Source organism: Mercenaria mercenaria, chromosome 7 (assembly GCF_021730395.1).
Source record: "Mercenaria mercenaria strain notata chromosome 7, MADL_Memer_1, whole genome shotgun sequence".
NCBI classification, from domain to species: domain Eukaryota; kingdom Metazoa; phylum Mollusca; class Bivalvia; order Venerida; family Veneridae; genus Mercenaria; species Mercenaria mercenaria.
The window spans coordinates 53,821,288-53,965,466 of record NC_069367.1 but is presented as its reverse complement, the minus strand read 5'-3'; the positions used below and the strand labels follow the sequence as shown (position 1 = coordinate 53,965,466).

The 144,179-nt window shown below is 34.9% G+C and overlaps 7 protein-coding genes across 13 annotated transcripts; 6 read left to right on the top strand and 1 right to left on the bottom strand.

The window, feature by feature from the left end:
- The first annotated feature begins 21,899 nt into the window (after positions 1-21,899).
- LOC123555816 (uncharacterized) lies at positions 21,900-27,551 on the top strand. The gene is made up of 5 exons (XM_045346405.2): positions 21,900-22,059; positions 25,953-26,118; positions 26,437-26,563; positions 26,868-27,010; positions 27,416-27,551. Exons 1-5 carry the CDS (start codon positions 21,900-21,902, stop codon positions 27,549-27,551), a joined length of 732 nt encoding a protein of 243 aa, XP_045202340.2.
- An 8,650-nt stretch (positions 27,552-36,201) lies between these two features.
- Positions 36,202-54,497, top strand: LOC123554143 (monocarboxylate transporter 13-like). Its single transcript, XM_045344068.2, has 6 exons — positions 36,202-36,329; positions 50,521-50,744; positions 51,168-51,311; positions 51,854-52,622; positions 52,918-52,968; positions 53,568-54,497. Exons 4-6 carry the CDS (start codon positions 52,055-52,057, stop codon positions 53,873-53,875), a joined length of 927 nt encoding a protein of 308 aa, XP_045200003.2. The 5' UTR covers positions 36,202-36,329; positions 50,521-50,744; positions 51,168-51,311; positions 51,854-52,054; the 3' UTR covers positions 53,876-54,497.
- A 6,655-nt stretch (positions 54,498-61,152) lies between these two features.
- LOC123555817 (uncharacterized) lies at positions 61,153-62,975 on the top strand. Its single transcript, XM_045346406.2, has 2 exons — positions 61,153-61,821; positions 62,877-62,975. The coding sequence occupies exons 1-2, from the start codon at positions 61,153-61,155 to the stop codon at positions 62,973-62,975; spliced, it is 768 nt and encodes a 255-aa protein (XP_045202341.2).
- Positions 62,976-66,040: 3,065 nt separating this feature from the next.
- LOC123554144 (monocarboxylate transporter 12-like) lies at positions 66,041-86,567 on the top strand. 7 transcript variants are annotated; one of them, XM_045344074.2, is made up of 7 exons: positions 66,041-66,346; positions 77,590-77,695; positions 81,194-81,416; positions 81,832-81,975; positions 82,985-83,761; positions 84,082-84,132; positions 85,048-86,567. In XM_045344074.2, exons 3-7 carry the CDS (start codon positions 81,221-81,223, stop codon positions 85,353-85,355), a joined length of 1,476 nt encoding a protein of 491 aa, XP_045200009.2. In that variant the 5' UTR covers positions 66,041-66,346; positions 77,590-77,695; positions 81,194-81,220; the 3' UTR covers positions 85,356-86,567. The 7 variants fall into 7 exon arrangements, with proteins under 7 accessions (XP_045200009.2, XP_053404386.1, XP_045200005.2 ...); XM_053548411.1 differs by having other exon boundaries at positions 81,191-81,416; XM_045344070.2 differs by lacking the exon at positions 77,590-77,695.
- A 3,277-nt stretch (positions 86,568-89,844) lies between these two features.
- LOC123555385 (uncharacterized) lies at positions 89,845-102,884 on the top strand. Its single transcript, XM_053547188.1, has 12 exons — positions 89,845-90,342; positions 91,483-91,672; positions 92,292-92,418; positions 93,820-93,962; positions 94,577-94,700; positions 95,219-95,328; positions 99,773-99,944; positions 100,313-100,435; positions 100,585-100,705; positions 101,390-101,478; positions 101,755-101,854; positions 102,031-102,884. Exons 1-12 carry the CDS (start codon positions 90,234-90,236, stop codon positions 102,084-102,086), a joined length of 1,464 nt encoding a protein of 487 aa, XP_053403163.1. The 5' UTR covers positions 89,845-90,233; the 3' UTR covers positions 102,087-102,884.
- A 2,362-nt stretch (positions 102,885-105,246) lies between these two features.
- Positions 105,247-107,986, top strand: LOC128558599 (monocarboxylate transporter 12-like). Its single transcript, XM_053548409.1, has 2 exons — positions 105,247-107,524; positions 107,716-107,986. The coding sequence occupies exons 1-2, from the start codon at positions 107,359-107,361 to the stop codon at positions 107,925-107,927; spliced, it is 378 nt and encodes a 125-aa protein (XP_053404384.1). The 5' UTR covers positions 105,247-107,358; the 3' UTR covers positions 107,928-107,986.
- Positions 107,987-115,225: 7,239 nt separating this feature from the next.
- Positions 115,226-119,758, bottom strand: LOC123554146 (monocarboxylate transporter 12-like). Its single transcript, XM_053548408.1, has 6 exons — positions 119,650-119,758; positions 119,057-119,280; positions 118,405-118,548; positions 117,058-117,834; positions 116,161-116,211; positions 115,226-115,840 (listed from the first exon to the last, which is right to left on the bottom strand). Exons 1-6 carry the CDS (start codon positions 119,664-119,666, stop codon positions 115,512-115,514), a joined length of 1,542 nt encoding a protein of 513 aa, XP_053404383.1. The 5' UTR covers positions 119,667-119,758; the 3' UTR covers positions 115,226-115,511.
- Positions 119,759-144,179: the final 24,421 nt, after the last annotated feature.

The following is a 144,179-nucleotide window of genomic DNA, read 5'->3' as shown; positions in this document are numbered from 1 at the left end:
TATTATATAACTTACTAAACAACAATACTGGGTCTGACCACAGAAATATTATATAAATTATGAAACAACAATACAGGGTGTGACCACTGAAATATTATTAAATATTATATATCTTATAAAACACCGATACTGGGTCTGATCACTGAAATGTTATATAACTTACTAAACAACAATACTGGGTCTGATCACTGAAATATAATATAACTTACTAAAAAACAACTGAAACATTATATAAATTATAAAAAAAACAATACAGTTGAATATCGTTACCTCGATATCGGTTAGCTCGCTACTCCGCTTAGAACGATGTGTTTGAGTCGGTCCCGATTTTCCCCTATTTATCTTAATGTAATTATTTATCATTACCTCGATATGATTATCTTGATATTTTGTTTAGCTCGATGAGATTTTTCAGTCCCGTCAACTTACCTGTACTGTTTTTACACCTGGTTTCTTCGATATCGCAGCTTGTCAAAAAATATCCATGTTATTTGAAAGGTGTGAAAATCAACCTTTTGTTATCCGGCGATGTATTAATTATATTCAAGTTAGTTTGTGTGTTTCTTTTGTTTGTTATTTAATCCAATGTTCGCATTTAATTCCCAATAATTAGTCTTATGGAACAGCGTGCAAGCAGCAAAGCTGTTTTCGAATATAACAATTAATTTGGATGAAACATTTTCTGTTTGTCGGAGTAAAAATCTGCCATTTAGGATTCAGCAACAATATGCGTATTTAAGTGTCAAATTTTCGTTATCGAAGCACAGTCAAAATGACTACTCAGCCAGGAACATTACCGCTGCATTCAGACTTGTTCGGAAAGGAATAAAAATGCTAATGTTTAAATGTATATTTTGAAAAATTAAAAAGTTGTATGTATGTATTTAATTTAGATGATTTATTTGTCAATAAAATTAAATTCGTATTTGCGTTTTATACTATTTCTTTCCCCTTTCAAACCCTCTGAAAAAAATGCATTGGATATAATGACAATATAGACGTCCGACACAAGTACAAAGTAGTCCCAGATAGTCGATATCGTTACGTCGAACTTCGGATACGTCGATACAATTTTTGCAGTCCCTTGAATATCGAGGTAACGGTATTCGACTGTACTTGGTCTGAACAAAGAATTATTATATAACTCAGAAAACAACAATACTGGGTCTGATCACTGAAATATTATATAACTTATAAAACACCAATACTAGGTCTGACCACTGAAATATTATTTAACTAACTAAACAACAATACTTGGTCTGACCACTGAAATATTATATAAATTACTAAACAACAATACTGCGTCCGACCACTGAAATATTATATATATTATAAAACAACAATACTGGGTCTGACCAATGAAATATTATATAACTTACAAAACAATAATACTGGGTCTGACCACTGAAATATTATATAACTTACTAAACAAAAATACTCGGTATGACCACTGAAATATTTTATAACTTACTAAACACCAATACTGGGTCTGACAACTGAAATATTATATAAAACACCAATACTGGGTCAGACCATTGAAATATTATATAACTTACTAAAAAAAATACTGGGTCTGACCATTGAAATATTATATAACTTATAAAACACCAATACTGGGTTTGACCTCTGAAATATTATATAACTTACTAAACAACAATACTGGGTCTGACCACTGAAAGATTATATAACTTACAAAACACCAACACTGGGTCTGGCCACTGAAATATTATATAACTTACTAAACAACAGTACTGGGGCTGACAACTGAAACATTATATAGCTTAATAAACAACAATAGTAGGTCTGACCACTGATATATTATATAACTATTAGAACACCAATACTGGGTCTGACCACTGAAATATTATATAACATACTAAACAAGAATACTGGGTCTGATCACTGAAATATTATATAACTTATTAAACAACAATACTAGGTCTGATCACTGAAATATTATATAACTTATTAAACAAAAATACTGGGTCTGACCACTGAAATATTATGAAATATTATATAACTTATAAACAACAAAGCTGCGTATGACCACTGAAATATTATATAACTTACTAAACAATAATACTGTGTCTGACCACTGAAATATAATATAACTTATAAAACTCCAATACTAGGTCTGACCACTGAAATATTATATAACTTACTAAACAACAATACTGGGTCTGACCACTTAAATATGATATAAAACATCAATACTAGGACTGACCACTGAAATATTATATAACTTACTGAACACCAATATTGGGTCTGTCCACTGAAATATTATATAACTTTGAAAACAGCAATACCGGGTCTGACCACTGAAATATTTTATAACTTATAAAATACCAATACTGGGTCTGACCTCTGAAATATTATATAACTTATAAAACAACAATACTGGGTCTGACCACTGAAATATTATATAACTTACTAAACAACAACTGAAATATTATATAACTGATAAAACAACAATACTGAGTCTGATCACTGAAATATGATATAATTTACTAAACAACAACTGAAATATTATATAATTTATAAAACAACAATACTGGGTCTGAAAAATGAAATATTATATAACTTACTAAACAATAATACTGGGTCTGACCACTGAAATATTATATAACTTACTAAACAACAATACTGGGTTTGACCACTGAAATATTATATAACATACTAAACACCAATACTGCGTCTAATCACTGAAATATTATATAAGTTACTAAACAACAATACTTGGTCTGACCACTTAAAAATTATTAAAAACACCAATATTAGGTCTGACCACTGAAATATTATATCACGTACTAAACAACAATTTTTCGGTCTGACCACTAAAAATATCATAACTTATAAACACCATGCGGGGCCTGACCACTGAAATATTATAAATCTTACTAAAAAATAATACTGGGTCTGACCACAGAAAGATTATTAACTTATAAACACCAATACTTGGTCTGACAACTGAAATATTATATAAGTTATAAAACAACAATACTGGGTCTGACCACTGAAATATTTTGAAATATAATATATCTTACAAAACACCAATACTGGATCTGACCACTGAAATATTATATAACTTACTAAACAACAATACTGGGTCTGACCACTGAAATATTATATAACCGACTAAACAACAATACTGGGTCTGAAATATAATAAAACTTACTTAACACCAATACTGGGTCTGATCACTGAAATATTATATAACTAACTAAACAACAATATTGGGTCTGACCACTGAAATATTATATAACATACTAAACACCAATGCTGGGTCTGACCCCTGAAATATTATATAACTTACTAAACAACAATACTTGGTCCTACCACTAAAATATTATATAACTTACTAAACAACAATACTAGGTCTGATCATTGAAATATTATATAAGTTATGAAACAAAAATACTGGTCTGACCACTGAAATATTATGAAATATTATATAACTTCTAAAGAACAATACTGCGTCTGACCACCGAAATATTATGTAACTAACTTAACAACTATACTGTGTCTGACAACTGAAACATTATATAGGTTACAAAACAACAATACTGGGTCTGACCACTGATATATTATATAACTTCTAGAACACCAATACTGGGTCTTACCACTGAAATATTATATAACATACTAAACAAAAATACTGGGACTGACCACTGAAATATTATATAACTTACTAAACAAGAATACTGGGTCTGATCACTGAAATATTATATAACTTATAAAACAAAAATACTGGGTCTGACCACTGAAATATTATGAAATATTATATAACTTATAAACAACAATACTGCGTCTGACCACTGAAATATTATATAACTTACTAAACAACAATGCTGTGTCTGACCACAGAAATATTATATAACTGATAAAACAACAATACTGGTTCTGACCACTGAAATATTATGAAATATTATATAACTTATAAACAACAAAGCTGCGTCTGACCACTGCAATATTATATAACTTACTAAACAACAATATTGGATCTGACCACTGAAATATTATATAACTTATAAAACACCAATACTGGGTCTGACCACTGAAATATTATATAACTTATAAAACAACAATACTGGGTCTGACAACTGTAATATTATATAACTTATAAAACAACAATACGGGGTCAGACCAATGAAATATTACATGACTTATAAAACACCAATACTGGGTCTGGCCACTAAATTATTATATAATTTACTGAAGAAATATACTGGGTCTGACCACTGAAATGTTGCATAACTTACTAAACACCAATACTGGGTCTGACCCTTGAAATATTATATATCTTACTAAACAGCAATACTGGGTCTTACCATTGAAATATAATATAACATACTAAACAGGAATACTGGGTCTGACCACTGAAATATCATATAACTTACTAAACAATAATACCGGGTCTGATCAATGAAATATTATATAACTTATAAAGCAAAAATACTGGGTCTGACCACTGAAATATTATATATTATATAACATATAAACAACAATACTGAGTCTGACCACTGAAATATTATATAACTTACTAAACAACAATACTGTGTCAGACCACTGAAATATTACATAACTTATAACACAACAATACTGGTTCTGACCACTGAAATATCATGAAAAGTTATATAACTTATAAAACACCAAATCCGGGTCTGACCACTGAAATATTTTTTAACTTACTAAACAAAAATACTGGGTCTGACCTCTGAAGTATTATGTAACTGATAAAACACAATACTGGGTCTGACCACTGAAATATTATATAACTTACAAAACAACAATACTGGGTCTGACCACTGAAATATTATATAACTTAATAAACAACAATACTGGGTCTGACCACTGAAATATTATATAACTTATAAACACCAATACTGGGTCTGACCTAAAATATATTAACTTATAAACACAATACAGGTCTGACCACTGAAATATTATATAACTTACTAAACACAATACTGGGTGTGACCACTGAAATTTTCATATAATTTACAACAACAATACGGGTCTGACCACAGAAATATATTTAACTTACCAAACACCAATACGGGTTTGCCCACTAGAATATTATATAACTTACAAAAGAACAATCCCTGGGTCTGACCACTGAAATATTATAAAATTTTAAAATTAAAAACAACAATACGGGGTCTGACAACTGAAACATTATAAACTTACTAAATAACCAATACGGGGTCGGGCCACTGACATATTATATAACATATCAAACAACAATACTGGGTCTGACCACTGAAATATTATATAACTTACTAAACAACAATACTGGGTCTGGCCACTGACATATTATATAACTTATCAAAATACAATACTGGGTCTGACCACTGAAATATTACATAACTTACTAAACAAGAACTGAAATATTATATAACTTATAAAACAAGAATACTGAGTCTGAAACTGAAACTGAAACTGCTTTATTTGATTAAACGCCTAATTTTACACATAGTATATTCACTGGCGTTGTAATTAAATTTTTCCCAGATTTATATAGGCCAAAGCTATTCAATAAAGCCACATAGGGCAAATATTCATCTTTTACTAGTTCAGACACAGAGGATCTGACCAGTGGACAGAGTGAGACAAAGCCCCCACGACAGAGGTCAATATCAGATACAGGTTTAAACCCGTAACAGCCTAGCTATTTTTTGGGAATAGATAGCCTGGTTTTTTAAAACCGCCCAGTGTATGCCTGATACACGAAGGTTTTCCCTGGTTCCTACCAGTACACCTCTAGTTTTGGGTGGGAAACAACTGAAAAGGTTTCTGAAAATTCCGAGTACTGCCAGGGATCGACCCCGACTCAGGATAGGAAGCCAGTGTGCATCCAACTGAGCTATCCGTCCACCTACTGTCTGACCACTGAAAAAATTATATAACTTACAAACAACAATACTGGGTCTGACCACTGAAATGTTATATAACTTACTAAAAAAACAATACTGGGTCTGATCACTGAAATATAACTTCTAAACAACAACTGAAATATTATATACACTATAAAACAACAATACTGGGTAGAACAATGAAATATTATAAATTATAAACACCATACTGGTCTAACCACTGAAATATTATATAACTTGCAAAACAAGAATACGGGGTCTGCCCACTGAAATTTTTGTATAACTTACAAAACAACAATACTGGGCCCTGACCATGAAATTAATTAGAATAACTAAAGAAAAATACTGGGTCTGACCAAGAAATATTATATAACTTACTAAACCCCCAATTTTGGTCTGACCACTGAAAAAATTATATAACAATAAAAAAACAACACTGGGTCTGATCACCGAAATATTATATAACTTAATAAACAACAATACTGGGTCTTGCCACTGAAATATTATATAACTGATATAACACCAATACAGTGTCTGACCACTGAAATATTATATAACTTACTAAACAACAGTACTAGGTCTAAACCACTGAAATATTATAAACACCTAAAACACCAATACTGGGTCTGACCACTGAATATTTATATTTACAAACAACAATACTTGGTCGGGACCACTGAAACATTATAACTTACTAAACATAAATATGGGTCTGACCACTGAAATATAATATAACTTATAAAAAAGCAATACTGGGTCTGACCACTGAAGTATTATATAACTTATAAAACACCAATACAGGGTCTGACCACTGAAATATTATATAACTTACTAAACAACAATAATGGGTCTGACACTGAATTCTTTAACTTACTAAAAAACCCAATACTGGGTCTAACCACTGAAATATTATATAACTTTTAAACACCAATACTGGGTCTTACCAGTGAAATATTATATAACATACTAAAGAACAATACTGGGTCTGACCAGTGAAATATTATAGAACTGACAAAAACAACAATACTTGGTCTGATCACTGAAATTTTATAAAATTTATAAAAACAATACTGGGTCGACAAATGAAAATAAATAACTTAAAACAACAAATACTGGTCTAAACCACTGAAATATATATAACTTAAAAACACAATACTGTGTTGGCCCAAATGAAGTTTTCATAAAAACTTATAAAACAATATACAGGGTCTGACCACTGAAACATTAAGATAACTTAATAAACAACAGCTGAAATTTATATAACTTATAAAACCCCCAAAATACTGGGTCGACCCCCGAAATATTAAATAACTTCTAAACCCCAAATACTGGGTCTGACCACTGAAATTTATATAACATAAAAAACAAGTACTGGTCTGACCACTGAAATTTATAAAACAAACTAAACGAAATACTGGGCCCTGACCACTGAAATTTATAATAAAACACCAAACTGGGTCTGCCCACGAAATATTATATAACTTACTAACAACAATACTGGGTCTGACACAGAAATATTACATAACTTATAAAACACCAATACTGGGTTTGACCACTGAAATATTATATACCTTACTAAACAACTGTACTGGGTCTGATTAGTGAAACATTACAAAACTTACCAAACCACAATATTGGGTCTGACCACTGAAATATAATATAACTTACGAAACAACAATACTGGGTCTGACTACTAAAACATTATATAACTTACTAAACAACAATACTGGGTCTGACCACTGAAATATTATATAACTTCTAAAACATTAATACTGGGACTAACCACTGAAATATTATACAAATTACTAAACAACAATACTGGGTTTGTTCACTGAAATATTATATAACTTATAAAACAAAAACACTGGGTCTGACCACTGAAATATTTTGAAATATTTTGCAACTTATAAACAACAATACTGAGTCTGACCACTGAAATATTATATAACGTACTAAACAACAATACTGTGTCTGACCACTGAAATATTATATAACTTATAAAACAACAATACTGGATTTGACCACTGAAATATTATATAACTTACTAAATAACAATACTGTGTCTGACCACTGAAATATTATAAAACTGATAAAACACCAATACTGGGTCTGACCACTGAAATACTATATAACTTACTAAACAACAATACTGGGTCTGACCTCTGAGATATTATATAAATGATAAAACAACATTACTGGGTCTGACCACTGAAATATTATATAACATACTGAACAACAATACTGGGTCTGACCACTGAAATATTATATAACTTACTAAAGAACAATACTGAGTCTGACCTATGAAATATAATGAAATATTATATAACTTATAAACAACAATACTGGGTCTGACCATTGAAATATTACATAAAACACTAATACTGAGTCTGACCACTAAAACATTATATAACTTACTAACAGACATACTGGGTCTGACCACTGAAATATTATATAACTATCTAAAACGTACACAAATACTGGATTACGTTAAAAATTATTATACACATACATATAACTACAACAATACTGGGTCTTACCACTGAATATTATATAACTTACTAAACAACAATACTGGGTTTGATCACTGAAATATTATATAACTTATAAAACAAAAATACCGGGTCTGACCACTGAAATATTGTGAAATATTATGCAACTTATGAACAACAATACTGGGTCTGACCACTGAAATATTATATAATTTACTAAACAACAATACTGTGTCTGACCACTGAAATATCATATAACTTATAAAACAACAATACTGGGTTTGACCAATGAAATATTATATTACTTACTAAACAACAATACTCTGCCTGAGCACTGAAATATTATATAACTTATAAAACACCAATACTGGGTCTGACCATTGAAATATTATATAACTTACTAAAAACAATACTGGGTCTGTCCTCTGAAATATAATATAACTGATTAAACACCATTACTGGGTCTGAACACTGAAATATTATATAACATACTAAAGACCAATACTGGGTCTGACCATTGAAATATTATATAACTTGCTAAACAACAATATTGGGTCTGACCATTGAAATATTACGAAATATTATATAATTTATAAACAACAATACTGGGTCTGACCATTGAAATATTATATAAAACACTAATACTGGGTCTGACCGCTGAAATATTATATAACTTACTAAACAACAATACTGGGTCTGACCATTGAAATATTATATAACTTATAAAACACCAATACTGGGTTTGACCACTGAAATAGTATATAACTTAAGAAACAACAATACTGGGTCTGACCACTGAAATATTATATAACTAATATAACACAAATACTGGACCTGACCACTAAAATATTTTATAACTTATAAAACACCAATACTGGGTCTGACCACTGAAATATTTTATAACTTACTAAAGAAGAAAACTGATTCTGAAAACTGAAATATTTTATAACTTATAAAACACCAATACTAGGTCTGACCACTGAAATATTATACAACTTACTAAACACCAATAATAGGTCTGACCACTGAAATATTATATAACTAACTAAACACCAATACTGGGTCTGACCACTGAAATATTACATAAAACACCAATAGCGTGTCTGACCACTGAAATATTATATAACTTATTAAACTAGAGCTATCACTTAAGGTGATAAATGTACCCCGCAATGCACTGAAAATTACATGCAATTGACACACACAAGACTGCATAAATATGTGGAGTGTGTATATAGACTGTATGATACAGTATAAGTAACAACAAACAAAAGTCCATAGCTGAGCAGAATATTTATACTACAAAAAAAATGTAACTGCCCAGACACTAGGGTTGGGATAAAACATTTTGGAAGTTCATTAAATTTTTGTGTGAAAGGGTTTGGTAGTTGGGGACCACGATTGATATGCAACGAAAATTTACTAGTATGTTAACAAGAAACAAAGCCCAAAATTTCGCAATTTTTGGCGAAAGAACCTAACTGCCCCAGCCCAACCACTGTTGTTACGATCACTTGTAATTTTTCATTAAATGTGTCAGGGGAGGGGAGAGATGGTCGCACAAGATTGTGTTATAATATGTATAGAAAACAAAAAAAAAACAAAGTCCCATAACTCTGCAATTTTTTTTTTTTAAAAAAACCCTAACATGCCAGTGCACAACACTGTTGGATGATCACTTTGTAATTTTTCTTTAAAATTGTGTCAAGGATGAGGAAGATGGGGCACGATTGTCTAGTTTAAGTTAGTAAAAAAAAACAAAGCCCCAAAAACTCTGCAAATTTTTTTTCCCCTAAAAGAAAAATGCCCCATGCAAAACACTTTTGGTACTGATCACTTGTGGAGTTCATTTAAATTCTGTAAAGGGAAAGGAGAGAGGGTCGCCAAGATGCGTCTAGGGACAGATGAACCAAATTTGTTGCTTCTATGCTAACACATATATTTTGAAAGTTCTTTAAGGACTTGACAAATGTTTTAGCTGGAAATGGACTTATATAGGCCTATAGAACAGTTTGACAGAATCAGGTAAGAAATTCCAGGTAGTTTGTTTGATCCGTTGAGCGTTGGTATTAATTTATTCATATCGAATCTGACAGTATCGCTCACGTCAAATTTTCAACCTCATATAGTCCAATGAATATAGCAGTGTAGCATAATATATGTAACCTTACTTCTTGCAACCTGTTCAGTCATCTTGTAAACCTAATGTCCGACACAAATTGTGCCAGCTTGTAGTTCTAAACGTTTTACCTTATCACAACCACTAGATATGATTGTTTAATGTAATATTGTTAATAGTTCGTATGTCAAGTGCATGTTTATGGAACAATATTAAGTCAAAAATTGCATGTTGCTTTCGTACTCATGTAAGACATTATTTTACACAGTGGCATCGACATTTTGACATTTGAAAATGTATTTTGCATTCTTATAATTATGCCCATATCTCTATATCAGTAGTTTATTAGTAAATTTACATGTGACCTTCTGAATTGGTCTGCAATATTTATCTTGTTTTTATACATACTGCAGTGTAACATGCAACATTCGATGCATTGGCAGGTGGTAAACTTACATCGTGCATGATGCATGCATTTGTGTTGTATATTCGCAGACGATAAGAAATAAACTGGTTCCTGCAATGTATGGATGAAACAGTTTAACTTTGGCGAATGCGCCAACGTATTGCGATTTCTTTCTATCTAAAATTAGACATTTATAAGTTGTGTTATTGCTTCTCGTTTCTGTTATACACATTTCTCGTGAAAAGATGCTCATTCGAACAATTGAACGGTTGACCACTATATACCCCTAAGTTTGCACTTCACATGTCTCTAAGCCGAATACAACATAGCACGTAGCATGTCACGTTCTAGCACCAGAGGGCGCTTTTTGCTCGGGATCTTCCGCTAAACCACGGATAGAATAGAAACGAGTATGTAATAAGTGTTGGTAAGGACCTGTAAAAATGATATTGACCAAAACATAAGTCTATAATTGTTATATTATATGTCTTCAAATACACGCATTTCACTTGCCCACAGTTCATACACATAAGATAAATTGATATCACAAGTTATTATCACTTCTGCGGGTCAATATCACTTTTGCGGACCCGCGCGTGCACCCATTTTGACCAATCAAATGAGCGCATTTGAGAAGGTATATAATATTTAATGTTACACCTTCAGTGCATTATTTCGTCACAGGTTAACACCTGGTAGGCGTATTAAGATTTAAATTTGATGGCTGCGTAGTTTTAGACATACATTAGGTCACTCAGATTTGGCCTTACACTCGAGTCGTCGGCGTAAAAATAAGATAAAAAACATCTCCTGGGATGTGTTTTGGGCCCTATCAGTGTGGTGTATATTATGCAGTGCTTTGGGACTGCGATTGATCCCTGAACCCTATATTTCATCAACATATAAAGAAAATCATCTTTTTGTTTTTCAACGCACTGTAAACGACACTTTTACGGTGGTTTTCTGTCGCGTCACATCACGTTTAATCTTTTACGGAAAAATTATATGAGAGGTTACTACGTGGAACTTTTAACCATAGTTCAGTATTTTAAGAAAATAAAGCACCGATCTTAATCGAGCGGACAACTTCACTAAAAGAAATATACTGAAATAAAGGGCAACCAATGAAGATTACTTCACGAGGTTATAAAATTTTGTTAAATAACGATAAAGATACGTTTTTAGGTCCGTCAAGTTGGCAGTGGGTTAGGCATTAGACATTCAGATAGACATTCGAAACGAATGCCTCTCCGAGAGGCATTAGACATTCGGAGAGACATTCGAAAAGAAAAGGTGAATGCTTATCTAAGAGACATTAGACATTCGGATGACATTCAAAAAGAATAGACGAATGCCTATCTGACAGGCATTAGACTTTCGGAGAGCCATTCGAAAAAAAAAATAGACGAATGCCTATCTGAGAGGCATTAGACATTCGGAGAAACTTTCGAAAAGAATAGGAGAATGCCTATCTGAGAGGCATTAGACATTCGGAGAGACATTCGAAAAGAATAGACGAATGCCTATCTGAGAGGCATTAGACATTCGGAGAAACTTTCGAAAAGAATAGGAGAATGCCTATCTGAGAGACATTAGACATTCGGAGAGACATTCGAAAAGAATAGACGAATGCCTATCTGAGAGACATTAGACATTCGGAGAGACATTCGAAAAATAGACGAATGCCTATCTGAGAGGCATTAGACATTCGGAGAGACATTCGAAAAGAATAGGTGAATGCCTATCTGAGAGACATTAGACATTCGGAGAGACATTCGAAAAAGAATAGACGAATGCCTATCTGAGAGGCATTAGACATTCGGAGATACATTCGAAAAAAATAGGTGAATGCCTATCTGAGAGGCATTAGACATTCGGAGAGACATTCGAAAAGATATGCGAATGCCTACATGAGAGGCTTTAGACATTCGGAGAGACATTCGAGAAAAAAAGGGTGAATGTCTACCTGAGAGGCAGTAGACATTCGGAGAGACATTCAAAAAGAATAGACGAATGCCTACCTGAGAGGCATAAGACATTCGGAGATACATTCGAAAAAAATAGGTGAATGCCTATCTGAGAGGCATTAGACATTCGGAGAGACATTCGAAAAGATATGCGAATGCCTACCTGAGAGGCTTTAGACATTCGGAGAGACATTCGAGAAAAATAGGTGAATGCCTACCTGAGAGGCAGTAAACATTCGGAGAGACATTCAAAAAAGTCAAGGCGAATGCCTATCTGAGAGACATTAGACATTCAGAGAGACATTCGAAAAAATAGGCGAATGCCTCCAGAGAGGCATTAAACATGCGGAGAGACATTCAAAAATGTCGAGGCAAATACCTATCTGAGAGGCATTAGATATTTGGAGAGACATTCGAAAAGAATAGGTGAATGCCTATATGAGAGGCATTAGACATTCGGAGACACATTCGAAAAGAATAGACGAATGCCTATCTGAGAGGCATTACACATTCGGAGAGTCATTCGAAAAGAATAGGTGAGTGCCTATCTGAGAGACATTAGACATTCGGAGAGACATTCGAAAAAAATAGACGAATGCCTATGAGAGAGGTATTAAACATTCGGAGAGACATTCGAAATTATAGGTGAATGCCTATCTGAGAGGCATTAGACATTCGGAGAGACAGTTGAAAAGAATAGACGTTTGCCTATCTGAGAGATATTAGACATTCGGAGAGACATTCGAAAATAATAGGTGAATGCTTATCTGAGAGGCATTAGACATTCTGAGAGACATTCGAAAAAAATAGACGAATGCCTACCTGAGAGGCATTAGACATTCGGAGAGTCATTCGAAAAGAATAAGTGAATGCCTATCTGAGAGACATTTGAAAAGAATAGGTGAATACCTATCTGAGAGGCATTAGACATTCAGAGAAACATTCGAAAAAAGTAGAGGAATGCCTATCTGATAGACATTAGACATACGGATAGACATTCGAAAATAATAGGTGAATGCCTACCTTACAGGCATTAGACATTCGGAGAGACATTCGAAAAGAATAGGCGAATGCCTATCTGAGAGGCTTTAGACAATTGGAGAGACATTTGAAAAGAATAGACGAATGCCTATCTGAGAGGCATTAGACATTCGGAGAGACATTCGAAAAGAAAAGGTGAATGCCTGTCTGAGAGGCATTCGACATTCGGAGAGACATTCGATAAAACATGGGAGGATGCCTATCTGAGAGGCATTAGACATTCGGAAGACATTCGAAAATAATAGGTGAATGCCTATCTGAGAGATATTAGACATTCGGAGAGACATTCGAAAATAATAGGTGAATGCCTATCTGAGAGGCATTAGACATTCGGAGAGACATTCGAAAAAAGTAGACGAATGCCTATCTGAGAGGCATTAACCATTCGGAGAGACATTCGAAAAGAATAGGTGAATGCCTACCTGAGAGGCAGTAGACATTCGGAGAGACATTCAAAAAAGTCAAGGCGAATGCCTATCTGAGAGACATTAGACATTTGGAGAGACATTCGAGAAAAATAGGTGAATGTCTACCTGAGAGGCAGTAGACATTCGGAGAGACATTCAAAAAGAATAGTCGAATGCCTGTCTGAGAGGCATAAGACTTTCGGAGAGCCATTCGAAAAAAAAAATAGACGAATGCCTATCTAAGAGGCATTAGACATTCGGAGAAACTTTCGAAAAGAATAGGAGAATGCCTATCTGAGAGGCTTTAGACATTCGGAGAGACATTCGAAAAGAATAGACGAATGCCTATCTGAGAGAGATTAGACATTCGGAGAGACATTCGAAAAATAGGCGAATGCCTATCAGAGAGGCATTAAACATGCGGAGAGACATTCAAAAATGTCGAGGCAAATACCTATCTGAGAGGCATTAGACATTTGGAGAGATATTCGAAAAAAATAGGTGAATGCCTATCTGAGAGGCATTAGACATTCGGAGACACATTCGAAAAGAATAGGTGAATGCCTATCTGAGAGGCATTACACATTCGGAGAGACATTCGAAAAAAATAGACGAATGCCTATGAGAGAGGTATTAGACATTCGGAGAGACATTCGAAATTATAGGTGAATGCCTATCTGAGAGGCATTAGACATTCGGAGAGACAGTTGAAAAGAATAGACGAATGCCTATCTGAGAGATATTAGACATTCGGAGAGACATTCGAAAATAATAGGTGAATGCCTATCTGAGAGGCATTAGACATTCTGAGAGACATTCGAAAAAAATAGACGAATGCCTACCTGAGAGGCATTAGACATTCGGAGAGTCATTCGAAAAGAATAGGTGAATGCCTATCTGAGAGACATTTGAAAAGAATAGGTGAATACCTATCTGAGAGGCATTAGACATTCAGAGAAACATTCGAAAAAAGTAGAGGAATGCCTATCTGATAGACATTAGACATACGGATAGACATTCGAAAATAATAGGTGAATGCCTACCTTACAGGCATTAGACATTCGGAGAGACATTCGAAAAGAATAGGCGAATGCCTATCTGAGAGGCTTTAGACAATTGGAGAGACATTTGAAAAGAATAGACGAATGCCTATCTGAGAGGCATTAGACATTCGGAGAGACATTCGAAAAGAAAAGGTGAATGCCTGTCTGAGAGGCATTCGACATTCGGAGAGACATTCGATAAAAACATGGGAGGATGCCTATCTGAGAGGCATTAGGCATTCGGAGAGACATTCGAAAATAATAGGTGAATGCCTATCTGAGAGATATTAGACATTCGGAGAGACATTCGAAAATAATAGGTGAATGCCTATCTGAGAGGCATTAGACATTCGGAGAGACATTCGAAAAAAGTAGACGAATGCCTATCTGAGAGGCATTAACCATTCGGAGAGACATTCGAAAAGAATAGGTGAATGCCTACCTGAGAGGCAGTAGACATTCGGAGAGACATTCAAAAAAGTCAAGGCGAATGCCTATCTGAGAGACATTAGACATTTGGAGAGACATTCGAGAAAAATAGGTGAATGTCTACCTGAGAGGCAGTAGACATTCGGAGAGACATTCAAAAAGAATAGTCGAATGCCTGTCTGAGAGGCATAAGACTTTCGGAGAGCCATTCGAAAAAAAAAAATAGACGAATGCCTATCTAAGAGGCATTAGACATTCGGAGAAACTTTCGAAAAGAATAGGAGAATGCCTATCTGAGAGGCTTTAGACATTCGGAGAGACATTCGAAAAGAATAGACGAATGCCTATCTGAGAGACATTAGACATTCGGAGAGACATTCGAAAAATAGGCGAATGCCTATCAGAGAGGCATTAAACATGCGGAGAGACATTCAAAAATGTCGAGGCAAATACCTATCTGAGAGGCATTAGACATTTGGAGAGATATTCGAAAAAAATAGGTGAATGCCTATCTGAGAGGCATTAGACATTCGGAGACACATTCGAAAAGAATAGACGAATGCCTATCTGAGAGGCATTAGACATTCGGAGAGTCATTCGAAAAGAATAGGTGAATGCCTATCTGAGAGGCATTAGACATTCGGAGAGACATTCGAAAAAAATAGACGAATGCCTATGAGAGAGGTATTAGACATTCGGAGAGACATTCGAAATTATAGGTGAATGCCTATCTGAGAGGCATTAGACATTCGGAGAGACAGTTGAAAAGAATAGACGAATGCCTATCTGAGAGATATTAGACATTCGGAGAGACATTCGAAAATAATAGGTGAATGCCTATCTGAGAGGCATTAGACATTCTGAGAGACATTCGAAAAAAATAGACGAATGCCTACCTGAGAGGCATTAGACATTCGGAGAGTCATTCGAAAAGAATAGGTGAATGCCTATCTGAGAGACATTTGAAAAGAATAGGTGAATACCTATCTGAGAGGCATTAGACATTCGGAGAAACATTCGAAAAAAGTAGAAGAATGCCTATCTGATAGACATTAGACATACGGATAGACATTCGAAAATAATAGGTGAATGCCTACCTTACAGGCATTAGACATTCGGAGAGACATTCGAAAAAAATAGACGAATGCCTACCTGAGAGGCATTAGACATTCGGAGAGTCATTCGAAAAGAATAGGTGAATGCCTATCTGAGAGACATTTGAAAAGAATAGGCGAATGCCTGTCTGAGAGGCTTTAGACATTCGGAGGGACATTTGAAAAGAATAGACGAATGCCTATCTGAGAGGCATTAGACATTCGGAGAGACATTCGAAAATAAAAGGTGAATGCCTGTCTGAGAGGCATTCGACATTCGGAGTGACATTCGAAAAAAACATGGGAGGATGCCTATCTGAGAGGCAGTAGACATTCGGAGAGACATTCGAAAATAATAGGTGAATGCCTATCTGAGAGATATTAGACATTCGGAGAGACATTCGAAAATAATAGGTGAATGCCTATCTGAGAGGCATTAGACATTCGGAGAGACATTCGAAAAAAGTAGACGAATGCCTATCTGAGAGGCATTAACCATTCGGAGAGACATTCGAAAAGAATAGGTGAATAACTATCTGAGAGGCAATAGACATTCGGAGAGACATTCGAAAAAACAGACGAATGCCTATCTGAGAGGCTTTAGACATTCGGAGAGACATTCAAAAAAAATAATCGAGTGCCTGTCTGAGAGGCATTAGACATTCGGAGAGACATTCGAAAAGAATAGACGAATGCCTACCTGAGAGGCATTAGACATTCTGAGAGTCATTCGAAAAGAATAGGTGAATGCCTACCTGAGAGACATTAGACATTCGGAGAGACATTCGAAAAAAATAGATGAATGTCTATCTGAGAAGCATTAGACATTCGGAGAGACATTCGAAAAGAATAGGTGAGTGCCTATCTGAGAGACATTAGGCATTCGGAGAGACATTCGAAAAAAATAGACGAATGCCTATCTGAGAGGCATTAGCCATTCGGAGAGACATTCGAAAAGAATAGGTGAATGCCTATCTTAGAGGCATTGGACATTCGGAGAGATATTCGAAAAAATAGACGAATGCCTATCTGAGAGGCATTAGACATTCGGAGAGACATTCGAAAAAAATAGTCGAGTGCCTATCTGAGAGGCATTAGACTTTCGGAGATACATTCGAAAAGAAAAGGTGAATGCCTATCTGAGAGGCATTAGACATTCGGAGAGACATTCGAAAATAATAGGTGAATGCCTTTCTGAGAGGCATTAGACATTTGGAGAGACATTCGAAAAAAGTAGAGGAATGCCTATCTGATAGACATTAGACATTCGGATAGACATTCGAAAAACGCAAGTCGAATGCCTATCTGATAGACATTCGGATAGACATTCGAAAAGCTCAAGGCTAATTCATATCTGAGAGACCTTAGACATTCGGAGAGACATTCGAAAAAGTCAAGTCGAATGCATTATTAATTAAACATTTTGAATGATCTAGTTCAACACTTTCTCTAAACATACATAAGTTCTCATACATGTATCTTTCATCCCCGTCGGAACGAGCTCCGATACATTACCATAGTTTTACGAAATTATCATCCTCAGTTAGTTACATGTATGTAAATAAAAAGGGTTAGCCGCTTCGTATTATCAGAGTTTGAAAATGATCAAGACAGGCTCGTTTTTCGGATGGGGGTCACGCAAACATTGAACACCGAGACTTCTGTTTTAAAAACAGTTTGAGTCTCAGGTGAGTTCGATAATGAAACTTTATTTGTCATAGTTTAGAATATAGAAATGTCAACTAATTATATTTCTGACTTGGTCATCTCCAGTGATATCATTTGGGCAATTCCGTTTTGTCATTCGTCACGCTACTTGCGGAGAACAGGCTTGTACTGGTACAGAATCCAGGAACACTGGTTAGGTTAACTGCCCGCCGTTACATGACTGAAATACTGTTGAAAAACGGCGTTAAACCCATAACAAAGTAACAAAGAAAAATCATTCGTCACATCCAGCCAAAGAGCTGTATTTTATACTTCTTTGAGCCAGCGTTTTTAGTCAAATATCTTTTCGAACACATGCATTTATGGTATGTGTAGATACTCGGCTTTAGGGGACTTGATAAAAATAATAACTCGTGAAAACTCAAGGTCTAAATTGCTTTGAAAATTCATACTGTACGGAAAAAGTGAATGAATTACAGCACAGTATAAAACTGAATTTGTATGGTTTGAAATGGTTAAGAATATATAATACCACGTGCGTTATTTTTTAGCGCGGTGCATAAAAATGTTATGCATCGTATCGTATCTTGCGAGTTGCATATAAAAATGTGCGTCGGACAGTAGCATTTTAGTGTCGCGAGTGCATTAATACGAACCTACAGTGACTCCATGTTTCCATATAAACTACATACATTCTTTGATCAAGAAATAACTTGTAACATATGTTGTCGTGATCCCTTACGCATAGGGATCGCCAGATGTAAAATAGGTGAACTTCTTGCATCGGAGTGTCCGTCTCCTCACCAGGAGATTATTGGTTCAAATCGTGGATAAGAGGGTATTTTGATCGTTGAATCAACAGCTGTTTTTACTGCTAGCGAAAACTAGCTAGAATTTCACAGCAAGCGTATAAATAAACTGCAGCACTTCAAATAAAGAAGAAAAAGTTTGCGACCTCCAGCTTCTTGTTCATAAATAAGGTAGTCAAAAGATTTGAATAGATACAAAAAGCGATGAAAAGTAAAGGTAAAAGGGCAAAATTAACAAAAAATGCGCCCACGCTATTATTTGGTAATTCATATACATGTACAATAAAACGGATATTTATAAATTTTATAAATTGACATCATCGTTGTCTTCTAAGAAGGATATTTTGAATAGAAACAGTATTACGGCATTAGAACCGGATGTTAAATATGCCACTATTAAATGATGCATAACTTTCTTATATAGTTTGAGAACACCGCTATAATAAACCCGCAGTACGCGTCGGAGTAAGCTGAAAATCTCTGGTTCAGTCGCAAGACATCTTATTGTGGTTGCTGGTGATAAGTGATAAAAAAACAACAACAAAACATAAGTGTGCGTCCTATTCATACCACCGTACTTTACTAAAATAGAAGATTTGTTTTAGACAGTTGACGACCGTGAACTTTCCTTCACGACAGCAATAGATTACAAGAGCACCGCAATGCGGAGCAATATACACCCAAAGATATGACCATTTACCCCTAAGTGTGACCTTGACATTACAGCGAGCCATCCAAAACATGCGCAGTGCGCGTCGTCTTAATGTGGTGGACATTTGTGCCAAGTTTCATTAAAATCCAGTTCAAGAGTTACAGAGTGGATTCGAAACAAAGTCATATGACATTTGACCCCTAAGTGTGATATTGACATTGAGCCATCCAAAACATGCACTCTGCACGTCGTCTTGATGTGGTGAACTTTTGTGTCAAGTTTCTTCGAAATCCTTCAAGGGGACCAAGAGTTAGAGCGGACACAAAACTGCTTATTGACGGACAGACGGACACCAGTGTCATAATATAATACGTTCCTTCGGGCGTATAAAAAGCGTGTGGCTTCTATCAAATGTATAGGCTAAACTAGCCCAGTCCAGACCAATCTATTTCATTTCAGTAAAAGCTGCTGCAAAGTATATTTTTGTTACTGGGAAAATGTAAGATATATATGCGACATTAAAGTGCCTTGCCACCAAAGAACAGAACACGACAGGTTGAAAGACATTAAATCGCAATTCGATGCACATACGAATAATGTGAACTGCACCGATCTTGTTAAGCCAGTTTATGTAAAGGGATGTACAAGAGAGACTCTAATCTGCTCGCGTCACTTATTATATACCCACAGTCAGTTAACCTAAACAGTGTAAATGTTTTGTACCAGTGTAGCTGCAGAAAACGAAGATTTCCTTATTTTAGGTACGAGAGGGTATTTTCATTTCTTTTTTTTCTTCTGTTTTTTTGCTGTTAGTTTCTAGGCCAGTGGTCTTGTGGCAACACACTGGACTGTCAATCCGGAGGTCCGGGTTTGGAATCCCGGTCCAGGCACTGGAAATTTCTGAGATGCTCTTGAGTGTCTCCCACCTAACTAAGAGGCCTTTACTGGTTCTTTCCAGGAAAGACGGGTTTAAATAAAAAATATACACAAGGAATTGTTTTTATTATATAAGTCGTAGTGTCAAACGGGAAGTGCGACATTTAACAGTGGTTGCGACATTTAGTGGTGTTGAGACATTTCATGGTGCCACAAGCATGAACATAATTACTGACGTCAGGATTTTGTAATGGCTTTCGACGTCATAGACGCCACTTTGCCATCTTTTGCCTGTCGAACTTTTCGAGTTTGCCTTCCTTTTATCCGTATTGTAACATTTCACTAAACACGACACAAAGTATCAAATATTTTTGTCCTGAAAATGGAAGAAAAACAACTCAATGAATACATTTAAAAGTTAGCAGACCTTCAAATGGGAATTTCCATTTATATAAAATGCTTTTACTTTCAAAATTCAGAAATAAAATCAGGCATCTGTGCGACTGTTTTTATTTTATTGTTTAGAAATCGGTTTGAATGCTGTATTTATACATTAGACATCTAGAAATACATTCACAATGTGATTTAATATGATTAAACCTCTAATAAAGTATTTTGAAAAAAAAATGTATTAAGTGTAAAAGATGCTGAGACTCCATGATAGTTAATTCCGCTCAGATATAAATGACAGAAAAACGTATGTGTATATAGGAACCTTTAAGTGTGGCAGAGAGATTCGGGGAAGCCAGTTTGGCACGCAAACTTGTAACAGAGAGATAAGTCTGCGCTGTATGACTTGATGTCTACATGTTCCTACATATTTTATTGCTTAAATGTGTTTTCCTACAGAAACTTCTCCGTTTGCATTTGCCATTGTTTCATTATTAGGGAATCGATTCGCGAAGCGACGAAAATCGGGATCCCTTCACGGTAGCATGCGATATACCGGTATACCGAATGAGATATACTATCGAATTAAAAAATGTGGTCTTCCTGGTCTTCCTGCACGTGGACACATCGTCTAACATGGGATTTCTGAAAGAATACATTGATGACGAAAATATAGAGTTACCCAATCTCGGTCTTACCAATTCTACCACTATTTTAAATGAAATTAATCTTTCTCCAGTAGAAACTGAAGATGTTTTGAAGTCCCTAACAGTTCACAAGGCCGTACTTCATGATGGTATAAGCAACAGAATTCTACTTGAGGTTTCTCATGAACCATCTTTTTCTCTTTGTGACCTTTTCAATGCTTCATTTCCACTTTCTACTGTGCCAGCCACGTGAAAGGAAGCCCATGTTAGTGCAGTCTTCAGGAAAGATGATGCCACTTTTCTAAATAACTATATCGTCCAACATATCTCTTAAACACTATTGAAAACGTTCTTGAACACCTCAATTTCAAGCATGTTTTAACCATCTTCATGATTCTTGCTTTTTACTCCTGTACAGCTTAATCAACTTGTTTTCATATACGATACTGTCTGTGAAGCGCTCGATAACGGTCTAGAAGTTCGTGCTGTCTTTTTCGATATAAACAAGGCCTTTGACAAAGTCTGGCACAAAGGTTTACTATGTAAACTAAATTCGCAGGAATCACAGGTTCTCTTCACATGTGGTTTCAAGATTCTCTCTTACATAGACGTAAACGCGTTGTTCTGCCAGGAGTCAAATCTAACTGGCATTTCTCAAAGCTGAGTTCCACAGGGTTCAATTCTCGGACATCTTTTTTTCCTTATTAATGACAAATTAGATCATGCATCAGCCTGTTTGCTGATGATACAAGACTATATATCATAGTTCAGCAACCGGACATTGCGGCAAATCTGCTCCAAACAATTTCATCATGAGCAGAAAAATGGCTTGTAACATTCAATCCCTCCAAATCAGAAACCCGTGTAATTTCAAGAAAACAAAATTTTCAACTTCATTCTCCTCTCTGAATGTTTAACCAGATTGTTCCCGAGGTCTTTGAACATAAACATCTTGGCGTATTCCTGTCAAATGATTATTGATGTCATTCTCATATCAACTTTATTGTAGAAAAGAAGAGGGTATACATAATGCGTAAATTGAAATTCTCACTTGACCGTCGTTCCCTTGAAACCATATATATTTCTCTCATAAGACCAATAATCGAATACGCAGACGTAGTGTAGGGCAATTGTACCAAGTATGTAATGGATCAACTCGACAAAATTCAATATGAATGTGCTCACATTGTCTCCGGAGCTACCAAAGAAACAGGAAATTCCAGGTGCTCCATACACGACTACGAACCAAATGCAGTGAACTGAATCAACATCTTTACCTAAAAGATATTTATCTCACACCATTGTACCAATGTGGGCAGGCTGAAACTAATTTCCACTTCTTTTTTGAATGCAGAATCTTAACCGTTGTCGAAACGATCTTCTTAATAATTTGCGAAATTTCGTAATTGACTTGGACACTGCTCTATTTTGAAACCCAGCCCTTTCTGATCAGAGTAACATGATTATGTTCACTCATGTACAGACATACATATCCAAATGTAAGAGATTCTTTTAGAGACATTCCCATTTCTTCCCTCTTTCTCCTTTCTATTCTACGTTTAACTTGTTCTATCATTCAAAAATTCACTTTCAATTATTTCGCTAATAATACAGGGAAAAAACTAAGACAAAATGAACTTACTTAGTCTGATATCCTTGTCCACCATCATGAGGCATGCACGTGGAACAAATACGCGACTCGTAAGTCAAAAATAATAAGTCATAAGTCAAAAGTCGAAAGTCATAACTCAAAAGTTAAAAAAATCCATAAGTCGAAACTCAAAAGTGGCCCTCCACGGCTTCCATGGTTATCAGCTTTAAGCGTTTGAAACCTTATATGATTATTTAAAGATAAATATACAACAATTGCTGCATCATTTTTGTGTTTATAACAAAATGCATGTGTTATAGGTTATATTTTCTTAGATTAATATTTAATATCCTTGTGTTATGATCCGCACTGTATTTGTAATCCTAGGTGGAGTACTGGTACATTTATGCCTCGGAAGTTTCAACGTGTTCGGTATGTATACCAGTAATTTATGTCTCAATTCTAAATGACAAGCATTTGTTATAATTGAGCCGCGCCATGAGAAAACCAACATAGTGCATTTGCGACCAGCAATGGGTCCAGACCAGCCTGCGCATCCGCGTTCGCTAACGGTTTCTCTTATTGCAATAGGCTCAGTAGTTCATTATAATAGTCGAGCTGACTAAATACAAGTCCATAAGAAAACTTTGTTTAGTAAAATGACCAAAGTTGCATGGACTCCATGAGGACAAAGGATCACATTGAATCAAAGTACGGGGAGACTTTTTTCGACGGCCGCACGGCACTTAAAGATTGCTGATGTGATAGCTGATAAAATCAATAAGGAGATCTTTTGAAAGCATGACATACAACCAAGCTAAATTATACCAGATTCGGTTTGATATAAATAATACAATAATATAATATAGAACTGACGCTTGCAAATTGACGACAACTGTTGAAAAGTAAACGCAAACTTTGTCTTAAAAATAATAACTTACTATTTGAACATTGGTTTGTCATTACTGATTTATAATTCAGACACATTCAAATTATGGATTTTGTTGTCCTATATAATGTAAAGGTAACAAAATATACAAAATGCAATGTATACATTATATAAACAGTTTGCTGAAATCATTATACAGATACCTTCAAGAACTACATCATACTGATATTTATGTTTGTTTGTTTGTTTGTTTTGGGTTTAACGCCGTTTTTCAACAGTATTTAACGGCGGGCAGTTAACCTAACCAGTTTTCCTGGATTCTGTACTAGTACAAACCTGTTCTCCGCAAGTAACTGCCAACTTCCCCACATGAATCAGAGGTGGAGGACTATAAGGATCTTACATGCCTGCCTGTGTAAGACGGGGTTTTCCCTACCCGAGGGACAGTGTGGAATGGAAAACCGAGCGTTAGCGAGGTTTTCTATCCATGCATTCCCAAGGGTAGGGAAAATAGCTGTCTTACACAGGCAGACATGTTAGATCATTTTTCTTGCCTATCACATTCAAAATAGATCGTGGAGACAAATGGGTTTGGGTATTTCCTGACGTTATTTATAAAGTTCATAACGTCACAATGGTGCCAGTACTATGTGACGTCACCTTAGTGCACGCTATTTTAGACAAGCTTTTTCTCTAGTGAAAGACAAGAATATCTGTCCCCGGCGCGTGATCGGATAAATGTATACTTTCCCCACTGGGTAGGCAATAATATAAGGATCTTACATGCCTGCCTGTGTAAGACGGGGTTTTCCCTACCCGAGGGACAGTGTGGAATGGAAAACCGAGCGTTAGCGAGGTTTTTTATCCATGCTGTCCCGAGGGTAGGGAAAACAGCTGTCTTACACAGGCAGACATGTTAGATAATTTTTCTTGCCTATCATGACGTTCAAAATAGATCGTGGAGACAAATAGGTTTGGGTATTTCCTGACATTATTTATAAAGTTTATGACGTCACAATGGTACCAGTACTGTGTGACGTCACCTTAGTGCACGCTATTTTAGACAAGGTATTTCCCTAGGGAAAGACAGGAATATCTATCCCCGGCGCGTGCTCGGATAAATGTATACTTTCCCCGCTAGGTAGGCAAGAATAATGATTTCAAACACAATGTCGTTTATCAAATAGTCACGGAGAACATACGCCCCGGCCGAGGATCGAACTCACGACCCCGCGATCCGTAGACCAACGCTCTTACCTACTAAGCTAAGCTAAGCGGGCTTGATATTTATGAAGACACTTGTTTTCATTTCTTGATTCTCGCAAAACTTATATGGCGGCACTAGTTTTCGAAACAATTAATTAAACAATCTCAGGTTTACATTCAAAAATACTTTTCTAAAGATTGCGAATAGAGAAGACCTAACAAGAACTGTTTTAAAGACACATTTTCATATTAAAGTGAACGTTAGGAATGACATAACTTTAAAGTAGAGCTTTTATTTATGACAATTTAACAAACGAATTTTGTATAATTATTATTTATAACACATTTAATAACAGGTAACCTTACACCTTACGTTATATCGTTCCATCGTAATCGTACAGATGAGCATTCACTGCGAAATGAAGACAATCTGTGGATTATGAATGCAGCCAATGTGGTCTCACCATTCGGTATGGTATCTGGGGGTGTTCTAGACAGATGCCATTGGATGTACCCTTTTTGGTAAACTGTTATACTATAGTATTCACATTCATTGCCTTCTTATTTGAAAATTAAATGGAAATGACCGATGATGGTTCAAATGTATCTGCCTATTTAAAAACCTATCTAAATTTTGGATATAACGCCTCTTCAAGACAATCAATGCATACGCAAAATATATTATTTTAACCGTTAATGATTTGAAAAAGTAAATTAGTTAAAGATATTTTGAAACATTATACATTTGGTAATCTTTTCATTGTTGACAGACGATGGGCCACTTGTTTCACCGTAATTGGCATATTTCGCTTACAAGCTTTTTTTTTAATGTCTTTGAAGTACTAGCTGGACTCTCACTTATTTTACTGTAAAGAAATCTCTAGTTTTAGTCGCACTGTCATATGGCGCATTGACGCAGTTTGGTTTCTCAATTGCGTATGGTCCACCAGTACAAAAAGCTTCCAAGGTAAGTTAAATCTACACTAAGTGCTTTAAACCATAACATGTTGTTCTGGGTTTCTACACCGACAGCCGATAATAGCCGATAGGTCTTAAAGCAATTAAATTTATACATGTACATAGAAATAAAATTTCTCTGTTGTATCTAAGTTGTTGTGCGGTGTTTAAATCTTGACTCGTACAAGGAGACTGAAGAATATGGACACTAACTTACTATCGCACTGAAAATAGAAACAAAGTCTGCCATGTTTTTTTCTTATTAAAAGGTAAACCAATACCAAAATGAAAAGAGAGCATATTGATAATTTCAGTGGATTCCAAAACGACCTGCTCTAGCCGTTGGGTTTATCGTCTGCGGAGTTGGCGGTGGCGCTTTGGTCTTCAATCAACTTATCACAGCTTACTTTAATCCAAACAATTTGACACCAGATGTCAAGACTTCAGATGGACAGAAGTAAGTGTCCTAGGCATTTTACTACACAAGATGCATTGGAATTATTTGATAAGGTAGTCAATCTACGGCTTTTGTCACGCATATTTTCTACGCACTTGACCGACACTCTGACAGAAAGGGAGACAACACGTATTCACTGTCATGTTTTTTGCATGGCACATTGTTTTGCCGAGGCATTTTGTGTTAAGATACTATATACTAAGGAAGTGTTTTCATTTTTGAACCGATACGTAGGCTTCTTGTGAACATGAAAATATATTGAGCAGGAAAACGACGAATGTAGTGAGCAGGAAAATGACGATTGTAGTGAGCAGGTAAAATAACGATTGTGGTGAGCAGGAAAATTGTGTAATTTGTTTGTTCACACAAACGAAATAAGCGTTTAAACTTATATCAACATTATAGATACTTCACAGATAAGGAAGTACTGGATCGTGTCCCAACGTTGTTCCTAATTCTTGCTGCTGTTTATGCTGTTTGTCAAAGTATTGGCATTTCTGCTCTGACAAAACCACTTCAAGAACCAGCGGTTACTGAATAGAAGCAGCGGAAATGAACATATGAACGGGTAAATTGATTAGTAGATGAAGGCCTCGTTTGGAATATTCCCAATGTTATCTTTTTTTGAAAATTAAAATTTAGAATATCAGTTTTCTGTTCATTAATTGAATGTGTTTAATGTCTTGATATCACTGCTATCGTATATATCATATTTATGAGTCTCTCAACACATCATACAACAAATGGACTAAAAACCTCTGATTTGGTTTTATAGATTTCAATATAATATACATTTGTAGCTTTGAAAAAGAGTAATTTTAAATGTTGCAAGACGTAATTATTTTGTCAAAGAACAAACGCACATTTTTTCCAGATCAAGGCTTCCAGTAAAAGAAGTACTTTGGGAAATGTTTAAGAGTAAAAATTCAAATATAGTTTTGGCTTTTACATTTCTTCTACAAGGAGGTATGGTATTCGCTATAAGTTTAAATAAGGTATACATTTAGTTATATATTTTGATAAAATTGGTACGATACGCGATTACTTAACACGAGATATAAGAGATAACAAGTTTTGTTCTAAGTCTGGTTTGCAAAGCTTTCAAAATGATGACAAATAAACGATTAAGAGAACCAGCTATTTTATATTTTGATAATAGACATGTGGTTATGATTACCATATCAACTTATGTCTAGACTTAAATGATTGGTTATTAGGGGATCGATCCCTCTACGGTAACATGTGATATACCGAATGAGATATATAGTATCAATTTAAAAAATGTGTCCTTCCGGCACGTGTACAGAGCGTCTGATTTCGGATTTTATGGAAGAATACGCTTTTTCCTTGTGCCTAATAAGCGTCCACATAACTTGTCGGAACCGCAACGTCTTGCACATCAGTACAAATATGGGCAGTGTTATTTTTATTCCAAAATCTACATTAAAACGATACGGAATCGATCCCTCTACGGTAACATGCGATATACCGAATAAGATATTAACTATCGAATTAAAAAATGTGTCCTTCCGCGCTGTCATTAGACAGTTCCTTTCAAATCTTATGGGATTACCGATTGATGCAGTGCCTTATTTCATATTATTGTATCTCACAAATTATATAATTATATGGAAATATGTATTTTACTGTACACCTTTAGTTTCTTTCTCATCACACGGGATAGGACGGTGCGGGTCCATTAAGTCATTTTATTCCCCTTAGTGACCTATATATTTTTGTTTTGTGGTCGTAATCACTATGACAGTTTTTCTTTATTTGTAAAGAGTCCGAACTATATACACTTTATAAGAGTTCGAACTATATATACTTTATATACTTTTTGAATATAATGAAAGAGAAGTAAACCTATAAATAATTTAGCACCTGAAGCTTTATACTCTACCTTATATCAATAAAATGAGAAGTGTTACACGTTATCTAAATGACTTGTTTGCAAAGTGTACTTTACCTTTCAGGCATATGGTCAGACTTTCATAGATGATGACCATTTCTTTACGTTAGTAGGGTCAGTATCATCCGTTTTAAACTCAATATGTCGTATAGTTTGGGGGTTTATAATGGACAAATATGGCTTCCAAGTAAGTATTTATAGGTCGAGAAATCTGCATGAGTTCTCTAGTGAACATTATGCACGACTCTAGGACAACAATATTACCTAGTATTCCGCGGAAGAACTAGTGCATATTTCACGATGCCAATCTGAAAATTACATACACATACTACATTTATAACTTATATATATATGTTCTTTAGCTTGGGAAATCGTTGAAGAACTTTTAATTTTAAAAACAAGAAGATCCTTTAAGAAGCATAGAATGCAACCAAGCGAAATAATATCAGACTTTGTCAGAGGCCGTTGATGAGAGGAAATTGAAAATGCAACTCTTTCACCCCCACTAGCACAGGCTTATTGCACAGGTATAGAATGATATCCATGATCTCAAAGGAACAGAAAATATAACATGGTGTTAATGAATCCAAGTAACGGGTCTGCTTGTATTTACTTCGTGTACAACGGTACATGAAATGGCTGTAAAAAAGAGCCAATATGATCACATATATTTTCTAGTGTTGGACTTATGCGCATACAATCATAATGTCATGTATATGATAATAATTCAATGCATGTTTACTGTCTTGTACAAACTCATAGACTATAAAGTGGCTTTTATATGACAGTTTCCTTTAGAACTGATTATAGATGACTTCCATTTGGCAACTGTATTATTTTGGATATAATGCTTCGCATATAAAACACAAAAAGATAACGACATTCCATTTATTCAGAGAAATAATTTCATTAGTTTTCAAAGAGTTTTTATTATGTTTATTTTGAGAAGTAAATATCTTTCTGAAACAATACTTTATATAATTCACTGGTTTCTAAACTGTGCTTTATAATACAGGACATTGGCCCTTACTTTTACAACATCATTTCAGATTGCGGTAAAGTTCGTGTCTGCTTGTTTCACGTGTCTTTCGGTGACTATTATGTTCACTGTCTCCTTTGGGAAAGCAGCATTTATGTTATGGATATGTGGTTTATTCGCCAGTTTTTGTGGTAATAATATAACTTCATTCAAAATAATACATTTATTTTGTTTAAAGACAAGAAGGTCATCCCTGATAAAACAAAACTTTGAAGGTATACGAGACTTAACGTGAAGTAAGCATAAAACATCTATACTCATTACATACAACAACATCCAAACGTCCGTTAGTCATTTGCTAGTAAATCTATTACAAATTTCAAGAACACCTTTACAAAGTCCTTATTGGTATTAAGTAGAAAGGATATATGGTCACATTCGCATTAGCATTTCCATAAATTTTCTTTCAGGGTTGTTCTCAATTTGTCCAACAACATTAGGAAAATTGTTTGGTGTCGAGAATATGGTGATAACGATGGGACCATTTTTTGTTGCACTAGTAAGAAAATAAGCTATAACTATCAAATAATTATCCGCCCATATTAATCACACAATTGTTTCGTTTTCTAGAGGTTTCCAAAAACGCATCCTCTTCAGCGTACTGAAAGTGTATTACTTGTAGTTTAATACTTGCTCATTTCTAGCGCTGTTCGTAACTGTAGCAGTTATACTGGCACTTGTTTTCACCAATGTTCACTTTTACCTGCTTTGTTTTTTTTTTTTTTAGTTTAACGCCGTTTTTCAACAGTATTTCAGTTATGTAACGACGGGTTACGATGGGTAACGAAGTTAACCTAACCAGTGTTCCTGGATTCTGTACCTTTTTTCGTAAAATTACAACGTAACACCTGCTTATTTCTATGGCTGTTCGTAATTTTAGTAGTTATGTTTTCACTTGTATTATACACTATTTCCTGTTTTGTCTTCCTTATATACAATGTAATACCTGCTCATTTCTAGTGCTGCTCGTAATTGTAGCAGTTACTAGTATTTTGGCACTTGTTATTACCACTATTCACTGTTCCTAGTTATGCCGTCGTTGTGTGTGGCTTTTGTAAATAATATGTTACAAGATGTGTTTCGGTGATATAAAGAGCAATCTTCAGTTGTATATTAGAGGTAATATTATGAAAACAATATTATGTTTTTTTTTTATTTAAAAAGCTTTTTAGACATAGCAAATATATCAACTGATTGATATTGTTTAGAATAATGGAAATCAAATAAAAAACTTTGACCTACTTGAACACCGAAATTGATGTAATTGTAATATATATTTCTGTTCAGGCTGTGGCGTCTATAGCTGGTGGATTTATTGGTCTAAATTTACAGACTGTAATTGGATGGCATGGACTGTTTGTGTTTGGTGGCTCCCTAGGGGCAATAGGTAATTTTACTTTTTATTTCCAGTGAAGAAAGGAATGGCAGAATGTAACGATATATTACAGATTTCTATATTTTCTCCTTTTACTAACATTTGTTTTTATCTTAAAATATATCACACCTATTAGAACAAAGCCATCTGAGTTAAGATTAAGTTTTAATTCCTTTCAGTATATACAAGAAATACATACGACTTTATAAGAAAAGTAAATTTTCCTATACATTATACTTTCCTGGCGTTTTTGATTTATGTATGGGCAGTTCTCTAAATATTTTTCTTTGCCCTCAAGCGGAATATCGTCGGTCAGTTTATCACGTGATTTCACGAACTTGGACATTATCATTCTGATGATTTCACTTGGTATTTCCAGCACTCTTAATGGTGAAGTATGAAAACACATAAAAAGATATTAATTTTAAATGTAGAAATCTTCATTTGGTGGTTGATCTAAGTATACATGATAAATTCTGTTATATTATTTCATTCTGAAAATGCTACCTACATATAAAGCATAGATCTGCTATGTGATTTCAGCAAAAACAATGCAAAAAAAATAATAATAAGGAAAATAGCTCTTCAGAGCAAACGAAAAACTGAGGATTATTTGAATCCGCCTTTATAAGACTACATTTTTTGTCGCGCCATTTTCATATTTAGTGTCTGTATGCCTCAATATTATCAATGTCGTAAAGGGAAGTTAGAAAGAATGCATTCTATAATACTTTATACTGTGTCAATCCAATATACAAACCTATGGTAAATATACGAAACAGCTATTGACAGAAGGAAATTACAAGAAATTAATGAATTTTATGTTCATAACATAACATTTGGCAGCAGCCATATTATAACGTAAAACATTATGACCCTTTTAGTGTATTACAGGAAATGGTTTTGATAGCCAGATATCGTAGTTAAGTAAGAGATAATATTAACTAATTCATTAATCTTTTTAACATTACAACCTTTTTCAAGCTAAAGCTTATGCTTGAATTTACAAATGTCCTCTAAGGGCTGAATTTCCTCTCATTTCAGCTTTCTTTATGACATTTTTCTTTGATGGAAAAGACCAGAATGGGAGACTAATATGACTTCTGTTTACACAAAACCACAAGAAGTTCAAAATCACGCCATGTTTGAGACTTTTGTAAAGTCAGGCTCAGGGACTACTACATGAAACAAAAGTGTAAAATATATCATTCTTGTAAACGAATAGTGCAGAGTAACATGTAGTTATCTGCATTTTCCCTCTTATCTGTATTCACGAAGCTGTGATTTTTACGGTCTTTATTTATGGTCTTAAACGCTATGACATTGTCACTATGAACTTTTTCAATTAATAACATGAAGATTTCAAGTTTAAAATATTTAGAGAGAAACCTTCAAACTCTTGATACACCTATCCTATGATGCCCTTGAAGACAAACAAATTATTGATATTCATCATATACTGTACCAAACAGCTGCCGGTCCTTAGCTATTTGCCAAATCCTGAAAATTGTGGAAAGTACTTTTTTGAATTCAGTTTCAATTTTTACTATATGCTGTTTTATATCATGCAAATATCAAATGATATTTTTCAATAGGACACGGCAACGCCGTTATTTTATTTTTGTTGTCATTTTCTTCTCCCATAACGATGTCATATTTTATAGCATTCTAAAAATGGGTTGCTGTCATAAGATATGTAAATTTATATGATGTTATCGTTAAGTTAAACTTAAAATGTAACATCTACATATCAGTGTTTTTGAACATATGGTCACAACATTGTAATTTCCTCTTGCTCACATTTGATTACAAATATGTGTGCTATTTTATCTGTTACAGAAATAAAAGCTTAATTTATTTTGACCATTATCTGGTTGTTTTCTAGTAATGTAGCACAGTTGGTAGCGCTCTAAACTGTCAATCAGCACGTCGCGGGCTTGAACACACGTACGCCACCTCAGCCAGTAAACTAAGCGTCCAGCACATCAGAATTGTCAACCAAAAGGTCCTGTATGCGATTCAAGGATTCCCTTCAGTTACTGCGATAATATTTGGTCAAATATATTTCCGTCATGCTATTCACACCCTTGATTCAAATTAAGGTAAGGAAGGTTGACAGATGGTTACACTTGTGTATGCAGGCACAACGAATGCAGTTATGAGAAGTTATTCTTGTATGGATTCATGGCATACAGACTTTTGTTTAATGCCTGTATAACTTCCAAAATAAATCAAGGGCAATAGTACTGTAATGCACGGTCAGAATACTCAGTTAATTTCTCAATAAATACAAAGTTATGACTTAACCAGTAAAGACTAAGATTACCCTGAATATTATTCTACTCAGTGTTTAAAGACCTCAATACCCTGTTATTATTCAAACTAAAACCTGCTTCTTTTTTGGAGGCAAACGCGATGGAACGACATATGCTTCTATCATTGGAGGGAAAATATATACTTTTTCGATTTAGTTTTGTTTCTGTTGTTGTTTTTTTGTGGGGGTGGAGGGAGGAGTCTATGGATTTTAACTTTAAGGTAAGAACATTCTTATTAGTATTTCTGTAGGGAAATCCTGAATTTACGGTGTAGCCGTACGAAACATAAAACAGCTTGTCTTCTTAATAGTCAATCTAGTTAGACAAATTACCTAGTAAACATCCCCGTGATACAATATTACTGTAAACGACGACTGCAGCTGGCAGCAGAGCGGTAATTGGGTCAAGATATGCTTCTTTGGGTTCGAAAAATGTCACATTCGAGTGTTCCACTGCCTCATTTGAACAACTCAATAGCCTGACATAACAATGGCAATAAATTACCCCATCTCAAATGGCATATATAAAATATGAAATCTTACTTTATATGGATAAAGTAACATGAAGCATAGGGTTAACGCAAGGTTGACTGGTTTGATACTCAAAAATAACATTTATTTGGTGTTACGCTGATACTTGATGCACATATCTCTGTATCTATTCCCTTTCATTATTAAATTTCACAAGTCATTTGACTCATATAATTAGCTGCCCGACTACCTATACTACGGTGCCCCTAAAGTGACATGTTACACACATTTTTTCCAATTAGGTAATGTGAGACTTTTTTTATTTCGTTTAAACGAAATGATTTCGTTTAAACGAAATAATCATTTCGTTTAAACGAAATAACTTATTTCGTTTAAACGAAATAACTTATTTCGTTTAAACGAAATAACTATTTCGTTTAAACGGAATCATTTCGTTTAAACGAAATAACTTATTTCGTTTAAACGAAATCATTTCGTTTAAACGAAATAAGTTATTTCGTTTAAACGAAATGATTATTTCGTTTAAACGAAATCATTTCGTTTAAACGAAATAACTTATTTCGTTTAAAGGAAATCATTTCGTTTAAACGAAATCATTTCGTTTAAACGAAATAAAAAAAGTCTCACATTACCTAATTGGAAAAAAAGTGTGTAACATGTCACTTTAGGGGCACCGTACTATACAGTGACGTGAAGTATGCATTACTGTATCATTGAATACCATCGAAACACTAAATTCGCCTTCAAAACGGTTCCCAGGTCGTCATTTGAAAACCAGTTATTTCCCAGAGAATCTATTTATTGTCGATTGAAACTGAATACGATCTTCGCAGCCGTTAGCGCATACCACTGTTTAGCATAAAATATACCGACCAGTTTAACTAAGGTAGCAGTTTGGTAGTTTCCAGCCTTAGATGCGAATCTTAAAATAAAGGTAAGTGTCAAAACTGAAGGCCCTGTTTTCATTCAAAATGATATTCAATGCGGAGTTTGTGCTTTGGTGCTGTGTAATGGACATTAAAAAACACAACTTCTGACAAGCATTCAGCTGACCTTAACGGAATTAGTGTCCTGAAGTTGGTCAATGCGAAACAGCGAATGTTGATTGCTGGCTGAATGTGCAAATGTCAGATCAACAGAGGCCTAATTCAACAAGGAGTACTGAAAAAAGTAATCGGTTGACAGATAGTTTCGTTATGCAGAATAGGTACAGGAGAGGTTTGTGCATTGTTGGACTCCTGCTTTTCCACTAACTTTTTCCCCACAAGGCCAAATAATACAGTAATATTTTAGAAAATTGGCCCATATTTTCGCGAACCTATGTTTCATTATTAGCTATGTATGGACTACAGAGTCTTATAAATGGCAAATATTACTACTAGGAGGCGATTTCCTCCATTTATTTCCGCCTTCTGATGTTATAGTTTGCGCTAATGGTCTGTTATTTGTGCATGTTGGTGTTACTTGATAGACGGTGTAAAAGAAATGGCCAAATAGTTTCTCTTCTAATGGTTTTTTTTTCTGTATCGACAACATACTTAGCATACTCAGCTGTGCGAATGCATACTAGGTTTTAGTGTATTGTTTGCTCGCCATATTCATGTATTCTAACGAACAGTCAGTATATTTTTCGCTGGTTAACAGGATAATATGATCTCCTCAATTTAACGGTACCGCCTAATGTAGGCCGCTGCAATAGCGAATGGTGAAAATTTTGCTTTACATTTTACTTTTAATATATAGTTGAAAGAAAAGAGTTAAAAACCATCAGTTTTATGAATGTCAAGACAAAGAGAGATTTTGTGAAAAAAAAGACCATATCAGCCGCGCCATGAGAAAACCAACATAGTGAATTTGCGACAAGCATGGATCCAGACCAGCCTGCGCATCCGCACAGTCTGGTCAGGATCCATGCTGTTCGCCAACAGTTTATCTAATTGCGATAGGCTTTGAAAGCGAACAGCATGGATCCTGACCAGACTGCGCGGATCCATGCTGGTCGCAAACGCACTATACTGCTTTTCTCATGGCGCGGCTCAATTATACAATCAGTAGACAGTCGAAATCGGGGACAGTAGACATAGTATGTGCATTTATTAAACGAGATATATCATTCAATGCAACGAACTAGTTTACTATGCGTTTGTGGGAATGTATTGCGCTGATAAAATTTAACAGACTTGCAAAGTAAGTGAATATTTATTTAAACATTACAGATTGAACTACATTAGCTCCAGATTTACGCAAACGTGGGGTAAGGATAAAGCATGTATAAATGCAGAGACATTAAAATCCCTACTACAAAAAAAAACAAGCAAAGTCTAATACAGTGATAGCATAAGGAAAATGCTTTTCATCTAAATTGAATTTACATTATGCCCACATAATAACTTTAATATTCAACGGATCAGTCAAATTAATCCATGTTCCGTTGTGTAACATGCACGATGCATAGTATAACCTTACTGCAAGCAGCGGACAATCATGCAAATATCATTTACGCGCGGCGTAGCTTGTCCGTGTGTAGGCACTGTTAGTGCACTTTTTCTTCTTCGAAAAAAAATCATATCAATGCCGTATGAGTATGTAATGCAAGGAAAGGCTTTATCGAAATAGGTGAGAATCATTTTTTTAAAAATTAGCTAGCTATGCTCGCTTTGGAACGGACAATTAAGATTTTGTACTGTAATAAACAAAATTAAAAAGAGCCATTCGACTCCAGTCCTACATTAGAAATGTTCGTTTCTTTACGTAAGTGCAGACAGATATATTTGTAAAGATAAATCCGCGAAAACTGTTATTGAGAAAAGTACGGGAAAGCGTTGGATTACATTTAAAAAGTAATAATAATGTTATTATATCTGCATAAAATTAAGTACATGTAATAAAAGAAATAGACTAAAACAACACATAACACACCATGTAAAATGTGAAGATGATTCCATAATATTATTGTCACTAAATCCAGGAATTCTAAACTTTTCGCCACTTTTCAAAAGTTACGTAGGAATATTAAAATGTTCCTTCACTATTTTGAATTAATTAAATCAATAGCCACTGTGGATGTGTATGTAAATGCAGGAGTACGCTGTGTTGGCAACACGACCAACCCTTTGTGAATTCCGCGTTGGCATGCCTAGTATAAATGTACCAGTCTCGATATGAAAAACATACAAGTCCTACAGAGAATGTTGGGACGATTTCAGCTAGAAAACTGTTTCGAGGGCGTTGCACATAATAATCAATAAATCCGCCATGCGCTTTAAATATCCCCGTATATTCAGAGCAATAACTGCATGTTTTCTCTGACCCAGTTTCACACATGTATACACCGTTAATGGCGTGTAGATTTCAAAGGGAAACAATTCGCTAATTCACTCATTATGTGTGATATTTCACTACTAGTGCGATAGACTTAGAAATCTTTGTCCGATATTATTGATTTTAACACTAATAGCTGTTGCTTTAAAAACAAATTAATGAAAAGAAATATCTAATTAAGTAACGTCAACTTCAACGTAATTTTACCGAAATCGAGGCTTGTGTCATTTGGGATAAAAATGGCGGGACACATTATAAGTACGGACTTATCTTGACTTTTGCCGCCAAGCGTGTAGATTTATAAAATTGCGAATCAAACCGTAAAACGGAATGCGACTAATGTACCACTTAGAACATGAAAACTATTGCATATTGTCACAAGAAATAGCACAATTTATTTCTACAAGAGATCATAAATGTATTTATTTTATTGGGGACGGTTGATCATATTATAAACAGTAGGCTGTAGGCTTTTAATAATAATAGAGAGATAGCGTTACCATTCAAATGCGCACGCAAAATGTGAATTAAACTTCTACATGTATGCATAATATGCACCCATCAGATAAGCTATACCTGACATATGACATGTACATTTACACATAACTTTTGTGTGAATAACTTTTAATGTTCTGGATTTTGTAACATGAGCCGCTCTTTGAATCTACAAGGTATGAGTATCCGCACAAGTTCAAAAATCGCAACCTCTCAATTACACAAATGTTCAGCAAACCTGTATTAAGCATCCCACAAAGAAAATGCCACAGGCAATTGGCTGCCTAAGTCAGGTGGTATTGAGGACAAAATACCTTTCGTGTACAGTGCCTACCGCGACTGCTCGATGCAAAGACCAACTTAAGACCGCTTACAACCAAGGTAAAATATACAGAGATTTTATGAGGTTCAATTTATCTATGACAGTCGTTGCACGGCGTCAGTACAAATATAGCCTGTTCCCCTATATTCTCGCGTTACTAGAGACAATAAATACAGTAAGCAAGCAAATAAAAGCATAACAGTTATTTCGTTTAATAAGCATTCTGAAACAACAAACACAAAGAGCTCGATGGGAAATGACCGCTACTTTATTTCAGTGATATTATGGCATATAGCATTTTGAAATGTATAGAAATGAACATATATAGAAGAAAATTCATTAGTGAAATTGCATTGCGACTTACAGGCAACGCAATGAGGCAGAAGCCAATGTTATAAGATGACAACGAAGAAACTGGCAAGATGCAAAAAATTCTACGTTTACAATTAACTGGAAAGTAAGGTGAATTGTTCAGTGTTTGCTTAAACTTGTAAACTACCGAAATATGGGGGTCACTGATTCTGAATATTCTATGAAATAAAATTTTACAAGAGAACATAAAAGCATTTAACGAGTAAAAATACTTTTTATGTCTTATACAGATGTAACCGGGTCAAACGCTTCGTGAACATATTTTAAATTTGGAAACTCTGTATAAGGTGATTCAATTCTTAAGATTTTGCATGGTAATAGATCCGAAGGTCTTTTCTATATATTACTAATTTTTTAGTATATTTTATAGATATGTATGTTCAATAGTAATCACTTATTGCTTGTGGTGTATGAAACATTCCAGAATGATCAAGTTGGCTATATGTTCTAGAGATGTTGAAGAGTTTTCAGTGACACGAGTCGGCTCTTTTAATTAAGTTTCGGAGATCATTAAGTAATAACATTTCTTTGATTTTTTGACTGTTCAAGGTTTCAAAAGTTAATCAATCCATTTGTGTTAATCCTCACTGATTAAACATGAGAACAGCTTTTTAATGCCAGGACATGTTTACAACTGACACGTTGTGATGTTGCGGGCAGTACTGTGTCTAACTACAGTTTATGGGCAAACTGTGGTATCAGAGAGACCATTGTTTTGCATACATAGTATAATTAAGATTGGCAGTAAGCGGGTGGAGTTTTTCTCTGTGGAAAAAGCAATCTAAACCGACCCAGTTTTCTTGTAAATAATTGATCTTTTTTCTAATACTGCTTTGTTACTGTCAGTAGACAGAGTTATCGTCTGTCCTGATTTTTTTCAATATCTCCATTTAGGAATAGTATTATCTGCTTAATTCAAAATATCTCTAACTTATAAAATAAAATATCGAAATTGGATGCAATTTCCATATTGTAGATATCAAGAGTAGTTTGTAACAAAAGCAACACATTATTTTCACTTAACTTAGTAATGTTAATAAGCAATGTGGTATAAAACATTTATAAACTTCACATACAAACGCGTGAGTGGATGACAATGGAAAATAAATGTCTTCTTAAAGACCCACCACGACCTAAAAACCTACTTTTTCCCCCCGCTTGAATTTCATGCAAATCATTCCGATAATACAGTGATACGATTGATATAATACAACTATTCTACAATGTGACAGGTGAGCAATTTAGACCTGCCCTGAATTAATGAGTTTTTACAACTTCATCTGCAAACTTATTCATTCATTCTCTTTTCAGTATAGTTTTATATACATAGAATAATCACTGTAGAAACAAAGAGTGGTCAGCACTCACCTTAATACATACATCAAGTACTGTGCATACTATTATATTTATGAGATGATATATTTATACATTAAACAAATTGTCCTGGTCTTATATATGTCACTGTCAACATGTAACTAGATACTTGTTATCTCTCATTTTCTTCGTGCAAGCATGTATAATTACCATCATGGAAATACAAAAGAATACAGTTTTTTTTTGTGGCGCGTCTGCCATTATAAAATAATTAGCCATGCTACATTAAACTATTAAAGACCCACCACGACCTAGTGACCTACTTCTTTTTACCCAAAAACTTCATGAAAATCATTCTTAAAATACAGGTAATATACAGCTATACTACAAGTTTTCAAACGGACAATTTAGGCCCTTCTTTAATAAATGTGTTTTCACAACTTCATCTGCAAACTTATTCAGTCAATTTCTATTCAGCATAGTTTTAAGAACCTAGATGAATAACTATCTCATACTTTTGAAAGAAAATGTGATCGAAATTTAACTAAATACACAGCTTTCTGTACATATTGCTACAGTAATTAAATAAAATGTAAAGACATTAAACACATTGTACTTGCCTTATATATGTCACTGTCAATTTGTAACTTAATACTTGTATATCTCAACTTTTTTTCATGCAAATATGTATAATTACCATTATGGAAATACAAAAGAATACAGTTATTTTGTGGCGCGTAGTAGAAAAACACTCTGCTACCAAAAATGCACGTATAATGTGTGGAATAACGTTCATTTTAAACTTAATTATGCATATAAAATTTCCGCATCAATATCTTTAAAAAACTCTTAGGCGGACGCGCACACTTTACTGTCTAGTTTTAATAATATTTTATTGCATATATTTATATACATTGTAAGCACAAGCATACAACGGACATACATAGATACAACATGTAAATATATAAAAGGATCAGATATAATAACAACACTATCGGGAGCCCTCTCCTGAAAAGCAGACTGTAGGTAATATTTTAAAAGTACTATCGCTTTGTGATATATGTGAAATACGACTTTTCCAAATTGAATATACAAGAATATGGATATCAGAAAAATGGTAAAAAGTAAAAAGAAAATAACTGCTGAAAAAATAAGAGTACAGAAGACGATGAATCAATAATGGTTCTAGGTTTCTACATCAAAGTAAACAGACCATATTTTAATGAAGCAATGAAATGTTTTAAACAAATGATGTTAGCACAAAACTATTTGAAAGAAAAAGAAACATAGCTAAAATAAACGTCAATGTATACTAAATATATGACACTCTTTGTTCATAGACACAAACAGTATTGACAATATACGAGTTATTTATTTATGCAATACATGATTTTTTATGTTACACTAGGAAAATAAAGGTAAACTGTTACCTTTGTTAATCCCCCGCCGTGGCGGAGGGATTATAGGAATGGTCTGCGTCCGTCCTTCCGTACTTCCGTCCGTCCGTCCTTAAAATCGTGTCCGGTCCATATCTCCTAAACCCCTTGAAGGATTTTTATGAAACTTAGGTCAAATGATCACCTCATCAAGACGATGTGCAGAACCCATGAGTCAGCCTTGTCAGTTCAAGGTCAAGGTCACAACTCAAGGTCAAAGGTTTGAGCCTTCCATTTTGTGTCCGCTCTATATCTCCTAAACCCATTGAAGGAATTTTATAAAACTTGGGTCAAATGATCACCTCATCAAGACGATGTGCAGAACCCATGAGTCAGCCATGCCGGCTCAAGGTCAAGGTCACAACTCAAGGTCAAAGGTTTGAGCCTTCCATTTTGTGTCCGCTCAATATCTCTTAAAGCCCTTGAAGGAATTTTATAAAACTTGGGTCAAATGATCACCTCATCAAGATGATGTGCAGAACCCATGAGTCAGTCATGCCGGCTCAAGGTCAAGGTCACAACTTAGGGTCAAAGGTTTGAGCCTTCCATTTTGTGTCTGCTCTATATCTCCTAAACCCCTTGAAGGATTTTCATCAAACTTGGGTCAAACGATAACCTCATCAAGGCGATGTGCAGAACTTATGAGTCAGCCATGTCGGCTCAAGGTCAAGGTCACAACTGAAGGTCAAAGGTTTGAGCCTTCCATTTCGTGTCCGCTCTATATCTCCTAAACCCCTTGAAGGAATATTATAAAACTTGGGTCAAATGGTTACCTCATTAGAACGATGTGCAGAAATTATGAGTCATCTATGCCAGCTCAAGGTCAAGGTCACAACTAAGGGTCGAAGGTTTGAGCCTTCCATTTGGTGTCCACTCTGTATCTCCTTAACCCCTTGAAGGATTTTCATCAAACTTGGGTCAAATGATCACCTCATCAAGAACTCATGAGTCAGCTATGTCATCTCAAGGTCAAGGTCACAACTGAAGGTCAAAGGTTTCAGCTCTGTATCTCCTAAACCCCATGAAGGATTTTCATGAAACTTTGGTCAAATGATCACCTCATCAAGATGTTGTGCAGAATTCATGAGTCAGCCATGTCAGTTCAAGGCCAAGGTCACAGCTAAAATCTAAGGTTTACCCTTTCACTATCTATAGCAGTGGCGGGGGATTTAGCTATCTTTCAGACTGCCTTGTTATATAGGCAATGCAGAGATTTTCATAATCATGCATGTGGCATATAGTGTCTGTATGTATGAAGAGGAGGAGTAATTATGCATTTAAGTAAGGGATTACGTGGGAGACTGAAGTATACTTCTATATGCAAATGTATGTCGAAAATTCGTTTTTGCGTATAATATGCATGTACCGATATGTACTTTAAAGTAATTTAACTTTTTATATCGGATTATAGTTTTTAAAAGGTGTCATACTGGATTAATTCATGAATGTACAAGAGAACGCTTGTGGGTATCATTTGTTCATTAGATACAGTATATTATGGATAGGAGGTCGAGGCCCAGAAACTGTCTATTCTGTTGTCTTTCATTCCACAGTCTAACTGTTGATCAACAATCTTGTTTGTTAAATCTTCAGTTACAAGCATATTGAATTGATCAGATATATGATTTACTCATGAACACACTCCGTTTTGTTTGCTTGAAAGTGCTTACCTTTACACAGGACTTGTACACAGACATCTCCTACCTGGTCGATTGGATGTGATCTCTAAATATTATCAACAGTTATTAGCAACCATTTTTACAGACATGACTGTTCGGGACAGAATTATTATAGCAGCAGAAATAGCATCCATGACCGCTGTCCTACTGACAGCAGACTTATAGAATTCTCCAAGATCATTGGCGTTACCTTGTACTAGCTCTAGAATATTCGTTATTGATAGTGATTGGCGAAGAATATTCCTTCATTCTGAGATGGTTGAGGGAGGGAATTTACATGATCTCCTTGCGGACCGTCTGAGGGGCTTAATATGTCCTGAATCGGTTTCTGGTGTTCTCAGACACCTTAAATCATTCGATACTGATATTGTAATCAGTTATGTATAGAAGTTCACAAAAAATTAAAAAAGTTGTCAAACAGAGGTTGTATTTTTGTCTAGAATTTCAACTGATTAACATATTTCACAGAATTGACAAATAACCGCTGAAAGTAGTCCCACCGCGAAACTCAATATTAAAGACATCCAATGGCTATCTCTCACTAAAATATTTTACATTTGCGTCTTTACTATAAATGCAGAAAATTCTCCTCAAATACTTTAACTTTACTAAATATATAAATTAATTAATTGTGTATGAAGAGCTACATTCGTCATTTAAATGTAATAATAAATATGAGATAATGAACTATTACCCTTAGCGATGACATTGATGGAAGGGTTACAGAACTGGGAAATAGTGGTTAGTAGATCAGTGCGTAGATTTGTGTATTTTGGACAGACAAGGAAGTAGTGGTAAGAGTTTTCTATTTCACCGCATTCGCACAAAGGAGAGTCAATGATATTGTTCTCAAATAAATCAGATGATAGAGAGCTGCAGTGGGTACGCAATCTTGTATGAAGGACTTGCAGTTTGCGGTCACCAGAATAGAAGTAACCGGGAACATTTGGTAGATCTTTATTTAACATCCGCTTAAAAGAAGCAACTGTTGTAGCATCTTGTGTCTGAAGTGGAAGAGCATTAAAATCTCTGATAACAGAAGGTAAAAATGATTTATAATAAAGGTCAGTATGTGTAAGAATGTATTGCGTGTCATTAGCATTTCTTAATGGATAACGATGATCACTACCAACTAAAGACGGGACAAGATCTGAAAGATATTGCGGGGTAAGATGGTTTTTCATTTTAAAAAAGAATAAGTTTATGTTTGTATCGTCTGTTCTCCACAGATTCCCACCCAACCTCCCGCATGAGTTTGTCAATAGATACAAGTTTTGTTGATCCGGTAATAATTCTGGCCGCTTCATGTTGGATTTGTTCTAGCTCTCGTTTTTCATACTGATTACAGTTGTCAAATAATACATCACCATATTCCAGAATTGGTCTTATGAATGATATATAGATAACTTCAAGTGACCTTCTATCAAGCTGAAATTTTATTTTTTTCATAGTATTAATCTTTTTCCAAGCTTTACTTTTTATGTATTCGATGTGTGCGGACCAGCGCAGATCGTGTGAGAGATTGATACCCAAGTGTTTGTGATTACGGACTTCATTAATTTGTGTGCCTTGCATTTGAATTGGGCAATGATTAATATTTCTTTGTGTTTTACGTGATATAAGTAAAGATTCTGTTTTGGAAGGATTAAATTTCACCAACCATCTTTCTGCCCAAGAAGTAATTTTTTGTAAGTCAGAGTTTAAGATACTCGAAGCAGTAGCAGGGTCTTCCACTATAATAAAAAGATTTTTATCATCAACGAAAAGTCTGATATTTGCTTGGATGTCTATGACTATGTCGTTAATGTAAATAAGAAAGAGGAGGGACCCAAGAATTGAACCTTGTGGTACACCAGCAGTGATGATCTTATCAGACGATTTGCAACCGGGAAGAACGACTCTTTGTTTTCTGTTGGTAAGGTAAGATGAAAAACATGAAGAGATACGTCCAGAAATACCGATAGAATTCAATTTGAAAATAAGACCCTTGTGCCAGACACGCTCGAAGGCTTTACTTGTGTCACAAAACACAGTTCTGACCTCTTTACCAGAGTCAATGGCATGTGCAAATAAGTTATAAATGTATGTAAGCTGATTGAGAGTGGAGTCACCTGGAACAAAACCAGACTGAAGAGGAGTAAGGATATTATTTTCCCGGAGGAAGTTGAAAGTTCGTTTGAAAACTATTCTTTCAAATACTTTATTGACAGTACTGATAAGAGATATAGGGCGATAATTGTTGACTAATGAAGGATCACCAGATTTAAAGAGAGGACAGACATTCGCTTCCATCCATATGTCAGGAACTTGAGATGACTGAATGGAATAGTTGAAGAGAGAACAGAGAGGACTACTAAGTTCGTAAGAAAGCTCACGAAGTATTCGATTGTTAATTTCGTCAGGACCAGCTGCCTTCCCTAATGGAAGTGATTTTAATACCAACTCCACATCTGCAGGAGTAATAACGATGTCATCCAGAGTTTGGTCGGAGTCATGAAGCAAGTCGGGGAGAGAAGGAGATTGGTTTTCATCAATTCGTGTCTGGGCAACAAAAAAGTCGTTCAAGAGATTTGCCTTTTGAGTTTCATCGGATATGATGTTATCGCCAGAAGAAAGTGGGGGTATTGAGAAAGAAGAATGAGGCTTGATAAAAGATTTTAGACAAGTCCACCAACTCCTCAAGTTTCGATTTTCTTGTTTTAATTTCAGGGCTAAATCATCAACGTGTTGTTTCTTGTTTCTTGTTTCGGAAACGGTCCCAGTGATATGTCGAGTCGGTGTGTTTTGCTTTACGGTAAAGTCGTTTACGTTTTCTGATAAGTAATCGCAGGTCATTCATAAACCAAGGCGGCTCATTTTCCCGTATTAAAACTTTTCTATTTGGAATACATTTTTTTGAAATATATATAATTTTACTAGATATGTTATTGGCATATATATTAATGTCATTGTTTTTTAGAGAATCCCAGTCACTCTCAGAGGCTAGTCGTCTAAGAAGATCGTAATTCCCCTGTTCAAAAATCCAAACTTGACGATAAAAGCATAGCCGCTTTGGCTTTTTCAAGTTAAGTAGACAATAGATAGGGCAGTGATACCGGACGTCTTGTGGAAGGAAAGGATCCCCAACACCACTAGAGTGGATAAGATGCTTGCTTGAGGCGAAAATGAGATCAATTGTGGAGGCTGATGACTCTGTATAATGAGTAGGCGAATCTATAGCCTGAAACAAAGACAACTGAGAACATATATCATGGACTTTTCTGGAGGATACAGTATTCGCTATGTTTAAGTTAAAGTCGCCCATGATTAAAATATTTTCAATTCCTGTATCAATGGCTAGATACATCGAATCAACAATCAAAGCATGGTGAACAGGGTCTGTATTAGGAGGTCTGTAAAAAACTCCAAATAGAATGTGCTTGTTGGAAAATACGATTTCAATCCAGATGCATTCAACACCATTAATTTCAAGATCTTGGCGTCTTTTGTAGTGAATATATTCTTTAACATAAAGTATTACTCCCCCGTAATTATCTGCGCGATCCTTTCTTTCGGGATGAGCAAATGAGTTCAGAATGAGATCAGAAGTAGGAGAACGTGGGCCTAGCCAAGTCTCTGAGAAGGAGAGAATGTCAAAATCCATCAGTTCTGCATAAAGTGTGTCGAGTTTTGGAACTATGCTCTGGACATTATAGTGAACAAAGGAAAGATTCCTAGAAAGGTCAATATAGTCACTTCCAGAAGAGACAGACGATGTAAATGACGTATTAGAGTTACAGGATACAGGTCCTGGATTTTTGTGAACATCACCTGAAAGAAGGATGATTGTAGAAATGTTCCAAAATTGAACAGGAACAAAAAGCAATATGCCAGAATAGAAGAGATGGAGAGAAAAGATAATGTTTAAATGATGGTTCTTGCCAGGTGGATGTAAACGACGGTGTACTGGTAAAGATAAGTTTTTGAAAGTCAAGTCATGATCGTTAATACACAGTCTAACGCAAACAGGGATATAATTGATGTAGGTGGATGTGAACAGTACAATTTGTAAAAGAAGAAATCTAAACATGAAGTGAGTACGAAAAGCTCTCATGCTGGTTGATGAAGAATGACTATTTACTCTTACGTTATTGCTGACAGTAAGCACAGAAATTCAAAAGTAACCAGCATGAGAGAACAATGTAGATGTAAGTTATATGAAGCGATCAAGATCCAGCAAGACAAATAGTAAGTGTGCGTGTTCATCCTTGAGGATAAGCATAGAGAAGAGAAAAAAAAAGTAATATGAAACCGAGAAACATTGTCTCACGTGATAAAGATAAGAAGTTGGAATGGGTGCAAGTATATGTGTACAATGAATAGAGTAAGTGTAAGGACTTAAGGAAAATTTCATCTCACACTGTGTTGAGAATAGTTTGTTATTAAGTAAAGTGTATTGGAACTACCAGTATTTCAAGCGCATTCAATTAATGCACAGTGATGTTACTGTTTTGTATAAATTATATTATACTATGTTGTTTCCGCATGTTTAAGTAACGCCGCGTTGTAACTAAAGTATTTTATTGTAATATCGCGAAATGTATACCAATAAAGGATATGTTTCGAAAATATATTAATGTAGGTGAAATTATGAATTTAAAACAAGGATGAATAACTGCTGTTCAGTTAATAGTTGAATCGGCAGGTTATTTCAACGGACATCAGCTTTATATCTAAATACTTAAGTATAAGTTCAGCGCGGACTAATTGGGCTGAATATTCTCATTTCAAACCGTTGTTTAAAAAAGGAGCAGTCATAACTTTTACTGTCAACTCATCGAGCTAAAATGTATAATATAGTCATAATGCTCAACTTTATATTGATCAGCGAAAAGAACTGTTATTTTTATGTATTAGTAGAACAAAGTATCCTATGAATTGGTAGAACAAAGCGTAAAGTCTAGATTATCTCATTATACCTGTAAATGTTAAACTCATTATACCTGTAAATGTTAAACGCATAGTACTTGCTACATGTGTATATTAGATTTACATGTTAAACAGGCTCTATATATCGATTAAAAAGTATAATAAGTTTCAAGATCAGCCCTTGTAATTTGGCCAATGCAAGCAAGGTTGTGCTAAGTCTATGTCTAGACAGAAAATCACTTTCTAACTGTGAATGCGGGTAGCACGTGCTTATCATGTGTAAATTTACGGCTAAGTATTTACATATTATGATAAACTATGATTACTCGCAGTTCATTAATGAGCGCATTAATCATTCAGGCATAGCATTTGATCACAAGCTGAATTACTACTTGATGAAAGATACAAGTATACTAGAACAAAAAAAAGATAATCATAAACTCTAAACACTTCCTTAAAATATGATCATTCAGGCATAGATTCGTTCAGAAATACCAAATAGTTATATGATAAATGTACAAATATAGTAGAAAAATCATGACTGATGTTAAATATCACAAAAGTTTATCAGTGTGTAAAACGTGGTCAATCAGGCATATATAAAGTATTTGAATTTGAAGCAATGAATTACAACTTGATATAAGTACAGTATATTAGATCTACCAAAAACAAGCATGGAATGTGACAAAAAGTAACCATTAAAAAAAGAAAGGCATTCGTCTGCTCAATAAATACATATTAGTTAAACAAAATATATACAGTCAAAATCATGAATGCTTTAAATAGGTTATATGCGAACAGTAGGTTTGTAAAATTGTATGAATGACTAGGCGAAATGATAACCTATAGTATCAAATCTGTCATGCCGTGTGTACAAATTTCAAAGTACGAAATAGTTTAACAACGTGCAAAAGTAGCGGTAAATATATGTCAGGAATATACCTTTGTATACAAAACTTTACAAATCAGTATACTTATTATTGGTTGTATATTCAGTAGCTAATCAAAAATAACGGTCACAGCAACGACCCTACAATAAAATTTTATAAATTATAAATGTTCTGTTACGCATTGAGGCTACAGGGTGTACCTAAAACGTTATAACAACACTAACTTTCAGTCTTGTTCGAAATTTACCAGATCGTCACTGCTTGTTATACGGTGAATGTTTCCATCAATGCCCTTCACTAAAACAACACCATCTGATGTCCAGCAGCTATCGATTTTGTGACGTTTGACCAATATTCTAGCAGTGTAGAAGGCAAAACTGCGCTGTTTCGTGAGATCCTCATTTATATATGTACCAGATAAAACATTCGTTTTTAGGGAAGCCCTTGCCGTGTACATGCGTTGACGAGCCCGGTATGATATAAATTTAACAATTATAGGTCTAGGCCCTCCATCTTGATTCGGTCTACCCACACGATGACATCGGTCAATTTCTGACAGATCCATTTTGACGTTCATTTTTTTACACGTTTCCAATATTATGTTATCAGTGTTTTCGTTTTTTGATTCAGGTATACCAGTTATTCGAACATTATTGCGACGGCTATATTGTTCAGAGGTGTCAGCAGCGACTTTTAACTGTTTTACACTGGTTTTAAGATTTTCATTTTCCTGCTTTAATTTCAGATTTTCTGTTTCTAGTGAATTTATTTTCTCCTGAAGCCCCGAAAGAACACCGTCAACAATAGATTTCACAGACAAGTTTACTGCTTCTTTTGCTAGTTCCGAAATATCGTTATGAAATGAAGACTTTAACACTTCAGCAATTTTCATAAGGTCTTCTTGGCTGAATGACACATTTTTTGTACTTGAATCATCATCCATAGTTTGTGGTAAAGTGCGAGTTTTCTTCGAGTCGAAACTTTCGAATGGCGAAGACAAAAAACGTTTTTTATTCGTGTTTGGCTCGGGTGTAGAATCAGTATGTGACATATGTAATGATATTTTGGCAACAGGCTGTATATAGAGATCGTCACTGTTACAGTATTATATTGTGCCCACTGGCGCGTAAAACTAACGTGAAAATGTTCCGTTTTCAAAAACACACATTTAACAGTATAATGTATATCATGTCAAATCATACTTCTCAGTTTGAGTCATTAATCCTTTTCCTACATCCAGCACAAAATTCCAACCTCAAAAATTGTTACTAAATCATATTATTTCGAATTTTCGGCACACACAGAGAAAAACCAAACATTGCCGCCATGATCACCGTAACAGTCGATTGTTTAAAAATCTTCCTTTATTATAATAGTGTTAGTACACATCTTTACTGTGTTCAGCTATACGTGTAAACAGCTGGCATTATTTATAACCTAATGCATAGTAGTATGAATACACATAACCTTGTTTACTTTATGTTTATATAAATTATATATAGTATTTGCTCATGTTTTAAAATATGAAATTTGTGTCTAGTATACCTTTGATATTTGTAGATACATGTATCATAAAGAATTATATTGCAAAGTATACAGTGTAGAGTACTGGTCTGATTTCATATTGTTAATTTATTTCAGAAGAAATGAAAAAACTCCATGATTAAATCAATGGAACGACAGAAAGACATAGACCGGGGATGGGCATGGTTAGTGATGATGTCATCATATATTGGGATGATTATATACTGCATACCTTTATTCATGAGTGGAGTCTTGTACATAACCCTCCTCGAGAAGTTTAACGAAGGTGAAGCAAAAACTTCACTAATAGGCGCAATCAGCTCAGGATTACTGTTTTGCAGGTAAAATGCTATTTTCTAAATAACTTTGTCAACCTTAAACAACAATGAAATGTTATTTTCTATTTTGCTTATAAGCTGCTTTTTTCTACACTTGACGTTTAACCTAGAAGAAAAGAAGCGTTTAAAGTGGTGATTAACCTTTAGTCTGCTAAATCTTTAAATTGGACTGGTCCATCATTCAATTTGGGCAATATCATTTATTATTTGAAGGGGCGTTCAATGAAAATTTACTGACTGAAACGCGAACAGTGCAGACTATGATCAGCTTACATGGAAGTGCAGGCTGATTTTGGTCGGCACCGGTAGCAAAAGCAAAATCACTTGCCGCCAGCAGTCTAAAGGTTAAATACAATCCGTGTTCTGGTTTGTCTTTTCTGATCCGGATATTCATATAAATGCGATACGTTCTTTCTTGTATTTTAGCTCCTTTAGGTGGAGTCATTAATAATCGATATAGCTGTCGAGTTTCCATCGTACTTGGTGGCGCCCTAAAGACTACTGGCTCTGCCGCAAGTGCTTTTGTACCAAGTCTCGACTGGATGCTTGTTACTGCCGGCATGTTTGTCGGTATGGTATACTTTTTAATATTGTTTGTTTATTAAATTCATTTTTTTTTGTCCTTGAAACTATTTTGAACGAACTGTCCTTAAATCTTATTTGTTTGGTGTGGCTAGCTCCAAACTATACGCGATGTTGACGCGAATTTCAAAAATGTAAATAGTCTGAAGATTTAAGAGATTTTACTTTTTCTTTTTAGATCCACAGTTATGTAGATTAAATGAGATTTATTGAATGATTGATTTATTTATCAAGTAATAGGGGAAAAAAGGCGAGCTGTATAGAGTCTTGCATCATTTTCAACTCATATACTAAACGAGGACAACCGTAAGCTAATATAGGTTTCTGTCCAATTCCTGAATGTTATATTATTATCGTGAATAAAAATATGTTTGAGCTAACTCACATTCTAACCTAATTTTGCTAAGTACAGTTCATTTTTCTTTTGTGTATGTAGCTTGAATGTAACGTCCATAAACATAATTCAAAGGCAAACACAACAGAGATCTGAATAAAACATTTATCTGTGCAAATATTATGTTGAATTACAGGTTTTGGGTTTGCAATTTCTTCTTCCGGACTGATTTGTGTCGTAGGATTCTACTTCGAAAAATGGCGGGATACTGTCATCTCATGCGCCTTTCTCACAGTTGGTCTTGCAATGTTTATTTCTGCACCGTTTGGGATATTTTTTGGTGACAGAATACGGACTAAGTGCAACATTTTTAATTTTGGCATGTATTCAAGCTCAGATGTGTGTTTGTGGAATGATAAGTAAACCATCTTCTATTGAAAAAGAAGTACACGGACAAAAGAAAAGAGATAGAAAATTTGCGGGAGAGTCTACATCGAAAACATGTTTAGATGTAACACTGATGAGAAATTGTCCCTATGCATGTTTTTTGTTAAGTATATCGACATGGAACTTTAGCCTTTGTGTCGCGATAATGCATCTCCCGAACTATGTCTCAACTCTTGGTGGGAGTAATCGTGACATTGGACTACTTATGACGTCATTCTCCATAGCAAATACGATTGGCCGTTTACTTGGATCATTAACAATTTCGAAAATTCGCAATAAATGCTTATACGGAGTTCTTGGATTGACTGGGGTAATAACTTCACTATTCGTATTCTACTCGGATTTTACGGGTGGAACTTACATTTTTGCGATTCAGTTAGGAATGTTTATCGGCTGGCCTAACTCGATGATGACACCACTTTCACTGAGATTTGTAGGTGTTCATAAGCTCTCGGAGGCGTACGGATTAGCCTATATTTTCTGTGGTCTCGGTGGATCAACAGGACCAGTTCTAATTGGTATTTATTTTGTTGATGTTTCAAATGATACGCTATAAACAGAAAAAAAATAGCATTTCGACTGCGTGTGAATATTTCTAACAACAAGATTCTGTTCCAAAACAGGTTAGGTGTTGGCTTTAGTCTGAGAAATTTGTTCCATGTCAATATCTTTATTCAACAATAAGAAACGTGTCTTTTCCTTTTGGTTATACTAGTATTTTACTTCATAGCACCGATAATGTAAATTAGGTTAATATGTTCAGTCATATATTTGTTTTTATTTAAATAATTAAACTTTTAAATTTTGTTTAAGGTTACTTGTGTGTGGTTACTGGATCGTACACATACAGTTTTGTTGTAGCAGGTGAGGATTAAATTTGTTTTCATAACATAGGGTCTCAATGACCGCGTGGTGAAGGTCGCAGATTTTGAATCATTGATCCTTATCACTGTGGGTTCGCAGCCTCGCATAGAATATGAACTCTTTCAGCTGACTTAGGTAGGTTGGTGGTTCTAGCAAGCTGCTCGCTCGTTCCTGAAGTAAAGCCAGGAGAGCAGCACAAAAATGTTGAATGTGACCGTATGACCAATTATTGTGTCGGTGTGACTTTCAATGAACCAAAACAAGTCCTTTTACAAATGTAAAGATACTGAGTGTGTTGTCCGTTGTGAAAGTACAAAAAATGTGTAGTACCAAATGCAATGACCATTTTGTAATTTTAATGTTGTAAAATGTATAATAATAATTCAATGCTTAAAAGAAGTAACGTTATGAAACATGTTGGGTGCAAAAGTATGTAATATATAAAAACGTTTGATAGTAACGCTTGATGCTTACCAAACTTGGGAGAACACTGATGCTCACGCTTGTTCTGTAGCGTACTGTGCGGAAAATGAATTGTTTTCAACTGTTCAGAAATGTCAGCTGGATAATTACGTTTGTCTCTTTGTTTGCTGTTTCAGGTGTTGTTCTTTGTTTTGGGTGTTTATTTGGCGTATGTTCCATTTGCTGTAAACATGATTCGACTACTGTCGATGAAACAAAAGAACTGGTTATCATACCAAAGGATGGTCATGTTGTTGAAAAGTCATTTCAGCTCGAGGATGACTCAAAGATGAAGGTTATAGTGACAGAATCTGACAATTTATTTGATTCTTATTCTGGTCGGGATTTTCATAAAGAAAGTGCCAGAAGAAATGCAACATGTGTACAGCGACAAGGCCTTGCTGGAGAGGAGGCTGATAAACTATTAATGGGTGATATACGATAGATCAGAAGTATTTGTCTTGGCTTTTATTTAAGATATTTTGGAATTTATATGATCATTCAATATACTCTCATATACTCACCAAATGGTATATATCATTAAATTTTAAATCAAATAATGATGAAGATTATAATACACCCATTTCTCTCATCTGACCCTATTTAGAAATGTCATGATACTGTAGCTGATCCAAACCAAACTGCGTGTTGGTTTTAACATTTCTGGTTCTTTTGAGCAGAAACAAGGCATCCCACAGGGTAATTTCTATTTTACAAGTTTTTAGCTCACCTGAGCAATGCTCATGTGAGTTTTTGTAATCGCTCGATGTCCGGCGTCTGTCTGTCTGTCAACATTTAGCTTGTGCGATAGAGGCTGTATTTTTTAAATGATCTTCATGAATTTTGGTCAGAATAATAACCTTGATGAAATCTAGGCCAAGTTCGAAAATGGGTTATCTGAGATCAAAAACTAGGTCACTAGATCAAATCAAAGAAAAACTTTGTGTATGCAATAGAGGCTGTATTTTTTAATTGATCTTCATGAATTTTGGTCAGAATGATAACTTTGATGAAATCTACGCTAGTTTTGAAAATGGGTTATCTGGGATCAAAAACTAGGTCACTATATTAAATTGTAGAAAAACCTTGTGTATGCTATAGAGGCTGTACTTTTTTAACTGATCTTCATGAAATTTTGTCAGAATGATTGCCTTGATGAAATCTAGGTCGATTTTGAATATGGATTATCTGAGATCAAAAACTAGGTCACTTGGTCAAATTATAGAAACATCTTGTGTATGCGATAGAGACTGTATTTTACAATTAATTTTCATAAAATTTAGAAAGAATGATTGCCTTGATGGAATCTAGGTCGCTTTGAATATGGATTATCTAGGATCAAAAACTAGGTCACTAGGTCAAATTATAGAAAAATCTTGTGTATACGATAGAGGCTGTGTTTTTTTCAATTGATTTTCATGAAATTTGGTCAGAATGATTGCCTTGATGAAATCTAGGTCGAGTTTGAATATGGGTTATCTGAGGTCAAAAACTAGGTCACTAGGTCAAATTATAGAAAAACCTTGTGTCTGCGATAGAAACTTACTTTTCAATTGATTTTCATGAAATTTGGTCAGAATGATTGCCTTGATGAAATCTAGGTCGAGTTTGAATATGGGTTATCTGGGGTTAAAAAATAGGTCACTAGGTCAAATCAAATAAAAACCTTGTGTATGGGATAGAGACTGTATTTTTCAAATGATGTAATAAGTTTAGCTTTCTGCGAAATCCTTCATGCTTTAATTATGTTGCGTTAAAACCAAAAACAACACGTAACTTTTGATATTTTATTTTTTAATTCACATTCCTGCACGAAAGGTCAGTATCAAGGTTGATAAAAATCAGATACGACATCTATTTCCTTCATTCATTTCTGGAATATCAGATGCTACCTTTTGTATGGACTGCATAAAATCTAGAATATGAAATAAACTGAAGGGCATAGAACTGATTATCTAATCTAAAAGGAAGAACCGTGTACAAACGATTCGAAAACTAGATTTATTTGTAGTTACCGGTGCATAAAATGTGTAACGTTTCATAACGCATTTATTTCCGGGAACATTATCAAATGAATCACTATATATTATGATATGTAAATCAAATCGACTTAAAAAAGCAGCGACGTTTGAATGCCAGGCCGGTTAGAAATCAAAGTCGTTCGTTTTTAAAACCCTTGGTTCCTCCTACCGTCTCCAGGGTGATTTGATTAAAATCATTTGAAAATAAATGTTTATTTGTTTATCTCATTTATCGACTGCTTATTTAGAAGAGGAATCAGTAAAATAGGCTTAGAAAATAGGCCCAAAATAAACAAAAATGTTTGTTTGCCCCATCCCCTACCAACTTTAAGCAAACCTTTTTTCACCATTTAGAAAGACGATTTACCTCGACTACTTTAAGAATACGAAGGGCTATTGCACGCATCCGTTCGTCGACTTCCACGTACCCATTGTTAATCATTTGTAAGATGTTATCATTAGTAATGACTAGTGGCAATTAACAGTATTCCACTTAAGCCGGGATGTTGTATATTCCACTACCTCTAATGAACAGACTCAGTCATGCCGAATCTGCTATTATTGTGCTTGTTTGCATTCTGTACTTCTAAAGGATTTGCATGTATACTTTATTTTTTTAACAACATTGGGTTGTTATATATTTTTTCACTGCCTATCTTCTGTGTAATTATTCCAAACAGAATATAATTTACTAAAGAAAGTTTACTTCTGACTGAAGAAAATCATGCAAACACCCTTCCCAGGAAGAAAATGCCATGTGCATGAAGCCAGGGATTTAATGTAGTTGGACTTCCTAAGCACTTTGCAGTTTCCTTGCATTGTCTAGACCATATGTGCTTATCACGGTAGCTTCAATACCATAGCTAGAAATTTTCATTTCATATTTCATTTCATAATGATTATATCTCGTGCAATATGCCATGATATTTTAATGATAATGTATAATATTATTAATAAAATGATAGAGCCACAGCATTGTCCCATTTAATCAGTGTTTGCCATTTCGAGGGCTTAGAGTGAAACTGGTCTATCTGCTTCTATTTCTGTATACAGACAGACCAGTTTCACTCTAAGCCCTGGATTTATTTTCAAGAGTCAGAACCGGTTAAAAGAGTGATAAGTTGGATTTGATGTCGAATCGACACAAAAATGCTTTAAATCGCCAACAAAAAGTTGAATTTGAAACGTAAATAAAATAGTCTTCAAACTTCCCTTTAAACACTTACGTAAAAACATGATAGTGTTAAATATCAGTTATAAACATTGAATATGAATGACACGACATTGTACAACTATATCAGAGATACAATAACATTAACGAAATATAGAATAACAATAATGACTTTTACCATAAGAATATCGAAAATACAATAACAATAATGACATATACAATAACAATAACAATAGCAAATTTTAAAATATGAATGACACGACAATGAATAACAATATCAGAGATACAATAACAATAACGACATATGGAATAACAATAATGACTTTTACCATAAGAATATCGAAAATACAATAATGATAATGACATATACAATAACAATAACAATAGCAAATTTTAAAATATGAATGACACGACAATGAATAACAATATCAGAGATACAATAACAATAACGAAATATATAATAACGATAATGACTATTACTATAGGAATATCAAACATACAATACGCATGACGACATATACAATAACAATGGTAAGACTTAGAATATGAATGACACGACATTGAACAACAATATCAATTATACAATAACAGTAACGAAATATGGAATAACAATAATGACTTTTACCATAAGAATATCGAAAATACAATAAGAATAACAACATAAACAATAACAATAGCAAATTTTAGAATATGAATGACACAACATAGAATAACAATAACCAACATACTATAATAGTAAAATACCGATATAATATGGCAACGTTTGACATGCCATAGACGCACACTTCACAAGTAATATTTGCATTAGCATTTGCCCAAATGAACATCCTCGTTGATTTCTATAGCTCCATGATCTGCCAGAAACACGTTAAGCGACAGGTTTTATATATAGTCTTTGCTATACAGGGTTAACAAACGATGGTATATGAATTAACAAGTGATGGTTTTGCTAATGACAATTCCAAGGCGACGCTCATTGTTTCTTTCCTTCTTCTCCGTTACATATAAGTTATAGTAAATATAGTCAATATATTTTAGTATAGTTTAATAATGTCACATCCATGCATACACTGCTGTAGGTTTTTGTGTTTTTCTCCTATTGGAAATGTTAGCCCTTTGATAATTTCTTTTCTCAAGGTAGCAGTTAAATTTTCCAGTCTAAAACACCAGTCCATTGGGATAGGAATGGCCACGAAAAGTATTGGTCAACACCATTCATCTTTGTTTGAACTTCAAACGCACAGGCCTAGTACTACGTAAGATAGTTGCAAGTGCAAGAATACATAATATTGTTAATTATGTATGATAGTTTGTTAAATAGTAGGACTGTCTCCCGATCTTACATTTCAAAACAGAGCTTTTAAAAGGAAATGATTCACTTGCTTGTTTAGTAATATACTGACTTCTTTTCTAATTTCTCGATTGTGTATACACATCTTGATGAAAAAGGGCAAATAACAAGTTTGATATGGAACAAAAATGATGGACTATTCAAATGCCATGTCACTAAAGAAAGCTTACTAAAAATGCAAAGTAGAATAATGGAACATGTGTATTGCATGTCAGATCCTCACACTGAACCATTAGGTTTCTATTACATAGATACTGAAAATAATTATAACTACAATGAATCCAAGTACTGGGAGACTTATTACGGCCGCCAGACATTACGGTGCTTAGCATACGCTATAACGTGATACCACCTGCCATATGGGTTAAGAAATACGTTATATTTTACATAGGTTGAAGAAATACGTCAGCACATCAACTAAGCATTTTAAATTTTATCTCCATGTCATGTACAAATGAGAGTAATCGGCGTGTTTACTCCGTTAATGAAGGGAAACCAGTCTTACAAAATGTTTTACAAGATTTGAAACTCAATTATTTACCTTAACGTTCCATTATTTCCTTACTTTTTATTAGTACATGTCTAGAACATTTATCAATGAGTTTAATGGATTGTAGCACATGTTTGTCCAATTTTAAACGCATCAGTACATAAGTCGCCAATTAATCAATTGAAAAGCAGCAATTCCGTAAACTGATCACAACTTGTTTAACGTTAAAGAATTGCGTTGAAACTTAAGATTAGTTTCAAGAAGTGATTTGTATGGTCTGTTCCTTAACATATGATGAAAACTGTGTGATAGGTCTGGTTTTGTATCGAAGTATTTTCCTTATATTTTTCCATTTTTCATTGAGCCATAAAGTAACTATAATACTGTCCACGCGTAATTGTCAACTTGCACTCCCGACTAGTCTCCAATGGATTCATTGCAGTTTTACGAAAAACATCCACTAGGCCAAATCGCTTGAGTAATAGACACAGTTAAAAAGTAGGGATTATATATTTATTCCACCAAAGACCATTTAGTACACATCAAGGAATTGTATCAATGTCTGTCTGGTAAACAATTTACACCAGTAATAAAATCCTAACCATCACCTATTCTGCTTTTCATTTCGTCGTGTTGGGCGACCTGTGGTTTTCCACTTTTTCTATTTGACTGAGTCTATTTATGAGAGGTAATGAAATTTGCAACACCTCTCATGCCTTCTAGCACTGGCTTAAGCAGAATTCTGTTACATTTAACTAAATTTTCTCCGACCAGAAAATGTAACAACACTAAATCCAAGTACGGAAAACTTTCTATAGCCGGCATACGGCACTTAAAAACTGCTATTGTGATAGTTAATACAGTCTGTGAAAATATCATTTTGAAGCATCGAACGGAACCAAGCAATATAAAAGCAGACACGGTTTGTAGAAGAAGTTTTCAACATATTCAAGCTACGAAGAGTACTTTGGTGGCAATAAAGCAACAAAGATGAAAAACTTTCAACATGTTAATCTTATCCTCAAAGGACAACCATAATATACCATCTAATAAGTTTACAATGTCACATACATTTAACTCAGTTAAAAGATCATTCTTACTAAAGACGCTACACTTCCCTAAACAAGATCGAGCGTTGAATATTTATTGCTTTCAAACCAAGTGTAATTGTCAATATTTACTACATTATCATGGGTTAAATTTGTTTCAGCTTTACCTAGAATATCTAAATCTAAATAATTAGAACAGCGTTTTCTTAAATGAAAAATACCACTGTTCGCATCTGAACTTCATCCTTTAATGATGCAAAACCTGGAACTGACCAACCTATTACTTCCTCCCCACCTCTGTTTTTCTGGTAATTGTGGCCACCATTTTGATTGTTACGACCTTGACTTAACCGTGATTGACTAGCACGACCTTGACTGTTTGTATTATTATCATACAACTTGTTTTTGTTATTTCAATTTTCAGAAACTGAATTTGTACTTGCGCTGTACAGACCACCATCAGATTATGTAGAAACACTAATTAACGCTATTAACATCTCTGAAATCTGCATAATTGCTGTGTTGGCACATCTGGACGGACACTCTTATCTCCACGCATTGACAGCATTTAAGTCCTACCATGTTCTTATGAAACAAGGCAGTGTAAATAAAACTGCTACCTTACAGGTGAATCCCTAACACACGCAGCCAAGCAAAGTAATAGCAGACTCGGTTACGTCTGGTCATAAACACCCTTCATACTATCATAACGGGAAATGTTTATACTAAGATATTGAAGGACCAGAAATGACGCATAGAAAAATTAGACACTGAACCGCTTTGAAAAGCAACCCTCATATTTAATTTTGAAATCATTCATGCGTTAAAATGGAGTGGATAAATTAGGGTATAAATACGTGTATAACGATTTCGGCCTGCAAAATCCCTTGTCTTTTAACTGTCGATCCTAAAGAACATTTATCATTAAAAGACGTAGACATAGTGTAATTTCAACTTTCCTTATGTATACTTTCTCTGTGAAAGTATGCCATTAAAATTCACCTTTTCTAGGGAAAAAACCCGATTAGCATATTGATAAAGCTTCAGATAAAACGCAAATATTCTGTAGTTACGCATTTTTACGTAACAAGGGTTTAGGAAGCATTGTTACACTAATCGAGACATGACATTTTGGAAATGAGTACACTCTTTTAATAGCGAAAGTAACTAACGAATGCTTCATATTGTGACTTTCATTTGTAAAAGCGTAATATGCGATAGACATCTTTGTAATGAATTTAGTCAACTTGAGTACATAAGCAGACATTGTTTTAATATAAGCCTGAATATGAGTTATTTTAGAAGGTTTATGCAAGACACGTGTAGAATTGGTTATTTAGAAATGCTGGTTGAGTGAGTATCATTAATTAAGAGGGATATATTTTAGTATTACAGTGATATTAAAATAGAACAACTTGTGTAATGTGTTTTATAACGTAGACTATCTTTCCATGAAATTATCATCTAGTTTTATGCATGAAGTAACTTGACTGGATTTAAATATACACGCACTTAAATATCAGTGCGTCGATCGTTATTGAAACAAAATGGAAAGAAAGTTTATGCATAAAAGGATTATTGTGTTATTTTTGTCTGTGCTTCTATGTTTTCTAATTTTTATATCAAGTGATGTGACGGAAATGGATCATTCTGGTAAGTTACGAGAGAGTTCGTACACATACGGTCCTCTACGTGAAAACTGGACTATTCTTCTAACAGTAAACAACGCATATTTTGACTTCTTTAGAAACTGGTTCTGGGCTTATCGGCAACTTGATATTACGTATTCCATAGTTATCATAGCAGAAGATGAATTTGTTTATAGAAAGTTGCGAGAATTTAAGTCAGAAACGGTGACACTTACAAGAAGTGGGCACGCGTCAGTACACGAATCTGCGAGTTTCGGAAGTGCAGCATTTAGTACGTTAGTTTCTGCGAGGCCGTCACATATACTGAATTATCTTAAAATGGGAATAAATGTTCTGTATTCGGATATTGACATGGTTTGGATGCAAAACCCTTTTCCATATTTTACAGGAGATTTTGATATGTGGATGGAACTTGATAATGTAAATAAAGATAATTATTGTACAGGATTAATGGCCATTAAAAGCAACAAAAATAACATACGATTAATAGAAGGCTGGGAAAAATCTTTACAAGAGACCCTACAGATCGACCAGATAGCATTCAATAAAGTTGTGAAACATGCAACTATACGATTGTCAATTTTAGACAGCAATAAATTCCCTAATGGTTTTCTATATTTTGAAAAGTTTACAGAGGAAGAACGTAATTTAGCTGTGATTGTACACAATAACTGGATCATTGGGCAGGGCGCAAAATTACAACGTTTTATAGATATGAGATTGTGGTTCGTTCCAACCTTTCATTTTCCAACGGAATTCTATTATGTCATTTTTGTTTTAGTATGTATAGTAATGCTTGCATTTATTTGCGAAGTTAAGGCATATTATTAAAGAAATTATATTAATTGACACGTGTTCGAATTCTAACTATGTAATAATATATTTCGTCGTTATTGTGCATATATAATAAATTATTATTATGTTAATGTTTTATTGTACGTTTATTGTAAACCGTTAAAATGTATTTCGTTGGAAATACATAACTATAACTTTCGAAATATTCTTTAGTATAGTAATCTTGATAACTCAAAACTAAACGAGATTTTTACAAACTTTTACATATTTCTGTACGTTGAGTTAACTCGGTTATGAAATAATATATAGCAGATCCATGTTTTAATATATTTAAACACGAGGTTGTGCGCTTGTAGAATAATTAAACCACGACATAGACCGTGTGATTTATTTTATGCGGGCTGTAATGGAGTCGATGTGTTTGAATATATTAAAACATGGTCATGCTATATTTCATTTTGGAGTGAGCCAATGTTCAGTTCTGTTATTAAATGTTGATTCTAAAACGTGTTTTACATATAGTAGATACCACGTTTTCCCGGTGTATGTATGGTGACATGGCACCAATATTGCCGTGTTTTAACTAAATTCAAAATGGTTTCTTCATACTACAAACAAAACCGATTTATTTAATAATGATGAACTGTTCATGAGTCCAGGGGCCGTATTTATAAAGCATCCTAAGTATAAGTATAAGAAATTGATTATTTACTTAAGTATTACTTAGGTAAGAAGTTTATTTACTTAAGTATATTTGTTATATTTATAAAACAACTTAATAAGTAATTCTTGTTTTTTATTGTGGACGAAAACATTAAAAAAAACAACATTAATTTCAGACAGATACGCGTGGCGAGTTGTACGCAGTTGAATACCTCAATGGCAAATCTGTTTGTTGTAGTTATTTAACTGTATTTCAGTTACGTAATGACAGGCTGTCAACCTTACAAGTCTTTCTGGATTCTGCACCAGTACCAGTCTGTTCTCCACAAATAACTGCCAATTTCTCCAAACCATGAATCAGCGTTGGACGACGAATGATTTCAGACATAATCTATTTTATTAAATCATCACAGAGAACAAATGCCTGTATTAGTAAGCTCAGCGAGCGTGGCCAGGTTTGCATTTAGTAGAAGTAGTAATTGGATTTTTTCCATACCGGGAATATATTTTTGAAAATCCATATCCTCTGTGATTATGACGATTATTTGAGCCGCGCCATGGGAAAACCAACATAGTGGCTTTGCGACCAGCATGGACCCAGACCAGCCTGCGCATCCGCGCAGTTTGGTCAGGATCCATGCTGCTCGCTAACAGTATCTCTAATTCCAACAGGCTTTGAAAGGGAACAGCGTGGATCCCGACCAGACTGCGCGGATGCCATTATGTTGGTTTTCTCATGGCGCGGCTCATTTCCCTATATTGAATGATTCTCTGTTAACAACACAGCAATATAATAGAATCAAAGTCTTGGGAAGACTGACGGAGACGGTTTTTGGCAGATTTCTTTCCTGTTATATTTCAATGACTGTAAGAGATAATGCTACTTGCTGACGGATATAATTGAAGCAGATTATGACTGCATTTACAGATTATCAGTTAACCCTTACCCTGCTAAATTCTATAATGAACCTGTCCATCTTTCAATTTGGACAGTACCATTACGTACAGTGTACATTCTACATACAAGTAGTAAAATTGATATAGACGTCTAGTTCGTCCATAACTTTGTATTGATCAACCAAACCGAGAAAGATTTTCCTAAACCTAAGACCAAACTATGTGAGACCTCGCATGAATCGGGAACTTACATAATCTAAACTGCAGCCAGTGAACTGATAAATCGTACATGATCTTAATGATTAGTTTGACTTGTAATCAAGTCAGCGTTTTACCCAGGGCTTAGCCACAATTATTTCATTGATAATTCATTCGCATTGCTCATGAATGGAACTATTTGATGTAGTGCAGAAATTTAGATGTTGTTAGGAATAAAACAAGCACTGTCTGATTTCAGAAAGTCAGTGATAACTTTGGAAGCGGGTAAACCCGCCTCCAAAAAAGAATTTTAAATATTTTTCCCACCGAACAATCTATTGCTTGTTAGATAATTACATTCTCTACAAGAGATACACCCATTCCACATGAAGGTCATGCATTTTTCACAGCTCACCATAAAACAATTTGTGTCCAAACAATATTTAGAAGCGTGTCCACATTTTCATTATAATCCTAATTTTCACACTGTTATGATATTTTAAAGCAAACCCCTGTATTTTATGTAAATTCTATATCATTATAATTTAAAATGTCTAAAATTCTCACAGCTCGTGTAATTATAACGGTCGTTACATAAGTTTTTCAACATATTTTAATTATTATACAATACATGTTGTGCTAGGATACACACCTATTAATGTACAAATATTTTATACAAGCAGATCTGAATATTTGTATGCACATACAGGTATATACAGGTATGCATTAAGTAACTCAACCTGCCCGTGTGATTATAACGGTTATACCCTAACGTTTATTTTACTTATTAACATTGGCTATTTAAAGGTACATCCCTATGATGCTTCTCTCCTGAATACCAAAACAACCACATAAGCCGCATTTTTTTCTCAAAAATTGTCCGTCCCTGTCTTCATAATTTTCGTATCGGCTCACCATCAAACATTTCGTATCAACACAATGGTGTATAGAAATACAATTTTAATGATTTGTATGAAAATACACATTCTCTTCAAAATATGGCATTTGTAAGTGCAAACCTGTGTTGCTACGCTCCTGAATACCTTACGTACACTTTGTACCATTAAAAACAAAATTCATGAATGATTGTACCATAAAAATATTTGTCTACGGTGTTATTGCAAAATTCATATGCTATATCGTGTTATTCTAATGTGTATTCATCCGTCAATATCCACCGTCTGTTTCTTAAAGCTCATATCAATCTACCATGATAATAACATTATAATTTTAAAGGGTACAGAAACATTTTAAAACTAAGACAGGCGTACTCTTTTATTATGTTTACCAGGTTGATTGAGTGCGCATATCCCCTGAATAGTTAAGCAAATTAATACCCTGCCTTTTATGCCAATGAACGCAGGATTCATTCACGAAACATTTTATGTGTCAAATTGGTGTACGCCATACGCTGCCCCGCACAATGTTCATTTAAAAGCTTCAATTTTTGTCCGCTCCTGGATTCCAAAAATATTTAAACTCGTCATAACACGTTTTATTTTGCACCCAAAACATTACCTTTAAATTTATTTCAAAGGGTGCTGACACAGCAAGCACACACGAGGACAAAACGAACAAATGTAGTAATACAGTTTGGAATCGCCTTAAATTGGAACCGTCAATGGCAAAATACTGATTTGTGGTGCACCTAGCCTCACTCCGATACCCACACCATGTTCCAAAATCACATACACACAAAAAGTAAAGATAAAAGTTATTCCCTCTTGGTGAATCTCTATCACTCTCAATGACAACCGAGGGCAAGTTATGTAAAACACAAAATTGCTCTTGCATAATTATATAAACAGCAAACCTTAAGAACCAAAAAACAGGTGTACTCAATGCCTAACTGTGCCTGTTCCAACCAAAAAGTAAATCGTAACTTCCAACTGTAAAAGGTCTGTACAAGAACCATCTGGTGAGTCTCAAAACAGTCGGGTCATAATCTTTTTTAATATTTTAAAAAGGTTTTATAACTTTGCTAAATACAGTTGAAAAATTTCTATAACCAAAAACCGCAATTATATACAAAATGAATTTAAAACTATGCTGACATAACAAAATGTAAAGTTATAATCATTCAGCAAATATAAACGTAACATGAAACGATAGTAAAATACGTGAACGCTTCAATTACATCTATGTTTTCGTCCTAAAGGCGCATCATAGACGTATGAAAGAAATACCGGACATTGAAATGTAAATAACGAACGATTTGTCGGTAATGATTTAAGCTTTCATTATTATATGAAAAATGAAAGTGATTCTGTGCATCGTAGGAACTAATTATCTGTAAAACACTTCTTTGATTATTATTTTTTAAATCTCAAAGGTGTTGTCACCTATCGAAATTCATGCAAAATAGAAGAATTAAGCTCTACCATAATTAAAGGTCTAGTTTACCGTTTTCGATATCTTATATATTAATAATTATTGCTTTTAAATCTTTTAAATCGTTTTCTGGACTTTAATATTTATCTAAAGGCATGTACCTTTAGCAGCGATATATATCGTTCCACGCTTGAAATGAACACAAAGCGATAGATTTTTTGTTCGTTTGTGGGAAATGTATGTAGTGCATAACGTAAAATAAGTTTTCTGATTGATTGATAAAGTTTAACATACCTGCAAGGTAAGTGGATATTTATTTAAACATAAAACTTTAGCTGTTGAAAAAAATAATAGATTTACGCAAACGGTGGTAAGGATAAAGTATTTAAAAATGCAGAGACATTAAAATCCCTGCAGTGATACAGTAAATTGAATTTGCCTATGCCACTGGATCAGTCAAATTAAGTGTCCTTGAAATTAATTTAGACATGATTCATGTAAACTCATTTTCACGGGGCGTAGCTTTACGTCAACGATATTCTAGGGGGTCTGGTATATGCTCTACACTCAATTTCGTCAGAAGTTTTTATATTCTGTATCGCCGCAACTCGCATCTGTATTCTTTGAGGGGAGGGGGAATTTTTAATAATAATAATATGAAAACTAAGGAAGATGGTTTCGCAGGTTTGCACCGATAACAGTATTTTTCATATGTATGCTCACAGAACAAATTTAAACAGAAGTCTAAAATAACAATACATGTAACTTTAATTATAATATATACGGAAAATGTCAAGGAATATATACCTACAAAAACGAACAGTATATAAATTGATCAAGTTTCCAGTAATAATCATAATGGAATAATGGAACTACACGAGTCAATAAAAGCAAGTATTTCGTCATAGTTACCGTAATTGTTCTTTTACAGAACGGTCAGAATTGTGCAACAACAACAACAACAACAACAAAAAAAAAAAAGAAAAGAAAAAAGCATTAGGCAGTTTTGAGGAAATCACACAGCATAATATGTTTTTATGTGAAAATAATACAAACAGGCTAGGCGGAGTCATCATTTTTGACCCAGTATCGGCGGTAATTTATCTTATTTCACGACATTATTCATTGTACGTTTCCGTCACAATTTTGTTTTCGCTAGCTACACGTGCTCTTATAGTCTGATCTCGTATTAAGTACTTCAAAGATTTCAGTACAGGCCGCAAAAAGCTAACTATCAGTTATAGGAGGCAGTAAACAGTTTTCTGAGCTTCTCGGCCTAGAGTCGCCTACCTAACTTTCAAAACCTCACACAAAAGTCTGTAACCACACACCTGAAATAAAGATATTGCAACATTAACATCACTGTATGTCTATCGTTACAAACCATCTGCAATACATCTCTAATATCTAGTTTTCTGTTTACAAGACCTGAATTTTGTGCTCTCCCGGTCGCGGAAACTGATGATGAAAAAAGCTAAATTTGCCAATTTTTCAATCGCTGCAGAAAATTCCCTGCCAACGATAGCCCCAATTGCTACACTGTTCCATACTCCAGTAACACTGTAAAATCTGAAAATAAGCTGAAATATATGTGCCATCCGTACCGTTTTTTCACTATTCCACTTTTCCTGAGGTCCCTGCTAAAATGACAACCCCACTTTAAGCTAGCTCAGAGGAAGCATGTATACGCTCCTGCAAGTCATTACGTCATACTGTCAAGATCAAGGCTACTCAACTGATTTTCTTTAAATAAGTGAAACTCAATTCTAGCCGCTGAAACTTCAATTCTAGCAATTATTATTATTTAGAAGTTCAAATATGCACTTCATTCCGTAAATTGCCTCTTATTTGTAAATTTCATCCCGGCCAATTCGACACTAACAGCTGAAAACTGTTTACTGCCTCCATAAAGAGCACGCGCTTCATTAATTTTAAGTGCATGTCACTAAATACAGAAGCTGACACCAGTTTATAACTGCGGACTACAAAAGACGGAATGATAAAACAAGTGTATTTATAATATACAAAACAAAAGAGTGTATGTTTTAGTTTGTAATTGATAATGATTCAGGTTTGTAGTTTCATAAATCATTGAAGCGGTGCTTTGTGTATTTTTGCCGAATACGATACGTCAATACCTTTATATACTTCATTTTTATCATTTGTTTAGAATATAATAGGTTAACACGTGCAATATATAACATTTGAAATGCTAATCCTTCATTTCTTTGTGGTCAATGCTATCATGTATAATTTTACATCAACATTGTGATGCGCATCCAAAATGTCTCTCTCACAGTTTTATGTTTGGACTTCGGCAAGATAACATTATTTTACCTGTGAACACAATTATGCTTAATATCAAGCGGCTGTCGTTTCGATCAAAATTTATCACATTTGGGGTTTCATTATACATGTAAGATACACATTAGAGTACCCATATAATTATATATGTAGGTATCGTATTAATTTCAACATTCATAACACAACATATACATATTTAATATGAGCCGTGCCACGGGATAACCAACATAGTGGGTTTGCGACCAGCATGGATCCAGACCAGCCTGCGCATCCGCGCAGTCTGGCCAGGCTCCATGCTGTTCGCTAACAGTTTCTCCAATTCCAATAGGCTTTAAAAGGGAACAGCATGGAGCCTGACCAGACTGCGCGGATGCGCAGGCTGGTCCGGCTCCATGCTGGTCGCAAACCCACTATGTTGGTTTTTTCATGGCACGGCTCATATATACGAAACCTCTAGAAAACGGGGTATTGTTATCAAAAGCTTAGGAAGCTGTATTATTTGTCATTAAGATGAAAGTTATTTCACGTATAGTCAAGCATGTAAACATATGATTACAATGAGCCATTATGCCAACAAGCGTTTTTATGATAGTATTCGACCTTTGATAAACATGCTTTTTAATGTTAGGTGTATAACAGATGTATTCCGACATTGCCTAGATCATTCTGAACGGTTAAGATGCTTTGATGTACCTAATTAGAGTTATACTGATGTGTTATCTAGTTATTAAAATATGCTGTTTATTGCTTGTGTTTATGATTATTAATAGCATTCGCTCTCATAGTTAATATCGCATATGAGCATTATGGAAGGCCGGTGCGACATGCTAACTGCCAAATGCTAAATGACAAATAGTTTATGAAAATGCTATTTGCCAAATGCTGAATGTCAAATAATGGCAGTTAAACGGATATTGTCAAACGATAAATGCTCAGTGTTAACTGAGAAATGCGAAACAATAAATGCCAAATGCGTATTGCTAAGCGCTTATTTAATAAAAGAGCTGACTATATCAGTGTATGAATCCAACCTTTTAACTGTTAAAGGCACTGGCCTCTAGATCGTTCGACAACAAAAATTTATCCTTAGATGTCTTGAAATAAATGCTATATTTCTTAAGAAGGCTTTAAAACTTAATTACTGACAAACTATATCTTACGGAAACACGTCATGAGGATTTGCTGTTTTTCCTACTTTTAACGATAAAAAACGAAAAACGTTTGTAACGCTTAACTCCAGGTAAACTGTCCCGATTATAAATATATATTGAAGTCATAACTCACTGATTCCGCTATAGCGCTATTTGTTACGGCGACTCGAAAATGTCTTTATTGCCGCGGCGTTCCAGGGTTCGATTCTCACCGTGGTCATCTTTCTTTCTTGATTTGGATTAATAAAACATTTTAGAAACAAAAACTCATATTCTAATGTTCATGATATGATCAAACTTCAATTTGAAAGAAATTTTATTTTTAGCCAAATCTGAAGGTCAGAGCTTTTAAGTTTTGTTTGTTTGTTTGTTTTGGGTTTAACGCCGTTTCTCAACAGTATTTCAGTCATGTAACGGCGGGCAGTTAACCTAACCAGTGTTCCTGGATTCTGTACCAGTACAAACCTGTTCTCCGCAAGTAACTGCCAACTTCCCCACATTAATCAGAGGTGGAGGACTAATGATTTCAGACACAATGTCGTTTATCAAATAGTCACGGAGAACATACGCAACGCTCTTACCTACTGAGCTAAGCGGGCGGGCTCAGTGCTTTTAAGAGTAAACAGTTTCGGTTCAATGTTCTGTGTAGAACATATTCTTGTTTAAAGTCTGATTGGTAGAATATTATATGTCTTGAATAATTTATAGTTACATTCATAAGGTTAAGAAATAGAAATCATTAATTCATACATTTGAAGAATTTGACGATTAGTATTTATCAGTCATCAATAAATCAATAAGCAATTAGCTTTAGCATTAAATATATGACATAAAGCATTTGGTGTGTAGCATTTAGCATTAAATAATTGGCATTTAGCATAAAATATTTTCTATTTTGCATTTTGCAATTCGTATGGCATCCCGGCCTTCCATAGATCAAGAAATAAATGGTTTATCTAGTGTTATGTTCTTGCCATTATAAACGATATAAATAGACATAGGGCGTATCTGTAACACTTCTTTGGATCACATTGAAGTTGCACCTGAATTTTGTAATATATATGATTTAAGTGTTTGAATAACTCATGTCTGATTTTTGTAAAACACCTATATGTATAGGAGTCAAGAATTGGATGAATTACCGTTTGGGAAAGTTTGATTCTATGAAGATCGAGAGATAGCATAGCAGTTATCACATGTAGAAGATAATAGGTTATTCTAATGTGCGGCGACGGATATCTGTTGCTCTCGGCATTCAACAGACATACTAGTATAAGAGAAGGGATGGGTCGGGGGAGGGGAAAGGGGGCAGGGTCCATGGTCGAGTGATTAAAATCGCTGACGTTGATTTACTTGCCCCTCACCAATGTGGCCTCGCACCTTGCTTGTTGTGTAAAACTGTTTTTGTGAGGAAACCATCCTGTTGGCTTAAGAAAAGTCGTTTATTCTGCCCAGGTGCATGTTCTTACGAAATAATGCCGGTAGAGCGGGGGGAGGGTGGGGGGGGGGGGGCGAGGGGGCGCAGCTGGGTGTCTTCCTGCATCACCAAAAGCTTGAAAAGTCCACATGACATAAAATTGTGTCGATGTGACTCTTAACCCAACAAAAAGAAAACTATCAAAGACATGACAGTTATGTTACATACATGTACTAAAATGTATTTTAATCAAAACGTATGTTGTCTGCCAGCTCCAGTTCCCTCTTCTTCTCTAAATAAAATCTACTCCTCAATGTTCAACCTTCTTTGACTAATGGAAATATAGCAGCCTTTTGACAGTTTGTTTTCAGGGTTGTATCATAAGTCTTGTAGGACGGGGGTGTTAAACAATGCTGATAAGTTTCTTATGGATTTATCAGGAGAGGGGCTATTCAAAGATACTGCCACCTTAGGATATAATATTGTTAGGAAGTAAGAAAATATACTGCATTATTTATCACAGACAAACAAGCTCATTGCATATCTTCTGTTATGTAGAGCATCAAGTTCCATATATTGTTTTGTTTGTTTACATTCCAACCCATTTGTACTGGTTCAACCTTGGCAGGAACGTATTTGTTGCAGTTGTACCACCCAAGGTTTTAACAGGTTATTGTATCCCGAGATTTCATTGGTTTATAGCAACTTCATTCTGTACTACAGATGTATTAATGGAAACATCACTGATTCACTGATTTGCGTATCATGTAATACAAGTAGTTGTTTACTAACCTTTGAATATAACATGTGATAGTTTTATGAGAAAATATAAAAAAATAGAGATTGTGTATTGACTTTAAGTTTAACTTTTTTTTCTGTAATCAATTTGAATTAAATTCAAATCAAAATTTTCTTACTGGGATGAAGGCCTGATGAACTTATATGAGCATTGAAGGGTGAATATAATGATTTTTTTTGAAGTTTATAAATTTGAAAATTGAACTGACTTATATGTGCCTAAAGACTTACAAGGCAAAATAGATAGACATTGAATATATTCTTAGGACACCTGGCACATTTTTTTATACACTTGGAAGGCATGGGTATGTTTTTCAAAACACAAAAGAATGACGTCAGATGACCTTCAGCTAATCCTGAAAATAGTACAAATGAAAGTACACTTGAGAACGAAAGTAGTTCACGCACATGCGAGTCAGATTTTAGCCCCTACTTAAGATTAAAAATGTCTGCTATTGAGCACAACATTTCAGTTTTTATCCGTACCAGGAAGAAAAACAGATCCTACCACAGGGCTCTGTAACTGTAAACACCGGTATATAGAGATTTTATGAGCCTCGTCAAATCGTTCATAAAGCCCTTTTTGGTGGATACGGAAAGATAATGATAATTGAAATTAGAGAGAAATATTAAATTGCAATTTGAATTTTCATAGAGGTTGAACACAGTTCAACAATATTTAGTGATAAATATCAATAAGTGATGAGACGCTGAATAGTTAGTATTTTGTGCAATATTAGATTTGAAGTAAATGAAAGAAGAAACATTCATTGAAGTAGTAATTAGTTAAATTAGTACTTACAGATCTAAGCACAGAGGAGATGTCTTTAAGCTGTCATTCAACTTTATCAGTTAAAGTTGCATGAAGTTGTGTTAAAGCCGGTGTAATGAAGTATTTCGATCCCCATAGAATAATGACCCCCGGTCATTATTCTATAGAAAAAGTGACCCCCCCCGGTCATAGTATTATGACCTCCAGATCATAGCACTATGACTCCCCCACGAGAAGTAAACTGAACCTCACGAAGAATATTGACTCCCATAAAAAAACGACCCCCGGTCATTTGGTCAAATTTAGTGATAACTCATGTATCTAAGGCCTAATTGCTGCATTTTATGCCCCCACTCGGGGAGGGGGGCATATAGATTTGCCCTTGTCCGTCCGTCCGTCCTTCCGTTTGACCATTAGCCCCAGATACCATCACTTGACACAGAAATCAGAGCATTCCGCAACGGGAAAAGGGATTCTATTTCTAGACGCTGTATCTTTGTGTATACATTTTTTTTTCAGGAAAATAACAATTCACAATACGTTCACAAAACACACCAGTGTCAATAATCCCTGCAAACTTCGGTATGAAGTAATTCTTCATAAGAAAACTGCACAAGAAACTGCTAGCAAAGAATTTAGTATTAATAGAAGTTGCAATACTTAGCAGTGGCAGTAAAGTACGGTAGCGGCAACAATAGAAAGTAGTAGTAGTGGTAGTGGTATTGGTATTGGTAGTGGTAGTGGTAGTGGCAGTGGCAGTGGCAGTGGCAGTGGCAGTGGAAGTGGCAGTTGCAGCAGCAGCAGCAGCAGCAGCAGAGGAATAAGTGACAGCAACAACAGCAGCAGGAGAAGAAGAGGTAGATGTACAAGACGTATTAGTGGAAGCAGGTATAGTAGTATCAGTAGTAGCAGTTGTAGTAGTAGTAGTAGAAGTAGTATTAGTAGTAGTGGAAGAAGAAGAAGTACATGTAGTAATAGCAATAGAAGTAGCGGCTTTAGTAGTAGTTGTACAATCAAAATGTTAACTATTGGCAATGGAGGGTATTAGAGTTGTAGATCTAGTAAAATTGTCCGTTAAGTTTGGTGGGGATCACTTTTTAATAGATATTATCGTCGAAAGTCTTTTTAGGAGCCGGTGTTTTACACGGAAAGAGTAACTTTTTAAATAGAATAATGTCCGGGAATCGATATTGTATGAGAGTTCGAATGTAGTAATTTCGGCAGTGAGTATTTTACATGGAAGGAGTCAATTTTTCTATAGAATAATAACCGGGGTCGTTATTCTATGAGATTCGAAGGGAGTCATCTTTAGGGAGTCAGTATTTTACTTGGAGGGGTCAGTTTTTCTATAGAATAATGACGGGGGTCGTTATTCTATAGAGTTTTCAAAGGGAGTCAGTTTTTTATAAGGAGAGTCAATATTTTACAGGAAAGGAGTCACATTTTCTATAGAATAATGACCGGGGGTCGATATTCTATGTGGGTCGAAATACTTCATTACACCGGCACTCTATGTTTGTATTGATCATCTAATATGTTGAAACTTAAAAACTGTCACTGTTGCTTTTAAACTTAAAGAGTTATAGTTAGGGTGTAAATTGAAGAATCGACTAAATTGTGAGATATGGATAAGCTAAATTGGTTCTTAATGGATTCTATTGGCTAAACTGTGAGATATGGATAAAATAAATTGGTTCTGAATGGATTTTAAATCTAAAAAGGTTCGTAGATTTCAAATCAATAAGTTATTAATAAGTAAATATATTTTTTTAACTTTATAGGATTCTTTATGAGAGCAGTTGTGGGGACACAGTTTTCAAAAATGGGGAGAAAAGAGGAAATCTTGCATTTGATGCTACTTTAATTCCGATTATTGATTTTTGTCTTAAATATAGTTGTCGATACGTTGATTTGAATGTAATGTATTTTGCATTAGTTGATGATGCTTGGTGATTTTGGTTGTTGTGCAGAATTTTTTTGGAGTATGTTGAATGACGCTACATCGTTTTAAAACATTGGGAGCATGTAGTAGAGTAAACTTTTAGCTCTATTTCGATCAACCTCCTGTTACTTATTTCTGTTTCTCTCCTTTTCTTTTGTTAGCTCACCTGAGCAATGCTCAGGTGAGTTTTTCTGATCACTCGATGTCCGGCGTCTGTCTGTCGTCTGTCTGTCTGTCCGTCAACATTTCGCTTGTGTATGCGATAGAGGCTGTATTTTTCAACTGATCTTCATGAAGTTTGGTCAGAATGATTACCTTGATAAAATCTAGGCCAGATTCGAAAATGGGTCACACGGGATTAAAAACTAGGTCACTAGGTCAAATCAAGGAAAAACCTTGTGTATGCGATAGAGGCTGCACTTTTCATTATATCTTCATGAATTTTGGTCAGAATAATTACCTTGATGAAATCTAGGCCGAGTTCGAAAATGGGTCATCTGGGGTCAAAAACTAGGTCACTAGGTCAAATCAAGGAAAAACCTTGTGTATGCGATAGAGGCTGTATTTTTCAATTGATCTTCATGAAATTTTGTCAGAATGATGACCTTGATAAAATCTAGGCCATTTTCGAAAATGAGTCACCCGGGGTTAAAAACTAGGTCACTAGGTCAAATCAAGGAAAAACCTTGTGTATGCGATAGAGGCTGTACTTTTCATTATATCTTCATGAATTTTGGTCAGAATAATTACCTTGATAAAATCTAGGCCGAGTTCGAAAATGGCTCATCTGGGGTCAAAAACTAGGTCACTAGGTCAAATCAAGGAAAAACCTTGTGTATGCGATAGAGGCTGTATTTTTCAATTGATCTTCATGAATTTTTTTCAGAATGATTACCTTGATAAAATCTAGGCCGAGTTTGAAAATGGGTCACCCAGAGTCAAAAACTAGGTCACTAGGTCAAATCAAGGAAAAACCTTGTGTATGCGATAGAGGCTGTATTTTTCATTTTATCTTCATGAAGTTTGGTCAGAATGATTACCTTGATAAAATCTAGGCCAGATTCGAAAATGGGTCACCCGGGGTTAAAAACTAGGTCACTAGGTCAAATCAAGGAAAAACCTTGTGTATGCGATAGAGGCTGCACTTTTCATTATATCTTCATGAATTTTGGTCAGAATAATTACCTTGATGAAATCTAGGCCGAGTTTGAAAATGGGTCATCTGGGGTCAAAAACTAGGTCACTAGGTCAAATCAAGGAAAAACATTGTGTATGTGATAGAGGCTGTATTTTTCAATTGATCTTCATGAAATTTTGTCAGAATGATGACCTTGATAAAATCTAGGCCGAGTTTGAAAATGGGTCACCCAGAGTCAAAAACTAGGTCACTAGGTCAAATCAAGGAAAAACCTTGTGTATGCGATAGAGGCTGTATTTTTCATTTTATCTTCATGAATTTTGGTCAGAATGATTACCTTGATGAAATCTAGGCCGAGTTCGAAAATGGGTCATCTGGGGTCAAAAACTAGGTCACTAGGTCAAATCAAGGAAAAACCTTGTGTATGCGATAGAGGCTGCATTTTTCAATTGATCTTCATGAATTTTTTTCAGAATGATTACCTTGATGAAATCTAGGCCGAGTTTGAAAATGGGTCACCCAGAGTCAAAAACTAGGTCACCAGGTCAAATCAAGGAAAAACCTTGTGTATGCGATAGAGGCTGTATTTTTCACTTTATCTTCATGAATTTTGGTCAGAATGATTACCTTGATGAAATCTAGGCTGAGTTCGAAAATGGATTATCTGGGGTTAAAAAGTAGGTCACTAGGTCAAATCAAAGAAAAACCTTTTGTATCCAATAGAGGCTGTATTTTTCAATTAATCTTCATAAATTTTGGTCAGAATGATTACCCTGTTGAAATCTAGGCAGAGTTCGAAAATGTGTCATCTTGGGTCAAAAACCAGGTCACTAGGTCAAATCAAAGAAAAACTTTGTGTATGCGATAGACGCTGTATTTTTCAAGTAATCTTCATGAATTTTGGTCAGAATGATAACCTTGATGAAATCTAGGCCGAGTTTAAAAATGGGTCATCTGGGATTAAAAACTAGGTCACTAGGGCAAATCAATGAAAAACCTTGTGAATGCAATAGAGGCTGTATTTTTCAATTGATCTTTATGAAATTTGGTCAGAATTATGGCCTTGATATAATCTAGGTAGAATTTGATTATTGGTCATCTGTGGTCAAAATCTAGGTCACTAGGTCAAATCAAAGAAAAACTTTGTGTATGCAATAGAGGCTGTATTTTTCAATTGATCTTTATGAAATTTGGTCAGAGTGATTTTCTTGATGAAATCTAGGTCAAGTTTGAATATTGGTCATCTGGGGTCAAAAACTAGGTCACTAGGTCAAATAAAAGAAATACTTGTGTTTGCTCCAATTTTAATGATACTTGGTCAGAATATTTTTCCATGCAATCACTAGGTCTATGTTTACACTGTTATGGTGTATTATGGTGTGTTTCTCAGGTGAGCGACCTAGGGCCATCTTGGCCCTCTTGTTTGAAATTAGATTCTGTACTCAGATTTGATTCATGTATTGGCTTGTATTAATTTATTGTGACTAACAACAGTTTATTATCGCTGAAACACGTGTTGTTTTGTATTTGCCATAAGTTTCCGCGATGGTCTACAAAAATGCTTTTGGTAATAACTGCATGCCACACTATGGTTTTGGTTTTTACAGCTTACTAATCACAGTGTGATAGAGCAAATCAGAGCTAGACCAGAGTTTAATATCAAATTTCATATCCATGTATTTTGATGTAAAAGGCAATAGATGAATAGAAAAGAGTCATGTATTTATAAAATGTGTTTTACCAGTCAATTCATACCTGTGCCACTATACACTTTTAACAAAATTCATTGATAACCATATATAACCGGTGTTAATTGAATGACATAAATTTTATTATGATATACATGGTTGCCTATAACTTAGTAAGTTTAATTTATTATCTCATATGAAGTGTTAAGGTATGGCTATGATACTCATTATTTCAGACACAGACTTGTGGTCGGGTATAAACAAGAATTGTAATAAATGATCATTAACGGTTTGTGATCAATAATGATTGTGATCGTGATTAATATTTTGATAGTTTAGTAGGATGACGAGGTATGTGTAAAAGGTGCAGGAATTAGAGAAAGAAAAGTGGTTATAGACTGAACAATGACAGTTTGAATAATTCACCGGAAGGCCACTGGGTGAGTGTTAGTGATATCCTAAACGGAACTAAGTCTCTAGTGTTTGGATGTAATGATTAGGCGAATCTTTCAAGCCTTTTTGATAAAATGGCAATGTCTTATCAAGCTGCGAATTAAAACGGGCATCCCCACCTAGTTCAGTGACAATTAGTACACCAGATAAAGCTATGGAACCAACATAGACTTATGACTTATCTAAAAATATTGACAGCATGTTGTCAGCTGTGGATGAGCGATTAAAGACACTGGAATTGCTAAAATGTTACTAAGCTTGATCGGGAAATAAAACAAGAGGGCCATGAAGGCCCTGTATCGCTCACCTGACCTAAAGATCATAAGATTAACATTCTGACCAAGTTTCATTAAGATATGGTCATAAATGTGGCCTCTAAAGTAAACTAGCTTTTCCTTTGATTTGACCTGGAGACGTAGTTTTTGACCCGACATGACCCAGATTCAAACTAGACCTTGAGATCATCAAGATTACCATTCTGACTAAGATTCATGAAGATACATTCATAAATGTGGCCTCTACAGTGTTAACAAGCTTTTCCTTTGATTTGACCTGGTGACCTAGTTTTTGATCCCACCTGATTCAGATTTGAACTTGATCTATAGATCATCAAGATTAACATTCTGACCAAGTTTGATTAAGATATGTGGCCTCTACAGTGTAAACTACCTTTTCCTTTGATTTGACCTGGTGACCTAGTTTTTTATCCTACCATCTCCCAGTTTCAAACTGGACCTTGAGATCATCAAGATTACCATTCTGACCAAGTTTCATGAAGATACAGTCATGAATGTGGCCTCTAGAGTGTTAACAAGCTTTCCCTTTGATTTGACCTAGTGACCTAATTTTTGACCCCACCTGTCTCAGATTTGAACAGGGCCTATAGATTAACACTCTGACCAAGTTTCATTAAGATATTGTCATAAATGTGGCCTCTACAGTGTAAACTAGCTTTTCCTTTGATTTGACCTGGTGACCCAGTTTTTGATTCTACATGACCCAGATTCAAACTAAATCTTGAGATAATCAAGATTAACATTCTGACCAAGTTTCATGAAAATAGAGTCATAAATATGGCCTCTACAGTGTTAACAAGGTTTTCCTTTGATTTGAGCTGGTGACCTAGTTTTTGACTCAAGATGACCCAGTATCAAACTTTTCCAAGACTTTATTGAGAGTAACATTCTGACCAAGTTTCATTAAGATTGGGCCAAAATTGTGATCTCTAGAGTGTTAACACGCTTGTCCTTTGATTTGACCTGGTGACCTAGTTTTTGACACTAGATAACCCAATATGGAACTCGTCCAAGATTTTATAAAGGGTTTTATTCTGACTAAGATTTATTAGGATAGGGCCAAAAATGGACCTCAAGAGTGTTAACAAGCTTTTCCTTTGTTTTAATCTGGTGACCTCGTTTTTGTCCCATGGTGAACCAATATCGAACTCATCCAAGACTTTATTAAGGGTAACATACTGACCAAGTTTCATTAAGATTGGGCTAAAATTGTGACCTCTAGAGTGTTAACAAGCTTTTCTTTTGATTTGACCTGATGACCTAGTTTTTGACTCCAGATGATCCAATATCGAAGTCGTCCAAGATTTTATTGAGAGTAACATTCTGACCAAGTTTCATTAAGATTGGCTCAAATTTGTGACCTCTAGGGTGTTAACAGTCAAATTGTTGACGACGACGACGGACGACTGACGACGGACGACGACGGACGACGGACACAGGGCGGTCACAAAAGCTCATATTTGAGCACTTTGTGCTTAGATGAGCTAAAAACACTTCGGACATATATTCATGACAATCAAAATCGGGCTAACGTTGCAGAAGGTGGAGGATATGGCAGAAAGCATGGGTTTTAACATCGGACTTGTGAATGATAAGGTTGTTATGTTGGACAAAGAGAGGTAAGGATCTCTGTGAGGGACGAGCTCGCATATTTACAATCGCAGTCAATGCGCAACAATCTCGTATTTTGAAATATTTACGAGGCCCCGGCAGAGACACCGGCTGAGACGGAGCAGAAACTACGAGGACTTATGTAAGCAGCGTTGAATATTGCCAAGGAGGCAGTTGATAAAATTCAATTTGAGGGAATGCATCGAGTGGGTACAAAGAGAACCAAACGGACAGGAGAAATGTGATTGCTATGTTTTCGCTGTTTAACAAACGGGAAATTGTACGCAAGCAAGTTAAAACAGTATAAACGTTTATATGCACGAACACATTCCGACGAGGGTGAGCTTAAGCTCATTTCGTGGAACATCATTGAGCTTCCGTGTTCTAATAAACATATCACAGACTATGTTAGGCTGATTTCTGACAATGATATCATATTCCTAATAAAGACAGTGATGTGGAATTATCCGGTTATTGCGTTTTTTTTTTTGGTACCATATCCCTTAATACACCGTTTTTAATTAACAAAAGTTAGATTTATTCGAACTGAAACACGTGCCTCTAGATACTTTTTTCTAGCTTGCATACAACCATTATCGGACCAGTGTGCATAAATAATTACAGGTGTATCCTTGAAACATGCTGATTTAACAGACAATTCCGTAAACATCTCTGACCTCGAAACAGAACTGTAATGCATAAATTAATTGTTGTGTATATTAAATAACTAAACATTCTCAACTTTGTTTGGTGCCGAAAATACGGCGTATGAGAAATAAATTCAATGCAATTTACCAGATGCAATGATTTGTTTGTTTTAACGCCGTTTTTCAACAGTATTTCAGTTATGTAACGGCGGGCAGTTAACCTTAACAGTGTTCTTGGATTCTGTATCAGTACAAACCTGTTCTTCGTAAGTAACTGCGAACTTCCCCACATGAATCAGAGTTTGAGGACAAGTTATTTCCGATACAATGTTTTTTTTTTTCAAAATGTCACGGAGAACATACGACCCGCCTGAGGATCGAACTCACGACCCCGCGATCCGTAGATCGGCGCTCTCCCAATTGAGCTAAGCGGATGGGTATCAGATGCAATGTATCTGCATTACAATTTCCGTTTGGTGCATGTGTAAAGAGTTTGGGTGTCTGACGCTCCGAGTTGTTTTAAATACACAATCTTGTATTTCACATATTAATGGGAATACTACGTTTCTCGTACATGCGATTATTCAGTGTTCCTTCTTTGCAAACAACAAAATCTTCAAATGACAACATGCGTTTGTATAGGAGACGTTATGTCAGTTCCACAGGTTTCAACGCACAGTTGAAAGCGCTTATGTTGTATGGCGACAGGTAGAACGTGGTCAATTGAGAATTGTTCTAATTACTTAATTAATAGATTTCACAGGATTGAAAAGTAATAGGTAATAGTTGTAAGTAGTTTCACCACAACATAACTCTTAATAGTTATACCAGTAGATATTATAAAGAATTGTATTAAAATAATACAGTTTAAAGCACTGGATCCACATGGATATGATTGTTCTAATTTTATATTATTAATTTGTTTTAGAAGAAATGAGAAAACGCCATTGTTAAATCAATGAAACGACAGAAAAACATAGACCGGGGATGGGCATGGCTAGTGATGATGTCATCATATATTGGCATGGTTATATACTGTGTACCTTTATACATGAGCGGCGTCTTATATATAGCCCTCCTCGAGAAGTTTAACAAAGGGGAAGCAAAAACATCGCTGATAGGAGCAGTCAGCTCAGGATTACTATGTTTTGCAGGTAAAACATACAATGATAATTTCAAAATAAGTTTTATCTTACCCAAAACGGCAAAGGCATGTAATTTTATATTTTCTATTTTATTTAAAAACTGGATTGTTGCTGTATTTGACGTTTAGCCTATAAGAGAGAAACGTTTAAATTGGTTAATTGATTAAATATAATAAAATCTATAAGAAACAGCTCCTTTAGAAACACAGAAAGCAACAAAGCAATGTAATAGCAGACTCATTTTGAATTAGCCTTTTTATGAGAGGTAATGGAAAGAGTCCATCCGGGTGTTACAGAGATATCGAAAATTAACTCCACGATCCCAAAGGACCAGAAAATATAACAACACTGAAGACATATTCTTGTTTGTCTATTCTGATCTAGATGCTATTATAAATACGGTGAATTCGTTCTTCTATTTCAGCTCCCTTAGGTGGAGTCATTAATAATCGATTTAGCTGTCGAGTTTCCATCGTACTTGGTGGTGCCCTAACGACTATTGGATTTGCCGCAAGTGCTTTTGTACCAAGTCTCGACTGGATGCTTGTTACTGCTGGTATTTTTGTCGGTATGATATACTTTTCAAAATTGTTCCTTTATTTGATTCACAGTTTTGTCTTTGAAACTATTTAATTGATTAACTGTGCTCCAGTCTCATTAGTTGAGTATGACTTACTTCAAACTATATGTGATCTTGCCAAATAGATTTAAAATAGAACGGAGTTTAAACTTTTTCTGTTTTAGATCCGTATCAATTTTTGTAGATTGAATTAGATCGAATAAAAAAAAGACAGACAAGGCGAGCTATATCGAGTCTTGTAAAAATTTCCGACTAAGAAACTAACTTACTATTGTAAAGTACAGATAATATTTTGTATTTTAGATGTTCGATCAATTTATATGAAAAGCTTGAATGTCACGCCCATACACAGGATAAAGCCAGAATGCTCCAAATGCAATTCTGATATGACTAACAGTGCTTTAATCATCACAACGATATAATGTTGCCGTCACGTCGACGTGATATTTAGCGCCTTGCATAAATCTAAAAATAGCGCTTTCAAATTTGATCAAATGTTTTACTTAATAGCATGTTTAAAACGAAATGTCACATTGAACAAATGTCTTGATTAATTTACACATAATTATATTAAGTTGGTTATTCGCTTTGCAGAATAAATCGCCACCTTTTGCGCCCAAACTGTACTCCTTCGCAAGTCGTATTACCATTCCCGGTCCTGGCGTGCATAAACAAAGGAGCATGACGGCCTAATAGTTGGCGCCATGCTTGCGCGAAGAAACAGTTCTGTCATATTTGATCTAAATTTTACAATAAAATTCATATTAGAATCGAAGTAATTTATAGCAAAACGTTGCTTTAACTCGGACGGTTATACGTCGTCCGAAATAATTCACTCGGGCTGTGCCCTCGTGAAATTATTACGCCCGGCATATAACCGACCATCGTGTATAAATAGTGTTAAAGCACCGTTTTGCTATAAATTATTTCTTAAATAACCCCACAGAGATCCGAATAAAACATTTATATGTTGCTAAATATTATGTTTAATTCATAGGTTTTGGGTTTGCAATTTCGTCATCTGGACTGATATGTGTCGTAGGGTTCTACTTCGAAAAATGGCGGGAAAGTGTAATCTCATGTGCTTTTCTCACAGTTGGTCTTGCAATGTTTATTTCTGCACCGTTTGGGATACATTTGTTGGCAGAATATGGACTTAATACAGCGTTTTTAATTCTGGCGGGAATTCAAGCTCAGATGTGTGTTTGTGGAATGATAAGTAAACCATCTTCTATTGAAATAGAAGTTCACGCACAAAAGAAAAGAGATAGAAAAGTTAAAGGAGAGTCTACATCGAAAACATATTTAGATGTAACACTGATGAAAAATATTTCTTATACATGCTATTTAATAAGTATATCGACATGGAACTTTGGCCTTTGTGTCGCGATAATGCATCTCCCGAACTATGTCTCAATTCTTGGCGGGAGTAATCGTGACATTGGACTACTTATGACGTCATTCTCCGTAGCAAATACGATTGGTCGTTTGCTTGGATCATTGACAATTTCTAAAATGAGCAAAAAATGTCTACACGTGTATGCTGGAGTTCTTGGATTGACAGGGACATTGACTTCATTATTCATATTTTACTCGGATTTTACGGGTGGAACTTACATTTTTGCGATTCAGTTAGGAATGTTTACCGGCTGGCCTAACTCGATGATGACACCTCTTTCACTGAGATTTGTAGGTGTTCATAAGCTCTCAGAGGCGTACGGATTAGCCTATGTTTTCTGTGGTCTCGGCGTATCAACAGGACCAGTTTTAATTGGTATGTATGTGTGGTATGTCAAATGACATGCTATGAACAGAAGAAATAACATCCGGTTTTTGAAAAGCAATTAAAGTACAAAACTATCACAGAACTAAGGCTGCGTATGTGTGTTTCTAACTCGAAGCAGGCTGAATGTTGAACTTGTATTCATTGATTTGTTTGATAGAATTCGTATTATTCAACAGTTTCCTGTTGGTTATATTTTATGTTCATTGCACCGATAGGAAAACTGTTTAATGGCTATTATGTAGTGTAGGCGATGCTTTGACATATATTTGTTTTCATATGAATAATCAAACTTTCAAATTTTGTTTAAGGTTACTTGTACGTGGTAACTGGGTCATACAAATACAGTTTTGTTGTAGCAGGTGAGGCTTAGGTCTAAAAAATCTTTGTTTCCGGTTACATGCTCTAAAAAGTAGGGTAGGTAGGTCGGATTTATTTTTGTTGGGGGTCGGGGCGATCTTTTTATTAGATCTAAATGAGACTTTTCGGAAATTATTTTTGTGTCAAAAAAAGAATAAAAATAAGGGGGTTATGCCTTAAAAGCATCAGAAAGTTGATTTCTAACATCACTGACCATGTTTAAAGCACAAAAAGTGCTGTTTTGCACCTATTTGTTAAATAATATTCTCCAGTGTCATAAAAACATTTAGGGTTTGGCCAAAAAGTTAGGGTAGGTCGAGATACTGGAAACAAACAATTTTTTTTACGCCTCAATGTTGTATAAATAACACAGTGATTGGGTCTCCGTGGCTGCAATTGTCCCCAAAGGCGCATGTGAGGAAGTCGTCTAGCTGACTAGCAGTAGGTTTGTAGTTCAAGACAGGTGGCAGCTCTTTCCTGAAATAATACCTGAGGGGCACTATCAAAAGCTGGAAAGTCGCCATATGACCTATAATTTTGTCGGTGTGTCTTTAAACCAAAAAAGCTAAAGTAACTCTTTGTATAAATGAGAAGATATAAGTATGTTATCAGTTGTGAAATTAAGAATCAAATACATGTACTTGTACTTATTAGAATGTTGCTTAATATATCATTTAAATGCAGGAAAGAAACAGTAAAGAAATCTTACTATTTCGAAGTAAGCATTCTAGTTTTAATATTTGATTTATATAAACATTTTTATAATAATTCATTATATTTACCATACATCAGACGATAAAAGTTCTGAGGCATGTACAGTAGTGCTCTCTGTGAATAAGTAACTTCTTTTTAACATTTCAAACATTTCGCAGTGTCTGCAAGATCATTCCAAAATGTCTGTTTGTTTTCTGTTTTAGGTGTTGTACTGTGCTTGGGTTGTCTATCTGGCGTGTGTTCTATTTGCTGTAGACATGATTCGACCACTGACGATAGAACAACAGAAGTCGTAGTCATAACAAAGGATAAGTATGTCGTTGCAAAATCACTTCAGGTTGGGGATGATTCCAGTATGGAATATAAAATGACAGAATCTGAAAATCATTTTGATTCTTATTCTAGTCAATATAATTATAAAAAAGAAGCCATAACAAATGGAACATGTGTGCAGCAGCAAGGACTTGACGGAGAGGAGGCTTATAAACTATTAACGGATGAAATACGATGAATCTGAAGTACTTTTTTTGCTTTTGGAATTAATATCATAATTCGAAGTACTCTCACAGGACTGCAATCATGAACATCTTATTTACAAGGTGCCAAGTACAACGTTTCAAAATTCACTGAGCAGTCAAGATGCAGTGCACTTGTGCTTAAGATGTTTTCCGCTCAACTTATAAATCGTTGGTACGAGCTCTACTTGGGGGCCCGACGTTCAAACCTCATTATTTACCATTCATCTCGAAGTTACAACTTTTGTTGTCACGTAATTTTAGATTGTAACTATAATAAACCATACCTCTGAAGTTTTGAGTGAGTATCCCGAATGGCGTGTACTTATGAATTTCCCAAAGAAATGAGAAACTGTTACTGGACAATCAGCTGAAATAAATAACCGAAGGTCACCGAACATAGACATTCAAGTTGTCAATATTTCATGAAAGGCAATATAGACTATAAAATTCCTGTATTTGCTGGCGATACCAACATAGCGATTGCATTGCATTCTTTAAACCCCCAATTATTAAGATACTGCAGCCTTTTATAGCCTTTAATTAAAACATTAGCCGTCCGCTATCAATAGTTACATCTAACAGTTTTTGTTTTCAGCTGACCACAAACCATTAACTGACTTCGGTCCAGTTCAATACTTTCTGTCTTGAGCATGTTCATTACAAGTGTAGGGACTCTTCAAGTCTACGAACTCCAAACATGCCGTAATCATATTCCATTTAGTTAGATATTTATTTCAAATGAAGAAAATCCTCTTCAAGTATATCTAACTTAATTAATTGTGTATGTAGAGCTACATTCATAATTAAATGTCATGTAGTTACAGTTGATTGTTAAACAACTTCATTTTTTTTCAGTGGTAGTAAGCATTTATACTTAGTTAAGCTCTAAATGTATAAACTGTGTATTGTCTTATTAACATAATGCGCTCATATAAACATGTCAATTTTATACGAACATAATTTAAATATAGTCATATTTTCATAAATGAAATTTGAGTCTTACCTTAAATCATCAACTTGGGGCATTTCATTTCTCAACATGTCTACAGATGTGCACTGTATGATTTATGTCAACATACATTAAGCACTGATTTTCGACAGAATTCCTATGTCTGCATAGAAAGTTTGTAAAACAATGCATGTAAACAACGATTTTCAATGATTTACAAAAATAAAATTTGAATTACTGAAGAACGTTGTTATTTTTTATCTAACATTTAGCCTGCTTGTGGCAAGTGTTCTGCGTTTGCGACCAGTGCAGACCAAGATCAGCCATCACGTCCGTGCAGGCTGATATATATTCAGTCAGTAAAATTTCAGTGAACACCCTTTTGATGAACAAGTGGTAATGTCCATATTAAATGATGGAGCAATCCATTTTAGCAATTTAGCAGGGTAAAGGTTAAAGACAGAAAATTTACCAGTATATTCATACTTATTTATTTTGATAATATAATATCGATACCATATACATGTATATTTTACTAGCATTTAGTTAGATTTATGCTAGTGTTACGATTACACATAAGTGATTACATCTTTATTATGATAGAGCTTCCTTCTTTAACTTATGTACTAAGCATGAAGTTACAAGTAAGAAGTAACTACATAGTTATTCAAATAGCACATTATTACTTGTGTCTGATATTGACTAAATATAAGATAGTTGATTGTTGCATATTTTGGTTTCGGGAACTATATTCAGAAAATGAAATTTAAGTAAAGTCTTATGAATGTGTACTATTTGTTATGTGTTAAACAGCAAAGAATTGTTTGGGATGAAGAGGATGCTGGTGAAAACTATTAAAGATAATATACGATAGACGAACATTGTGTTTATAGTCATGACGAATATAAAAGAGACGATTTCAACTTTGATATTGTCAACTTCCCTACATTGATGGAGATGTCCCTCGAGCGATATCATACGCTTGCTCAAAGTTAGAGGATTTTAATGATAGCAACCTAACACCGAATATATTTTGACAAATATCGCTAATATTACGACACTTATTGATAAAAAGGGGCAAACCTTTTTGATCAAACTATATGATGTAGCACAAAATGCTGATGGCTTCAATATTTGGAACACGTTTGATTATTGGCAGCGAGATTGTTTCAGTGACACAAGATTTAGGGCCGCTGGCTTTATCAAAATGCCGTATTCAATTTTGTTAAGTATCTCAGTTGTATCTTTGCTAAACCCAGTTAATCGTAGCGACAGCGCTACATGCTTAAGCTTAAATACGGAAGAGAGTATCTCAAATTAATATATACATTTTTTTTATAATAAAGAGTGTTTACAGTGAATTGTTGCGTACCAACAGTCTAACACACAATTTTCTGTCTACTTTGTTTAACAAGAAAATAAAACTTTTCGTTTTAGAATATATTAAAGCGACTAACCTACACATTGTGATTTGTAAGTTTTAAAATAGTTTATCACCGAAAGGCAAAATGCCGCCACTGTTTCATGTATTTACATGAAACATAATTTTGACCAGTTTATAGTTTCCAGAATTACGGGAACATTCGATTTTTTGCAGTTTTTCTCATGAACTTTTATAAACCGTTACAACGCTTTATTATGTAAACATTGATAAATTAATATAGAACGAGACGCGATAGTATTTTTAGACACTATCATCACGTGGGCAGCAAACCAAAAGTTCGCATGTAGTTTGATGGTTCAATTTATATACTCCTCTAAAGATTAGGGAAGTCAACATGATTACTTTGGCTTATTTAGGTAAGAACCACTATTATACTGGATAACACTATAGGTCGACCACGTTTTTTGAGCTGTGACTTATTTATGCAGGACAGTTGATTCGCCAAAAAAAGGGTAGGAAAATATATGTTATACATAGTAAAGCAGTATAAGTTATCGATGAATGTAAACGAATGCATGGCCCAAAGGATATGGCGTTGGCTTAACAAACTTGCTTTTGGCGGTTCGAGCCTTGGTAAGTTCACTTTTTTTTTTTAATCGTTTGTTTCAATAAACATTGCACGTTGAAGATGGCTCATGCATGTGAAAGACCTTATTACGGAGGATTGCAAACAGTTTCATCTACATATTGGTCTAGGTGTATTGACCATGTAAAGTCAGTTGAACAGAAATACTGGGAGTTAGATATTGCTATAGACGATCTTCCAGTACCGGTGGTCATCAAGCTTCACTCGGATTCCGAAACATCGTCTGACTCAGAGACTGGCACAGCTGAAGGGTCGTCAACAGATACAGCAAGTGAAGTTGAAATTATGTAACATGAATTAAATTAAAATAAAAGTAGCGAAATATATTAAAAATACAGAAACAATAAAAAACATACCTGGCCGAATATCGATATAACCCAACTGAAAAAGTGTATCATTCCGTCACTGCTCAAAACACGCGGTTGAACTATACCTAAATAACGGACCGTTCCATTATTAAAACTACACAAACATCACTCACCTCAAAATATAGGTACAGTATTGCACAGTATTATGGCGTTTAGAAGTGAAAACAAAACAATAACATAAAATCAAGTCAATACACTAAGTTTACGATTTAGTCACTGATTCTTCGTTGGCCGAGCGGTTACGGCATTCGCATTATATCTTTTCGTTGGGAGTTCGATCCCCATTTTTTCAGTTTGCATTACATACTTTGTGTAAGTTTGTTTTTCTCTGGTTTCTAATTTATTGTTTTGTTTCTTATTTTCGTATATAATTGGTAGTATCTATAAATCAATCAATCCTAAATTTATGGCCGTGCAATGCTTTTATTAAAGTGAAGTGTATGATTGTTATAAAGCGTATAAAACTAACTCGTACAGGTTTAGAAAAATCACATGAAAGCTTAAAAACATTAGATCATATTAAAGGTGGGGTATATATAGACATAATTACGTGTCAGTTGTGACATATAACTTAAGTGAACTTGTTAGAACTAAATTTACAGACTCGTTTTGTCTTCATTGAATTGTACTGAAGAAAAAATTTAAGACAAAATTTAACGGGTCTGGGAATCGACCTCACGACGAAAAAGCATAATACGTACCGTAACCGCTCTAGGCCAACGATAAAACACTGACTGCATCGTAAACGTACTAAGTGTACTGACTTCATTTTATGTTATTGTTTTGTTTGTTTTTACTTCAGAATGTCACAATATTGTGAGATATCTATACGTCTGTGCTCTATTGATAATCACGTGATGTTTGCTGACGGGAATTCCGTTGTTTTTTTATAAACCAGAAATTGTAGTCGAATGTTTTTATCTTAAATTTATTAGGAAAACAGCGATTTTCAACAGAATTTGATGAAAAATACATTGTTAGAACATCGAATATGCAGCATATATAGGTGAATATAGCAAAAGTTAGATGTTTTAAAATCTGACACCACGATGTGTGGGTTAGTCGCTTAAAGTACTGTACTATTTAAGCTCGCGGTTTACTAATTGACACTTATTATCAGCGAGATATCAAACTAGTATCTTACCACCGTACGCCAATAATATCAAAGCAATAAACATTTATATATGATTTATAGAAATAATGTACACTTACTATACAGCTTGAACAGCCTTTGGATTTGTTTTTATAGAAGATTTTTTATTTCTATTTCTTTGAAGTTTTTATTTCCGGTAACTCAGTTAATTAAAGGCGAAATTGATTCAGATCTAGGATTTTTAACACAAAATACATTAACAGTTTTGTTTTATATAAGATTGAAGATTTCATATGTGAATATACTGCTTTAAGCTTTATATGCTGAAAAAAGTGACAGAGTATCACTTTAAGTGAAACAAAACCATGAATCATAAAATAAAATTTCAAAACTAAAAGCAGCAGTTATTACCACCTGAATTAGGATAAATCATGGATGATCAGGACAGAAAACGTACCACGATGTACAAAATTAAAACTACGTGTGTGATTGTAGGCGGAATTTTGGTTCATCTCTGTCTTGGCAGTTTCTATATTTTTGGTAAGTCCATGTTTGTTTTTGTTTTTATTTATATTTATTTCTTTTAAAGGTAATGGGAAGCGTTAGTCTGAATATCATACATGTCTATGTATCTTTTGTCACAGTATGATATTATGTATATGTATGTTTTGTCGTCTAAACGAAGCGTTAGTCTCAATATATACATGTCTATGTATCTTTTGTCAGAGTATGATGTTATGTATATGTATGTTTTGTCGTCTAAACGAAGCGTTAGTCTCAATATATACATGTCTATGTATCTTTTGTCATAGTATGATATTATGTATATGTATGTTTTGTCGTCTAAACGAAGCGTTAGTCTCAATATATGCATGTCTATGTATCTTTAGTCACAGTATGATGTAATGTATATGTATGTTTTGTCGTCTTAACGAAGCGTTAGTCTCAATATATACATGTCTATGTATCTTTTGTCACAGTAAGATATTATGTATATGTATGTTTTGTCGTCTAAACGAAGCGTTAGTCTCAATATATACATGTCTATGTATGTGTTGTCACAGTATGATTTTTTGTATATGTATGGTTGGTCTTCTAAACGAAGCGTTAGTCTCGATATCATACATATCTATGTATGTTTTGTCACAGCATAATATTAAGTATATGTATGTTTTGTCGTCTAAACGAAAGTTTGGTCTCAATATATACATGTCTATGTATGTTTTGCCACAGTATGATATTATGTATATGTATATATTATCGTCTAAAAGAAGCGTTTGTTTCAATATGATGGCATGTCTGCATATTTTTGTTTAGTCCCTAAATGATGCCACATCATTGCATGCTTTTGTTTTCTAAACATACGGAAATGAAATAATTACCCACATGTACATGTACACGTACATAGCATAATATATATAAATGGTTTGTCTTCAATATTAAAAGGAAAAATGAAAACATAGCTGCGCATGTTATTTTCTTTTTGAAAATAATTTTCATATTATATCTATGTATACTTATTTTGTAGTTTTTATAGAGGAATAATATCACATTCAAATATGCTTTGGTGACTTTCTATAGGAACCACTATTTCCTACAATGATACGTTTGTGTCACTTTAACAACACAGATGCCCCTACATGATATCGATCTCGACTTTACTAATTTTGTCTTCCAAAGGAAACATTAGCCCTTACATGATATCGTATCTACGTAACAGAACAAGTGAGCACACGTTGCGCAATGAAGACAATCTGTGGATTGCGAATGCTGCTTCGCTGGCCACGCCCTTTGCTTTGACGATAGGCGGATTGTTGGACAGATATCTTGGAGTACGCATTGCCACAGGAGCTGGATGTGTTTTTTACTGGTACATCTTGCATGATTTTATATTTATAGTTGTATTAATCGCTTAAGCAATATCTCTCCTTCTTAGCGTAGTAAATGATAAAATCGGTGAGAAGATCTTCTGGAAGCACAACCAAGTAAAAGGATAGCAAACTCGGTTTGTTTGAGTCTGTTTATGAGAGGTTATGAATTTTGCAACACTTCCCACGTCCCTACCACCTGCTTAGGCGGCATTCTATTACAGTTAAGTTGAATATTCTTGCCGATCCAGAAAGACTAGAAAATACAAGTACGGGGAGACTTTTACAGCTGTCACTTTAAGTTTCTTATTGTGACAGCTACTAAACAAGGAATATCTTTATAGAAGCATAGAAGGAAAGCAAACAAAGTAATAGCAGACTCGGCTTGACTGAGGTTGTTCATGGGAGGTAAATGAAATGTGTAACATCCTTGCTGTCTCCTAGTACCGGCTTAAGTGGAATTTCTATTATTGTGAAAAAGAGTGTGTATCTTGGTTGTATATGGTATGGTAGATGTATATCTAATAATTGCTTATCTTAATTTGGACGTACGTGCTCTTTCCTCTTAAGTTATGTAAGCATTTTCACAATGTTTCGACAATGAAATTCTTTTGTTTGTAGTTTGGGTGTAGCACTAACATATTTTACCATCCAGAAATCTTTAGTTTTCGTCGCTCTGTCTTATGGACTTCTTTCAAATTTCGGATCGTTCATTGCTTACGGACCACCTGCTCAAACTGCAGTCAAGGTAAACTAAATTACTTTTTAAGACTTTGTTTAATAAGTTTGATCCATAAATTGATGTTTCATTCTATTTCAAATGCTTTACTAAAGTCCAGACGTTGTATTTATGATACAAATCTATATAAGCTTCTTTTCAATATGTTCGCTCAACCATTACAGTAATAAATAAAAAAAACTAGTAAAAATATTGTAAGAATAATAATTTTTCCATAACATAATGATTGTGAAAGACTGTTGCCAATATTTTAGATATAATGTTCATACTTCATCATACAATAAATGTTTTAGTACCTACGGTGTCATATAAAAGTGCTTAAAATGTAAAAGTCAGTATTAAATGGATAGATGGGTACATTTGATATTTGTGTATACTTTATTTTATTGCTGGGTCGGGCCAAGTTATGTATAATAGGGGTATTCTCAAGCAGAACATAAGCCCGCCCGCTTAGCTCAGTAGGTAAGAGCGTTTGTCTACGGATCGCGGGGTCGCGAGTTCGATCCTCGGGCGGGGCGTATGTTCTCCGTGACTATTTGATAAACGACATTGTGTCTGAAATCATTAGTCCTCCACCTCTGATAATTCATGTGGGGAAGTTGGCAGTTACTTGCGGAGAACAGGTTTGTACTGGTACAGAATCCAGGAACACTGGTTAGGTTAACTGCCCGCCGTTACATGACTGAAATACTGTTGAAAAACGGCGTTAAAACCAAAACGAAACAAAACGAAAACAAGCAGAACATCACATCAGTTGTTATTTTAAACTGTTTAAACTTATGAAATACAAATTTTAATTAAACAATATGTTCTGTGGATGACACAAACACGAATACATCCACTCTTCTTTGCCTAAACATAAAACTGTGTGAATAACTGTTGTTGTTTATAACATTGCATGTTGTTTTGCTGTTGTTGTTTTAATGTTTGGGGTGTGATAGGGAGTGGGGTGGGAGGGCTTATATTAATTATTTAACGGTGGCCTGCGTTCCCGTATTCAGTACCATATTAACATGTTCCCTGCAAGAAACTGACACCTTCTCCACATTAACCAGCAGAGGAAGACGAAATGACTGTTGAAAAATCTTTATAACCAAATCGTCATGGAGAATGAACGCCTCTCCTTGGACTCGGATTTGCAACACTGCGATCCCTAAGTCTGCACTCTCCCTTTTGAGCTAAGCGGACAGGCCTTATATGGTCTGTTGTAAATAATCGCACAGTTTCATTAATTTGATTATTTAACTAACAAACTAGGAATCTGGAGGTAACGGACAATTATTTTTTCAGTAAGTCTTAATTTAAATAAGCATATTTAGGTCAGATAAATTATTGAGTTTAAAGTTTGTAACTTGACATACTTGGCTCTGGATAATTGTTTTTTTAAATAAGCAATTCTTATACCCACAGTGGTTGCCAGAGAGACCTACATTTGCTGTTGGTATGATAGTATGTGGCTTTGGAGGTGGCGCACTGGTATTTAACCAGGTCGTGACAGCTTACATCAATCCCGACAATCTTTCACCGGACTTGGAGACGTCAGACGGAGAAAAGTTGTTTCATTAATTCAGTGTCTTTATAAGCATTTGGTTCATAGCAAACTGCTGTAATTCTGGAAAAGATGCATGATATTATTCAGTTATGCATACATCAGTTGACTGAAATATATAGGAATAATAAATAGAATACTCGCTGAAGTATGTTGCTAGTATTTGATGTAATGCGTATCCGAAAACGTTAGTAACACATTTGAAGTATGTAATAAATTCATCTACATATACACTTAATTGAATAGCCATATTAAAAGGATCTTCAAAAGCGATAATTAGAGATACAGAAAATAATTGTTATGTAACAGTACTGTTTAACGAAGGAAATGTGAACATATGTTGTTTTTCTTTTAAATGCTGAATGGTAAGGCCTTAACCTCGTAGGCTAATGTTTCGGGAGTCCTTATGTTGGCATTCAAAGGGCTAAAACGAAGCTATCTTACATTCGTTTAAAGTACATGATTGTAGACTGAGAAGTTGGAAAAACTTTCAGTGCAGCCATTTTAATTTGTATTTTCAGTACTGTTAATTAATTAGTTTTCCTTTTCTGTACTGTTTAGCACAGTTTTGAAAGGGAAAAATTAACATTACCACAAATATAATGAACTATATTGCAGATATTTCACCAACAAGGCAGTACTAGACAGAATTCCAAGCGTCTTTTTACTGCTAGCTGGGATCTATGTATGTGCGCAGTTCCTCGGTGTCCTTCTCATATTCACACATCCAAGTGAGAAAAAAGTTGAGTATTACGATGCTTTTTAACTGGAAATTCTGTCGCCGGCAAATTTATTAATGCTCATTTGTTTTTAAGTGATGCAATTTTGAATTATATTTATAGACGTAAAACGCTCGAAGCCTTCCAGAAAATAAATATGTTCCACATGTTATAGGTGACATGAATAAAATATACAAGTCGAAACAAACACGAGGTACAAATCAACAAACCTATAGTTCAAATTTTTGTCATGACTATCGGAAGAAGTCGATGTTTTGTATACATGTATAACAATTATGCAACAAGAAAGTATTAAGTAAGGTACGATAGTGTGCTGAAATCCATTAACACTTTTACGCTGTTGTAACTTATCCTAACACGACCCAATTTATATCCTTATTAAAAAAAGAAACCTGTGTGTCATTATGTAACAGAATCACTTTTCGTATTTCACAATCATTACATCATAGCGTCAAACAAATAATAGATTGAAACATATTATTATTTACATAAATTGCAAATAAATGTTACTGTTTTCTAGGAAGTAAGCAACAAAGACACGACACACGAAAAATGTCAGTATGGTGCCGTGTCTAAAGATGAAGAAAAGCTCAGTGTCAACGGAGAAGATACCGAGGATAATGAGAATAAGTAAACCTCCAAACGTTTTCCAAGAGTGTTAATGTTCCTGCTGCGAAACTATAACAATTTTATAATTATACATATTTTACATTTGACTGAGATAAAACAATGGTGTAAAATTATAGGATATGTCAGATTGTAACGAGAAAATAACAAATGCTTAGACTAATGTTTTAATGCTGGGTATATAGTTTGTAGATTACTTTGAAACTCGGCCCGAATATATAAATATGTTCACAGTTTGCAGAGACGACAGTAGTTAATAAACAAAAACTATACACAATGTTTTCTCACTAATAAAAGCAACATTGTACTACAGTTGACATAGTTTTACCTTTGCCCTGCTACATTTCTACAATAGACTGGACTCATTCAGTCTGGACAGTACCATTTATTATTCAAAGGGGTGTTCTAAAAATACTGACTGAATAGCAAACAGTGCAAACCATGATCAGCCTGCATGGATATGTAGGCAAATGTTGGTCTGAACTGGTCGCAACAGGCTAAAGGTTAAATGGCTATTATTTAGACACTTTACCTAATCGCATCTTCTAGATCTTTTCGGGTATCTTTACTGGACGACATACTTTTTTTTTTTTTTTGGAATCGTCTTACATCTGTAGAACGACCCGTTTATTTTTTCAAATCAACATATACAATATAAAAAGCAGTATAAAAGAAGATATAAATGTATAGAATGTGTGACAAAGTATTATTCAACATTTGTTACATTACATGTATTTCAAAAAGGTTTTCAAAATAGGTTGTCTTGTATTTCTTTTTTCCAAATAGTCTATTAGAACAATAATATCATTGTACAGGACATTACTAATATTTAAATATTTAGTTCGTCTATCGCTAATAAAATAGGTTTTATATATGCAATACGAAATGGTATTTAATAATAAATTTACGCCTTGATACTCTTTAAGTTCAATTTTATAACCAATGACGATACTTTCTAAGTTTTTAAACGATCTCGAAAAACCACATTTTTTGAAGACGTTAGAAATGATTGTCCAGAAATTTATCAGATATCTGCAGTCTAGGAAAAAATGCGAATAATCCTCAATACAGTTACAGTGTTTACAAAACGGATTATCAAATATATTCCAAGTAAATAAATTCAGATTTGTAGCAACAATACGATGGATAAGTTTGTACTTAAACTGTTTTACTTTGTTGTCTAAAGTGACTTTATTTAAAACATAATAGAAGGACCTCCACATAATGTGTTTACCAAACTGCTGTTCCCAGTATTTATGGATATATGGGCGTTCAAATTTTCTTTTTAGAAGGATATCATATATGATTTTATTTGTCATATCTTTTAAAGGTTTATTTGGTTCAATAAATAAAGCTAATTCTGTCTTTACCCTTGTTAAGTACGAATCTTTTGATTTTAATTTCTTTTTGCATGAATTTGGTATTGCCTTCTTAATGATTTGAGTTTCAGCTATCCAGTTATGCTTAGTTTTGAGAAGAGTTAATATTTTATTAACATCAATTTCTCCAGTATTTGAGATTATATCATTAACGAAAATGATCTTGGAGTCTATCCATGACTTAAATATAAGACATTTGCCGCTATATTTTATGAAACGATTGCCCCAGAGTAGTTGTTTACGTATTTCTTGAAAAGATTCTAATTTAGTTGTATCGATTTTGCTTTTATTGAATTCAATCCATACATCTATAAGTGTTTTATAAAAATTAGGAATAGTGTATTTAGTACGTGGTAGTGACTTATAGGAATCTAAGTTCATGAAAAATATCAGAAGATTCTCTCCATATTGATTTAAGAAAAACTGTGGTATAACTTTCCAATTCGCGTTTTCATGTGATAAAAGATTGTGCACCCATTTTATTTTCATTGTTATTGAGAATATATTTATATCTATCATGTCGAGTCCCCCATCACATTTATGCCCAATAGTAATGTTTCGCCTGATTTTATCGTTTTTACCATCCCAAAGAAATTTGAAGAAGAGTGCATTAATCTTACTTAGAACATCTTTTGGAGTTTCTAAATTTTGTATTAGATATGTAAATTTTGGCAACGCTAGAGACTTGATTACAAGAATTTTGCCATAAATTGTCAAATTTCTTTTACTCCAATTATTAAGAAGTGATTGACATTGCAATATTTTATTTTCCCAATTAAGTTTATCACATTCTTTTCTGTTATTTCCAAAGATTACACCTAGTGCTTTGACAGATTTATTTGTAAATTAGATGTCAAATTCTTTTGTATTTTCATTATTCTTCAGTTTTCCAATCCATAAACCTTCAGTTTTTATTTTATTCAGTTTTAAACCAGAATATACACCAAACTCATCGATAATTTGAATTGCAAAAGGAATTTCTGACTTGTCTTTCAAGAAAAGTGTAGTATCATCTGCTAGTTGAGTAATTTTCAAGTGCCTAATTTCTTTATCATTAATTGCGATTCCATTTATATCTTGACTTTTACGGATTTTAATTGCCATGATTTCGGCTACAATAATGAAGAGTAAAGCTGATAATGGACATCCTTGTCGTATACCTCGTGAGATTTTAAAGAAATCAGATTTCCACCCATTATTAATTACGCATGAGGATATATTATTACATAATGTCTTTACCCAATTAATGAAGGATCCTTGAAAGCCAAATTTGTTTAAGACATTAAACATGAAGGCCCAATTTACTGTGTCAAAAGCTTTCTTAAAATCCAAAAATAGAATAGCACCATTAATTTCAATAAGGTCTGCGTAATCGATAATATCTTGAATCTGACGAATGTAATAACCAATATATCGATTTTTTATGTATCCTTGCTGGTCAAGACTAATTATTTTTGGAAGGACATATTGAAGTCTTTTAGCTAAAACTCTTAGCTGCTATTTTGTAGTCAATGTTTAATAACGAGATCGGTCGCCAGTTTTCAATATTTTCGGGATCGCCTTTTTTGTAAATTAAGGAGAAAACACTTTGTTTTTGAGATCTAGACATTTCGCCATTTTTAAAACCTTCGTTTAGGGCATCAACGACTAAATTACCAAACAAATTCCAAAACTTTACATAAAATTCAACGGACAAGCCATCTAACCCCGGACTTTTGTTTAGTTTCATTTCGTTAATAGCTAGAGTGCATTCTTTATGTGTTAATAAACCTTCACATTTGTTTGCAAGCTCATTAGTTAACTTGTTTTCTAAGTAAATAGCATCAAGGTATGATTGTGAATTTATATCGCTTGTTTCAGAGCTATATAAGTTTTTATAAAATAACACTTCTTGATTTAAAATTTCACTTTTGTCTGTTATTATTTTATTATTGACAACAAGAGAGTTTATTACTTTTCTACATTGTCGCGACTTTTCTAAACTGAAAAAATATTTAGAGTTTCTTTCACCTTCTTCAAGAAAGGATACTCTAGAGCGAACCTGTGCTCCAATTGTTTTGAGATTATATATACTTTCAATTTCTTTTTCAAGTTCTTGTATTCTGTTTTTTTATTAATGTCAGGATTAGGTATTTGAATGCACTTTTTAAGTTCCTTTTCTAGTTTGAATAACTGGTTATGTCTTTCCCGTGATACTTTTTTTGAAAAATTAATAGAAGACTCACGAATTTCTAACTTGCAAATTTCCCATTTTATTTGCTCATTTTTAATATTTGAAGCTAATACGGAATTTATTACTTCTGAAATGTACGAAATATAATTTTCATCATTTAATAAGGAATTGTTAAATTTCCAGAAGCCTGGTCCACATTTGTCAGGTACTCTTAATTTCAAAGAGATAGCTAAGTGATCAGTGTATTGTATTTGGGCTGGTCTAATATCAGTTGAAAGTATAAGGGGTACAATATTTTCATCAATTAACCAAAAGTCTATTCTACTCCTTTCCATGCTATTTTTTCTACGCCAAGTAAATTGTTCTATTTTTCCATTTGTTTGCCTCCATATATCTATCAAATTATGAACTTTAATCAATTTTGTCAGAGTTTCTACTGGAATATTCTTAATGTTATTTTCTTTATGAGATCTACATACTCTATCATTTGTTGTTAAAGTATCATTAAAATCTCCACCTATTAGTTTAAGTCCTTGACAGCTCTCTGAAATTAGATCACTTAAGTTATTGAAGAATGTATTTCTGAGTTTTTTATCATTTGGTGCATAAATATTTACGAGTGTATACGTATTATTATTCAGTTCAATGTTTAAAATTACGTATCTCCCATATGCATCATAAAATTCATCAATGAGTTTATAATTAATGTGTTTTAGAATAAAGATAGAACATCCCCTACTGTTTGTTGCTCCAAACGAATGGAATACATCCCATTCAGAAGTTTGTAAAAGTAAATCTTTTCTGGACGACATACTATCTGAAAATATTTGTAGTCATTAACGACAATTGTTTCAGCAAATCAAACACTTTGTGAATATTTATATAAACTTTGAACAAGACGTTTATTATTAGTTTACTTGAATGTTTTTTTTGTTTCCAGACAAATTTCTAAGGCTCCAGTAAAAACGGTCTTGTTGAAAGTGCTCACTAACAAAAACGCTTACATCTGGTGGTTCATCCTCTTTCTCATATATGGCGGAATGACTTTTGCTAACAGCCTGTACAAGGTAGGCACACTTGACAGTTTTATATTTGGAATTCATAGCTTTTTTGTAAATAAAGAATAAAAAATAGTGAGACCATGAGAACATTTTTGTAACATTTTATAACGGTTGGTGGTGAGTTTTTTTTTGTATGATTTCATAAGTGAATGAAAACTAACCTGTTACATGAGATATTGTTTCAATCTAGTTTCTGCTCAATTGGGTTGATCATTGTGATATATGATATAGTCTTTTTAACGAGAGATTTGGAGAGCATGCTGCATGTCTAAAAAGGAATTCCGATAAGTTAATATCAGTATTTAGAGCAGAGATTGCTTTGTAATAATTAATGTTTTTACTACTTTAAAAAGAATCTCCATGTATTTATACAGGCATATGGACAAACTTTTATATCAGATGATCACTTTCTCGCCTTAGTCGGTTCAATATCTTCAATATTCAACTGTCTTTGCCGTCCAATGTGGGGCATTATTATGGATAAATACGGATTTCAGGTAATACACTGTTCATGAGTTTATTAGTAATGCAGATTTTCTTAATGTATGAAAATTTTATGACAAATTCAGATTTCCGTAAATTGTTTTATTGAGTCTTTTTTAAAATGACAAATACATGATTTATATGTCGTTAATTGCTTTTGCAGGTGGCAGTAAAAATTGCATCCGCATGTTTTGTATGTCTGTCATGTACAATCATGCACACAGAATCGCTTGGTAAAATTGCATTTTTAGTGTGGATATGTGGACTTTATGCGAGTTCATCAGGTACGTAACCAATACTAAGCTATGCATTATAAAAAGTGTTGCTTGTTACAGTATGTTATGTGTTAAAATGACGTACCAAAATATGACATTAAACTAAGTATGATATGTACATGTATGTCATGGTATAGAACTTGAATATTAAAACTGGGAGAAAGTGTGTAGGCGGCCGGGTAACTCAGTCGGTAGAGCATCGGAACGGTATGTCGTCACGGTCCCATGTTGGGCGCCAAATGTGACAGGGTGAGAAAAATGTCATGATATAGAACTTTAATATTACGGCCGGGTAGCTCAGTCGGTAGAGCATCAGAACTGTATTCTGAGGCCCCGTGTTCGAGTCCCGGTCTGGTTGCACATTTTTCTCACCCTGTGACATGTATAACAGGCATATGTTATGTTTTGGTAAGTAGATCGTAAATACAAACCGCTTACTTATGCATTAATCGAGTATTTCAATGCATTTCATATATTCTATGTAAGGAGACGTTAATCTCTGTATTCACTACACCTTTAAAGAGAATACTGTTCGCATAGCTGTTTGAAATATCTTCTTAAACGGGTACAACTTAGACAGAAACTGAATTACTATTAGTCCGAATAAAATTTGTTTCACAAATTGATCTATAGTATTTATCAATGCGTAGACTGTTTGTTTTAGTCATGTTTTATTGCTGGTTTATTCTTCAGCTGTATGGGCTATAGGTCCAGCAACTTTAGCTAAACTTTTTGGAGTTGAACATATGGCCATCAACATGGGATTTATATTCATTGCTGTTGTAAGTAGAAAATCACAATACCTTTGTTCTTTGTTATATAATGTCTTTCATGGTAGGTTCAATCGAAATGAAAATAAAGAATTCAAGACCGTTTGTGTATGAAACAGTTAGTTGAAAATCTGCAGTTCAAAGACTGAATAGTGATAAGTAACACAGTGCAGATTAACCAAACTTTATAATACTATACGCTAGTTTAAGCACAGGCGCAGCATTTCATTGATACGCGCATTCTTATGATTCATACACTCATTTTCTATGTTACCTTTCGTTTTTTAGACTGCTGCAGCAATTACTGGAGGTCTCGTGGGTCTCAATCTTCAAAGCGACTTAGGCTGGCATGGGTTATTTCTCCTGGCAGGTTTTATGGGGGCAACAGGTAAAGTTATATTTTAAAAGGATGCTATCCCCAGTTTCATGAATACATTTTGTTTTAGAGATTTGGCTTGAGAATATTACTTATATAGCATTACTTACACACATAAGCAAAATAAATAACGGTTAAAAGAACGATGCATGATGTGTTGCATGATTACTGATTTTGTTATGCTTCAGCATTCCTGATTACATTTTTCTTCGATGGTAAAGACACAGAAGGCAGACCTATATAGTTAGAGACTATGAAGAAGTAAAGATGCAGCTGAAGGAAGTAAAACTAGTGAATGCATTGCGATTATAACATAATTTTAATATATACATGAACCGAAGCTTTGTCGAAAAACATGATGTTATAGTTTATTACTTTTATTAAAGTGGAACAGAATATGGTAAAATGTTATAATGATATTATCGTAACAAGTGTGGGTAGATCTTTATAGGAGGAGGGTTTTATAACATTTTGGATATCCTGTAGTTTTGATTGTGTAGCTGTTAAACAACGACCTTACAGAATAATGAGTTGTATCTCTTTACTGTTAGATTTCCTATTTTTAATTGATAACCATGAATGTTTCAAAATGGAAAATAAAAAAAAAGCGTGAGTGATATTCTCATTTACATTCAATTAAGAATCGGAGACCATGCGAAATGAACGTTCAATCCATGATTCATGTTTAATTTGCCGATCCTATTCTCTTGTTCATTTAATATGAACTCAGACAAAAAAGTTAATTCAGTTCTTGCATTTACAGTATATTTCCTCTGCATTTGTAAACAAGGTTATATTATTAATTACGCACATTTTGTTGCATTTAACATTAAAATCAGCTTCCCGTTCACTCCGTTCACCAGACGGAACAGCTCTGATGTCATCTAAAGAACGTTCTCCCTGACTGTACGCGGACGTCGCCAAACAGCGGCCCGTTATCACTTAGCAGAGTTATCGTAACTTTGGCGCCTTTCCTGTTACTCATAGTTTTTAATGGAAAATAATAAGGCAAATGTAAATATTCTTATTTGTAAATGAATAATAACAGGACGGTTCCGTTATTCAGATAATAAATTCAATTACAGGATTCAGCTTAATTAGTTATGGCTGTTGGCCTTTAGGTCTAATCAAGCTGATCTCTTTAGTTCCAATTAATTTTGATAACTTTAGGTCCAATAAGGTTGATCATTTAAATGTACGGTCAATAACTAGATAAAGGCAGCGATAACTATATTGAATTAATGAATAAAGATTATATTGTAAGTGTACATGTAGAGATACACAGGGTCTGTAGCAAACAGAATTCAGATATGACATCTTATTACGATAGTGAAGGTCATATCATAACTGTACTTGTATAATAATAACTTTCTTTAATTAAACCCCTTACACGGAGAGTCATAACTCAGCTTGACAAACAAATTTAATATGAAATTTTACATTACTTACTTCTGTTGCATAGCAATGTTATGATCATTAAAGAAATATCAAACTGATATTCATATTTGAAAGTATGATCAATTGCTACACAATATCAATGTAAACATGAAAGTATTTGTGTGTGTTGTGTTTAAGGTTCAGTAGAGCAATACACACCTAATACATGTATAGCTCCGCACAACATGAATGTTTACAACCACTAAAATACTTGAAGTTATTTGATAAGTAAATAAGTGTTACACATCACATGTAGCTGTGAATTTAGCTCTACAAACACAATAAGTTTATATATTAAGTAAAGTGAGGACTTTCTACATTTAAAGTGAGGATCTAAGTTGTCTATTTTTATCAATTTATAGAATTGGATATCTTTAGATATGACTTCTTGTGTTTTGACTGGCAAAAGATCCAATGCCCAAACCAATGACAATCACGATGAAAGAGGAAAACGTTACTTTAACTTAATATAAGTAATATCTATACAAGTCGCTGGATTATCGAAATAGAAAGATGTACAGGCGACTTTTTACGAAATAGAAAGAAAAGGACATTACTGGTTGATTGAGAGAAGTATTAAGATTTATTGTCGTTTGAGCATAATTAAGAGCGCGTTTCTTGTTTTCTGACAGAATGTTATGAGACAGGAATTACTCAGACCTTTAAGTAGCCGATGGTAATTTCTGCATGATTACGTATTCTGGCTAGGCAATTCGACATTCTTTGGACATAAAGTAGCTTAAAGTACACATAACTTTCCGTAAAAACCGGAAAATGTCGAAATTGCATACACAGAATACGTAATTTGCCGATTATCATTATGGGTTCACAACCTTTAAAAGATTGCGAACGCGTAATCAGAAAAACCACAGCTTCTTTGCATTACTTCTGAATACTGTCTAGCGGCGCCGTCCTTTCATTACTGTCGTGATGGGGGCAACGAAATAAGGAAACCTGCAACAAAGTAAATTCTATCGTCCCCACAAGAGCAACATTTTTTTATTTATCGTGTAATGCTTTGATCGTTATTTCTTCCCCATCACATCAAAAGAACGACAATGTGATAATTCATAAAACCACATTTTGCCGTTGTGGCGATAAATTTCAAGATATCGTTTTGGCATTGGCGAAAGAACGATATTTTATTGTTATGTCGTTCTGTTGTCCTCGCCAGAACGACACAACGAAATGACGACAGTTTTATTGCGCCATTTTGGCGTGTGCATAAATGTCGTTTCTTTCGTTCTGTCGCGCTGTTTTTCTCGTTGTGTCTTCTTGGTAGGAGTAAAAGAACATGACAATGAAACACAGTAATTATATTTGTCGTGTTTCGCCGACAGCACGTTGACACGACAAACGTAAGGGTACAATATGACAAGTATTTCTGTCGTATTGTCGACCTATTCTTTCCTGTTCCCGTCCTGACGGGGTCCCCTTGCGACAACACGAGGTCAACACATTATTAAGTTGTTGTTTCGCATCCAGGTTGTCATGCACAGTATTCAATAATGTTGCTAAATGAACGTAAGTAAACATCTCTTAGTAACCTACTGAGGCAAGATCGTATCCTTTTTACTTTCTTTAATGCGGTACACGACCAAAAATATTTTCTGTTCGTAACAGTTTTATATTTGGGCGACCATAGACCCGTCTGCGCATGTCAACCGTAAGGTAAAGCAAGGACAGAATCACATGTTTTGTCCTCATGATGTCGTTTGGCGCCCTATTATTTTGTCGCGTCCTCGTGATGTCGTGTCCTCGTGCACAGAAATTATTTTTTTCGCGTCCTCGTGCTGTATTGCCATTGCAGAAACGAGCCGTCATAGAGAACCCACGGAAGCACCAATGTTTAAAGTTTCAACTGTCTTGAGAGAAAACTGTATAATGTGAAGTAAGTAATAAATTTAGTTGAATTTAGTTGAGGTGTCGGTGCGACGTTAAACCCAACAAAATAAATAATGTAGATATGCAGTATATACGATAACTTAGAAAGACTATCATAAATATAAAGACTACTCCAATTACAGCCAAATACATGTAACTGCTATGTGACTTTGTCAAAATTGATAAGTTTCAGTTTGTGACTATGTGTAACTAGATCTATGTTGGGATGTTACATTTGTTTCTAAGAAAAATGAAATCTGAGAGTCTTACAAAAATCTATCAATGTCAGTTTGTGACCATGTGTTACTTCCTTGTACAAGATGTATATAGGCATATTACCCTTTGCAAAAAAGTCAGTCTGTGACTCTGTGTGACTATTAAGGACTGAAGCCCTTCCCTCGAGTATTTACTATAACAAGGGTGACATTCTGCTTTTAGAATACAGACGGTTTGCTACAGGTAACAAATAATCGAGTACTTGTGAAAAAACTTCGATTTGAGCCATATCTAACATTGCACACACCTTCGATAATTTCAAGTGTTTAGGCAGAATTTCGTGAACATTTTCCGATGAAATGCCCACTGATGATTGGAAAACTGTATATCTCGAGTCTTCTACTACAATGCTGCTACGTTGTAAGGCGCACTTCACGAGGAAGATATTGTACTCTAGCATACTGCCGTTGATACAACAATAACTTGTCTGTTCTCCACTCCTTGCGGGTAAATGCTTACACTAATAATCATAACCCTGTCTGTTCCTCTTGCCTCGCTAAAACATCAATAACCTTTCTATTCTCTGTACCTCGCTGGAAAATACTGTCGCTGGCAGATCAATACCTTATCTGTTAACAGTGCCCCGCTGGAAAACACTGTCGCTGATGCATCAATATCCTGTCTGTTCTCCGTGTTTCTTGGAAAATACTGTCGCTGATACACAAGTTCCCTGTCTGATCTCCGTGCCCCGCTAAAACACTGTCGCTGATATATCAATATCCTACCTGTTCTCCGTGCATCTTGGAAAATACTGTCGCTGATACACAAGTTCTCTGTCTGATCTCCGTGCCACGCTGGAAAACACTGTTGCTGATACATCAATATCCTGTCTGTTCTCCGTGCATCTTGGAAAATACTGTCACTAATACAACAATATCCTATCTGTTTCTCTGTGCCTTGCTGGAAAACGTACTGAAATGTTTTTGTAAATATGTTAACGTACCGTCATGATTGCAACAGTGCTTGATATTGTTACAGTTACTATTTGTTGGCAATGGATCATAACATTAATTCAAGATTAATATATTTAATAGGCATATACGAGGGTCGTTCAACAAATACGTAGACTGGTGCCATAACTTCAAAACTAGCCAATAAAGCCGTCCTAAGTTTGTATCATTTTGAAATATAGTGTCTCTGATATGTATTTGCCAAATCTGAAAGAGTTACCATGAATTATGTCTGTAATGTGATCATTTGTTTAAACAAGGGCTATGCTGTGCGACCCACGATACTACAAACATGTTCTGCTGTTCATTCGCGGTTTGAAGTATCAGGGCACGTTTAGTTTGTGGAGATCTCGATGCTTTCTTTGTACTGAGATATACATTTGGTATGCTTAAAGATGGTTTTTAATTTGGCAGTATAAACTTGCAACATAGCCGCATTCACGGTATGTTGGCTATACCACAGACACTTGGTGTCAGCACCCCGTTTCCTTCGCCCCTGTCAACAGTTACTCGATGTCTTTTGAAATAATCTTTTTCTTTAGCCGATATTATAATTTTTTTTTATAAATGAAACACCGATCAATAAACGGTGTACAAGTTAAATGCATTTTATGCATAGGACTACGCGTATTACGACTGTAAATTGTAGTTCATATGGCGACGTTCTAGCCTTTCCTCGTGTAGGATGATCCCAGCTGCCCCTCTTGATATTGTTTCAGGTACTGGCGGTCACCTGGGCCACCTGTGTAAAATCGCCGACCTTCCGTAAGCCAACTGGATGGCTTGTTAGAGGCAAGTATTTCGAACTCTCGTTCACGGAGGAGCCTTGTGATATAATGAAGAACAATAGTAAAATATATAGTTTTAGATTCACATTAATGATTAAATGTATATTCTGATATCATATTTCAGAAGACTTGAAAATACTATGGGTAAACGAGTGACACGACAGAAGGATATAGACCAGGGATGGGCATGGGTAGCGATGACGTCATCATATATTGGCATGGTTATATACTGCGTGCCTTTATACATGACGGAGTCTTGTACATAGCTCTCCTCGACAAGTATAACGAGGGAGAGGTAAAAACATCCTTGATAGGGGCAGTATGCTCAGGATTACTATGTTTTGCAGGTACATTTTAATGCTACTGTCTATGTAACAGTTTGTTTTCCTATTTAAATTGTGTATAAACAACAACGATGTGTAATTTGTGATTTTATGTTGAAACTAACTGTCACTTATTGTTTAGGAGGAACTGCGTTGCAGCACTTGAGGTTAAACTTCGATGAAAGGAGCGTTATGGAACTTTTATTATGTTTAAGCTCCTTTAGGCGGAGTCATCAATAATCGGTTCAGCTGTCGAGTTTCCATCATACTGGGTGGTGTATTATCAACGACTGGATTTGCCACAAGTGCTTTCGTACCAAGTATCGACTGGATGATAGTTACTGCCGGTGTAATGAAGTATTTCGACCCCCATAGAATAATGACCCCCCGGTCATTATTCTATAGAAAAAGTGACCCCCGGTCATAGTATTATGACCTCCAGGTCATAGTACTATGACTCCCCCACGAGAAGTAAACTGAACCTCACGAAGAATATTGACTCCCATAAAAAAACGACCCCCGGTCATTTGGTCAAATTTAGTGATAACTCATGTATCTAAGGCCTAACTGCTGCATTTTATGCCCCCACTCGGGGGAGGGGGGCATATAGATTTGCCCTTGTCCGTCCGTCCGTCCTTCCGTTTGACCATTAGCCCCAGATACCATCACTTGACACAGAAATCAGAGCATTCCGCAAAGGGAAAAGGGATTCTATTTCTAGACGCTGTATCTTGGTGTATACATTTTTTTTCAGGAAAATAACAATTCACAATACGTTCACAAAACACACCAGTGTCAATAATCCCTGCAAACTTCGGTATGAAGTAATTCTTCAGAAGAAAACTGCACAAGAAACTGCTAGCATAGAACTTAGTATTAATAGAAGTTGCAATACTTAGCAGTGGCAGTAAAGTACGGTAGCGGCAACAATAGAAAGTAGTAGTAGTAATAATAATAGTAGTAGTAGTAGTAGTGGCCGTGGTAGTGGCAGTTGCAGTAGCAGCAGCAGCAGCAGAGGAATAAGTGACAGCAACAACAGCAGCAGGAGAAGAAGAGGTAGATGTACAAGACGTATTAGTGGAAGCAGGTATAGTAGTATCAGTAGTAGCAGTAGCAGTTGTAGTAGTAGTAGTAGAAGTAGTAGTAGTAGTAGAAGAAGTACATGTAGTAATAGCAATAGAAGTAGCGGCACCAGTAGTAGTAGTAGTACAATCAAAATGTTAACTATTGGCAATGGAGGGTATTAGAGTTGTAGATCTAGTAAAATTGTCCGTTAGGTTTGGTGGGGATCACTTTTTAATAGATATTATCGTCGACAGTCTTTTAGGAGCCGGTGTTTTACACGGAAAGAGTAACATTTTTCATTTGAATAATGTCCGGGGAACGATATTGTATGAGAGTTCGAATGTAGTAATTTCGGTGGTGAGTATTTTACATGGAAGGAGTCACTTTTTCTATAGAATAATAACCGGGGTCGTTATTCTATGAGATTCGAAGGGAGTCATCTTTAGGGAGTCAGTATTTTACTTGGAGGGGTCAGTTTTTCTATAGAATAATGACCGGGGGTCGTTATTCTATAGAGTCTTCAAAGAGAGTCAGTTTTTTATAAGGGGAGTCAATATTTTACAGGAAAGGAGTCACATTTTCTATAGAATAATGACCGGGGGGTCGTTATTCTATGGGGGTCGAAATACTTCATTACACCGGCATTTGTGTTGGTAGGATATAATTTTCCATGATTTGCCTGTCAATATTGTCTGACATAAATTACATTATAGTCTCTATAACTATTTTTAGCTGTATATTCGGATAAAAAAGTTGTATGTAGAATTTGATTAAACTAGCAGTAAGAAATACTTAGGAAATACGACCAAATTAAATAAAGATAGGGTCATGTGCTTGATTCTGTATTCGATTTAACACAAAACAAATTGAACCGCAAACAAATTCACACAATTGCAGTCTTTGAGAAAATTGTCATAATTGATGACATTTTCGCTTATAGAAAAACATTTATTTCTAATAATTTGATTCTTTTGTTACGTACTTTAGAGGTATATTTACATGGTTTTTCGTCAATTTAAATTAAATAAAAATGAATTGCGGAAAATTTTCTCCAATAAACAAAATCAAGATGAAAAACACCATAGAGTTCCTTGCAATATTTTCATCTGTTGCTTAATCTGGTGTTAAATTGCAGGTTTTGGCTTCGGAATTTTGTCATCAGGACTGATTTGTGTTGTCGGGTTCTACTTTGAAAAATGGCGGGATATTGTCATTTCGTGTGCATTCCTCACAGTCGGACTAGAAATGTTTATTTCCGCACCGTTTGGGATATTTTTGGTGACGAAATACGGACTAGATTCAACATTTTTAATTCTAGCGTGTATTCAAGCTCAAACGTGTATTTGTGGAATGTTAAGTATGCCCGCTTCTATTGAAAAGAAAGTTCAAGCTCAAAAGAAAAGAGATAGAAAACTAGAAGGCCAGTCTAAATCGAAAACATATTTAGATGTGTCGTTGATTAGAAATGGTTCTTATGCATGTTTTTTGTTAAGTATATCGACATGGAACTTTGGTATGCGTGTCGCGATAATGCATCTCCCGAACTATGTTTCAGTTCTTGGTGGGGGTAATCGTGACATTGGGCTAATTATGACGTCATTTTCTGTAGCTAATGTCATTGGTCGTGTTCTTGGATCATTGACAATTTCGAAAATGCGCGATAAAAGTTTACACGTGTACGCTGGAGTTCTTGGATTGACTGGGGTTATAACTTCACTATTCGTATTTTACTCGGATTTTACGGGTGGAACTTATATTTTTGCGATTCAGTTAGGAATGTTTACCGGCTGGCCTAACTCGATGATGATACCACTTTCGCTTAGATTCTTGGGTGTTCATAAGCTCTCGGAGGCGTACGGATTAGCCTATGTTTTCTGTGGTCTCGGCGTATCAACAGGACCAGTTTTAATAGGTATTTTTTGGTGGATTTTTTAACGATATGCCATGGAGAGATGAAATGATATTTTTGCTTCAGAAAAGGCAGTTAAAGTACAAAAATGTAGCCATAAGCTGTAGAAAATTTTCACAGAAGTTTATATTCTAACAAAATGATTCCGTTCAAAGTATATAGGCTAATAAGTTTATTTGGAGTTACTTGCTGAATACCGTAATTGTTCTAAGAGAATATTTTCAATCTTTACTCTCGGATAAAATCGTTTCTTATTAGTTTTATCCTCGACTCATTAATAATTGCAAGTGGTCGATGAGCGGCGATGTTACTTGTATGATCTCAAGCTGTTTATATGTCTTTTTTTAACTAATATAATATTTTTACATTTAAGGTTACATTTACGTGGCAACTGGGTCGTACAAATACAGTTTTGTTGTAGCAGGTGAGTTATGATGTCTTATCTAAATCGATTTATAAACGCGAAGATACCAGGAGTGATTTAAAAATGCAATACAGTCATGTATTTAGTAGATAGTTGTTACATGCAATAATGCCGCGTTATAAGCGGCAACAAGAAGAGAGTCACAAGTTTTGAGTTTAACATCCTTGTAAAACTATATATAAATGTATGTTAACATAGAAGAAACAAGGACGCTTTTCACTAAGAACTGATATGAATTATAATATTTTATCCTCGCGACATATGTGCACTGAAAGTAACTTGTTTTAAACCCTAAAGAAATGTCTTAAGGCTAGCTAATTCTGACCAAATGTGTTTGTGTTCTGTTTTAGGTATAGTTCTTTGTTTGGGTTGTTTATTTGGTGTGTGTTCCATCTGCTGCAGACAAGAATCGACCACTGACGAAAGAACAATTGAATTAGTTACAACAAAGTATGAGCAGGTCATTGAAAAGCCGCTTCAGCAGCGGGATTATTTCAGTGTGGAAAATAAAATGACGGAATCTGACAATTTATTTCATTCTGACGATGGTCAGAATAGTTATGAAGACCAGGTCAGCATAACTGGAACATGTGTGCAGCAAACTGCTGGACAAGAGGCTGATAATCTATTACAGGATGATATATAAAAACAGACGTGTGCTAGCGATTCGAAATGCAAGTCGAAGCATGAACTCCGAAAGAAAATTAATTCATTTCTTATATCAACATTATATTTCCTTTCCATTTGTAAACAAGGTTGAACTATAAACTGCACACATTTTTTGCAGTTGACTTTAAAATCAGCTTCACGGCAATTCTGTTCACCAGACGGAACAACTGCGACGTCATCTAAGGATCGTTCCACCTGTCAATACGCGGACGTCGTCAAAACAGCGGCACGTTATCACTAAGCAGCGTTATATCGTAACTTTATATTCATGGAAAATGAACGTCGTAATAAAATAATGTAATAGATATATTTCTGGTATAATAATAATAATAATAATAATCAATGGAAAAGAATAGGGCGAATGTTATTACTTTGTCATGAAATCGATCTAGAGGTTTGAAATTTATTTGATAGCTCAATGTACATTTGTTTGAACAACAATCACAAAAATCCCATTTAGACGATGCCTTATACCAGCATTTTCAAATTCCACGAACTAATCACATTGTAAACGAGAAGCTGTGGATATATTTTTGCGGTACCGGTCGTACAAGCCAGAGGCGGCTACGAAACGAACATAATTATTGAATTAGCTTTCATTTTCATAATCAAGCACAAGTGTCATAACTGTCGCACCAGTATTTTATGAATGTATCCCTTTTTATTTCAATTTCGGGTTAAAGTTTGTAAGCATTTTTACTATATCTCTGTCATTTCTAAACTGATTTGATTCAAACTTAAAACAGCTGTTTCGCACCATAGCTGCATCGTATGATAAAACGGTCATAGCTCTCACTACAATATTTCATAAATTATGTCCTCATCAGCCGGTTCCCTATCCTAATTAGAATTTCAGGTAAAGGTCTCTCTACCTCCATTATTACTTATAGGGCTTACAACAGACTAAAAACAGTTTGTTATACTTTCGTTCTAACCTTTAGCCTGCTGGCAGCATGTAATTCTGGATTTGCGACCATTGCAAATCAAGATCAGCCTGCATGTCGGTGCAGTGTGATCATGGTCTGCACTGTTCGCTATTCAGTCAGTAAATTTTCAGTGAAAACCCTTTCGAATAATAAATGGTACAAATCGAGTGATGGACTGGTCCATTTTAGAAATTTATCATTTATTTATACACTTGAACGAATGCTATGTATATTTGTGTATCAAAACTTCTGTGTTAAGCCGGTTTTTATGGGAAACTGATAAATCTTTTCTTTCTGTATTAAAGAAATATTTTCATTAACTTTCAAGCCTATACTAGTCACTATATTACTACTTGCGTTTTCCGTTTCGAGTAAGATTTAAACAATGTGACTAACAAAAGTTTTTTAAAATATATTGTTTTTCTAGTTTGCTTACGTAATTATTGTAGTATGCTAATATCTCAGAAGTTATAAGTAATAAATGGGGTTAGCTTATTTTTGATTTTGGGTTTAACGCCGTTTTTCAGCAGTATTTCAGTTTTGTTACGGTTGGCAGTTAACCTAACCAGTGTTCCTGGATTCTGTACCAGTTTACACCTGTTCTCCGCAAGTAACTGCCAACTTCCCCACTTGAATCAGGTGTGGAGGACGAATAACATCAGACACAATGTGTTTATTAAATCTTCACGGAGAACATACGCCCCGCCGGGGATCGAACTCACGACCCTGCGAACCGTAGATCTGCGCTGTCCCTATTGAGCTAAGCGGACGGGCTAGTTTTTGAGCGCTTCGAATAAGTCACTTATATGGATCAGCTAGAATAAAGTTTAAATGGATTCGGGAAACAGACAGAGAAATCATCCTTTGTACAAATCTCCCCCAAAGTGTAAATTTACAAAAATGAGTACAATAATTCTTTCTACAGAAAACATACACTAACAAAAATGATGACACGTGAAATAATCCCAAAAGATGCCTTCATTCAGTTTGCGGATTTTCTAAATTATCAGCAACATTACAAAATAAGCACAAGGACATAGACAAGAAAAAATGTCAGTAAACTGTGATTCCCCAAATAGACACCTATTCTGAAAACATGCTCGAGGTCCAAATGTTTCAAATCAGTCTAGCATTTTCTTTTTTCTTACTATCTTTTGATGTTCTGAGAAATACGGGTTGAATTAAATTTTACATCTCAGGAAATACTGACCATAAGTGCACAACTAACTAATTAAACAAGAAGGCCATGATGACCTTAGATAGCTCATCAGAGTTTCAGAGCTTAAAAAAGGCTAGAGAGTGTTGAACTTTGGAATAGGACCATATTGCGCTCAAGGTGTCAAATGTTCCAGAGGCAGCAGAAACTAGTTACATAAATTCGGATGACAGATGAAAACAGCTCAAACACTATATGCTTCTTAGGTCTTTAAAGCATGATGTAAAAAGTACACACATTCCATTGGAGCAGGCTGAGGGTGTTCTGGAAGGTCTCTTTGTAATGTAACCTGTATCCAGGGGTTCATAGGAAGAAGTTATTTAAAGGTATTTCGATATTTAGCTCCAGAGGCCCTTAAAACGGGGTCCCATGCCTCCCATATGAGCAAGTTTGAAAGAAGACCTTATAATACTGGTACATACTAAGTTTGGTGAAGATGCATCAAGCATTTCATGAGAGGAATGTATTTAAAGGTATTTCTATTTTTAGCTCTAGCAGCCCTTAAAAGGGTCGTAGCGCTCCAGTTGAATAAATGATAGAGAGGACCTAACAATCACGTTACAAGAAGATCCATGATGAAGTTCATTATAAAACGTTGTTTAAATTTATTTCTATTTTTAGCTCTAGTGGCCCCTAAAAGAGACCAAACAACCCCATTTGAATTAAATAGGAGAGGACCTTAAACCGGTGCTAAAGACCAAGTATGATGAAGACCCATCAATCAGTTCATGAAAAGAAGTCATTTAAAGGTATTTCTATTTTTAACTCCAGCTGCCCCTAAAAGGGACCAAGCAACTCCCATTGAACAAATTTGCGAGAGGGCCTTATTAAGATTACACACAAAATTTGATGATAATCCACTATGCCGTTCATTAGAAGAAGTCGTTTAAAGGTTTTTATACCTTTAGCTCTAGCGGCCCCCCTGAAAAAGACCAATCTAAAAACATTGAGCAAACTTAGTACAGGACATGCTACAGACCACCTGTAGTTTCAGAGGAGATGTCATCTGAAGAAAGGTGTGGACGGACGAACAGACGGACGCCAGACGGTGAACAATCACAACAGCTCACCCAGAGCACTTCATGCTCAGCTGAGCTAAAATTAGAATGTAAGCGACCCCTACAATGGGCAATTGGTCCATAAGCAGATAATGACATTCGATGAAAAGGAAAAAAGTGGCAGTTTAAAAATATGCATATTTTACTAATACCCGTTTTTTTTCTTCACCAAAACTAATTCTTGTATATTCCGGATGCACAGGTAAACAGTAAATGAAAATAAAAATTATTACTCCTGTTAATGCCTCTAAGTACAAGAGCACAGCAAAGGAAAATGTTCACTTCATTAGCTATTTAACATATATTGTAGTTTACGTTTAAGTTTGGAGCATTTAAACCAGTGGTAAGTTCTCCACACACATGTTGTAATAGGCTAATATTCTATTATCCACCTTTTCAATAGTTCAGAATACAACAGAAATATTTTCTGTAGTCTTAAGAAAATAATACATCTTGAATAACCATTAAGGAAATTCTTTATCCAGGATATAAGTGTTATTATAACTTAATATAACAAATATACACATTTCATTTGATTTTCAACAAAGAAAGTCTTCAAAATGAAAAACCATTTTACAGAATATAAAGACATTTTGTATCGACTGACGTGTGCGGTTTAGACAGGAGGCCGGGTGAGAAGGGGAATGATTAGATATTTCCGCCGTCCTGAAACTGAAAAGGCCTACCAACAATTAACAAATCACAGATCAGATTCTCTGCATTACATCTAAATACATTCTAACATCATCTTTGAATATCTAACAAACTTTTAACTTCCTTCGGATCAGTTACATTTTCTGGTTCAAAACCCGTGTCTCTTAAATACAAAGTCTGCGAACAAGATATTAAATCTATCACACTTCCACTCTTGAGGGAAACTAGGGAAGAGCCTATATTCACTTCTGAAACATATCCACTCTTTACAGAACCATTAGAAGCACCAATGTTAGCTTCAGTACTGGTGCAGTTTTGTATACTCCTGATTTCTGTTATACTTAATTCATCACTTGATTTACTATTTCTAAACCACAAGGATCCGGCCGCTGATAAACTCCCAAACATTAATATCGCTCCTGAAACAAAAATAGTGGTAAAGCTTACACTTTTAAGCAATTGTGTTAGAATGTTTTCAAAGACATATTTCTAGAACGGTTCAACAATGCATCAACATGGAAAACAATCAACGAAGTACATTTGAAAGACAATACATTTTTAAATGACAATTTAAGGGATAGATGGACACGCACCACGCTTTGATATATCATTGTCTTGAATAAATTCTTTTATCTGAAAGCGCTGCTAAACGTTAGTTGTGTCACAGATAAATACATTTATACCAATTTATAACCGTTGCCTGGTATAAAGTACACGTCTATGGACATACTGTGCATACCTGCAACTACAAAACTGTATTCATACGATCCGGAAACACCATATATGTACCCTGAAATATAAAGAAACACATATCTATATATTTCATTTTATGTTCTTTAAAATATATTCAATGGACAGAAAATACTACCAATTTGTGGGCAAAGAACATTTTATTTTGTCATGCTAGATTGTTTTTCTATTTCTTCAAAAACTTTTGTAATGTTTCTTGACAATATTTTTCATATTTTTTAATTAATTTAAGACCAGTTTAACAGTAAATTTTAGTAATAGGTTTTATTCAATGAGACGATTTCAAATTTTTAAAATCGTTTATTGACAGATCACTTCTGTCGGTAAATTCTCTTTACAATATTGCTGCAAATACCACAGTCACAAATTAGTTACTATCTGTTTTTGATCTAACATTCGTTTGAAGCTGATCGTGAAAGTAACAAATAGTATATTTAAATAACGAGCTGTTGTTACATGATTGCATATATATCAGTTATAAAATGCTTCAGACAAGCTTTGCCCTTGCACGGTTATGGCAAAACAAAACAAGAGAATCAGTTTGCCGTGGGAAATTATAAAGCGTATCGTAATAGGTAGTACTTGGCAAAGTTACCACCATATGTCACATGCCTGATAATATGGTGACTATATACAAATATATAAACCATTTTTAATTGCAACACTGTAATAATAATCAAGATTATATTCATTTGACTATTTTGAACACGCAGCACAAAAGGATTGTGTTCTTGAATGTTTAGCATGTGTACGTACTAAATCAAACTTGGCCCTAAGAGAACAGTCACCTGACAATGGAAAGCAGGTCTTGATTCCTATCAACTCTGGATTATCTCAATGTGCTGGATACCAGAGAAATACTTTTTTTGAATCCGACCATAATTACCTATAAGAACTGGCCCAGTAAAAAATCCGACGCCACAAAATAAATAATAATATCCGTAAGCTTCCGACAGTTTCGATATCCCCACGTAATCAAGTGAAATTGGCATCATCATTGTGTTTGGCCATCCCGTAAAAACTCCAAGCTGAATAGCAAAAACGTAAATCCCGATCTGAAACCTTGAATACAAAGGAAATAAAACAGTAATAATGCCAGAAATACCAAGTTCACAGGAATAAATCTTGGCGCTATTTCCATGCATCCTAGATACTGTCACCGATCCGAGAAAACGTCCAGCTAGATTGGAAAGGGAGAATAATAACATTATTAAACTGATGTCTGAATTGGTTCCAGATCGAACTGAGACATAATTTGGCAGGTGAATAAAACCTGCTGCTAGGCAGAAATTCCATGTAGCTATACTGAATAAGATACACAAGTAGGATCTATTCTTCAACAAAGTTACGTCAACATACGAAGCTGATTTCATCTTTGTATCCTCTTTACATTCTATTTGCTTTTGTTTCTGAACACGTCTTTCAATTACTGAGGGTCTGCTTAATACTCCAAATATACACATTTGTGCCTGAATGCTCGCTTGTATTAAATAAGTAGCTGTAAGACCATGTTCGGTGAGTAAATATAATCCAAAAGGTGCGGAAATGAACATAGAAATTCCAACGGTTAAAAATACTACAGACAGAACAATATCACGGTGCCTTTCGAAGTAGAAGCCAACAACGCATATCAGACCAGACATGGAGAGTGCGAACCCAATACCTGAAAATATAATGAACATGAAAAAAATGTTTAGTTTTCATACAGTAACAAATTACAATGGTAGGTTATTTTTCATGAGAAACTGTATAACACAAATACGCAGGTAGTGATTAAAATAACAGATTCTTAATATATTTAAACCGACAGTGTGAATTGACCATTGTTGCCATGATGTCGTCCTTCTTCAATTTTCGTGGTCGTTTCGAAAAGGTTGTATGAATCAATATGAAAATATTTGATTGGTCGTTCCAACTTAGACATATTTCTGCAGCATTCCTTAACTTCAAGTGTTTAATTCAAGTGTCATTCTTTAGACTTATTTCGAAACATGTCTGACGCTACCCTGTGAGTTTTTGGCGTGGTTACTAATCATACCATATTCTGCTCTCTTCTATTTTATATCTATTTGTGAAAATAAACACAAGGGTTCGAACGACTATAGAAAAAGGTTATTACGGCAGTTATAATAGTATATCTTAAATTAAGCAAGGATGCTAGTTTCAGTGTATGTAATAAATTCAGTAAGCTTTTCACGAATGATAAAATATATTATTCAGTTTATTTACCTACCTACGAATATCCCGTTGAAAATGATAATCATGTTCAAGCTAGAAACGAATGCACATGTAGCAAAGCCAATCGTGGTGATTGCTCCTCCAAGGACCATAGAGAATCTACAACTTATTTTGTTATTGAGGGCGCCTACAATCGGTGCTGTAAGGTAATCCGATAAATTAAATGTAATTCACATAAACACATACATGCAATACAAGAAACTCATTCCTGATAAGAAAACAATAGCTAATTTGAATGAATAGCAATGGAACTTTAATGGCTAAATAAATACCAAAATTTGATAAAATGTTTTAAGTTTTCCACTGCCTGTCTTAGTATTCAATAATATTTATTCAATGACGTTTTCAGGGGCGTACAACAAATATTACAGCAAAACATGTTTCAATAAAAAATTTGGAATGAAAGCAAGCGGTCTTGCATTTCATGTTGACAATTTAAAAAAAAACGTCTGCAACAAAGAGCGATTTTGATGTCCGGGTTATGTCTAGGTCAACTGCTTTAAAATAATAGTTAAAACATAAATCAACCGATGTTTCAACTTTAAAAAAGGCCTCAATTATAACAAGCAGGATATACAGTCAAAATTTGTATAAATAGGAACACAATAATCATGCGACAGTAAATTATGGTATTTTGCACATCTTACCTAAACAACAAAGTAGTCCGCTACACAAGGCACCTACTAGAGAAGTTTTGGCTTCCCCCTCTCCATACTTGTCTAACAGTTCTACATAAATAACGCCATTCATGTATAAAGCTGTACAGAGAACCGTCATCCCTAGATATGACGTTACCATGACAACCCATGCCCACCCTTTGTCAATATTTATCTTGTTTTTGATGTGACTTTCAGCCATGTTTCTTTTATTTCTGAAAAGTATGTTGATGCAATGGTGATTTCTATACGTATTGCAAACTCAAGGAAAACTTAGAAACGAGAATTATTAACTGACCTGATTTGCTTTGACCACACTTCAGGAAAAAGGAATAAAAATAAAGCTTAATTTTTCAAGTACTGACTGATCCATTTGATGCATTAATAATAACACAGCAAGTGACGAAAATCAAAAAGTTTAGGCCCTGTTAACTTACAAATCGATAGCATTATTATAATATAATGATCAATATATTAAGATCATATAATAAATTACAGTTTTATTCGTTATCGATTGGAAAAAGAAATCAAGGAATCAATGTTTTACAAATATGTAGATAAAACATAGATACAGGTATACACACGTAAAGGCAGCACTCATATAACATTGCAATTAATTCGTAACAATGCCAACGTTATATCACACAAAACCATCTTTCATCTGTCAAGGACTGCAAATATAAAAACAATAGCATTTATCCTTGTAATCATCACATCTATCATAATAAAACATGCAAACCATCATCGTACTTCCATCTTTTTAAGCCCACAAACAATGTCATTTGGGCCAGCACACTTTCGTACTTCCATCTTTTTAAACCCATAAACAATGTCATTTGGGCCAGCACCCTTAGCTCAATAGGGAGAGCGCAGATCTACAGATGGCGGGGTCGTGAGTTCCATCTCCTCGCGGCGTATGTTTTCCGTGACGATCTGATAGAAGACTTTGTATCAAAAGTCATTTCATCCTCCACCTCTGAGACATGTGGAGACGTTGACAGTTATTTGCGAAGAACAGGTTACTACTGGTTCAAAATCCAGGAACACTAGTTAGGTTTATTACCCGCCGTTAATGTTATTATGATTAATATCATATACCACATTTATATAGCACTCTTTTCATATAAAAATACGTTCAAAAGTGCTTTACATAAAACCATCTATTTATAATGTTCAATAAAAATGGGTATTGAAAAACGAAGCTAAACCCAAGCAAACAAACAAACAATTTCACTTGACACGGCCTCCCAAACATAGCTGTCTAAGTTAGCCTGATGCTTTTATTTTCATGCGTTTTAATAACCACTATTTATTTTAATGATATCTGCAATTTATATAAGCGGCGCTATATACTGCAGATAAAATAATTCCAATATGTTTGAATACCTTTGTATATTTCTGAATATATGTATACATCTGTATCCTATTAACTTATCTGTATTGCATACTTGCTTATTATCGGAAATTGTAATATTTATATGAGGGGTGATCAAGAATTAACTGGATTAAGCCCATATCTTTCTTAATATTCAATATAATTTCAACATGTTTTTACTCGAGTAACTTCATAGTTTCCTTGATCAATGTTATAACTTAAATTTTTTTCTAACTTTATTGTGCTTCCAACTTGTTACTAAGGAAACCGTTGAACTTGAAAGCGGGCCCACTGCATTTTTTACAATAAATTGAATAGCACAAATAACGATGACGTTATTTTGGCGCCGAACAGCATGTCAGTAACGTGCAGTCATTACCGTTGGTACGACGTTAGTGACGTCATAAAATTTTCTTCTTTTAAGGAATGAATTAGAAGGAAATTATTTTCCCTTATCAAGGCTGATGTGTAATGTAGTCAACGATAGGTGACGCCGTGAAAAGGTTTGCACGATATTTGCGGTGATTGTTTTGTAACAATAAACATGGACAAAAGTCCAACAGGACCAGGCACATTCAAAGAACGCAGCCGGCCACACAGCACTCCACATGGAAATATGAGTATGTGCAACTGTACACACACAAACACACACACACACGCACGCACGCACGCACACACATACACACACGCACGCACGCACACACACACACACACACAGAAACTGAGCGCATGTACACAGCAACACAAACAAACGCGTTGATGACAAAGAAGTGACAAACATACACAATAAATTTACATGAAGAAGGAACAAAGTAGGACACCGCCTTAGAACGGTCAGTAGCAAAACACCACTAGGCAGTTTAAACTAGTTTACTGGCGCCAAACCTTACTCTTTAAGCCATACCATGTTCCTATATGACAAAACAATGTAAATAAACTTACTCCCTGCCAGGTGAATCCCTACCAAATGAAACAGTAACCACAGGAACACACCGTAATTTTAACACAAAGTATGCTCATGTAAAGATATATAAATCAAAACCCATGGAACCATAAATATGTGTACTCAATGACTTTGCAGAAGCCAGAGCACCAAGGGAAACACAATTAAGGACACGACGAAACAGGGCAGGGGAAAACATCAAACAAGTCCGACCAAAGAGCTAGCTACCATGGAGTCCCCAACCTGTCTCGTCATCGCACAGTTAAAGAGGAAAGCGTAGTGACCAACTGTAAAAGGGCTGAAAACTAAATATGCAGTGTGTCTCAGAAAAATACGGTCATAGCCTCTAGCAATAAAACGTTTGAAATTATAATAAAGTCATTCAGCTTTGGGTAAACTGGTTTACATAGACAGTTACTACATTAAAAATGCAGAAAAGATAACACAGTACTATTATTTATATATTACATAGCTGGTAGAATGAAAACTTATGAATACAAATGTATTATGATGATGATATAAATTATGTTTATTAATTTTCATGATGGTAAATATTGATTTATTTATTTGACAGTACTTGTCACCTAAGTGCTTCATTTACAAATTTTATACTGAATTTGAAATGTAAGCTGTGCTGTGTTTTGATTGAAAATAGGTGACGAAGTTGAATTAAGGGAAAGTCAAAGACATTGTTTATAGTGACAGGCGGGTGACAATACGTAACATCTGCGATGTAACAGGGTACAGCTACAGGGAAGTTCACCGTGTAATCACAGAAGAAATGAACATGAGTAAGATTATCGCGGGATGGATACGACCATTGAACCGGGTCACTGCCTCTAGAAAATTCCTATATCGCTTCGCAAGGGCGCCAATTTTCTGGATTGTATCGTGACCATTGACGAGACGTGGATACATCTGTTCGATCCCGAAATGTAGGATATAAAGATAAAAAATTATTACATGTGGAATTAATACATTGTGTTATGTATTCTGCGAAAAGACCTCGCACGAGCGCTACTGAACAAGAGGCTTAGTGTTAATCTTAAAAATGTTCTTCTCCATAGGGGCAACGCGCCTGTGCACACTACTCAGACCACTTGCTAGAGATAGGACTTCTCAATGTCCCAATGGATTTTTGTGTGTTTCCCGTTGTTATGTCGGCTCTAAAGGGCTACAGGTTTGATTCCATTCTGGAACTGTCCCGCGCTGTGCATGGTGAAGTCTCTAGTTTAGAGCTTTAGAGTGCACTTTTTATACTGACATTTTCGACCAGTAGATTTCTAGACATGTAAAATGTGTTTCTTTTAAGGGCGATCTCTGGGAAAAGTGACAGCTTGAGCACTTGTTGAAATGTTGTTACACGATGTTGCCGGCGTCATTTACTGTTATGCAATGTACGTCGCTTACCTGATGCTAGCTTTGTGTTTACGTAAATGTTTTCAATATTGACGTACTATTGTCATGAAATTTTCAGGAACTGTGTTAAAGATTGAACAACTACATATATAAAGTATACGAATGTTGTATTTCTTAAAAGAAAGTTGCAGAACCAGTCCGGTTAATTGTGGATCACCCCTCGTATATCTTAGCATAACATGCATATATATGTTAAGGTTACAGTCGTGCTTTTTCAGTAGCAAGAATTAGTTTTCTCGTTCACTACGATGTAAGACGAGACTGCATGTATCGTTTTATCTAACCGGTCGTATCGAACTTTTAAAGCCCATTTAAATATTGCTTTGATAAGTCCTTCATTAAATCTGTGGAAATAAGTTTGATTCCAAAGTTTAATAAAATGTGTGTAAATGAGTACATTGTGTTTTGTTTACAGTGTACAACTTTAAAGTATTGAGTGTGTAGCGATGATACGATTTCAGCAGTTGAAAAATCCATATTAGCACCCCCATCCTGCCCATATTTTACACAGTAATCACCCTTATCCGCCACAAAAATCACTTTGTTTCTTGTGCTTTAGCATTCCGTCACCGCCACCTCTAAAACCAACCGCCATATTACACCCCTTTTCACACACACAAACATATCTTTTTTTTAATTTTACTTCATCTTCCTCTGATATAGATCTTCGGGCGTTTATTGTCCGGCTTTGCGGAGCTCTTGTTTATCTATATTTCAACAATGCTAATATCGTCGGATGCCCTTTCTGCGCCACTGACCAAACTGCGCCATCTTGTTTGTTTTTCTTGTAATAACGCGAGAATTTACCACGCGCGAGAGTGACCGTGGGAAAAGTTTTTACTATATCGTAGTAAATCCGATGAAGAAATAATCAAGCCAAAATGCGGTACAAACAGGTTAATATTGCAAATTTTATCTCCATCAACTGTTTTTATGTGTTTTTATGCCCCCGAAGGGAGGCATATAGTTTTTGAACCGTCTGTCCGTCTGTCGGTCTGTCAGTCTGTCCGCAATTTTCGTGTCCGGTCCATATCTTTGTCATCGATGGATGGATTTTCAAATAACTTGGCATGAATGTGTACCACAGTAAGACGACGTGTCGCGCGCAAGACCCAGGTCCGTAGCTCAAAGGTCAAGGTCACACTTGGACATTAAAGGATAGTGCATTGATGGGCGTGTCCGGTCCATATCTTTGTCATCGATGGATGGATTTTTAAATAACTTGGCATGAATGTGTACCACAGTAAGGCGACGTGTCACGCGCAAGACCCAGGTCCGTAGCTCAAAGGTCAAGGTCACACTTGGACATTAAAGGATAGTGCATTGATGGGCGTGTCCGGTCCATATCTTTGTCATCGATGGATAGATTTTCAAATAACTTGACGTGAGTGTGTACCACAGTAAGACGACGTGTTGAGCGCAAGACCCAGATCCGTAGCTCAAAGGTCAAGGTCACACTTAGACTTTAAAGGATAGTGCATTGATGGGCGTGTCCAGTCTATATCTTTGTCAACCATGGATGGATTTTCAAATAACTTGGCATGAATGTGAACCACAGTAAGACGAAATGTCGCGCACAAGACCCAGGACCGTAGCTCAAAGGTCAAGGTCACACTTAGACGTTAAAGGTCATTTTTCATGATAGTGCATTGATGGGCGTGTCCGGTCCATATCTTTGTCATTCATGCATGGATTTTAAAATAACTACGCATGAATGTGTGACACAGTAAGACGACGTGTCGCGCGCAAGACCCAGCTCCGTAGGTCAAAGGTCCTAAACTCTAACATCGGCCATAACTACTCATTCAAAGTGCCATCGGGGGCATATGTCATCCTATGGAGACAGCTCTTGTTTCTTAATGCAAAAATATTTACTTTCTAATTCCCTCTTTTCACACAAAACCTAGAAGTAAAAATATCCAGGATGCTACGTCTGCAATGTTGTTTTTTTTTTTTATGAATGAAAGTCACGTGACTTCATCTTAACTTTAAGGCCAAGCTTATTTTAATTAATAGTTTTTCGTCCCTGGTACTGTTAGTGATTTTTTTTTCATTTTCCCTCTATTTTCAGCCCAAACCTCAAAAGATCAGGCGTACTTATAGGAATTATTCACCAGATGCACTAGTCCAAGCATACCAGGAATGTATAGAGAATAACATGCCAGTTAAAACAGCAGCACGGTTATTTAATGTGCCGCGAATTACTCTCAGAGACAGGTTAAATGGAAAAGTGCACCCTGATACTGTGACCACTGGGAAACCACCGTTGTTCTCATTAATGGAAGAAGCCACGCTTGTTAATCACATAAAAACCATGGCAAATTATGGGTACGGTTACACACGCCAGGAAAGTGTGAATTTGGCATTTGATCTTGCTGTACAACTTGGTAAGCGACGTAAAGAGGAATCATTGTCATTAAAGTGGATACGCGGGTTTCTCAACCGCTAGCCAGAAATGCGTGTTCTGAAACCAAGAAATTTAGAGTATTCTAGAGCAAGAATGGCATCAGAGAGTACTGTGTCTACATACTTTGAAAACTTAGCACAATGTCTTGTAGAACATTCCTTAAGAGACAATCCTCATCTTGTCTTTAATTTGGATGAGAAAGGAATAACTACAGAGCATAAACCACCCCACAGAGTAGGAAGTTTTTCACATTGTCCCCCTGCTCTGCTGTGACATCTGGCCGTGGAAAGACTGTGTCTGTCCTAGGATGTATTAGTGCAAGTGGTGCTTCCAAACCACCTTTCTTCGTTTTCTCAGGGAAACGAATGAACCGAACTTAAGCTTCTTGAAGGAAAATCCCCGGGAGCGGATTCAATGGTCACTGAATCCTGCTGGTCTAACCAAGCTATTTCAGACATTATATTATGAATTATTTTGTGAAGTTCATTCCTAGGCGCGAAAACCAGAAAGTGCTGTTGATTTTAGACGGCCATAAGTCACATGTTTCTGCGGGTATCTGTGAGTGGGCTAAGGAGAATGGAATCATATTCTTCCCCCACATACAATCCACATTCTTCAACCCCTGGGATGTTTCCTGCTACGGTCCTTTCGAACGTATCTTCAATTCAGAATGTCACAAGCTGATGCGGCAGACGGAAGCCACTCTGACCCTCTACAATGTATGTGAGGTAGCATGCCGTGTATATACAAAGGCCCTGTCTTCAGAAAATGCTCAGTCAGCATTCAAACGCACTGGTATTTTTCCATTGGACAAAGATGCCATTCCAGTTGAATTTCTTATACCAGCAGAAGTAAACAAGCCCAATAATGTCTAAGAAGCAGATGAAAATGACAGCCAGGCCACTGTAGATGTGGGCATTGAAGTTGATGTTAGTGCTAATGTGCAGGGCAAGTCTGTTGATACGTTTGAAGTATTTGCTAGGAAGGAATCTCAGCTAATAAAGATAAAATGTGAAAAAGAGGAAAAAAACAAGAAGATCTATGAGTAAGATTGTGGCAGGAAAGCGGGTAACTGATGATTTATAAGCAGGATGAAGGACAACGAAAGTAAAAGAAATGAATCAAAGAGAAAGCAGTCAGGAAATACTCAATGTAATGACAAAAAGAAGAAATTAAAAACAAAAGAAGTGTCACCTGCTAAGGAACATCAACCTGGATCATCACACATTAACTTTTTGCATGACACCCCTAGTTGTGACAGTGACTCTGATGATGAACAGTCACTGTGCTGTGTATGTGAAAAGTTCACCTCTACTGAGTTATCCAAAAGTGTCTCTCTGGTGTTTGCAAAGTGGGCAAAAAGTGATGGGATGAGAAATGGCCTTCCATGCATGCACTGGGTTCATTTAATCTATTGTTCTCCTGTCAGAGTGATTAGGAAGGGTGACACATTTTTATGTCCCCACTGTGATAAGGAGGAATAAATTGTACAAAAATACCAGTTTTAACAGTTTAGTGTTTTGAATTTACATTTGTACAATTGTTCAGAAACTAATAACAGTACTAAGTTTTGCCTTAAATATTGTAAATTTCACGAGACTGCTGATATTACATATGACGTCACACTGGGGGCGGAGTTAGGCACAAAACAATATGGCAGAAGTTTACTGACTGACTGAACGTTTTAGAAGACAAGGCATGTATTTACTTCAGTATTTTGTTGAATTTTGAATAAATCGATGGAACTTTGATTGATTTACATAACTGGTAAGTAAAGTATTACTGTCTCATATCTTTTATTTAAATTGCGTTTTACAGTTTAAGCTTAGACTGGCACAGTTTGGTCATCCGAGGATACATGAATATGTTTTAAAAGTATAAAGTATCAATGGAAAAAAATAAGAAGACTGTTTGTGAGAATCTGAACTTTAAACAAAACGGCAGAATAAACTTTGTAAGTTTATGACTGAAAACAGGAATCGGTAAAATTGGTAAAAGAAAATGGAACATAGGAATCTCCCAGATGCCATTCTCTAAAACAAACAAAAACAAGGAAAAATATCAAACATATCTAACCCCAAGATGGTTCATCCAAACGTCAAACAGACCATATTTGCATAGTTAGGCGGCTGTAGGAACAATAGGTAACTGTACTTTTTCTTTGATGTCATTCATTCCGCAAGCTTGTGTGCGGCTAAATGAACAATAGAGAGCCAAAAGGGTAGCCACATAAATACCCATATGCAGGAACGTCCGCCCTTCCGTATTTATGTCCGTTGTCTGTCTGTCTGTGTCTATATGTCTTGCTGATTTTCAATAACTAAATTACAATTTTCAGTGTTCCCATATAAATCACAGAACAGGAGAATTACAAGGCTAACTCCATTTTCATTCAACGTTTCGACTATTTTTATTAGTCTTCATCAGGAAGTAAACAAATATGTTATGAAATAAACAACGTCATGAATATATGACGTCATAAAAGATGACGTTACGTTACAAACGTTTGGGCGTAAAAATTACAAAGTACAATAGGCTACATAATGTTTACACAAATGTATATCTAAAGTACTGTTTAAAGTATATTATGACAAAAATTAAAATTAAAAGTGGTTATACTTAATACATAGTAAGATTATAAACACTATTTAAAATAATAATGTTAATAATCATAATAACAGTAAGTACAGGATCACAAAGATACGAAATCACTGGGTAAATTGTGCTATAGACAAAAAAGAAAATACCAGCAAAAACAGTACTAACTGACATTAAGAAAACCACAGTTTGTGTTACATAACAGAAAACACTATGAAGTGAAGAGACTTATGAACAATTATACATTACTTTTGAATTCATTCCTTTTGGAAAAATAGTATCTAGTTTGTGAATCCAGTAAGTTTCCTTTAGAAGCCTTCTCATATCATCATGGATAACATCAATAGGCATAAAGCTAAAGTCATTTAAGCTATGTCCATTTTGATTAAAATGAGTTGCTACATGACTAGAAAATGCAGGATCGATAAAACTTGTAATATCAAAACGATGTTTATTCATGCGTCTTGAAACTTGCTGGCTAGTTTGGCCTACATATTGCATTTTACACTTCTTACATGTTATTAGATATATTACATCTGAACTTTTACAAGTTGCATTATTCTTAAGCTTGAAAGTTTTCTTACACTGAGAACTATTAAAACTATCACTTTCAGTAATGTAAGAACAATGTGAACATCTTGAACGATTACATTTAGACGAACTAAAATTAACATCAGACAACATATGAAAGTCAGTTTTAACTAGAATGTCCTTCAAATTCTTAGGACGTTTAAAAGCCATGGTAGGTTTACACGAATGTAACATTTTAACAGTAGGATTATCTGACAACTGAAGTAAATCCAAGTATTTGTTAATAATGTTGCCAATATTAGGAAGAGATGTGTTGTACTCAATTACAAAAAAGCACAATATTTTGATCTTGTTTTACAGAGGCTCTAAGTGCATCATCTTGTGACATACACATAACTTTCTCAAATGCTGTATTAATAACAGACTCTGGGTAGTTTCTAACAAGGAAGTGTTGCCGAAGCTGTTCGATATTACCAAAAAATTGATTCTCATCAGAACATATTCAGCGATATCGTTAAGGTTGACTGTAAGGTATACCATCCTTACATGCTTTAGGATGGCATGAACTATAATCAACATACTGGTGAATGTTGGTAGGTTTAATATGTACACTGGTGCTGATGTTATGTTCATCATTTATACTAACATCTACAGCTAAAAATGATACTTCAGATTCAGATATGTTATATGTGAACTTAATCATTGGATGAACTGTATTTAACAACTCAATAAATTTCTTAAGCTCAACTAAAAAATGACTCCAGAGCATTAAAATATCATCCAAGAATCTAAACCAAACATCTGGTTTCAAGTTTACCCATTAATAAGGAAGCAAAAGATGGAGCCACGGGACTACCCATAGCTGTCCAATTTTTTTGAAAAAAGGCATTTCTCTATAATCATTATTCAAATTATTAGTGCTATGATTATGACTGTCATTATTAGACAGGTCATAGAAATACTCTTTAAGGCGCAATCGACGTGTAAATCTAAAAGTTTGTTCAGCAAGCTTGATTTTGTCATGATTTTTTAATTTTGGACAAAAAGTCAAACCTTTCCCTCAGAGTCTGTATTCTGTGTTTGTAAGTTTGCGAACTGAAAGGTTAACTACTGTCTTTTTCCCCCTCGCCACTTCCTGTTGACTTCTGTAGTTGGACCTGTTGACTGAATCTCTGTTGTACAGCCTCTGCATAGGTTTTCGTTTTGTTGGTGTCCAGACTTTTCAAGTTTTTTGTACTTTTTGTTTTGAAGTCAAACTGCTCATTTTTGTATGAGTTTGCTGGCGCTGATGATTTTTTGTATCATCATTATGTTTAGGTACTTTTGTTTCAAACTTGGTTTTTCCATTTCTAGAGTTGCCAGGTTTTACAGCTGCACTTCTATTCTTTGAAACATGTTTAGGTGGCTGTGACTTTTTGTCAGTTTTTGTTTGAACTGTCTTTAACTGTTGATGTGATATTGTTTCATCATTCTTTCGATTATGTTTATAACACATCTTCATTTCTGCATTCTTCTTTTTCTTTTTCTTCTGTGCTGAAGATTTCTCATGATGTGGTAATTCTTCACCAGTAATTATAACCTCATCATGTTTCTGTTCATTTCGAAGAAATTTTAACTTTTTTTCTTGTCTCTAAATTATTTTGTTTTTCTTCTCTTCTGTTACTGTGAAAATTTCAGCTGCAATTTCGTTGAATTTACCTTCGTTCGAAAGCAAATCTCTAACATTGTTTTCCATTTCAGTCAGTTTTCCCTTTGACTCATGTAGATGGAGTGCATGCTCGTCTTTTATCATTCGGCATAGTTCAAGTGAAGTTTTTTGCAAAATTCTATTAACTCCTTGTTGAAGTCTGTTGTTGTCACCAACATGCACTGTAAGGTTTAATCTTAAACCCTTTGGTATAGTGTTATCTGTAATGCAGTTTTCCAGGAATCGGATGTGAGTTGATTTTCTCATCTGGAAGTCCGCCATCTTTCTTATTTCTTTAATTTGTTTTTCCATACTGGAGGATCAAGTTGATGCTGAAGCCTTGTATGTAATATATATTCAGAGAACAGGAGAATTACAAGGCTAACTCCATTTTCATTCAACGTTTCGACTATTTTTATTAGTCTTCATCAGGAAGTAAACAAATATGATATGAAATAAACAACGTCATGAATATATGACGTCATAAAAGATGACGTTACGTTACAAACGTTTGGGCGTAAAAATTACAAAGTACAATAGGCTACATAATGTTTACACAAATGTATATCTAAAGTACTGTTTAAAGTATATTATGACAAAAATTAAAATTAAAAGGGGTTATACTTAATACATAGTAAGATTATAGACACTATTTGAAATAATAATGTTAATAATCATAATATCAGTAAGTACAGGATCACAAAGATACGAAATCACTGGGTAAATTGTGCTATAGACAAAAAAGAAAATACCAGCAAAAACAGTACTGACTGACATTAAGAAAACCACAGTTTGTGTTACATAACAGAAAACACTATGAAGTGAAGAGACTTATGAAAAATTATACATTACTTTTGAATTCATGCCTTTTGGAAAAATAGTATCTAGTTTGTGAATCCAGTAAGTTTTCTTTATCACAGAATAACATGTGTAGGACGACTTATTCAAGACTAATATTGATTTCTGTCAAGACGTTATGGGATAAATAATTTTTTGCATTGCCTACCAGAAGTTTGTCATAATCTGTGAACGAATCAGACGACCATAGTAAGCTTCTGGTATGCGATAACAGCGTGGATCGATATCACGGCTTTTCGATTCAAAGTCGTGTGGTCCATTCACTGATCTAACAGTACAAGCAGGCATGTAATACATTTCTTCATCATTTGCCTTAGTCACTTAATTAGAATCATTTTAATTCTTAAGTTTGTTTGTGATCAACTGGACTGAAATGCTAGTGTTTTGCAGTTTAATTCAAACATATTATGAGGAATCATTTGTTTTTTCCAGTGTATCTTTTGATACATCTGAAATTCAATCTCGCTTTATTATTTTATAACATTTAAGAAAGCAAATTTAGTCAACTCTTATTATTACAGTTTTTCTTTTTAATTGACCGAAAATGATTTTTTATGTATTCGTTATGAACGAGGTAGATCAAAGAAATAAATACATTTTGTTTGTGTTGATTAGTCAATATCCTTTCAATTATTTATATTGGTATTGAATGAACACGACTTGACTTTCATAGTTTATAATCTCGGTAGCAATGATATCACAAAAGAAACACTTACCTGTCTCATGAGACATTTATATGCATCTTTATTTTCATGTGGAGTGCTGTATGGACGGCTGCGTTCTCTGAATGTGACTTTTCCTGTGGGATATTTGTCCTTGTTTTACCCACATTTTATATGTTTGGTCCAATGTTAGATATTGCCTGTAAAAGAGTAGACTATATTTAGTACAAAAATGTATATGACAGATTTCTTCACTTATTATAACAACTAAGCACTATTTTGGAAAAGGATAAGATGTTCCAGTGATGACATTACAGATACCTATTTCAATAGTTGTTTGACTGAACCTATATGTGTTTGTATTGTAGTTGTGACACTACAGCTCCCTATTTCATTCACTGTTGTAACAATCTAGGCATAAATACTTTAGTTGTGGCACTACAGCTTCCTACTTCATTCGCTGTTGTAAAAATCTAGGCATAAATAATTATTTAGTTGTGGCACTACAGCTTCCTATTTCATTCACTGTTGTAAAACTCTAGGCATAGATACTTAAGTTGTGACACTATAGCTCCCTATTTCATTCGCTGTTGTAAAAATCTAGGCATAAATACTTTAGTTGTGGCACTACAGCTTCCTATTTCACTGGCTGTTGGAATAATCTAGGCATAGGCATAGATATTGTAGTTGTGACACTACAGCTCCCTATTTCACTGGCTGTTGAAATGATCTAGGCATAAATATTGTAGTTTTGACACAAACGTTCCCTATTTCAGGTTATTTCACTGGCTGTTGGAATGATCTAGGCATAGATATTGTAGTTTTGACACAAACGTTCCCTATTTCAGGTTATTTCACTGGCTGTTGGAATGATCTAGGCAAAAATATTGTAGTTTTGACACAAACGTTCCCTATTTCAGGTTATTTCACTGGCTGTTGGAATGATCTAGGCATAGATATTGTAGTTTTGATACTACAGTTCCTATTTCAATAGCCGTAAGCATTATTTAAGCATATGTTTGTAGTTATGACACAAGACCTCCCTATTTCACTGGCTGTTGAAATGACCTATGCATAAATATTGTATTTTTGACACAGCAGTTCCCTATATCAGTCTATTTCACAGTTTGTTGGAATGATGACCTAGGTATAAATATTGTATTTTTGACACAACAGTTCCCTATTTCACTGGCTTTGGAGTGATCTTTGGCATAGATATTGTAGTTTTGTCACTACAGCTCCCTATTTGGCTGGCTGTTGAAATGATCTGGGCATAGATATTGTAGTTTTGACACTTCAATTCCCCATTTCACAAACCTAAACAAGTAGGTTCTTTCAAAATACGATGAAGATCCCCATGAATTAAATAACAAAAATCAAAGTTCAAACGTGTTCCCTTTTTATGTAAACAACATATGTCAGCAACCTCTTGCTGATTGTATTCCACAGGAGGAAAAATTGGTGAACGCCATTTATGTGTGCCCCGAAAATGCAAAATGTAAAATAAGATAAATGCATGTCAAAAGGCATATTCCGTACTGTAGGTCACCACAGAAGCATGATAAACAAGGGCTAGCAAACTTTTTATTATTATTATTATAATAATTATTATTATTATTATTACATATAATGGCTTAATTCAACAAATTTTGTTGATAAACTCTTGAAAACTAAGCTAATGCCAAATATTAACATTTTGGAATTTTAAAAAAACGATTTTTAAATGATTAACCAAACAATTAAATTTCATGTGCAGTTAAAAAGGAAAACATAACTTTAATTCATACACGCAGTTGTGACACATTACCCGTTAATTATTCAACACAGAAAAATGTAGCAATGTTAGTCAATGTTCATCGAGCTTGTAACCAAAGGAGGTTCGTAACCTCACAGAAGCGCAATTTAACTATACAGAAAATGATTCAATTAGGCAACTGCCATTGAACTGAGCTAAGATTATGCTAGATCAGCGAAGTCACCATAAATGCAATCTGTTAACTAATGTGTATTATTTTGCAAAGCTGGTACTCAAATAACATTGCAAACATTTAAGTACATTCAATTATCATTTACATACTTAATATCAATAGATTGAGGGCAAGAAGTAAGTCGTGAAGATATGATTAGTGTATCATATACTTAATGTACAACTTAACATAGCTGTTAATGACATGATGATACGTTTAGTTCAGTTTCGAGTTCAACGATGTTTTTGTATTTTTCTATTGTCCATAAGTATTGACCAGGCACTCATAAATATTCCGTATGTTTCCTTAAATTCATTTTAGGTGTCCGAACCTAAATAATGATATAACTGTTGTAAAACCAATATATATTTCATCCTGTCGCATGTGCAGAAATAGCTGGCGGACAGCTACCAATCTCGTGGTAGTGGGTGAAGTCTGCCTGACAATATCTTTTTTAATTTCGTCTGTAAGCTTAACGGAGGGAAACAAATGTCACACTTTTCACGATCTATCAATTGATCAAGCAACTAATATGAAAAGTGCCTGATATCACTTGTCTGATATTTTTTTGATATCGGGTCATTGACCTGATATCAAAATTATGCCCCTGCATATTGACGGACTACTTTTTACATAAGTTTCCTTCCAAATTGAAATTTAGTTTTGCATGGCTTTTTTCTAAATAGATTATTTAATCTCAACCAGTAACACAGATAATAGTATTAAATGACGTCTTTGGTTTAAGCAATATTTTATTTATAATAATATTTACAACATGAAACATGAAACGTTACATAATTACAGCATGAAGGATTGAGTAGAAAGTCAAGCTTATTTGAAACTCCCTCCTTGCGTATTTCGGTAACATGTTAACTTCACAATAAACAGTATTGTATGTAGACCGGTTAGATATGAATTGAAGGAAAATAATTATACGTGTATTCATTTTGTATTTAAAACAAATGTAAAGATAAAAACATATTTATGAGATCGTACAGGAAAGACAGGACAGAAAAGCAAGAAGCAAGAAAAGACAGGTTGTACTGGTCACTTTAGAGCACTTGGTTATGGTTGATATCATACTCATAAAGGGTCTAAATTAAGAAATTAGATAATTTGGAGTCGTGTTATGTTTTAAATCTGTTTGTTTGATGTATGTATATTTGTACGTGTAGAAAGAATTATTTTGTGTGTTTGTGATTTGATGAATTACCATGTAGCAAAGTATGTAGTGTTATGTTGGAAATTAGTTGGACGCTGTTGAATAATTCCGTGCGCTGTCTTGTGTAAATAGGACAGCTGAAGAAAAAATGGTATGTATTTTCAACGTCGGCACATGTTCATAGTGGGCTATTAACGATGTTCTTGAAAAAGAGGTCTTCATTTAGAGAACTACAAAATGATCTGAGTCTGCAATGGAGAATTTGGCATTTGCGGTCTCCAACATAGTAGTGGTCGGGGGCTTAATGTCCTCCAGAAACGAGTCCCATTTTAAAGATGGCTAGTGTGGGAGAGTTTCGCAGTTCTAGTGGTAATTGATTCCATTCGGTTATGGTTGATGGTAGGAAAGAGTTAGCATGTAATTGTGTATGACACTGAAAGTTTCTGATATTGTTTGCATTTCTTAAATTGTATACAAATGTTTGGCCAACGGCATCTGGAACCAAGGAGGAGAGTTAATGGTGAGTCAGAAGATTAGTCATTTTATAGAATAGGATTAGTTTATGTTTGTTTCCCCTGATTTTAAGCGGCTAAAATCCAGTATCATTGTACAGGTTCTCAAAAGAAGAGGCTCTGTTTTTCTTGGATTAAAGTCTACTAGCATGTCATTCGACCATTCAGTTATTTTTAAAAGATCTGAGTTCAAAGATTCAGCAGCAGATATTGGATTATCTACAACGATATATAGACTTGTATCGTCAGCAAAGAGTTTGATGGTAGAGTGTATGCCATGAACAATGTCATTGATGAAGTCAATGAAGAGAAGAGAATAGAATAGAGCCCTGTAGTACACCAGCAGAGATTACAATTGTATCACAAGAGCCACCAGGAAGAACTACTTTTTGTTTTCTTTGTGATAAGTAGTCACGAAACCAATTTAAAAGACGCCCAGAGATACCTGCAGATTCGAGTTTGAAAATAAGACCTTTGTGCCAGATGCGATCAAAGGTTTTAGAGATGTCACAGAAGACTGCACGGACGTCTTTTTCTTCATCCAGTGATTGACAGAAGGTATTGTATATCGAGACAAGTTGGTTTGTTGTTGAGTCGTGAGGGACAAATCCGTAAAATATGAATTTATTTCGAACTCAAAACTCAATTTTACAAAATAAGAGATGAGGACATATATTGTTCTAGGCAGGTTGTATGAGTTTCATGATAAATAGAATAACAGACAACATGTCTTTTGATATCAATGTCAGGCTCGGCAGATATTGGCGGAAGAGGTGAGGGGAATCATTCATTTATTGAAAGACATGTCTACTGTTCAACATTCTTCTACGTGCATATCAGCAAACCGTTCTACAAATTGTCGACTAAGATTTTCAGGACCGGACAAGTGTTCGTTCATTCACTGGACAATTCAAGGAACTGGTGTCAGAACACGAGAAAAATGACATATTTCATAAATAATAAATGAGTTAAAGTTAGATCGATACAACAGCATTACATCTAGTTTAAAATGTTCTGGACTGAAATCGTACCCATGGTAACGTGCGTAGAAGTTGGAGATCTTACCACTACGCGGCCGTGCTGTTGGTATCTTAATTAATGTAGATTACAGAATACAAATATTGTGTAAAATAACGAAAACGCGCGAAAATATTGTTGAAGAGTCACTTCTTACGGCTGTTTACAGATTTGCATGATTGATTACAATTTATATGGGAAAATAATTAATTTTAGCAACAAAATATTGCATCGCTGTCGTAACCGTGATAGAGCATTGTAATGTTTGTATCTTTTGCGAGTGGGTTCGATTCCCGACATCGTAGCTATATTTTTTTAAGTATTTTATTCTATATTTGTTTATCTTTAACACAGTGTCATGGAAGTTCATATACAAAATGTATGAGAGATATAAATAAAATGAAATAATATTAAAGTTTGTTGCTTTTTGTTACATCTTTCTACAAATATTAATAAAAATATATTTTAGAATACGTAATCAATGCATTGTATACACGTGCAAATATGTAATAGTTGTATCTCATGTTTGGCTTGGAAAAAAAAGACTGTTACCGCGGACTCTGACTCCAGGAATCCGCTGACAATGCTGGCTAAACTACAGATGTAGCAACGGTATTTTACATTGAAATACAATTTACTTGTACATTGCAGTAATATTGAAAGAAAAAATCATTACAAAATAATTTTAAAATCATCAAATGAATGTAAATATACCTTCAGTGAGAGAAGATAATGTCGTTAAAGCATTATATCCAATATGTATCCGCGTGAGTGATCTGTTTTATTTTGTTGGGTTTAACGTCCCACCGACACAATTATATGTTAAATGGCGACTTTGCATGAGATAATGTAAATCATACCATGCTGACTTCCCTTATACAGACGAGCTCCCAAGCGTCAAAATCAAAATATATATACCTGATCAATGACAGTAAGTCAAATTTAGTTAAACGTATATATATATATGCCAGATATTTGGTTTCTGTACAAAGACGAAGAAGAAGAACGTGATATTGTATTTAGAAGTCTATAAATAATATACACATAATAATGCCTATTGATTAGATCGGTAGCAATTCACTCAAGCGTACATCGATTATTTTTTAGCATGTCTTAAAGCTGTCACTTCTTCTTTTGAACTGTTTATCAATTCAGATACTTTATTGACTTAAATCTATGTTTGTTCAGTTTTACAAATTGTGTTGACAGCAGTCTATATTGATAATTCCTGTAATTCCACGAGTCCATGCAAAAATTCCGCAGAGTCATGAAAAAAGGGCTTTCTGTTTGATATATATCAACCGCTTGACAAAGTTTATCAAAGTTTATCAAATTTACAAGATACTTTGGATTCGTTAGATAGAACTGACAATATTGAGGAGACAGCAAAATATTAAAGTAAGCATTGTTTCAGTTGAGAGTTGTTTTGGCCTTTTATTCAATACTTTAATCCTTGGATACATAGTAGTTACCATCAGTATCAGAACTATGGCATGATGAATATTTTAGTGATTTTGATAGCCGGTGTGGAGATGATTTAAGTACATAATAGTTTCCAGAACAGAGATGTAGTAGATTTTCAAACAATGAATAAAATTATGCTGTTTAGTAAGTTCAAATTTTTGCATGTTGAAAGGAAGTAATTATATTAAAAAGACTATAATTGTACAGGACCGTTGCTCTGTAGTACTGTTTAATAAGCCACGATGATTTAGACTGTAACATATGTCTTTAAGAAACCAAAATCATTCCTTTTTAACATGGAATATTTGAATTGTTTTCTGGATTGTGATCATAGAAAATTTTCTACAGACAATATAAAAAATATGTTAAATCTGATATGAGTTCTATGCCGCCAAATGATTTCTTAACCTTTGAAGATATGAGAATGCAGCTGTTTACCTATAACAGGGCTTTTATACATAATTTTATTGACATTTAAAATTCATTATGTCTGTCTTTTATAAGTTAAAGGTTCAAATCGGTCAATTATAGTTTTGATATACATCTAAGGAAACACAGGCTTCCACGGAAACCCTGGTAAACGAACAAAATGGTTTTAGTCGTATTCGTTGCATAGAAGATCATATTTCTTAATTAACACCAATAAATTAGATAGCTTTTGCATGGAAATTTTAAACTTTGCCTCAGTTTTTTTATTTAAAACTTTATTATATATATATATATATATATATATATATATATATATATATAAAACTATATCGTATCAGTATAATATAGAGATGTTTACTTAATAGCAAGTTTACCAGATGAAGTTAAGGTTTCGCTACAGTAGGTTTTCCATTATTAACTACATTGAAAGGTTTTCATTAACTGTGGTATTTCAAGCATATATAGTATCGTTTAAGACATGACAAATACTAAAAAATTATGAACACACAAAAATCAAATTAATTCAAATGTTAAATCGAAGCAATTTCTCCTTTAGATAGACCAAACTCAATTTTAGCTCACTTGAACAGGATGAGTTATTAGTATATGCGAATGTTTCGTAGTCAACATTTAAACTTAAACATCTTCCTGTAAAACTCCTGGTCAGAGTTATATAATACTTGGTCTGTAGCTATGATATCATTTCATTTTACAACACGTTAAATGAGGCTTTTACAAATCTACGTTAAAAGTCACATACCTTTATAAGTAATGTATTATGTTGCTTATCCTCAGTTACGCCTCTGGAAGGGGGTTACTGGCTGTAGTTGATGAAATCCTGGTCCAGAATAGCCTCAATATCATTGAAGTAAATATCCAAAAATATCCAAACACATGCACTGAGAATGATGTATTATTGCGCAGACATGCGCAATGCGGTGAGAAGTAGTTCCTTTTAGCTACGATTTTACAAATCTACGTTAAAAGTCACATACCTTTATAAGTAATGTATTATGTTGCTTCGTTTAGAAATAATGTGACAAATGAAGGACCGTAAAGGAGCACAAGTGTGAACAACTGACATGTATATTTAAAGTAATATCCTTGCAGGAATTGCTCAAATATTTACAACTGGTAGTGATCTCTTCACTGAATATAACAGAACTTAAAACGCAAAACTATAAAACAGTAACTGTGCTGTATACACACTTTCATAATTGCGATTATGAAAACAGTAAAACAGTTCAGTTGTATATTCCTGATCAACTCTGGGATATACATAAAGGCTTAAAAAGACTTCCTTAGTCTTCCATCTTCCAATCTGCATAGCAGTCTCAGGTAGAATCCCCATTTCTACTGCTCTAGATGCATCTGCTGGCCTAAATGATTTTGCTGAGTATCCCGTAAGACCCGACTGATTTATGGAGTTCTCCAAAATGTTGGCAACCGTATCGGCAGAAATCGCTCTGTAAGGCGCTTTAAGCGTAAAAAACAATGGAAGTTTATCGGTAGGTCGATAGCGTTCAGTTCTGTGAATATATTCTTTCAAGCATGTTGCAAGATCCATTAGTGTATCACTATTTGAGGGTACAGAAACGCGAAAACCTTGTCTGTTGGTGTCATTTTTAATTCCCCAGAAATTAATTGTCAAATGTCCATCTTCTTCAAAAGTAACAACATTCAGTGATAGAACTATAGGCTGTAATGATGATGAGTCACAATTAAGAATTTCACTACGCGGCGCTAAATCTGAAGGTCGTGCCATGAACGTAAATGCCATAATTGTCAATGTTTCCTGACGTAATTGTTTTAAAGTTAATGAAGCATTATCTCCCCATTTATGAAACAGATCCACAAACGGTTGAATTGGCATTGGAGAATTACGTTTCATAGGTTTCTTAGTTCTTAGTTTTCACTAACCCTACTATTAACCTCCTAATATCTGGGGTGTGCATCGGTGATGACTTTCCGAGAGCTTCAAACAAAAAGTAATTGCCGCGGATGTGAGATTCAAACTTGACTCAGGTCTTTCAGTCTTTATGGCCTGTTCATACAAAAATTTAGCCAAAGTAGCAGTATTTGTATTGTCTGAAAAGTCTACATGATGCTGTCTACAGAACTGCACATACTGGTTAATACATTTAAGTTTTTAATGTTGTAGGAGCGATACTAAAACTCACTGTTTTTGCTACTGTACTTTGCCAACCTAATACGCGTAATCTTGTTGACCAGATAGTCTCCACGCGTAAAGTTTTCACATTGGGTTCTTTAGCCGTTCTGCTTTCGGTCCAACACGAATCACTTTTCTGTTTGAAAGCGCCAAAGGTATCGGATTGGTCACTGACATTCTTTTCAAAAGATTGAACCATGGCTGACCTTGCCACCAAGGTGCTATTACTGTAGCCTCGGCTTGTTGATCTATCAAAAGTGTTAATATTTTCGGAAGTAAAGCAAATGGAGCGTTCACGTAATTGTTGTGCAAGTTCCAATCCTTTTGAGCGAGTGCATCCACGCCCGACGTTAGCGGATCCCAAAATAAGGAATTGTAAGTTGGAAGTTGATTGGTCACCATGGACCCAAAACGATCGATCGTGTGAGGTCCCCGTATTTGGTCGATCCACAGAAATAATTTTGGGTGTAGCATCCACTCGTACGTTGAGTGTAGGCGCGATAACATGTCGGCTTGCCAATTGTCTGTTCCCGACAAATAAGATACTGTGATTGTGATGCCGTTCTGCCATGCTAGTAGAAAAATGTCCCTTGCTATGGAGTCTAATGCTTGGGATTGTCCACCCATGTGGTTTAGAAAGGCTACTACTGTCACATTGTCTGATAGAACCTGAACTTTTTTGTTTTTCAGTTCGCGTATGAATGAGCCATATACACTGCTAGCAATTCGCGGAAATTTGAACTGCGGTACGAGATATCTCGACTCCAAAATCCCTGAGCCTTCAAATGACCTGTCCATGCTCCCCAAGCAAATCCGGATGCGTCCGTAACTAGCTGTACGTCTGGTATTTGACTTTGAACGATAATGCCGTTCCAGTTAGCAAGAGATTCAAACCACCAAATTAAGTCATTGCAGCAATACTGGTCCAACGTTAACTTATCATCCCATGAACACCTAGTTCTAAGAGGTCTATAAATATTGCGTAGCACAAGTTTAGCTGGGATAACACATTTACACATAGAAATACACTGCCCAGCGATTCTGGCTAAAAATCTCGCCGATGCAACGGAAGTTTTCAAAATTCTTTTAATATCCTTGCGTAACTTTTTAATGCGGTCCTTAGTAATACGAATAACTGTTTCAACACCATTATTGGTAATTTCGTAACCAATGTAAATTTTAACTAAAGACGGTGTTTAATCCAACTTGTCAAAGTTAACTGTCCAGCCTAGAGACGATAAACACTGCAGCAATAGACGTGTATGTTCAGAAATATTACATTTGTCAGCGAACAAAATGAAATCGTCAACGTATAGTACTAAACGTAAACCCTTTGAACGTAAGAATGTTTGCACAGGGCGTAATGTCTTATAGAAAAAGTATGGGCTGCAACAGTGTCCAAATGGCAAAACGGTCCACCGGTAATACACCGACTGAAAATGAATACCAAGGAATTGTCTATGAGATACATGCACTGGTATATAAAAAAACCCGTTCTTCAGATCGATCGTTACCATATAATCCGGCGGTAAAACACATTTTTTAACAGTTTCAATATCTTCATATTTGAATTTTGGTGGTGTAGAAAACTTATTTACTTCACGCAGATCAGTGATAAGGCGAAAAGAGCCATTCGTTTTTGGTACACAATTTATGGGTGAAACACAAAATGGTTTAACATCGCATTGTTCAATACAACCTAACAAGAGTAAATCAGCAAACTCTTTCTTAATGAAGTCGATTTCTTTCAAATTAAACTGTCTATTAGGTAATTCAAATGAAGCACATTCACTTGTAAATGGAAATTTGACTCCGTCAGCAATCCATTCCAATATTGTATTAGAAGTGTTAATGTTTTCCCAATTATGTAACTGTTCTGACAAAGGATTTCTCATATTACTTGAATAGTATTAATTAGTATCACTCGAGGCCCTCTCAAATGTATGGCTTGGCGTAGGGGGACAATTGCCTCTGAATGAATTATATGAATCACCTCGTCCCCGACCTGGTCTAGGGTTATAGTAATTGTTCGTGAACGGTTGACGGTAACCAAACCCTGAAGTCCGTGGGCGATACTGGGGTGCCGGACGTGGAATGCTGCACAATTCCGCTGCTATGCGAACATTGTTCAAACTTTCACTGGTAAAACCTGAATTATTACGTTTGAGTGCTCTGAAAAATTGAGCTGTGTTATTGTCAAAACGACCTTTCACTAATAATGCCGAGAACTCGTCCTGCAGGTATTTAATTTGTGCAGTCAAGATAACTACTAATGGAGACAAGTCTACTGGTCCTTCATCCTCACTAACAGAATGCAAATATTTCAAAGCTGTTTCTGTGTATCTACTACATTTACTTACAACATTGAGTAGAGGCTGATCCTCACGTTTAATACCATTTCTAGAATCGTGTACCTTGAGATCCGTTGGTAAAATTATTTTGTCCAAAGACGACTTCAAACAATTGAAGCGTTCCTGAATCTCATCGGGTTCAGGCTGCCTGGCTGAAGTTCCCTTAGTACTTGCACCAGGAAAAGAAGAGGCCTGGTGTTGCAAATTAGTAGCGGCCGAAGATGGCGGCTGTCTAGTTTCCGTTTCCGGTTGATGAAAAACGTTACCAAAATGGCTGTCTCCAGCAGCACGAGACGCGGAAGCTTGACGCTGCTCTATATCCGAAAGACGCCTTTTTATACGTTCCAGAAGAAACCTGAAGTCTTCAGAAGAAGGTTTTTCCTTATCAAGACCAAAACCCTCGCCTGATTTCGTTTTGTCCATTGATTCTGTGCGACCCCCCTCTGTTGCACTGTCGAAACACATGCACTGAGAATGATGTATTATTGCGCAGACATGCGCAATGCGGTACGAAGTAGTTCCTTTTAACTACGAATATTAATATTAAGGAATCGTTATATTACATTTCATTTCAATACCCATTGACAAAATGATGTTATAATCAGTTTAACGAAGTTGTTTAATGAAACGGGGCTATAATACGATAGGACTCCGAACTAAAAGTATTAAGAAAGTCATTTATTTGATATACTAAACTTTGACTTTATTTCATATTAATTCTGACGGCAATTATCCAAAGGAAGAAATATGTAGTTTTGTATGTGACCCTAAACTAAAGATATATACATGTAATATGTCGAACTGAATAGCTTATACATCTATTAAAGAACCTTGGGATAAATATTGATATCGAGTGGTTTTTCATTGTCAACAGGGAGTTCTGCACTGATCCAAATATATAAGTCTATATAAACCATGTGTGACCCCCAGGGCGGGGTCATATTTGACCCTAGGGGATAATTTGAACAAACTTAATAGAGGACTATCAGATAATGCTATATACCAAATATCAAAGCTCTAGACACTGTGGTTTTGGATAATAAGATTTTTAAAAATTTTCCTTTCGGTTGCCATGTATTTATGTATGTAATTCAATTATTTGAATAGTTTTTAAAGAAGACCTTCCAAGGAATATCCCTGTAAAGTTTCATTAAAATTGGCCAGGTGGTTTAGCAGGAGATGTTGTTTAAAGGAAAATGTGTGCTCAGGTGAGATAATAAGTACGGTCTTGGTTAAAGTTTCTTCATTCATTGTCCTCATACTTACCATTAATCAATAAAACCTGCTGGCTGATTTGTGCTATTTCATTATTTCGTCATTAATGCGCCCCGTCGAATATCACCCTGCCAACAACGTCCTTATGGCTCCCCGATAAACGTTGCCCTGGCAAAAGTCGCCCAGCCGAACGTCGCTCCGTCAAACGTTGCCCCGACGAACGTCGCCCTGACATACGTCGCCCTCCGAATTTCGCCTCGGGGAATGTCGATAGGCTCCCCGCCAAACGCTACCCTGCCAAACGTCGTCTTTACGCATTCCGAAATGACATGATAGTGTCAATTAAA

Coding starts and splice junctions, on each gene's coding strand:
- LOC123555816 (XM_045346405.2), top strand. CDS start 21,900: ATGGGATTTCTGAAAGAATACATTGATGACGAAAATATAGAGTTACCC. Junction 26,119..26,436: donor CATTGGATGTACCCTTTTTG/GTAAACTGTTAT, acceptor ATGTCTTTGAAG/TACTAGCTGGACTCTCACTT. Junction 26,564..26,867: donor CAGTACAAAAAGCTTCCAAG/GTAAGTTAAATC, acceptor TGATAATTTCAG/TGGATTCCAAAACGACCTGC.
- LOC123554143 (XM_045344068.2), top strand. CDS start 52,055: ATGTGTGTTTGTGGAATGATAAGTAAACCATCTTCTATTGAAAAAGAA. Junction 52,623..52,917: donor AACAGGACCAGTTCTAATTG/GTATTTATTTTG, acceptor ATTTTGTTTAAG/GTTACTTGTGTGTGGTTACT. Junction 52,969..53,567: donor ATACAGTTTTGTTGTAGCAG/GTGAGGATTAAA, acceptor TTGCTGTTTCAG/GTGTTGTTCTTTGTTTTGGG.
- LOC123555817 (XM_045346406.2), top strand. CDS start 61,153: ATGGATCATTCTGGTAAGTTACGAGAGAGTTCGTACACATACGGTCCT. Junction 61,822..62,876: donor AACGTAATTTAGCTGTGATT/GTACACAATAAC, acceptor ACTGTATTTCAG/TTACGTAATGACAGGCTGTC.
- LOC123554144 (XM_045344070.2), top strand. CDS start 81,221: ATGAAACGACAGAAAAACATAGACCGGGGATGGGCATGGCTAGTGATG. Junction 81,976..82,984: donor TACTGCTGGTATTTTTGTCG/GTATGATATACT, acceptor TTTAATTCATAG/GTTTTGGGTTTGCAATTTCG. Junction 84,133..85,047: donor ATACAGTTTTGTTGTAGCAG/GTGAGGCTTAGG, acceptor TTTCTGTTTTAG/GTGTTGTACTGTGCTTGGGT.
- LOC123555385 (XM_053547188.1), top strand. CDS start 90,234: ATGGATGATCAGGACAGAAAACGTACCACGATGTACAAAATTAAAACT. Junction 100,436..100,584: donor TGGATAAATACGGATTTCAG/GTAATACACTGT, acceptor TTGCTTTTGCAG/GTGGCAGTAAAAATTGCATC. Junction 100,706..101,389: donor ACTTTATGCGAGTTCATCAG/GTACGTAACCAA, acceptor TTTATTCTTCAG/CTGTATGGGCTATAGGTCCA.
- LOC128558599 (XM_053548409.1), top strand. CDS start 107,359: ATGGGCATGGGTAGCGATGACGTCATCATATATTGGCATGGTTATATA. Junction 107,525..107,715: donor AGGATTACTATGTTTTGCAG/GTACATTTTAAT, acceptor ATTATGTTTAAG/CTCCTTTAGGCGGAGTCATC.
- LOC123554146 (XM_053548408.1), bottom strand. Junction 117,835..118,404: donor TTTCAACGGGATATTCGTAG/GTAGGTAAATAA, acceptor TTATATTTTCAG/GTATTGGGTTCGCACTCTCC. Junction 115,841..116,160: donor ATACAGTTTTGTAGTTGCAG/GTATGCACAGTA, acceptor TTTTTGTTTCAG/GAGCGATATTAATGTTTGGG.